Source organism: Petromyzon marinus, unplaced genomic scaffold (genome assembly GCF_048934315.1).
Source record: "Petromyzon marinus isolate PM22_M1 ecotype Great Lakes invasive population unplaced genomic scaffold, UKy_Petmar_22M1.pri1.0 PM_G_Scaffold_4, whole genome shotgun sequence".
NCBI lineage: Eukaryota > Metazoa > Chordata > Hyperoartia > Petromyzontiformes > Petromyzontidae > Petromyzon > Petromyzon marinus.
In genome coordinates, this window is record NW_027422983.1 from 50,568 (window position 1) to 194,746 (window position 144,179).

The following is a 144,179-nucleotide window of genomic DNA, read 5'->3' on the forward strand; positions in this document are numbered from 1 at the left end:
GTCCAACACCAATGGAGACTAGGCTCTAAGAAAAGCTGTCTCGGGTGTGGACCAATCAAATTCAAGGACAGTGCATATTATTATCAGAGTTGTCTTTTTTGTTTGCATTTTGACTGCTTGTGTTGTCGTTATTGCAAACATGATGCCTTGAATAAAGGTGTCAGTTTTTGTGCCAGTTAAAAGGGTAAAACCTATTCTTATATCTTGTTTCTGGCAAAGGAGGTCTCATAATGTTAATGCTCACCCCGAGCCCTCAATGCTCTGAGAGTGCGCTGTTTTTGAGTTGTACGCCTTTTGGCGTCTTCTGGTCCAACACCAATGGAGACTAGGCTCTAAGAAAAGCTGTCTCGGGTGTGGACCAATCAAATTCAAGGACAGTGCATATTATTATCAGAGTTGTCTTTTTTGTTTGCATTTTGACTGCTTGTGTTGTGGTTATTGCAAACATGCCTTGAATAAAGGTGTCAGTTTTTGTGCCAGTTAAAAGGGTAAAACCTATTCTTATATCTTGTTTCTGGCAAAGGAGGTCTCATAATGTTAATGCTCACCCCGAGCCCTCAATGCTCTGAGAGTGCGCTGTTTTTGAGTTGTACGCCTTTTGGCGTCTTCTGGTCCAACACCAATGGAGACTAGGCTCTAAGAAAAGCTGTCTCGGGTGTGGACCAATCAAATTCAAGGACAGTGCATATTATTATCAGAGTTGTCTTTTTTGTTTGCATTTTGACTGCTTGTGTTGTGGTTATTGCAAACATGATGCCTTGAATAAAGGTGTCAGTTTTTGTGCCAGTTAAAAGGGTAAAACCTATTCTTATATCTTGTTTCTGGCAAAGGAGGTCTCATAATGTTAATGCTCACCCCGAGCCCTCAATGCTCTGAGAGTGCGCTGTTTTTGAGTTGTACGCCTTTTGGCGTCTTCTGGTCCAACACCAATGGAGACTAGGCTCTAAGAAAAGCTGTCTCGGGTGTGGACCAATCAAATTCAAGGACAGTGCATATTATTATCAGAGTTGTCTTTTTTGTTTGCATTTTGACTGCTTGTGTTGTGGTTATTGAAAACATGATGCCTTGAATAAAGGTGTCAGTTTTTGTGCCAGTTAAAAGGGTAAAACCTATTCTTATATCTTGTTTCTGGCAAAGGAGGTCTCATAATGTTAATGCTCACCCCGAGCCCTCAATGGTCTGAGAGTGCGCTGTTTTTGAGTTGTACGCCTTTTGGCGTCTTCTGGTCCAACACCAATGGAAACTAGGCTCTAAGAAAAGCTGTCTCGGGTGTGGACCAATCAAATTCAAGGACAGTGCATATTATTATCAGAGTTGTCTTTTTTGTTTGCATTTTGACTGCTTGTGTTGTGGTTATTGCAAACATGATGCCTTGAATAAAGGTGTCAGTTTTTGTGCCAGTTAAAAGGGTAAAACCTATTCTTATATCTTGTTTCTGGCAAAGGAGGTCTCATAATGTTAATGCTCACCCCGAGCCCTCAATGCTCTGAGAGCGCGCTGTTTTTGAGTTGTACGCCTTTTGTCGTCTTCTGGTCCAACACCAATGGAGACTAGGCTCTAAGAAAAGCTGTCTCGGGTGTGGACCAATCAAATTCAAGGACAGTGCATATTATTATCAGAGTTGTCTTTTTTGTTTGCATTTTGACTGCTTGTGTTGTGGTTATTGCAAACATGCCTTGAATAAAGGTGTCAGTTTTTGTGCCAGTTAAAAGGGTAAAACCTATTCTTATATCTTGTTTCTGGCAAAGGAGGTCTCATAATGTTAATGCTCACCCCGAGCCCTCAATGCTCTGAGAGTGCGCTGTTTTTGAGTTGTACGCCTTTTGGCGTCTTCTGGTCCAACACCAATGGAGACTAGGCTCTAAGAAAAGCTGTTTCGGGTGTGGACCAATCAAATTCAAGGACAGTGCATATTATTATCAGAGTTGTCTTTTTTGTTTGCATTTTGACTGCTTGTGTTGTGGTTATTGAAAACATGATGCCTTGAATAAAGGTGTCAGTTTTTGTGCCAGTTAAAAGGGTAAAACCTATTCTTATATCTTGTTTCTGGCAAAGGAGGTCTCATAATGTTAATGCTCACCCCGAGCCCTCAATGCTCTGAGAGCGCGCTGTTTTTGAGTTGTACGCCTTTTGTCGTCTTCTGGTCCAACACCAATGGAGACTAGGCTCTAAGAAAAGCTGTCTCGGGTGTGGACCAATCAAATTCAAGGACAGTGCATATTATTATCAGAGTTGTCTTTTTTGTTTGCATTTTGACTGCTTGTGTTGTGGTTATTGCAAACATGATGCCTTGAATAAAGGTGTCAGTTTTTGTGCCAGTTAAAAGGGTAAAACCTATTCTTATATCTTGTTTCTGGCAAAGGAGGTCTCATAATGTTAATGCTCACCCCGAGCCCTCAATGCTCTGAGAGCGCGCTGTTTTTGAGTTGTACGCCTTTTGTCGTCTTCTGGTCCAACACCAATGGAGACTAGGCTCTAAGAAAAGCTGTCTCGGGTGTGGACCAATCAAATTCAAGGACAGTGCATATTATTATCAGAGTTGTCTTTTTTGTTTGCATTTTGACTGCTTGTGTTGTGGTTATTGCAAACATGCCTTGAATAAAGGTGTCAGTTTTTGTGCCAGTTAAAAGGGTAAAACCTATTCTTATATCTTGTTTCTGGCAAAGGAGGTCTCATAATGTTAATGCTCACCCCGAGCCCTCAATGCTCTGAGAGTGCGCTGTTTTTGAGTTGTACGCCTTTTGGCGTCTTCTGGTCCAACACCAATGGAGACTAGGCTCTAAGAAAAGCTGTTTCGGGTGTGGACCAATCAAATTCAAGGACAGTGCATATTATTATCAGAGTTGTCTTTTTTGTTTGCATTTTGACTGCTTGTGTTGTGGTTATTGCAAACATGCCTTGAATAAAGGTGTCAGTTTTTGTGCCAGTTAAAAGGGTAAAACCTATTCTTATATCTTGTTTCTGGCAAAGGAGGTCTCATAATGTTAATGCTCACCCCGAGCCCTCAATGCTCTGAGAGCGCGCTGTTTTTGAGTTGTACGCCTTTTGTCGTCTTCTGGTCCAACACCAATGGAGACTAGGCTCTAAGAAAAGCTGTCTCGGGTGTGGACCAATCAAATTCAAGGACAGTGCATATTATTATCAGAGTTGTCTTTTTTGTTTGCATTTTGACTGCTTGTGTTGTCGTTATTGCAAACATGATGCCTTGAATAAAGGTGTCAGTTTTTGTGCCAGTTAAAAGGGTAAAACCTATTCTTATATCTTGTTTCTGGCAAAGGAGGTCTCATAATGTTAATGCTCACCCCGAGCCCTCAATGCTCTGAGAGTGCGCTGTTTTTGAGTTGTACGCCTTTTGGCGTCTTCTGGTCCAACACCAATGGAGACTAGGCTCTAAGAAAAGCTGTCTCGGGTGTGGACCAATCAAATTCAAGGACAGTGCATATTATTATCAGAGTTGTCTTTTTTGTTTGCATTTTGACTGCTTGTGTTGTGGTTATTGCAAACATGCCTTGAATAAAGGTGTCAGTTTTTGTGCCAGTTAAAAGGGTAAAACCTATTCTTATATCTTGTTTCTGGCAAAGGAGGTCTCATAATGTTAATGCTCACCCCGAGCCCTCAATGCTCTGAGAGTGCGCTGTTTTTGAGTTGTACGCCTTTTGGCGTCTTCTGGTCCAACACCAATGGAGACTAGGCTCTAAGAAAAGCTGTCTCGGGTGTGGACCAATCAAATTCAAGGACAGTGCATATTATTATCAGAGTTGTCTTTTTTGTTTGCATTTTGACTGCTTGTGTTGTGGTTATTGCAAACATGCCTTGAATAAAGGTGTCAGTTTTTGTGCCAGTTAAAATGGTAAAACCTATTCTTATATCTTGTTTCTGGCAAAGGAGGTCTCATAATATATATTTTTAATGAATCAAACCCGTAAGCCAGAAACACGAAAAACCAGATGTCGGTCATAAACAGGCCATATATATAAAGAAATAATAAAACTCTCAAGGCGAGGATGTAACAGCTATCGGCGAAAATCCCCAGATGAACAAGAGTTTGATGGGCCCCTTAGGAAAGGTCCCTCCGAGGTCAGAACACCAAGAGAGCAGACACGGAGACGCCAACAGGGTAAATCGTATACATATTTTCCTTATTTGCCAGTAAAACAAAAAAAATTAAAAGGCAACAACAAGAATAAGATAAAATTAGCGATCCTAACGCTCACTCCAGTTAACAACAGGCCACCAGACACATCAGTGAATTATTATCTAATGATTAATTCGCTATCAAATGATTTTCACCTTTAATACTTTTACTGTTAAAACAAAGCTTGGAGCAGGAATACCGAGTCACATCAAAGGTTTTTGAGAAGGAATGAGGCGAACGGGCAAACTTGCGAAAGAGTTTAAACAATATCCCAAGCGCGGAGAAGCAAGAATTACACCTTATCACAATGGGCCATCTGGAAAAGCCAGCCGGGTTTGATGAGGAGACACACCCCACCCCACACACGGCAACCAGGCAAACAAAGTTTTAAAGAAAATTGCAATATAATATTAATAATAAATACGTGTTAACCTTACACGATATTCCATTATAGAACCTTACAGAACCAAGGGATATGGATTCCAACAATCAAGAAACGGACCTCTTAAACTCAGGATGATAATTATTTTTCTTTTTAATAATTCCATCATAACAATTCGAACCTCGGTAAAACCGAGAGGTGTCGGGAGGACGTAGTTACAAAAACGAGTCTTGGCGAACATGGGACCAAATGGTATTTGAGAAATATAAGTCGAAAGTATAAAGAGGTGCTCCCGACCACCTTTGTCTCTCCCGAAGAGCGCGAGAGAGGAATTTCACGCCAGGGCAAACAGATCGTTATCGCGGGCACCATCTGCCACACACGGGACTTAGTAGTGGCCCCCACCCCACCCTGCACACGGGCAGCAAAAGAGCGAGCGAGCTTTAAGTTAAACTGTCACACATTTATAAACACACAAAGTGACGAAAATTAATAAACTAAGTAAGAGCCAAGGTAACGGGGTGGATTAGGCTGGTAGAATGTGGAGTCGAAATGATATTTGCAAAGTATAGAGAGATGGGAAGATCCCGGCCACCTTTGTCTTTCCCTGCAGCACGTGATAAAATGCATACGCTCGGAAGAGCATCTTCACTTGGAAATAAATCAAATACTATGAATCACAAGCAGGATCATAACTGTGTATGATAAGATACCAACTGTGATGTGAAATGTTAAACTTAAAACAAAATCTTAACCATTTCTTTGTGCGTCGAAAACGTGTACGAAAAGGGGGGGGAACCCGCCCCTCTCTCTGTGTGGATGGAGTAGACAACCAGACGCCTTCAAGATGAATCGAAGTGTCTGTTGTCTTGATGTTTATGGCTTGAGGAAAGACCCGAACAGAACCGTGTCATAAATGACACACACACAAACATACACACTGACACACGAACCCCCCCCACCACCGACACACGAACTCCCCCACCGACATACGATCAGGTCAAAGATAGCTCCGCCTCGTGAGGGGGAGCCGAGAAGGAGAGAGATTTTTGGCATAAAAAGGAGCCGTTTCAGCATTGAAATCAGCTCATCAGCCCTCGGGGCCAGCTCAACAGAAGAAGACTCATCTCAACTCAGCTCAACAGAAGAAGACTCATCTCAACTCATCTCAGCAGAAGACCCGTTCAACTCATCTCAGCAGAAGACCAGCCATCACCGACGCCGGAGACGCCTCTACAACTCGCCGAATTGGCGAGTGTCGCCGATTGGCGTCCCGCTGCCGCTGTTAGCGGCCAGCGCAACCACGAGCGAATCGTGAGCCTGCAATCTACAACCGCCGACGACGGAGCACCAGCGTGCCAGCTGCTCGCAGACGCACTGCGCGCATTACCTACCGTCCGCGTACAACCGCGCCGCTGCGGGCGTGCTTCTAACGCCGTCTACCAGACGGTCATCGCAGCTACAACAGCGTATCTACTCATTCACCAACGTCCGTCGAGTCCGAACCAACTACTGAAAGAAGAATCAACTGATACGTATGATACACTGCCCCCCACTACACGACAAACCAGACGTCTGCTTGACGCAAAGAATCGATTCCGAACATTGGCCTACTCTTTCACCACTCATACCATTCAACACACACACACACACGGGTCATTAACAAAGCTAAAATCTCAAGCCATTGAACCATCCGTGATTGTGGAAACATCGCAACGACCGAGTGAATAATCCATCGTTTTTAAGAGTGTTCATAATTTTCCTCTGTAATATTGTGCTGGGGCTGTACTTATAACCGCATAAATTACCAACTGACCCATTAACAAGGATTAATTCTTGGCACCTCACCACGGAGCGCCGCTCGCGGGGGTGAAGAGCGTGCTCAACCGGTTCCCTGTCAGGGATCTGGCCACAATTAATTAAAAGATTGGCCCGAGATAAGGATCTAAAAAGGAAACATCGCCACCCATTGAGTCGCGTTGAGAAGTCGATTAGAAATACTTGAGTCGTTCGTTAATATTTTTCTTTCTACATAATCTTGCTGGTATCCACGAATGAAATAACGAATTCAAAAGCATATTTGTGCCTCCAAGAATAATACTGGTTGGAGTGCCCTTTCAACGAGTAGCGTTGCATAATAATCAGTCATCCTATTGTTAACAGCATGACAATAATTGCATTAAGGGCCGCGCATGATCAATGACCGAATGCTGTGTTGTGTGACAATTCAAGTAACGAAGCATTGCGGCCATCGAGTGGTGTTGATAAGGTAATTAGAAGTATTTCAGTCGAACGCTTTAAATTCATAATCGTTATGAATCAATGAACGAACATCAACGTGGTACTGTGCTGACGATTTAAAGCATAATAACTTCGCATATCAGAATGTATTAAGGATTGGATACGAATCAAAGACCAAGTGCCGTGTTGTGTAACAATTCAAGTATACGAGTTTGCATATTATAAAGTTAAGGTTTGATAGAATAGTTCGCATGTTTTTAATCTCTCTCTCAACAACCGATCGATTGCGTTACGCGTCGGGAATTAACCACAGGTGCCGCTATCGAGGTGAAACAACGCAATCGTGATGTTATCATGTTAACGCTGTGTTGAAATTCCAAATCCCGAGATTGAGTTTTCATATTATCCAAAAATTAAAGTTAGCTAGAAATAAAATGCATTAAAGCAGAAGGTTTGTGTGTGATTCTTCCTGAAATCCTGCATAATATTGTTCTGCGTATGAGATCTGAATCCTGGGGACCTATCATAAGCACACTATCACCACACATAATCCATAACACACATAATTCATAATGTTCAATCGAGAGTAATCGTATCCTTATGCGTCACTGCATACGATTAATTGCGTTATTCCAATTCATAACACAATCCTTGTCACCGAGGCTCGACCTTATAATCCATAACGACCTGCATTATCATAACCACGCCCACTCGCATAAATTAAAACGATTATCTCTCGAATCAGTAGAATTTATTCGCATAATTACACCAATTAACATAATTTCGGATAAATTATGCAAATTTCAAATTTCATTTAATTTTCATTATTTTCATCAATTTTCATAACACCTATATATACAACAATGCCCGGCCAGAAAAATTGCAACCGCAACAACCCAATGGTCTTATGAACACCCAGGTGCAATAAACGCTCATGCGCCGCCCATACGGCCTTGCATCGCAAGGCGGATGGCACGACGATTTTATGTTGACACGAGTCAGCATCCCAATGCATCAACAAGCCGTGCTTCATGACAAATGAATTAAATTTGCCCTGTCTTGGAGTTGCATTATTCGCGTGGCGACGCAACCTCAATAACGACATGTCCTTGCTCTGGTGCCGACCCCATTCGGCCAAAGTTAGCCCCAGCAAATCGTCACTGGCCATTGGATCTGCATGATCCAACATCGGCGCTGAGGCGGCGGGAAGTGCGGCTGACACCGTTGTGAGAGGCGCGACCTGCGCAGGCAGTGGCGGCTTACAACGGCCCGAGCCCAAAAAACACGCACATTTTTGAGCCAGCGGGAGGCAAGACAACGCATCGGCATTCGTGTGTTGTGCACCCCTACGGTAAGTGATATTGAAATAGTAGTCCTGAAGGACTTTCGAGCCACCGAGAAAGCTGCCCGGACGGTTGTTCAACTCGCAGAGCGTACTGTAAAGCCGAATGATCAGATCGCACGGTAAAATGCTGACCATACAGGTACGGCCTGTATTGCTGAATAAAAAAAACAATGGCCAGCAGCTCACGTCTGGTCACACAGTATCTTTGTTCAGCAAGAGACAAGACTCTGCTACCATAGGCAACAACCCTTTCAATGCCATCAACTTTTTGGGACAGAACACCCCACTTCTGACACCAGTTGTAGTGTTGTAAGGACGAGCAGACTTCTTTAGGAGGCACACTCTGTTTATTGTATTATTTCCTTATACAACGCTTAACACACACAGAGGGATATTCGGTCCCCTCACCCGATACCCTAGGGAGGTACAGCCTCCGGACCTGGCGGGACTCACACATCTACCGCTAACCTCCTTGATACCTAAGGAGGTACAACCTCCTGACTTGGCGGGACTCACACGTCTACCGCTATCCTAGTCCTCCGGCTAGGACCTAGGGGAGGCTATCTGACCCACCGCTGGCCCGGTTGGTCCTGACCACTGGGTATGCCGAGCCTTAGCCCTTAGAAGGGCTGAAAGGCTGGTCCAGGGTCCTAGCTAGGCTTCAGCCCGGTCTTCTATCTTCGTGCAGGGAGAGAACTCCCCGAGGTCCGTTGGGTCACCTGTCTTATACTCCTTCGTGGCCAGGTAGAACCAATCATACATTCACACGTGGAACCGTCTGATTGGCTCGTACCAAACCCTGGCCACGATCCGTTTCACCTTGACTGACCCCAACCGTTGTACCCAGGGGTAATGCTGCACTGCCCTGGTGGCAATGCAGGTTACGCAACAGAGCGTAGTTAACACCTCTAAACATACATGGAAGCCATCTAGCACTGCTAAAGTGAGAACAATTAAATGTAATCTTTGGGGCCATCCCTTGACATGATGAGGCTGTCTCTTACAACTGCTGTTAACTTGTGTCCTAACAGACGAGGATGATGATGACAATGATGACGATGATTTTGATGAGTACGAGTGGGAAGATTGAGCTGGCGAGGCTGCTACCTACCCATGTCTCTCCGGACCCCTCCGCCTCTCCACGTTCCAGGATAACGTTAAATGTTATCCGTGCCCCTCTCACCTTCAAACCAAGATTCATCTCTCACCGGCTTAGCCTGTCTTTACCCTCATGCCTCCACCTGAGTGACACCAGCATGGGCATCGTGTGTCCACCATTGATGTGAGCACCACCAGGGCCTCTAGACCTGCATCAGAAACTTGCCCACGACAGGCCCCCTTAATCCTAGAGAAAGAAAAATAGAGATCAACGTTTTTCAAAAGTTAAGCGTTTTAGCGCAACGTGTGGTTGAGCCTTTCAGCTGCACACACTACTTGAGCATTTAACACTTTTTTTCGTTGGGGGTTCTTATCAGTATCGATTTCTCATGTAATTAAACATTCATTGAATCTAATATAAAATAATATATTTATTTGAATGTGTATGAAATGGGCTCAAGACCACTGCAACATTCACTGCAATGTTATAATTGTTTTAAATTGCGGCAATTCATCTAATCACGAGGTGTAACTAGTGGCACCATTGTTACACCTATATCAGAGAGCCACCTTGCATTTTTCGTTTCACTTAATTTTGATTCGACCAACTCTGAGAGTGAAATATAAGTAGCACATGTTAGATGACTGACACGCATTGAACTGCTCTAATGGAGCACAGGAATGTGCTGGTTAAGTGTGACCTCTTGAAGAGATGCCAGAAGATATTCTCGTGGTGTTTCTTGTGGCATCTTTCCTAATTAAGACATCGATCTGTTGCCAGTAGGAATTTCCCTGCCTTGTGTATTGGCTTCGATATTCCAATTCGGAGCATTAGTTATGCATGCAGAAAAATAGTAAAATAAAAAATACAACTGCACATTAAACATGTGCTCAGACACATTTGGCTAATCAGGGTGGAGTCTAAGGTGAAACTGGCTGTTTCCAACTGGAAAATTAATTAAGCAACTGCACTCTTTGTTTGACTGTAACCATTTCTGCGTAAAAAAAACAAATTGCATTGTCTAAGCGTATCAGCTTTCCCTGTTCCTTGGCTGTTTGCTCTGAGTCTGGCTTTTTTGTGCCTTTGCCCAAGGCCTTGCCATCTGCATGTCTCCATCACACCCGCGTTTTGAATGAGAGCTACACTTTTCCTTGCTATTGAAAAGGTCACCTGCATTATAACTTAATTTTGGTCTTGCTCTGGATCTAAATAATATAATTCCTAAGTTCTGTAACCAAGTAGGTTTGGTAAACAGGACTTATTGGCTACACAACTTCTGATGTGTTCTCTTTACATTTTGTATCTTGCTGATTGAGTATTCTGAGCCAAATTTGACGGGTCACCAAATGCTCAAATGTGGGTTTGGTGGTCCTTATCTCTGTTAGCACCTCCGAGCTAGTTGTGGAAACTCCATATTCCATTGGTGGGGCCATTCCTGTCTATAGCACCATCACAATTGAGCTTCTAGTAAGTGGAACTTGGTCAACTATGTATTTGGAGTCAAGCACTCTTATCCCCTGGCCAGTTAATGTTAAACATGATGGCATTCTGTGACACAAGATGTGTTCTTTTGATGATCAAAGCAGCCCCTTAATGCTTAGAGTTATTTGGTTTTAAAACTTTTGACTGTGACATTTTAAGCAAAGGTGTCCGACAAATAGCTAAAGTATGCCACACGATGAGTGTGGAAATTAACTGAAACATTCACAAATAAGATTGTTGTTTTGATTTAAAGCTGTCGTGACTGCAGGGATTCATATTCTTGTTTCCCTTCTGCGAGACTTTACCGGAAGAACCAAGAATATGAATCCCTGCGTTCACGAAAGCTTTAAATCAAAATGTATAAATAGTGTTATTCTTCTTGATTTGAAGCGTTCGTGACTGCAGGAATCCATACTCTTTGGTTCTTTTGGTAAAGTCATCAAGTAGTAGTTACAAAATAAAATAAATCACGACGTTTCGGGTGCAACACAACAAGCGACCGTCATTTTATTTGATACCTACGTGACTTTACCGAAATAACCAAAGAGTACGGTGTTATGTTGATTGCGTGCACAGTATAATAATAATAATACGCGAGTCTAGTGTCCTGTTTGTCAGTTAAGTTTATTTACATTTGAGCCGTGACATTGCCCCAACCATACAATCTACTGTCTTGTTTAAACAGAGTTGGCGTCGTTCCTAGTTCCGATTGCATCACGTGGCTGTTATGGTTAAATTAAGGACATTTGTTTGATCCCATGTATACGGAATTTAAGTTGTTGCATCTTCACTGGTGAGATGGAGTTGTCTTCTAATCGGAAAGTTAAAGATGTATGCTGGACTTGTTATTCTTGAAATGTTGGTATTTTTTTTCATTTGAACGAAGCTCAATTTTTATGAGAGGTTTATTTTTTTCTCAATTAAGCCAACTTGCAGATATCCAGAATGTGAAAACTGCATGGCAATAAATTACACTTCTAATGCTGCTGTGTGTAAATAGTTATTTGTGAAGCTAGTTCATTTTAACCACAGCTTGCAATATTCACAAGCAATAAGTCATTGTGCACCACTGCCAATGCAGTATCACCAAATATTTGCTTTAGGATTTTTTATCGACCACTTCAGCCCAATTTTAAAAGTGTAGTGACGCAGTTCGGAGACAGTAGTAATTGGAGGCACCTTGATTCCACACACAATGGGGACCACACGCACCCTACGTGGGTGTACACTGTGTATATATCTCAAACAGAACCGTCCATCGTCAGCGGCACTATCTAGCTAGAACAGTTGGCAGGCTGTCTTAGCTAGCGGCATCTGGCGATGGTGAAGACGGCTGCGACGATGGTGGCGAGACGACAGCACGGCGAGGGAAGCCGCTTCCGGCGACAGCCCCGAGCTCTCGCCCGGGGCTCCCTCTTATCCCCCCGCCGTGGCCTTGCTCCGTCCTGGCCACGCCCCCCCTTCTGGAAGCTAAGAGCAGTTCAGAATCAGAATCAGAAAGGGTTTTATTCGCCATGTAAGTTCACACCGACACGGAATTTACTTTGGCAGGATGGTGCATACATTCAACATATAGGAATCTAAAATCTTAAATAAGTTTTAAACAAGTCTTACTATAATAAGGGTTAAAAGTCTAACACCAAGGGGCTGAAGTATATAAAATTGAATAAATATCGAATATAAAATAGCTTTAAGATATAATTTAAAAATAAAAAATACAAATAGGTTAACATAGTTAATATCGGCAAGGTGTCATTATGTAGATAAAATGTTAAAAACAGTGTAAGCCCTTGGCCTTGTTTAACAGGCCAGCAGCAGATGGGAAGAAACTGTTTTTATGGCGTGAGGTTTTGGTCCTGATGGACCGAAGCCTTCTGCCGGAGGGGAGTAGCTGAAACAGAGAGTGTCCAGGGTGGGAGAAATCGGCCATAATCTTCCTCGCTCGCCTCATGGACCTTGTCGTGTGCAGGTCCTCGAGGGTTGGTAGATTGCAGGCAATTACCTTCTCAGCAGTGTGGATGATACGCTGCAGTCTGCTCTTGTCCTTGGCAGTGGCAGCAGCGTACCAGACGGTTATGGAGGAGGTGAGGATGGATTCAATGATCGCTGTATAGAATTGCACCATCATTGTCTTTGGCAGGTTGAATTTCTTCAGCTGCCGTAGAAAGTACATCCTCTGTTGAGCTTTCTTGGTGAGGGAGCTGATGTTCAGTTCCCACTTGAGGTCCCGGGAGAGAATAGTGCCCAGGAAGCGGAAGGACTCTACAATTTTGACTGGGGAGTCTAACAGGGTGATGGGGGTGAGTGGGGCTGTATTCTTCCTGAAGTCCACAACCATCTCAACTGTCTTTAGAGCATTTAGCTCTAAGTTGTTCTGGCTACACCAGGTCACCAGATTGTCAGCTTCCCACCTATAGTCAGACTCATCCCCACCAGAGATCAGCCCAATGAGGGTGGTGTCATCCGCAAACTTCAATAGTTTGACGGACAGATGATTGGAGGTGCAGCTGTTGGTATACAGGGAGAAGAGCAGAGGGGAAAGGACGCAGCCCTGAGGAGTTCCGGTGCTGATGGACCTGGAGTCAGAGACTTGTGTTCCCAGCTTAACGCACTGCTTCCTGTCAGACAGGAAGTCTGTGATCCATTTACAGGTGGTGTAGGGCACGTTCAGCTGGAAGAGCTTGTCCTGAAGCAGGGCAGGGATGATGGTGTTGAAGGCAGAGCTGAAGTCCACAAACAGGATCCTGGCGTAGGATGCTGGGGCATCCAGATGCTGTAGGGTGAAGTGGAGGGCCATGTTAACTGCGTCGTCCACAGACCTGTTGGCTCTGTAGGCAAACTGAAGGGGGTCCAGGAGAGGGTCTGTGATGGCTTTGAGGTGTGCCAGGACCAGGCGCTCAAAAGACTTCATTACCACAGATGTAAGGGCGACCGGTCTGTAATCATTTAGTCCTGTTGGCCTTAGCTTTTTGGGCACAGGGATGATGGTGGAGGACTTGAGACAGGCTGGTACATGGCATGTCTCCAGGGAGGTGTTAAAGATGTTGGTGAACACCGGAGACAGCTGGTCAGCGCAGTGCCTGAGGGTGGCTGGAGAGACAGAGTCTGGCCCGGCTGCTTTGCGTGGATTCTGCCTCTTGAAAAGTCTATTAACTTCTCCCTCCTGAAAGGAGATAGTCGTCTCTGTAGTATTGGTGGGGGATGGGGCCTCTTGGGTTGGAAGGGGTGGTTCAGGACAGTCCAATTGTCTTTCAAATCACAGTAAAACTCGTTCAGGTCGTTGGCTAGGCGGGAGTCGTTAGTGGTGTGGGGGGCTCTGGGTTTGTAGTTGGTGATCTGCCTGAGCCCTCTCCAGACAGAAGCAGCGTCGTTTGTAGAGAACTGGTGTTTTAGTCTCTCTGAGTACAGTCGTTTAGCCTCTCTCACCGCTTTGCTAAACCTGTTCTTCGACTCCTTGAATCTGTCTCTATCTCCACTCCTAAACGCTTCCTCCTTCTCCAACCTCAACCTTCTGAGCTTTGCTGAGAACCAGGGCTTATTGTTGTTAAAGTTCACCCTGGTACGTGTTGGGATACAGCAGTCCTCACAGAAGCTGATGTAGGACGTCACAGCCTCTGTGAGTTCATCCAGACTATTGGTAGCAGTCGTGAACATATCCCAGTCAGTACAGTCTAAGCACGCCCGCAAATCTTCCACAGCCTCACTGGTCCACTGTTTAGATGTCCTCACAGCAGGTTTACAGAGTTTTAGTTTCTGCCTGTATGCAGGAATCAGGTGGACCATGGCATGGTCAGAGTGTCCTAGTGCTGCTCGGGGGACGGCGTGGTAGGCTCTACTGACTGTAGTGTAGCAGTGATCCAGAGTGTTCCCTTCTCTGGTTGGGCATTTAATGAATTGTATGTATTTGGGGAGTTCGTGGCTGAGATTACCTTTGTTAAAGTCGCCAAGTACGATAACCAACGAATCTGGATTTGCTCGCTCCACACTCAGAATCTGATCGGCGAGCATGCGTTGGGCCTCTTTAACCTGAGGACAAGGCGGCAAATAAACTCCGACCAAAATGAGCGACGCGAACTCGCGAGGCGAGTAAAACGGTTTACAGGTTATAAAAATGGATTCAAGGAGTGGAGAACAATGTTGCAGAATCACTGTGACATCTACACACCAGCCACTATTAATGTAAAAACAAATACCACCGCCTTTCGTCTTGCCGGAGAGTGCTATGTCACGATCCGATCTTACAAGATGGAATCCTGCTAGTTGTAGCGAAGTGTCCGGAATCAAATCACACAGCCATGTTTCCGTGAAGCACAAAGAAGCTGAAAGAAAGTCTTTGTTTTTTACCATCAGTAGCTGAAGTTCATCCATTTTGTTGTACAGTGAACGTACGTTGGAGAGGAAAAAGCTCGGAAGCACTGTTCGGATCCCGCGTCTGCGTAGCCGTACTAGAGCCCCCGACCGTTTACCCCTTGGGCGGCGTTTCTCTGCTTGAGCAAAGCCTAGCGCGGCATTGACTAGAATGCCTACTAATTCTGCCGCTGGAAGCAGAAAAGTAGGAATTAAATCCACAGGAGTTGTTTCCCTGATATTTAAAAGTTCGTCTCTTGTTAGAGAACTCCGAAAATCTTGGCAAAACACTGAATTGACAGACAAAACAAGACAAAACAGGGCGCACCGACCGGCTGAGGCTACTATCATCGGCGCCATCTTCGCACCAGCACGGGTGTGCTGAACAGCAGGACTCTCTCACCAGCACTGGTGTGTTGAACAGTAGGCCCCTCTCACCAGCATGGGAGTGGTGAACAGCAGGCCCCTCTCACCAACACGGGTGTGATGAACAGTAGGCCTCTCTCACTAGCATGGGAGTGAACAGCAGGCCTCTCTTACCAGCACGGGTGTGTTGAACAGCAGGCCCCTCTCACCAGCACGGGTGTGCTGAACAGTAGGCCCCTCTCACCAGCACGGGTGTGCTGAACAGCAGGCCCCTCTCACCAGCACGGGTGTGTTGAACAGCAGGCCCCTCTCACCAGCACAGGTGTGTTGCACAGCAGGCCCCTCTCACCAGCACGGGTGTGTTGAACAGCAGGCCCCTCTCACCAGCACGGGTGTGCTGAACAGTAGGCCCCTCAACACGGGTGTGCTGAACAGCAGGCCTCTCTCACCAGCACGGGTGTGCTGAACAGCAGGCCCCTCAACAGCAGGCCCCTCTCACCAGCACGGGTGTGCTGAACAGCAGGCCCCTCAACACGGGTGTGCTGAACAGCAGGCCTCTCTCACCAGCACGGGTGTGCTGAACAGCAGGCCCCTCTCACCAACACGGATGTGATGAACAGCAGGCCCCTCTCACCAGCACGGGTGTGCTGAACAGCAGGCCCCTCAACAGCAGGCCTCTCTCACCAGCGCAGGTGTGCTGAACAGCAGGCCTCTCAACAGCAGGCCTCTCTCACCAGCAAGGGTGTGCTGAACAGCAGGCCCCTCAACACGGGTGTACTGAACAGCAGGCCTCTCTCACCAGCACGGGTGTGATGAACAGCAGGCCTCTCAACAGCAGGCCTCTCTCACCAGCACGGGTGTGATGAACAGCAGGCCTCTCTCACCAGCACGAGTGTGTTGAACAGCAAGCCCCTCTCAAGACAAAACTGGACAAAACAGGGCGCACCAACCGGCCGAGGCTGCCATCATCGGCGCCATGAACTCTGTCCTAGTGGTCTTCCCCCCATGTGTACTGTCGCCTGCTGACGTATGTACTGCCGTACACTGTATTTATCACTTTCAGTCAGCAGACGGCGCTATTACGCTACATTTGGAATGTGCTAACCCAGCGGCCCCCAACCGTATTTGTGGCGTCCATTACATTAAGACGGGCAAAGTGCGTGTAATTTGGAGACGGACAAAGGCATCTCGGGGATCACAGATAGCTTGGTGGTGATGGCTATGCTGTACGTAGCCTCTAATCCAGCACCGCAGAGGCAGTGAGGGTGGCTGGACCGCACACGTTTTGCGAAAATCCCTTCCCATGGACGTCGAGGAGGTGCCACTCCCCGGCACGCCGGAAGAAGGCAGTACAGCAAAGTGCAGACTAAATATTGTAGGTCCCTTCTGTATGCATGTATGTTGAACTTCTTTTGCATGGTACGGAGCCAATTGTGCTAATTGGAGGTATCAACACTCATTAACTTAATTTGCAGAGGACTGCAGAGCTTGGCTAATTGTTGGTGTTGGCTCACAGCCTGTATGCCTGAGGTTCCTCAGCGATGGTGAGATGCAATTTGCAATGAATGATGACGCGATATGAAACTAAACATGAGTATTATCAATAGGTGATGTTTTAGTGCGTTAAACGGTGGCTGGATCACACGCACTCAGAGGTTCTGATTTGTAATCATGTTGAAAAGCGTAGATGAAGGCGCTATTTTAGTCAGTATTGGCGATGTAATGCGGGTTAAAGCTTGCGCACCAATTGGAGGCTTTGGAAGATAAGCCTATAGAGGTGTTTCACGATAACATGCCATGTCACTTTCATGCAGTAGAGAAGCAGCAGCTCGCCTGCGTTTAAGTGACTCTGTACAATGGTGAGCACAATGCTTGATAAGTAGGGACGTGCTCACCCAGCCATGGATAGAACTAAATAATGAAGCAATTCTGCTGGAGCTTTTCTTTTGTTGGCGGCAGGTTACCTATCTGTAATACCCAATTCTGACGTGGCATTGTGCTTGCCACTCACCCCTTCATGTGCCATGCCGGCCTGTTAAGGCTATATGGGGGATCTTTGTATTTGTGGAGAGAGTGAAGAGTTTTCCATACCTGGGCAGTGTGCTCATGACCAGCTCCGGTTTGACAACAGAGGTCTCATTCCGAGTCAGTCAAGCGGCATTAACTGTCCATCAGTTGCGTAAAGCTACCTGGTCTGTCACTCCCTATGAAGCTTCGGATCTTCTCGGCCAGTCATGCCCTCCCTTCTCTACTCTTGCAAAATGTAAACCCCCCTAAAGGAAAATCTTCCCTGGTTAGAAACATTTAGGCTGGCCTGCCTACGATCCATCCTAGGTTTAACCAGGCTGGATTGTGTGAGGAGCTCACAGATCTTTGAAAGATCTGGACAAAATCCCATCGGTGAGCTCCTCTGGCAGGCAAGGTTGCATTAGTTGGGTCATGTAGCCCACATGCCTAAACAGCTTTTGTTCGGCCAGATAGAGGGGGCTAAATGAGCATGGCACGAGCTAGAGAAGAGATGGAGTGATGTGGTACAAGAGGATGTGGAGCTGAGTGGACTGGTACCAGTGGTGTCTAGATCGGCCTAATTGGAGGAGGCTCGTGAATGCTGCTGCTGGGCAGTTGGAGGCAGCTGCCCTCCAGCAACAACGTGCAGAGCGCCGGGTGGCTGAAGCACAGCAAGTTGGCACAGTACAGGGCACAGGTGGTGCATCGGCCATTCATTTCAGTCAGTGGACCCCTGGCACCTGGGTCTGCCCCATAACCTCCTACCAGCGGGCCTTCGACACTTCACGTGGTCTCAACATGCACATAGCCTGGCACAAGCGACGTGGTGAGGTCACCGCCACTTAGTGGCGAATGGCGGTTGTTGTGTCGACCTGCATGGGTGGTCTGTGTAATGTAAAGGAAGGGTTGTTGGCGGCCGCAAAGTCCTAAACTTTTTAATGAAAAACAAATGGAACAGGTTCCCTCCTGTGAACAGCACTTACTCCAACACAGCATCGAGAAACAACGCGCACCACGGTAACTCCCGGGTCGGCCGCAGCGAGATTCTAAACGGCACCACCCCTCTGTGCCGTCACGAGCGCCGCCACCACCGGCCTGTCCCCCATCCCCCGAACGCCAACGACGACACCCGGCAACCTACCCGCCAGAAAAAAATTCACGGTGCTCAAGCGGTAAATGTCGTGGGTTTACTCTCCAGCACGCAAAGCGGCGGGATCGAAAGCGGTCGCTCATCGGCCACGGTTTATAGCAGCAGCTGTCAGAGTCGGGATCGAACCCACGACCTCCTGTAGACCGGGCGAGGTAGTTAACATCTCATAGCCACTGTGGTGATAATGATGATGAGAGAGTGAGAGAGACGCAAGCTCCAAATATACGGCAGCAGCTGTCAGAATTGGGATCGCACCTACAACCTCCTGTAGGGCTGCACGGATTCCTCCAGTACAGACAAAAGTTTCTGATGGATGTGAAAGTGACGTAACCCTGTGAGCCCCACCCGGCACGGCCAATGGGAGACGTTTGTCACTTGAACGGAGTGCGGTCGTTTAGTTACTGCCGCTGGTGGTGATCACCAAGCGGGACGTCAAACTCCACTGTCAACGTTGTGGGTTTGCTCTCCCAGAACACAATTGGTGTGCGCTAAAGTAGTAATGAATTGAAACTATTAAACTCAATTTTTTTTTCATTTTACCAGGCGAGGACCCACCGGCCCACGCAGCTATTTTCATAAGCGACCTGGCCATCACAAACGATAGCTCAATGACGCGGCGTTATCGTCGTCGTCGTGCGTGAGAATCTCCAGCGAGCGGCTCTCCGAACACAACTGACGGGGGCGACGAGGCGCGCGCTCGCACGCGTGGACCCCGTGACGCTTGTGCACGACGTGGTTTTTTTTGTATGTTTGTCGCTGTAACGTTTTTACCCCGGGGCCCCCGACCAGAAGTCTGTGGGAAAAGAGCTTTACAGCTTGTCGGATTCCTACCTCCAGCGTAAATAAATATTTCCGATTCGGATTCCGTTTGCGCTCAGGAGGCAATCGACTGGCGGTAACGACGAGAGGCTCCTGCCAAGCGCCACAGGGAGTAAGCAGATGACCTGCGGGCAGCGTTAAGACCACAGGAATCTGATGCGCGGTGAGGCCAGTGGGTGAGGTCCTTTCTGCGTCGTTTTTTTTCCCCACGAGTTTTTTTTTTGGGGAACCATGCGACCGCATTGGAGGGCGGGAGGCGGGCGCGAAGGGAAGGAAGGACTCTCGCGTTGTTACCGGGGGGGAGGTCACTTCCTGGCTCCGGTCACCGCGGCTTTGGCGGGGAAGGGGAAGCGGAGGAAGCCATCGGAGTGCGGCGACCTGCCCGGGGGGCTGCCGTTGAAAAACAACGGCCTTGGCGCAAACTCCGTCTCCCCGGGGCGGCAGCGCGGAGGCGTTGTCATCATCCAGCTCCACGCGTTTCGCTCCGCGCCTTGCGACGTTCGCGGGGTTGACGTCTCTGCTACAGGGGGGGGGGGGGGGGGGTGGGGGAAAAAAATGACATTACGTACAAAACGTCACCGTATGAACCTATCCCCATTTTCCCTGCTTGGTCGGTTCCTAACAAAGTTCAAATATATCATTATCAGAGTTGTTTCTTTTTGTTTGCATTTTTGACTGCTTGTGTTGTGGTTATTGCAAACATGATCCCTTGTATAAAGGTGTCAGTTTTTGTGCCAGCCAAAAGGGTAAAAACCTATTCCTATATCTTGTTACTGGCAAAGGAGGTCTCATAATGTAAAGGCTTACCCCGAGCCCTCAATACTCCCTGATGGTGCGCTGTTTTTGAGTTGTACGCCTTTTGGCGTCTTCTGGTCCAACACCAGTGGAGACTAGGCTCTAAGAAAAGCCGTCTCGGGTGTGGACCAATCAAATTCAAGGACAGTGCATATTATTATCAGAGTTGTCTCTTTTGTTTGCATTTTGACTGCTTGTGTTGTGGTTATTGCAAACATGATGCCTTGAATAAAGGTGTCAGTTTTTGTGCCAGCTAAAAGGGTAAAAACCTATTACTAAAGTTCAAACGGCCCTACCGAATCTCACTATGAATGGCGAGGACGCCGCGCCGTTCGGAGCCTCCTCCTCCTCAGCGCGTCTCCCCTCGTCGATAGTGGAGGATCGCAGGCGGAGGCGATCGTACGAGACCTGCAGTTTCTTCTGCTCCCGGTCCCTCTCCAGCAGTTTCTCGGCAGCCTCGTTGTACCTCTTCTTGAACTTGGCCAGCTCGCTCTTGGCAAGCGAGAACTGCCGCTTCAGAGTGGCGACCTCCGTGACCTTGTTCTGGATTTCCTGCTTGAAGCGGTCCTCAGACTGCACCCCGAGCCTCTTTGATTTCGCGGCCAAGTGTTCCTGATACAGTCTCTCCCGGTGCATCTGCGAGATGGAAAATTTGATGAAATGTATTTTTAATCGGTTAAAGAGCCGTACGCGCAAGGGGACTTACGTGTAGAAGAATAACTCGGTTAATGATGCCTCTGGGAACGACGAAGCTCCAAAAAAATATCGAAAGAATGAAAACAAATATTCATAATTTTCTATTTAAAGCTTTCGTGACTGCAGGGATTCATCTTCTGGGTTCTTTCGGTAAGGTCACGTAGAATGGAGATAAAATAATAATAACAGAATTTGTTCTGTAATAACAAAAAAATAACAGAATAAATTCTGTTATTTTTATTATGTTATCTCCATTCTACGTGACTTTGCTGAAAGAACCCAGAAGAAAAATATTCATAAATCACGCAAATTAATTCAAGAGTGACATCTTAAACGCTGTACATGTTCTAAGTAGTGCCGCCGATAATAGACGGACTAAATATTAACTGCGTCATTCCAATGGTGCTCACTAAATAAAGAAGTGCCTCCAAGTCTTTTTGTCTCCGAGTTAGTCACTACTTATGTTTGGAGTTTGCACGTTCTCCCAGTGGCCGTGTGGATTTTCTCCAGGTCCTCTGGTTTTTCCCTCCCAATGTTTAGAAACGACATCTAATGCGTTTTAGAGTATTTGACTGCTGTAAATTTACACGTGATGATAACAGCCGCTTGGGTTGGGCTATCATTCGTGATGGCCAGGTCGCTTCTGCAAAAAAAAGAGGTTACGTAGCTCAGTGGGACTTTATCCGCTAAAATATAAAACATTTCAGTTTGTTACTTTTTAAAAATATTTTTTATTTTTAAAAAGTCACCGATCCGTCGCCGATACCTGAAAGATCCAGAATGAAAGCGCCCGCGAACATATCTCCTGGATGACGTCCGGCCCTAGGCCCGCCAGCACCATGGACTTGTGCTCCTCGGGGGGGTTCAAGCAGACCCGCACCACGTCCAGGATGCCGCGCGGCAAGGCGCCGCACGCCGGGCAGGCGGCCGCCCCCATCTTGAACTCGCGTTCGCCGTCCTCGTCGCAAAAGAGGTGCGAGCAGGAGGTGACCCAGGCGAAGTCGCCAACAATGCGCCGGCACTTCCTCAAGTTGCACAGCAGAATTTCTTCGTGCGCCGACATTTCCTCCCCGCCTGACCACTGGCCCCGGGGGGGCCGCCAGTTCTTCTGTTCCCAGTCGCCGCCGTTCTGGTTGAGGGAAACGAATCGCGGGTGAAACACGTTTTCGCATGGAGCGCGCGAAATGCGTTCGCGTTTTTTTTTGCGAGCTCCTGCCGTTTACTGACCGGCTGAGAGCTCCAGAGAGAGCGCCGGGGTGCGTGCTCGTTCGTTAAGGGCGGCGAGAGATCTTGGTCAGCGTAATGACGGAAGCAAGTGAGGTAAAGTACGATGGCGAAGCAAACAGAAATCAGTTGGGAGAGCGACGGTTTTAGAGGCTAAATTGCTGAGCAGGGGGAGTGTTCTGACCTGCGGTTTGGTGAGTGGGTGGATGAGTTTGTGGGTGAGTGAGCGAACTTGTAAGTGGCTGATGGGCTGGGTGTATGCACGTTGAACTTATTTCACACCGTACAGAGCGAACCGTGCTAATCGGAGGTACGGGTAGAGGACAAGAAACTAAACACAAAGACCAGTGCAAAAGAAATTAGTTTTCAATCTAGATGATTTTAAAATGCACAGTTTCAGTGGATTCCTAATAGCGGAAGGAAAATGGTTCCAGACGGACGCAGAAGCGCATCTGAAAGTGCGCAACGCTTGCCCAAAAACCTCTGCGAGGGTGAGTGTGTTGTGACCTGCAGGGTGGTGGGGTGAGTGGATGGGTTTCTGGGTGAGTGAACTTGTCAGTGGCTGACTGGTTCAGTGAGTGTCTTGTTGTGCCTGCAGTTTGGTGAGTGGGTGGGTGAGTTAGTGGGTGAGTGAGCCTGTGAGTGGCCGACTGGCTTTAGTGTGCTGTCGTGACCTGCAATGTGGTGAGTGGGTAAGTGGATGCGTGCGTGGGTGAGTGAGTGAACTTGTCAGTGGCTGGTTGGCTCAGTGAGTGTCTTGTTGTGCTTGCAGTTTGGTGAGTGGGTGCAAGTGAATTAGTGGGTGAGTGAGCCTGTCAGTGGCTGGCTGACTTAGCGTGCTGTCGTAACCTTCAATGTGATGAGTGGGTGGTTGGATGAGTGAGTTAGTGGGTGAGGGAGCTTGCCAGTGGCTGACTAGCTGCGCGAATGTGCTGCTGTGACCTGCAGTGTGGTGGGTGAGTGAGTTAATGGGTGAGTGAGCTTGTCAGTGGCTGACTGGCTGTGTTGAGTCCTCACCACTTGAGATTGGGACGAATTGGGGAGGCTTTCGTTCCAGAAGTCGATTGACAATGGCAGAGGATAATGACTGCATGCCACACTCAATGTGCCGTCTGTATTCATCCGTATTGTTAATGTATGAATACGCCTGTTGCTCAGGAAAGCCCCACTGAGTCTCAACTCTTCTTCAGGAGGGGTCCTGCCAAGTTTGCACAAGAGGGGGCGATGTTGCTGTGATCCCCCCACTGAGTCATTTCCAGGTAATCTGTTAGCTTTGGGATGTGGTTCTGGCAAGTACCAGTTCCACTGTGTTTGTGGGTTTAGCTATGGGAGGGAAACTCGGAGGAAACCAATGGAGATCACACACATGCCACTCTGTAGTACAGAGAGTGATCACACAAACCATTGCCGGACAGCTGGGATCACTCCGTGTACAGTGCTGTACAGTATCTAAATGTGTAGGGGCCATCCCTTTTGTGCGTACGCAAAAATCTGTCAAAACCTGACCCCGTACGCACGCGGACTTTTTAAACACCCCCCCCACCTGCCTACGTACATTCGCCTGACGCATCACCCCCCCACCCCCTAGAATCCTGTAGAACGGCCGATATGTAATCCATGCAGAAACGATCAATTATTAATATTAACGTGTTTAAGCAAACAGATAGTCCACCGCCGGCTGCATTATTATCGAGGCTTCAACCCCCCCCCCCCCCCATTTCCTATGCGTACATTGTGAGTAGACCCCCCCATATGCAAGCGTACGCATTTTGGGTATCCCCCTCCATGACAACGAACTAAATGGATGGCCCCGTATCGGGAAAAATCGGAGGACCCTGAGACAAATCCACGCAATCAACATGGGGAGAGAGACGCAGACTCCAAATATACAGCAGCAGGAGCAAGCGTGGTCAGGGCCTGGGCGCGAACCGACGATCTCCTGTAGGCCAGGCGAGGATGTTAACATCTAGTCACCGTGATGATAACAGGCGAGGTAGGTAACATCTCCTAGTCACCGTGATGATAACAGGCGAGGTAGTTAACATCTCCTAGTCACCTTGATGACAACAGGCGAGGTAGTTAACATCTCCTAGTCACCGTGATGATAACAGGCGAGGTAGTTAACATCTCCTAGTCACCGTGATGACAACAGGCGAGGTAGATAACATCTCCTAGTCACCATGATGATAACAGGCGAGGTAGTTAACATCTCCTAGTCACCGTGATGACAACAGGCGAGGTAGTTAACATCTCCTAGTCACCTTGATGACAACAGGCGAGGTAGTTAACATCTCCTAGTCACCGTGATGATAACAGGCGAGGTAGTTAACATCTCCTAGTCACCGTGATTATGACAGGTGAGGTAGTTAACATCTCCTAGTCACCGTGATGATGACAGGCGAGGTAGTTAACATCTCCTAGTCACCGTGATGATAACAGGCGAGGTAGTTAACATCTCTTAGTCACCGTGATTATGACAGGCGAGGTAGTTAACATCTCCTAGTCACCGTGATGATAACAGGCGTGGTAGTTAACATATCTTAGTCACCGTGATGATAACGGGCGAGGTAGTTAACATCTCCTAGTCACCGTGATGACAACAGGCGAGGTAGTTAACATCTCCTAGTCACCGTGATGATGACAGGCGAGGTAGTTAACATCTCCTAGTCACCGTGATGATGACAGGCGAGGTAGTTAACATCTCCTAGTCACCGTGATGATGACAGGCGAGGTAGTTAACATCTCCTAGTCACCGTGATGATAACAGGCGAGGTAGTTAACATCTCCTAGCACATTCCAAACCCTGCACAGCAATCGAATCGCTGGGGATGGGAGGGGGGGTGTAAAACGTCGTATTTCCAAGCAAAGTAAAATGTTGTGGACCCCATGAGGCTGATGAAAGTTTCGCCCTCACGAAAGCGATGCTGGGTCGTGGCTCACAGGGCGATACCAAATAAAAAATAAAATAAATGAATTAAATCCATCGCCTCACAACTTTTTGAGGGTTTCCCGCGCTTTTTTTATTGTTTGTGTTTAGTGAGACACCACGTCTGAGGGTAACCCTCAGACGTGGTGTCTCATCACTACTATGAGGCGACTTTTACTGGTAGGAAGGAAGATTGTAAACTGAGTGTACCAGCCTGCAATAGATTAATGTGTCCGTCCGTCCGTCCCCTTTCAATACTCTAACGAAGTGAAATCTCGTGTGACTGTCATCCTTTATTTAACCACGTGAGTGACGTCATTGAGAGTCACTCTCTTGTCACTGTCATCCTTTGTTTAACCACGTGAGTGACGTCATTGAGAGTCACTCTCTTGTCACTGACATCCTTTATACTGGTAGTAGCGAAGATTGTAAACTGAGTGTACCAGCCTGCAATAGATTAATGTGTCCGTCCATCCGTCCCCTTTCAATACTTTAACGAAGTGAAATCTCGTGCTGTTGGGGTGTAAAATCAGCAATAGACAGCGCAGAGACTTGACAAAATTCCAATGTTCCTACCAGCCCACCATGCAGGGACCTGTTAACCCCTCCCCCCCAGCGTGTAATATTGTTTTTGTAGTTTATAAACACTCGTATTCCCGCACTTTTTATCGCTTGTTTCGTGACCTTCAAGGGGTGAGAAAAAATTAAGAACAAAAAACCCCCCTCAGACGTAGCAACTCCGAAGTCTTAAAAAAAAAGACGTGTAAAATTGTATTTATAATCAAACTACTCGGCAACGTAAAATAACAGCCCTCTGCTTGATATGAACCCCGAAGTGTTTAATGTGAGATATAGAAAAAAATATATAGTTTTGTGTTGTTTTTACCTCACAGCAATCCACACGCTCGGTGACGTCACCCTGCAGCTGCGCTCGAGAGTGGTTGCGGGCGACCGTGTGACGTCACGGACCCCCCCCGCACCCCTCCCCTTCCGCGTGACGTCACCCCTCGCGCTCGTGACCTGAACAAGGCAGTTGTTTCGATTTAAAGCTTTCGTGACTGCAAGGATTGATCTTCTTTGGTTCTTTCGGTAAAGTCACCACCACGTAGAATGAGAATAAAATAATAAATTGATAAAATAACACAATAAAATACTCACGACGTTTCGGCCACAACACAAGCGGCCTTCATCAGGTGAAGGGACAAGACTGTCTGGAGGACAGCGCTGGAGCGAACACAGCCAAGCTCAGACCGCGACCTTTAAGCTGTGTGAGAAGAAACAGAGCGCCTTGACAAAGGAATTAGCATAGAATTGAGCATTGAAATAGCTGAGTGATTAGCTAAATTCAATGCTAATTCCTTTGTCAAGGGGTGCCTCTGCAGATGTGTATGCTTTAACTTTAACATAGCCATTTCTGTGACCAGTCACAAGCTAATCACTCAGCTATTTAAATGCTAAATTATATGCTAATTTCTTTGTCAAGGCGCTTTGTTTCTTCTCACACAGCTTAAAGGTCGTGATCTGAGCGTGGCTGTGTTTGCTCCAGCGCTGTCCTCCAGACAGTCTCGTCCCTTCACCTGATGAAGGCCGCTTGTGTTGTGGCCAAAACGTCGTGAGAATTTTATTGTGTTATTTTATTTTATCAAGCCTGTGTGTGTGAGAGATTGTCAGTCTGTGTGAGTGTGAGATTGTCAGACTGTGTGTGTGTGAGATTGTCTGCCTGTGTGTGTGAGATTGTCAGTCTGTGTGAGTGTGAGATTGTCAGCCTGTGTGTGTGAGAGATTGTCAGTCTGTGTGTGTGAGAGATTGTCAGTCTGTGTGTGTGAGAGATTGTCAGTCTGTGTGAGTGTGAGATTGTCAGTCTGTGTGTGTGTGAGATTGTCTGCCTGTGTGTGTGGGTGAGATTGTCTGCCTGTGTGTGTGTTTGAGATTGTCAGTGTGTGTGTGTGTGAGATTATCTGTCTGTGTGTGTGTGTGAGATTGTCAGTCTGTGTGTGTGTGTTAGATTGTCAGCCTGTGTGTGGGTGAGATTGTCTGCCTGTGTGTGTGTGTGTGAGATTGTCAGTCTGTGTGTGTGTGTGTGAGATTGTCAGCATGTGTGTGTGTGAGATTGTCAGTGTGTGTGTGAGATTGTCAGTCTGTGTGTGTGAGATTGTCTGCCTGTGTGTGTGTGAAATTGTCTGCCTGTGTGTGTGAGATTGTCTGCCTGTGTGTGTGGGTGAGATTGTCTGCCTGTGTGTGTGTGAAATTGTCTGCCTGTGTGTGTGAGATTGTCTGCCTGTGTGTGTGGGTGAGATTGTCTGCCTGTGTGTGTGTTTGAGATTGTCAGTGTGTGTGTGTGAGATTGTCAGTCTGTGTGAGTGTGAGATTGTCAGTCTGTGTGTGTGTGTGAGATTGTCAGCCTGTGTGTGTGGGTGAGATTGTCTGCCTGTGTGTGTGTTTGAGATTGTCAGTGTGTGTGTGTGAGATTATCTGTCTGTGTGTGTGTGAGAGATTGTCAGTCTGTGTGTGTGTGTGTTAGATTGTCAGCCTGTGTGTGGGTGAGATTGTCTGCCTGTGTGTGTGTGAGATTGTCAGTGTGTGTGTGTGAGATTGTCTGCCTGTGTGTGTGTGTGAGATTGTCAGTCTGTGTGTGTGTGAGATTGTCAGCATGTGTGTGTGTGTGAGATTGTCAGTGTGTGTGTGAGATTGTCAGTCTGTGTGTGTGAGATTGTCTGCCTGTGTGTGTGAGATTATCAGTCTGTGTGTGTGAGATTGTCTGCCTGTGTGTGTGAGATTGTCAGTCTGTGTGTGTGAGATTATCAGTCTGTGTGTGTGTGAGATTGTCTGCCTGTGTGTGTGTGTGAGATTGTCTGCCTGTGTGTGTGAGATTGTCTGCCTGTGTGTGTGGGTGAGATTGTCTGCCTGTGTGTGTGTTAGATTGTCAGTCTGTGTGTTTGTGTGAGATTGTCTGCCTGTGTGTGTGTGAGGTTGTCAGTGTGTGTGTGTGAGATTGTCTGCCTGTGTGTGTGTGAGATTGTCAGTGTGTGTGAGTGTGAGGTTGTCAGTTTGTGAGTGTGAGGTTGTCAGTGTGTGAGTGTGAGGTTGTCAGTATGTGAGTGTGAGGTTGTCAGTGTGTGAGTGTGAGGTTGTCAGTGTGTGAGTGTGAGATTGTCAGTGTGTGTGAGTGTGAGGTTGTCAGTGTGTGAGTGTGAGGTTGTCAGTGTGTGAGTGTGAGGTCAGTGTGTGAGTGTGAGATTGTCAGTGTGTGTGAGTGTGAGGTTGTCAGTGTGTGAGTGTGAGGTTGTCAGTGTGTGAGTGTGAGGTTGTCAGTGTGTGTGAGTGTGAGGTTGTCAGTGTGTGAGTGTGAGGTTGTCACAGTGTGTGTGAGGTTGTCACAGTGTGAGGTTGTCAGTGTGTGTGAGTGTGAGGTTGTCACAGTGTGTGTGTGTGAGGTTGTCACAGTGTGTGCGAGTGTGAGGTTGTCACAGTGTGTGTGAGTGTGAGGTTGTCAGTATGAGTGTGTGAGGTTGTCAGTGTGTGTGAGTGTGAGGTTGTCACTGTGTGTGTGTGAGTGTAAGGTTGTCAGTGTGAGTGTGAGGTTGTCCCAGTGTGTGTATGAGTGTGAGGTTGTCACTGACCCTGGTGAATCTTCGTCGTTGTCAAGGCCGCAGGCTTCACCTCCCTCACGACTCTCAAAATGGCGGCGAGCGAGGAGGGGGAGGAGCCAGAAAACTTCGCGTCACGTGGGAGGGGAGAAACTGAAACCTGATTGGCTCCAAGGCGGAGAGATTTTTATTTTTTTTACGGGAAAACTTTATTGTTTTTAACCGTACGATGAATTTACAAAACTCACCATCAACAATAAACACTCGCGTTGGCATTGGCGCGGTCTGAATAAATAAACACAAATTTTTATTGGTTATGTAAATATTTACAAAACGCGGTAATATCACCCAAATGATATTCTGTAGTTAAGATTCTTTCCCGACTCGATCCATCAGAATCGATCTGCGGCTTAATCCTCAAATCGATTCTCTCCATTCTTTCAATGCATTAACAAACGATTCTTAGATTCTATCGTCGATTCCAGCACACCTTTAGCTAAACAGTGTCTGAATCTGATCTCCTGTTGATGCCCCCACACCTGAAGATGACTGCTTTGTGTTGAGACTGGCACGTCGAGGTTTTTTATTCATTATTTTTAATTTATTAATTTTGAAACCCCCCGTTGACTTTACCGAAAGACTCAAAGAAAATGAATTCCTGCAGTCACGACAGCTTTTAAGTCAAGATTCAAACAAACCTCTATCATGGTTATATTTGGTTGTCAGATGGCTTCTCACATTTAGTTGGCACGCGTCAAACGAGAAATTGACAAGAATGCAGCAGGGACGTGGCCAGACTCCACCGAGAGACTTGCAAGACATCCATTCTGGTCAGCACCCACGGTGGCTAGGAGATGTTGACGACCTCGCCCGGTCTACAAGGAGGTCGTGGGTTCGATCCACGACCCTGACACTGCCTGCTGTTGCTACTGCTACTGCTGCTGTATATTTGGAGTTTGCGTGTTCCTCTCTCTGAGCGATATCACGGTACGCGAGCACTGGCCACCACCGAAAATCGCCACGTATGCCCGTACACGCCGCACAGTACTGTACACAGTTGCACGGGTGCGCGATCGCAACGCAGTCACACTGGTATGCGAGCGCTACGCGCTATTGTAAACAATCGTGCGGGTACGTAAACACCACACACTTCGTCCCGAGGTGAACAGCCGCGCATACACGTAGACACCCAGCACACTCTGCCCTCCACTTCACGCTCCCAAAAGACCACACAACACAGTTTAATCCCCCCACTAGCGAATTTGATTTACCTGAGCAACTCGTTTAACTACGCGTGTGTGTGTACGTCAGTGGCTGCCAGCCTACCCTCCCGGGGATTCTAGGCTGAACCTACTGTCTATCGCTCCGCTCTCTACTCCCGATTAACTGACTCCGGACTCACTTCTCTTACACACGCTTACTTCCCTTAAGCTGCGCTGAACGTTGTAGAAGGAGGAGATGGTAGGTCGGCCTCGTCGAGAGTGGAGCCTGGCTGCGTTGGAGTTCGTCACACGGACGTCCCGAACGGCTGACTCTGTTGCTCCGTAGACCGCTAAGATTTTGAAGAACTCACCTTGCTACCTGAATCCCCCTTCCTTTATCCCACCTACAACAAAGGAATTCCGCCGTTTCGCTCCCTTGGCCTCCCGTCCAATCAGGGGCTCGGATTTTCCCGCCCTTTCGATACCCGGATCCCAGCTCGGGTGACGTCGCCGCAGTGATCTCTCCGACGTCCGCTCTCTGTTCTCCCGCTACCAGTCCACTGACCCGTGCTTGTGCGTGTGTGGCTCCACTCGTGGTGGCTCGATGGCCCTTGCCGTGACCATGCAACTTTAATATTAGGTCGCGGCGCCGCAGTGCATGTCAGCTACAGGGGGAAGATCGCCCAATTTCCCGGCCGCAGGAAACCATGAAGTTCGATCCCATTAGGGACTTCTGGAAAAAAACCTATCGGCCGGGTGACCTCTCCTCTCGGCTCTACGTGGGGCGTGTGTGCGTTCATGTGGGGGGGGGGGGGAAAGGGGGGGGTTGCGAGGGTGCGCCGCGTCGGCATCCCCCGGTGGCGGCTTCACGGCGGCGGGCATGGCCTCGGCAGAGCGGCTCTGCTGCGGCGGCCTCGCGACTGTGCAGTGGGCAAAACGCGGACGTCTGAGAAGGCACCGGCCCCGGGAGAGTGGCGGGAAATCCAAGGCATCGGTGACAGTGTCGCGCCGGTGGGTACGGCTCCGCTGTGGCGGCACCACAGCTATACCAAATAAATGAAACTATGAAATGAAAACTATGCACTATAGACTCAGCACCAGATCTTATTTATTCACGATGTACTTACAAAAAAAATCCGCAGACTACCTACTGGATCTCCTCTCTTGTTTCAAAGAACAAATTTGACCTCAGGTCTTCGCTCAGCTACCAGCTTCACATTCCCTATTGCCGTACAAAAACCGGAGGAAGGGCCTTTGCTATTGATGCCCCCAGGGTCTGGAATGCTATTGCCAATAAACTGCAACTTGAATCACTACCTATGAGATCTTCACTCAAAACTGCTCTAGAGGAGTTGTACAACCCTAGCTGCCACTGCTATTCAGTGGCCTAAAATATGGCTCTAGATTTTGGTGTTATAATTTATTTACGTAGTTTATTGTAAAAAATGTGGTCACAGTCCCTATGATCACTGTTACATTGCATTTATGGCTTTTATTTTGGTGATTTCGAAAACGTTTTTTTGTTTTGGCCATTTTTTTGTTTATTGTAGTACGGAGTTAGACTGATGACCTTAATCTTAGTTGTCTTGTGGTTGTTGTTATTGTTTGACTTGCATCCCACTGGGATTTTTGCACACAGCGTTGGTGTATGGTGCTATTTCAGGAATATTTTGATTGTTTTTTCCTGGATTTTCTGTTTGCACAGTCACATAATCACTTTAAGATGTTTTCTTGTTCATGTTTTTGTTTGTTGAGGTTGCACCCGATTCAAGAGCCGAATGGCTCACAGGGCTATACCAAATAAATAAACTATGAACTACACCATAGACTCAACACTGCACCATAGACTCAGCACTGCACCATAGACTCAGCACTGCACCATAGACTCAACACTGCATCATAGACTCAACACTGCACCATAGACTCAGCACTGCCCCATAGACTCAGCACTGCACCATAGACTCAACACTGCATCATAGACTCAACACTGCACCATAGACTCAACACTGCCACCCATAGACTCAACACTGCACCATAGACTCAACACTGCACCATAGACTCAACACTGCCACCCATAGACTCAACACTGCACCATAGACTCAACACTGCCACCCATAGACTCAACACTGCACCATAGACTCAACACTGCACCATAGACTCAACACTGCCACCCATAGACTCAACACTGCACCTGCAAATCATCTGAAAATCACGGACTGGACGTTGGAGGGCATTATTTACCTCACAAGTGGAGAGACCTCGCACTCCGGGCCGATCGTCGTCAACTTATCAACTTATCAACACAACTCCATGGCCACTGCCTTCACCCCCGGCCCCCCTAAAATGGCGGCGGGCGAGGGGGAGGAGCCGAAAAGTTTTGGCGGGAAAAAAAACTTCGCGTCACGTGGGAGGGGAGACACCCAACCAGTGTGAGTCCAAGGCAGAGGCGACTTTGAGGAAATATTTTAAAGTACCGAATTGCAGAAAAAAACTCAACAATAAAACTCCCGTTGGCATTCGCGGAGATGTAAATTTAAAAAAAAATGCTTTATTGTTGAAGTACATTAAATAAACGCGGAAATATCAGAAGTAAATTTCAATACAAAATTTACTCAAACGTGATTCCGTAGTTTCGAATCCTTCCCGACTCCAGAATCGATCAAACGGCTTGATCACCAAATCGATTCTCTCCAGTCTGGGTATCCAATAACAAACGATGTATCGATTCGAGCATCGATTTTCAACGCCCCCTTTGATTTACAGTGGTTGAATCGTGTTGAGCTATGATTAAGAATCGAATCGGCTACAACGTGGTCTGCGTGGCTGAGCCAATAGAAGCGCACGCTGCTGGAAGGCGCCGTCCAATCGGAGGAGGCGATGGTGGCTCCAGGTGCACCTAGCATGGCACCAGCTCTGCTGCTTGGACCAATTGGTGAGCTTCAAGATGCTCCCCCTTACTCGGTCTCGTCGCGACTGCGGCTCTAGGTGCACTGAGCCTGGCACCAGCTCCACTGCTACATCACTACAGTAGCTGCACTGCGCCTGGCACCAGCTCCACTGCTACATCACTACAGTAGCTGCACTGCGCCTGGTACCAGCTCCACTGATTCTTCACTACAGTAGCTGCACTGCGCCTGGCACCAGCTCCTCTGATACATCACTACAGCCAATCAGTGAGGGTTGTCACGTCAACAGAACGTGCCAATTCGTGACTAGTACAGCACACCGATGATGGTGTGGCTTTGATCTCCAACACACCGGTGTGCTGTACTAGTACACTACACTATACACTACACCAAGGCCGTAATCTTCCTCTATATACAGTATATAAAAGGGAAATTTTTGATTGTGCCTGTTCAAAATGTTTAGCGTACTTCCCGACATGCACCAAACTTTATATTTGCCATGTGGGTACTTTCCAGACTGTACACCATGCAATAATTATAAAAATACACTTTTTTGGGGGGGGGGGGGGGGGTGGGCGCAATAATGCATTTATTTTGCACGGTAAGTGAGCTGTCATGTGACAGATGTGACCCTATGCGGAAGCGTAACAGAGTATGCCTGCTGATGTCCCCCCACACCCTCCGCGGGTAAAGTGAAATACAAATGTGTTGCAGGTCTAAGTAGTAGTGTAGCGGTAAGCGCTACGAACCCGGCGACCCGAGTTCGATTCCCGCTCACGGCCAACCCCGTTGACGATTATTTGAACCGGTCCTGGGCCTCTTCTAGGTCGACTCAGCCCCAAACGAGTAACTGTTGTGGTGTGAACATCGCCACTGGGGAGACAAAGACGGCCGGGCGTGCTGAATCCAAGTCCCAGGCGAAGCTGGGTAGTACAGCTAGTTATAATATATTGGGGGGCACACATCCCCCCCCGATATTCAAATGTGCTCAAAATGTCCCCCCCAATATATTGCTATAAAAAATGTTTTAAAAGTAATAATTGCTATGCAATTTGCTAAATCTTGGCCACAACATCTGGACTTGTCTTCATATAAATCAATGCATAGATTTCTGTTTATATGATTGTGGTTATGGTTGTACTTTATTAATCCCTAATCTCAAACATTACATACAATGAAGCAAGAAATGGTAAAAAAGTAAAAACAGAGCAATGGAATACACTATTAGACATTATTGTAAATAAAAAGTCTATCCCATGTGTTGGTGAATTTTTAATATTTTAGGCAGGAAATGGCAGGAAATAATTTTTCAAATTGAGATATTTTTCTGGGGGGCGGGGGGGAGGGACCCCCAGACCCCTTGGAAGATCTGGTCCCCCCCAATGTTGACTCCATGGCTACGGCCTTGCACTACACTATACACTACACGATACCTTACCTCTAAAAGTCATTTTTTGTCTGTGTGTCTGCGTGTCTGTCTGCGTGTCTGTCTGCGTGGGTACCTTGTGACGTTTTTCACTTACAAACTGTGGGGTTTACGCATCGAAAAAGTACACAGATACCACGCCGTATGCCCTGGGACGAAAAATTGCTCTTCGTATTTCACGTCTGTCAAGTTTAAAGTAGTTAAGTGAACAATTTATTCCGTTTTATAAGCACGGAGTGGTGCCAGAGCACGCATCTGCGCATGTGCGAGAAAGTCGGCTCCGCGGTGGTGATTGCCCCTAGCAACGCACACACGCCATCGGGTTGGCGGAATTCTCGTTCGTGTTAAAAATGCAACAAAAATACCCAACGCTGAGGTCAATTCTTCAGTGTGATGTCTTCTCCCCAATTGTGCACTTACTACTATAGGGTCGGTAGATGCTACGATTATAGTGCTTGGATAATATTATTGTTGAGCGGGCGGGGGGATGGTGGGGGAGGGGGGTAGCAGCCCACCCCCAGCCTGCAAAGGTGCCACATCAGCCGGCTGGGCAATCTAGGAGAAACCGGGGACACTGCACCAGGACTGGGCCTCACCACTACACTCTGTGAAATTAGTACTATTATAGAGTCGATATATACTATTGTAGTGGGTATAAAACATGCGGAGACTTCTCTCTTCTGGAGGCAGCACGTAACAATAACACAAAGGGGTACGGCCCCTTCCGATAATTATGGAGAGATTCCTCCGGCTAGCCTACCTAACATTGGCTATGCTCTAGCACTGCCTCACCTACAAACAAAATGAGGGTACCCCCATGGGTTCTCCCTTATCACCAGTGATAGGCAATGTTTTCATGGAGAAATTTGAATCAGATGCCATCCAGACTTCCACTCTCAGACCTTCCCTGTGGAAGAGATATGTGGATGACACTTTCGTCATTTGGCCACATGGCCTCCCAGCTTTGAACCTTTTCCTACACCACATCAATTCCAGACATCCCGCCATCAAATTCACCATGGAAGTGGAGAAAGATGGCAAGCTACCATTCTTGGATGTTCTGTTTGAGAGGAGACCTGATGGCTCACTAGGGCATTCTGTCTACAGGAAACCCACCCACACAGATTCCTACTTGAAACCTGAATCCCACCACCACCCAGCTCAAAATAATTATCTCATCAAAACGTTATACCACAGGGCACATTGCATTTTGGACCAACACCACCTGACCAGTGAATTAAAACATATACACCTGGCCCTCAAGAGAAACGGATACTCTGACTGTACCATCCGCCAAGCTCTTTCTCCCTCCATACAGAAACATCCACTTGATACTCTGGTCAAAACCATCACACTACCATATATAGCAGGCATTACTAAAAAGATCTCCTAAATTCTAAACAAACACAAGATCCTGGTCCGGTTCAATACAGTACACAAAATCCGTGACCTGATCCCATCCGTGAAGGATGTCGTTCCTGACTTACAGTACCCCGGGGTTTACAAACTGAGCTGCACCTGTGGTGACTACTATATCGGGGAGACGAAACGACATGTCTCTGACCGAATTCGCGAGCACAAATCAGATTCGAAACACGGCAGAACGAATTCTTCTGCCGTAGCTGATCACTGTTACAACGCTGTGGATGATCACGATATAGTTTTCTCCGATACCAAGGTTCTCTGCAAACTCACGGGTTTTTATCAGATTTGTCCACGAGGCAATTCAGATTTACAAACACAGACACAATTTCAACCGAGAGAATGGTTTCAAATTAAGCAATCATTGGAAAGATGTTCTAAATCAAACCAAACATTAAACTAATTTTCAATGGTACAGTATATTTATTCAAGTAGTGGTATTCCAAACTTTCACAGCAGCTTATTTCCCTTCACACCAACATTATGTAAACTCCCCTCCACCGTGCCGGTCCAGTACATCATTGTATGCTAATTCCTTTGTCAAGGCGTTTTTTGTTTCCTCCCACACAGCTTAAAAGACGCGACCTGGGCTTGCTGTCTTCACTCCAACGCTGTCCTCTGGACAGTCCAATCCCTTCACCTGATGAAGGCCACTTGTGTTGTGGCCGAAACGTCGTGATTTTTTGTTATTTTATTTTTTACCTACGTGACTTTACCGAATAGAGCCAAAGAGTATGCTCTAGCCTCTTCACTGGTTAAGCTTTTGGTTCAGCCCTTTGGGCTCTTCGCTTCGGGTCTTCAAGGTTACAGCTCCAGGGTGGCTCTTGAGTTATTAAGATGTTATTAACCAAGTAAAATTTACCTGTTCAAAGTTGCTCCATCTTATTTGCCGGGTATTAGTCTATTTTACCTAGCAGTGTGGCTATTTTGCTTTGGATGTCATCATCTATCTTGGCAGAAATTATGTTGCCCTCATTACTCTCAGCGTCTCTGCTGTACTTGCAGCGTTCGCACTCCTCGCACCATTCACCCCCCCTAGCCTCCCCCTCTCTGACTTATTTAACTGCCCTAACCCTGGTCTCTCTCACACTTCAGTGAAAAATTCCTTGCTGTGGTTGTCACACCTGATGATGATTGCTTGTGTTGCAATCGTAACGTCGTGATTTATTTATTTCATTAATTTTTTTTCACCTACGTGACTTTACAGAAAGAACCAAAGAGTATGGCTCTTGAGTCTTCAGGTGAACGACGACTGCCGTACCCGTTCAGCGGACTGTCTTTTATACCGGATTCTGCCTCACCCGCCCCTGGCCACTCCTCCCTTCTGGAACCGTCTTCCTGGGGGTCTGGGGGTTTGTACTTGTGGTCCCGAGCTGCCTTAGGATTACCTTAGCTCAACGGCCAGACTCATCACCCTTAGACTCCCTTCTGCTCCCTGTTGACTCGAGGCCGTTATTACACGCTACAAGTAGTGGCAATCACGTACAGCGCTCAACGATGCCGCTACATTATAGCAGCCCAGCCCCAGCCTGCCAAGGCGCCAACTACACTATTATAGAGTCGGTATATACGACTATAGAGAGATACTACTGTAGAGTAGGTAGATACTACTGCAGAATATTTAGTTACTTCTACTGTAGAGTGGGCAGTGGGGGGGGGGGGGGGTATAGCAGCCCAGCCGCAGCCTGCTAAGGCACCACCTCGGCCAGCTGGGCAATCTAGGCAAGGCCGGGGGCTCTCCACGGGACTAGGCCTCACAACGACACTTTGTATACTTACTAGATACTATTATAGAGTCGGTAGATACGATTATAGAGTCAGTAGATACTACTGTAGAGTCGGTAGATACTACTGTAAAGTCGGGAGATACTACTGCAGAGTCGGTAGATGCTACTGTAGAGTCAGTAGATACTGCTATCGAGTGTGCAGATACTATACTCTTTGGGTCTTTTGGTAAAGTCACGTAGATAGAAAATAATAAAAACCATGACGTTTCGATCGCAAACGTCTTCAGGTGAAAAAAATACAGCAGGAGAAATATAGCGAGAGAGCTGCTGCATCAAGAGGTTATATAGGTTTGAGATGGGTGCAACCCAAGGGTAAGTGGGCAGGGCTAGAGATGGAATTTGCATGTAAATGTAAGATCGGAGAGCCTGATATACCTCACGACTACGGTGCTAAAGAGGCGCACGATTGTATTGCAGAAGATTAGCATGTCAATCTGTTAATGTAACCCCACGAATAGGGTGCTGAAGAGGCGGCTATTGTATTGCTAGAAATTATAGATTAGCATGTCAATGTGAGATGGCTCCCGCAGTAGCGGCTGTGTTAATGAGAAGATTGGCAAGTCAGTGTCAGAGAACCGGGCACAAAAGCCACCTCGTGCCCTGTTCTCTAACATGCCAATCTTCTCATTAGATATTGCTATAGAGTCAGCAGTTACTGCTATAGTTAGTTGATACTACTTTAGAGTCAATAGATATGACTATAGATTCAGTAGATACTACTATAGTCATTAGAAACTACTGTAGAGTTAGTATATACTATAGAGTTGGTTGATACTACTATAGTCAGCAGATACTATTGAGTCAGTAGAAACTACTGTCCTCAGTAGGTACCACTACGGTCAGTAAAGACTGCTATAGTCAGTAGATACTACTATACAGTCAGTAGATACTACTATGGTCAGTGGATACTACTATAGAGTCAGTAGATACTCATTGTTTTTTTCGGTAAAGTCACGTATGTAGAAATACAATAAAATTATATTAAAACAAAAAAATCACGACGTTTCAATCACAATGCAAGCGATCTTCATCAGGTGTCAAGAACAAATCACGGAGGTAAATACAACAAAAAGATGAGAGATGAGAATTCAACAAACCTGAAAAAACATTATGTGAAGCACATCCAGTCAGGCCAACAACACAGACACTTCCTGGCAGACCACGAATTTCAGAAGAGTGTTAAATTTCATGTTCAACCTTTGGATTGCACATACCAGCATAGATAGAATGAAAAATACGAGGTACACGGTCAGTAGAAATACATATACAAGTCCAGCAAGAGGTAAGGAGGGAGGAAAGACGGACAGGGAGGCAGAGAGAGAGGGGGGGCCGGAGGGATGAACAGAAGCTTAAATAGGAAATACGGTTGGAGGGGGGGAGGGGCCAGAGTGAGAGCGGCAGCTCAAACACGCACATCTTACACATACAAAACGGCAGCTCAAAAAAGGACCACCTCTTGTAAATACAAAATGGCAGCTCAAAAAATGACCACCTCTTGTAAATACAAAACGGCAGTTCAAAAAAGGGCACATCTTACACGTAATTACAACGGTAACTTCCCCGTAGAAGTGTGATAATAAAGTATTAAAGCTTTCGTGACTGCATAAAATTACTCATTGGTTTTTTCGGTAAAGTCACGTATGTAGAAACACAATAAAATTATATTAAAACAAACAATCATGACGTGTCGATCACAATACTAGCGATCTTCATCAGGTGTCAAGAACAAATCATGGAGGTAAATACAACAAAAAGATGAGAGACGAGAATTCAACAAACCTGAAAAAAACATTATGTGATGCACATCCAGTCAGGCCAACAACACAGTTAAACACTTCCTGGCGGACCACGAATTTCAGAAGAGTGTTAAATTTCGTGTTCAACCTTTGGATTGCACATACCAGCATAGATAGAATGAAAAATACGAGGTACACAGTAGAAATACATATACAAGTCCAGCAAGAGGTAAGGAGAGAGGAAAGACGGACAGGGAGGAAGAGAGAGGGGGGGGGGCCCGGAGGGATGAACAGAAGCTTAAATAGGAAATACGGTTGGAGGGGGGGAGGGGCCAGAGTGAGAGCGGCAGCTCAAACATGCACATCTTACACATACAAAACGGCAGCTCAAAAAAGGACCACCTCTTGTAAATACAAAACGGCAGCTCAAAAAATGACCACTTCTTGTGAATACAAAACGGCAGCTCAAAAAAGGGCACATCTTACACATAATTACAACGGTAACTTCCCCGTAGAAGTGTGATAATAAAGTATGAAAGCTTTTGTGACTGCATAAAATTACTCATTGGTTTTTTCGGTAAAGTCACGTATGAGTAATTTTATGCAGTTACGAAAGCTTTAATACTTCAGTAGATACTACTATAGAGGAGATACTACTGTAGCATTAGTAGTTACTACTATAGTCAGTGGATACTCCTACCATCAGTAGTTACTACTATTGAGTCAGTAGATATCACTGTTGAATTAGTAGATCCTCCTACAGTCAGTAAATACCTCTACAATCAATATATACTATAGATTCAGTAGATACTACTATAATCATTAGATACTACTTACAGTCACTATTTACTACCATAGAGTTGGTTGATACTACTATTGAGACAGTAGATACTACTGTAGAGGTAGTAGATACTACTACTATGGTCAGTAAATACTTCTACAGTCAGTAGATACTATTATACGGTCAGTTGATACTACTGCAGTCAATAGATACTACTATAGTCTGGATACTACTATAGAGTCATTTGATACTCCTGCAGAGTCAGTAGATACTACTATAATCGGTAGATACTTCCGTAGATTCGGTAGATACTACTATAGAGTCAGTAGATAATACTACAGTCAGATGCCACTACAGTCAGTATATACTGCTGCAGAGTCAGTAGATACTGCTTTAGAGTCAGTAGATACTGCTATAGAGTTAGTAGTTACTACTATAGCGTCAGTTACTACTGGAGAGTCAGATACTGCTGTAATGGTTCGACAGAGGCGTGCACACTCTTGTGGAGGCAACACTTATTTATTTAACACAACTGCAACACAACTGCAACACACCCTACACATGAGGTGGTGACCACCGCCTACTCTCGCTAACACTCGGGTTCTACTTGGCGTGGCCAAGCCAGGAGGGCTTCTGCTTGGCCACGATGACTGGAGGCTTCTTCCTTCAGATTCTTCATGAGACGTCTTCATCCCAGGCATGAACAGCTCAGCTCTCTGTGCTGAGCCGGCTTATAAGCCCCCCTGGCGTGGCTGGCCACACCCTAGCCACGCCCTCCTCGAACCCACAAGAAGGCTCCACTCCCTGACCACGTAACCCCCAGGGTCCCCCAGGGCCCCTGGCCCCCACCTGGATCTGGTCACGTGTCCAGCCGGGGTCACTCAGAGTGCCACTACTACACACCGCACCAGGTACTCATTTGAGGCCGAATCGACCTAGGGGAGGCCCAGGACTGGTTCAGATCATCGTCACTGGTGTTGGCTATGAGCGGGAATCGTACCGGGGTCGCCGGGTGCATAGCGCAGCGTGCTAACCGCAACACTACCACTCCCCCATGCACGACACTATACACTACACTATATGCCACACTATACACTGCTATGCACTACACTATACACTACACTATAAACTATACACTACACCATACACTCCACACTAGTGCTGTACTTCGTAATGAATTAGCACGTTCTGTTCACGTGGCACTAAACCTTAGTAAATGGCTGTGTCGGGTGGTGGCGGGTTTATCGACAGCGCAACATTTATATATTTACGCCATCTAACCCAAACAAACAAACCTCTATTATGGATCTGTTTGGTTGTCTACGTTCATTGTCGTTGTTTTTCTTTGCTTTCCCCCTGCCAGATGGCTTCTGACATTCAATTGGCGTTCGTCAAGCAAGAAATAGATGAGAATGCAGGGCTTGGGACGTGGCTAGATTTCATGGAGAGACTGCAAGACATTGATGCTGGTGAGCACGGTGGCACCACGGTGGATAGCAGACGTTGACTACCTCGCCTGGTATACAGGAGGTCGTGGGTTCGATCCCGACCCTGACACTGCCTGCTGTATATTTGGAGTTTGCTTGTATCTCTCTCATCAGCATCACGGTGGCTAGGAGATGTTGACTACATCGCCTGGTATACAGGAGGTCGTGGGTTCGATCCCAACACACACACCTCTCTGTGCCTGTGTGTCTCTCTCTCTGTCTCTGTGTCATCTCTCTCTGCTTATGTGTCTGTCTATGTGTCTCTGGTTCTGTGTTTTATCTTTCTCTTAAATTTGGCAATCTTTGGAAGAACGTGATCAACCAGGTAGGGTGTTGACTGTTATGTTGGCCGACTGTGTGTGTTGTATTGCATTATATTTCTAAGTTTACTAGGTTTGTTTTCTCTTTCATTTGTACCTGATGATTATTGCTTGTGTTGCAATCGAAACGTCGCATGCTATTATTTAATTAATTATTTCCTCTTTATACGTGACTTTACCGAAAGAACCAAAGAGTACATTTTGATTTAAAGCTTTCGTGACTGCAGGGATTCATCTTCTTGGTTCTTTTGGTGACTTTACCGAAAGAACCAAAGAGTAATTCCTGCAGTCACAAAAGCGCCAAATCAAGTTTGTTCAATAACAATTACTGCGATAAATAAATAATCCATTAAAAATAACTGTGTTCTTTAATTACCTTTGATGATGATGATGATGACGATTTGAAGACGATGGAGGTGGTGGTGGTGATGGCTGGGCCATGTAGGCCACCTGTCCAGCCACCACAGCTTGTTCGGGGGCTAAATGGGCACGGCATAAGCTAGAGAAGAGATGGAGTGATGTGGTACAGGAGGACGTGGAGCTGAGTGGACTTGCCGTTGGGGGAATTGGCACGCATCTAGTAACTTGCAAATTTGCGAAACTCAACGAATCCAGCGTTGGTGCGTAGCGTAGGTTTACTGTAATCAAACCTTTAGTTTAACACCTAGCCGGCTTTCGCAACCGACATCATCCATAATTTATATATTTTTGTTAATTGGATTGCGTAAATATAAATGTGTCGTTAAACCTGCCACCACCCGACATAGCAAATCAGGAAGCACCAGTGTATAGTGTACTAATGGGAAGTACCCGGCATTGCCTGGGGGGAAAATATATTTCGAAACTTGTCTTCTCTTAAAAACATAACATACACAAATACTAAGCTGTTGTGGAAGCCCGGTGTTCCATTTGTCTGTCCATTTGTCCGTCAACAAAATTATTAGAGGCTTGCAGAAGTCCTGAATCAAAAAGTAACAAAGTGGGGGGTAAATAGTTGATCTAAAAGGTTTCCGAAAATTGTCGACCCCCCCTAAAATAATGTTTTTACCCACCATAGGCAAATATACCTACACACCCTATATACAATAAAGTGAGTAGTATCTATTGATTCTATAGTAGCATCTATTGACTCTATAGTTGTATCTCGAAACTCTTTAGTAGTATCTATTGACTGTACAGTAGTATCTACTGAGTATAGTAGCATCTACTGACTGTATTGTAGTATCTATTGACTGTAGTAGTATCTACTGACTGTAGTAGTATCAACTGCCCGTAATAGTATTTACTGACTCTAGAGTCGTATATAGCAACTCTATAGGAGTAGAAACTTGATTTGGAGCTTTCATGACTGCAGGAATTACTCTTTGGTTCTTTCGGTAAATTCACATAGAAAGAAAAATAAATTAAATAATAGCATAGTATCTACTGATTATGGTAACTACTAACTATAGTATTATCTGCTGACTCTACAGTAGTATCTGCTGACTCTATAGCAGTATATGCAAACTCTATAGACGTATCTACTGACTCTGCAGCAGTATATTTTGACTGTAGTGGTATCTACTGGCTGTAGTATGTCTACTGACTCTATAGTAGTATCTAATAACTGTACAGTAGTATATACTGACTATAGTAGTATCTACTAACTCTATAGGAGTATCTACCGACTTGATAGCAGTAGAAACTGACTATAGTAGTATCTACTGACTGTAGTAGTATCTTCTGACTCTGTAATATAATCCATCGACTCTATAGCAGTATCTGCTATCACTACAGTAGTATATACTGACCATAGTAGTATCTAACTCTATAGTAGTATCTACCGACTCTATAGCAGTATATACCAACTCTATATTAGTATCTACCGACTCTATAGTAGTATCTACCGACTCAATAATCGTATATACCGACTCTATAAAAGTATATATCGACTCTAGCAGTATCTACTAACTATACAAAGTGCCGTGGTGAGGCCTAGTCCCGTGGAGAGCCGCCGGCCTCGCCTAGATTGCCCAGCCGGCCAAGGTGGCACCTTTGCAGGCTGGGGCTGGGCTGCTACCCCTCCCCCACCATCCCCCCACCCGCTCTACAGTAGTTGTATCTAAGGACTATAGTAGTAAGTGCACACATTGGGGTGCACTTACTACTGTGTTGGGTGGTGGCGGGTTTAACAACGTGATCTAACCCGAACCTTAAGCCCAAACCTTAAGCCCAACGCTGACGGGAAGCCACGTACGGGCACAATGCGCCCAGACAACGCTCCCACCACACCGCTCACCCCGCCCGTCCATACCTTTGCAGGAGACAAGAAGACTGCGAGCGCCCCTGGCGACAAGCGGCACGCGTGCGGGCAGTGCGGCAAGTGCTTCATGGGTGAGACGTCGTACGTGTGCCTTGAGTGCGGCAAGGGCTTCGCGCAGGCCTGCAACTTGAACTTGCAAGTGAGGACGCACACGGGCGAGAGGCCGTACGTGTGCATGGAGTGCGGGAAGAGTTTTCCCAGGTGCTCCAACATGAAGAAGCATGCCAGGACGCACACGGGCGAGAAGCCGTACGTGTGTGATGAGTGCGGGCAGGGGTTCACGCAGGCGCACAGCTTGCACCCGCACGCAAGGGCGCACATGAGCGAGAGGCCGTACGTGTGCGCCATGTGCGGCAAGAGTTTTGCTTTTCGTCGCCACCTTCTGCGGCATTCGGTGACTCACAGGGAGGGGCCAGCCGTATGAGGAGTCCAGGGAGGGGGTCTTTTTTCCGAACACCGTTTTGTGGCGCACGCTGGGACGCACTCACGCGGCCGTGAGCGGCCGTGGGCTCGGGGGGCGTCGGGAATTATATCAAGAAAAAACTCTCCGTGTGCACGGAGACTACGATGGGAAGTACCTCGAGGAGTCTTAAGGAAATGAGACGTTTCGAAATACACCGCGAAAGTGCAGTGTATTCTACACTATACACTACACTACTATACACTACACTACTATACACTACACTATACGCTACACTCCTATACACTACACTACTATACACTACACTATACACGACACTATAGACTACACTATACACTACACCACACACTGCTATACACTATTAGTATATGAAATATACTAGTAACTAATTGGCGCGTTGTTTACGTGACAAACCTTACTGGCTGTGTCGGGTGGTGGAGGGTTACAACACATTTATACTTAATGCGATCTAACCCAAAATACTTTATGATTAATAAACACGCTGTCCCGACATTCACTGCAATCAATCTAATTTTAAGGAAACGTTTCCCAACACAGCTGTAGGTGTGGGTGATGATGACACTGCATCGACACTGCTCTTCAAGGTCCCCGTAGTTTGTTCGCGTAAGACTTTACCTTTAACACCGCCGGAGCTAAAACATCGAATGGCATTAAGTCGGGCGAACGGGCGGACTTTCCGCTATATCAGAAACTGGGGATTTTAACCTGAAACAAGTGCCAATTGATATATTCACAAACTAAAACTCGTAAGTCTAATGTATTTATAGAGATAAAATGTATGTCAGCATCACGAATAACAATTAAACTATTCAACTATAATAAGGGTTTTTTGGGTTAGATTTATACGTGATCTAACCCTTAAAAAACCTGTATTGTGGATGATATTGGTCACGAAAGCCTACGTGTTAAACTAAACTATTCAACTTCTTTGTATATTCATGTCGGACACCCTGTATATCTTATACCCCCACACACACACACACACATGTTCCTATTGAGTTGTTTTGTTCACATTAACATTGAGTCAGGATAATAATTTCTTACTGGTCAAGCTCGTAAGTGAGCAAGCTTTGGTTTCCCGCGCTTTAAAAACGACGCCTGTTATGAATAAAAAGCCTTTATTACCCTCTCCGGCAGTAATACTGGAGGTGTTGAGATATTCACACACCCAACAGACACACACCTCGTGCAGGGCATCATGGAGCGTCCACGTTATAACCACGCGCGTCACGCTTGTGGCAAAAAACGTGGAAACAAAGATGCTTTGAAAACAATGTGCGGCGTTGTCCTTAGACAGCCGATTATCCGACACCCAGACACGGCAATCCTTCATTGCCCTGTCTCTGCACCGGTGTTAGGAGACCAGAAACAACACCGGTGTTAGGAGACCAGAAAACAACACCTTTACAAGGGCGAGCAGTCCAAGGGCAATGCAAATATCAGATCGTTAACATGGCTCAGGCTGAGCAGTCATATAATGTAATAATAGGGTTTTTCCCCTTTTTTTCTGGCAACAAAACTGAAACCTTTTTGCAAGGATTCATGTCTGCATTAACCACAATACCTGCAGTCAAAATGCAAACAAAAAACATACTATGATAATATATGCATTGTCCTTGAAACTGATTGGTCCACACCAAGGGACGGCTATCTTTTGAGCCTCGACCCAACTGGTGCTCGACCACATGACGCCAGAAGGCGTACAGCTCAAAGACAATGCACTATCAAAGTAATGAGGGCTTGGGGTGAGCATCTACATCATTAGACCTCTTTGCCAGTACCAAAATGTAATAGTGTTTTTCCCCTTTTTTTCTGGCAACAAAACTGAAACCTTTTTGCAAGGATCATGTCTGCATTAACCACAATACCTGCAGTCAAAATGCAAACAAAAAACATACTATGATAATATATGCATTGTCCTTGAAACTGATTGGTCCACACCAAGGGACGGCTTTCTTTTGAGCCTCGACCCAATTGGTGCTCGACCACATAACACCAGAAGGCGTACAGCTCAAAGACAATGCACTATCAAAATAATGAGTGCATTGTCTTTGAGCTGTATGCCTTCTTGCGTCATATGGTCGAGCACCAATTGGGTCGAGGCTCGAAAGAAAGCCGTCCCTTGGTGTGGACCAATCAGTTTCAAGGACAATGCATATATTATCATAGTATGTTTTTTGTTTGCATTTTGACTGCAGGTATTGTGGTTAATGCAGACATGAATCCTTGCAAAAAGGTTTCAGTTTTGTTGCCAGAAAAAAAAGGGAAAAACCCTATTACATTTTGGTACTGGCAAAGAGGTCTAATGATGTAGATGCTCACCCAAGCCCTCATTACTTTGATAGTGCATTGTCTTTGAGCTGTACGCCTTCTGGCGTCATGTGGTCGAGCACCAGTTGGGTCGAGGCTCAAAAGATAGCCGTCCCTTGGTGTGGACCAATCAGTTTCAAGGACAATGCATATATTATCATAGTATGTTTTTTGTTTGCATTTTGACTGCAGGTATTGTGGTTAATGCAGACATGAATCCTTGCAAAAAGGTTTCAGTTTTGTTGCCAGAAAAAAAGGGGAAAACCCTATTATTACATTTTGGTACTGGCAAAGGAGGTCTAATTATAGTCATATAATGTTGAACACGTAGGCTTTCGCGACCGATACCCATCAGGCTTTTTTGGGTTCGATCGCGTAAATATAAATGGGTCGTTAAACCCACCAATAATAGGTGGTGCATTTTCTGAGATTAACCAAAATTCATTGAAGCGTTAATGCCTACATCAACCCCCCTCTGGTCTTCGCATCGGATAGGCCCACAATGATAACACCATCACTCACCCAGGTTTAAAACCTCCTCAGTGTGCCGGGAAAGGTCCTGGCAAGGATTATTCAACATCGCCTTGCCAGGCACGCTGAGGAGAGGTTTGCGGAGCCCCAATGCAGTTTCAGGAAAGGGCGGTCCTGCACAGATGCCATATTTTCTATCCGTCTGCTACAGCAGAGGTATAGGGAATTCCAAGAAGACCTACATCTCTGCTTTATTGACCTGGTCAAGGCCTATGATACCATCAGTAGGCCTGGGGTCTTGGTTGTTCTTTGTGCTTTCGAAGTCCCTGGCCCTCTGCTCACGATCATTAAGGACCTTCATGATGGTGAGCGGGCCTGTTCAGTGTTGTATATGTGGGTGTTATGAAAATTGATGAAAATAATGAAAATTAAATTAAATTTGAATTTGCATAATTTACCCGAAGTTATGTTAATTCGTGTAATTATGCGCATAAATTATGCTGATTGGAGAGATAATCATATTACTTTATGCGAGTGGGTGTGGTTATGATAATGCAGGTCGTTATGATAATTAGGTCCAGCCTCTGTGACGAGGATTGTGTTATGAATTGGAATAACGCAATTAATCGTATGCAGTTTCGTAGGTGTTATGAGCATGAATGAGAGAGAGTCGGTTCGACTCTGCTATTTAATTCCGTATTATCGATAAGGATACGATTACTCTCGATTGAACATTATGAATTATGTGTTATGGATTATGTGTGGTGATAGGTCCCCTCAAGGTTCATAATCTCATTCGCAGAACAATTTTACGCAGAATTTCAGGAAGAATCACACACAACCTTTATGCTTTAATCAATTATATTTTCTAGCTAAACTTTAATTTTTGAATAAGATGAGAACTCTCAAATATCGGGATTTCAACACAGCATTAACATGGTACACATCACGATTGCGTTGTTTCACTTCGATAACGGCACCTGTGGTTAATTCCCGACGCGTAACGCAATCAATCGGTTGTTGAGAGATTAAAACATGCAACTATTCTATCAAAACCTTAACCTTATAATATGTAAATTCGTGTTTAAACATTGCCCACACAGTACCACATCCATTAATTGACCTTCAAGTCAATTCTTATCACATTGTTAACAGTAGGACGATTAGTTATTATGCAACTCAATGACAGCAGTATTTTTCGTTATGAATTGATTTTTAATGCACCACCTTGGAGTGGCAATCCTTCTTGATTATCCCGATATGCGTATCATGTGTCTTCTTTATGACTGGTTCAAATCTTTGCGTAAAGTAGACGCCGAGGTTAGCATCTCTTGTGTCCAAAATGTGTTTCCTGTGTGTTGCGGCGTGGTGGGGGAGTGAGGGGGAGAGTGTGGGGGAGGGGGGGGCATACGAACGGCTTTGTCACAGTTTCTGTCCACCGCTGGCTGGATTAGTCAGCACGACGCTTGCCGTCGTCGCACGATGATGGGTGTCGAGTGCGGGCCCGCTGCCCTCTCAGCGCTGGTGCTGATGGCGTGCGCTCTCTCTCCTTGAAGATGCGCGAACGCGCCCATGCTGGTTCGCTGACAGCCGTTCTCTCCACTGCTGGATGAGCTGCACCGGCGCGCGCTCTTTCTGTGGAGCTGCTGACACTTTGTTGGCGGCTGGCCAAGCTTTTTCTTCTGTTGAGTGAGTTGAGTCGCACTGCGTGTTTTTCAGCAACGCGCGCGACGTTTCGCCCCCAGGTGCTGAGGTCTTCTTCAGGAAATGAACGTGAAACATTTTCAGCACAAACTCAACGATACAGCGAAAACCTACACAGCGGTGTCAACTCCGAGGTCTTTTAAACAGCCTCCTGCCCTTTGGGAAATATGATCTATCTACTTTGCTGGCTACATCCGACGATTTGACAAATGAAGGGACAACCTTAATTGTCGCTTTTTTTGCCTATTTTACAAGCAAAACATCGAATTCGGCAAATGACACTGGCGTGCACAATGGCCCGCCCTTGTAAATTTATGTTACAAAGACTTTAATGCCAGTTGCAAATTTCCTAAAGAAATTACTGGGTGGTTTGTGAAATTGATCGGTCAACTCCACGCAAAACTGTTCCGGTGGTGAGCAAACTGACTGTTCAACCTGACCACAGAGCTATGTTAACCTGAGGAGGCTGCCCTTACTCGGTGCTTAATTTAGGCCTGGTTTTACCGAGTTTTTTTTTTTCCAGTGGGTGCAGAACATTGATGCGGCTGGCTCCTACTCCGTGGATCCCGCCATACAACTCCTCCATTGCTTGAATGTTTTGGGTTTAGCAGAAATGCCTTTTGCCCAGCCATGCAAAGGCACGGTAATGAGAATTAATGAGGATTGAGACAGGGCCTGCGTTCATGTGTGCTGGGACTGCTAACCTGTGCTATATCCTGGGGGAATCCCAGTGTTATGACAGCCCGTGAATTATGGCGTGTCCTATAATGCGACCTGATGTTTGTATGGCCAGGACATATTAAATGCCTTGAAAACAGCTGATTCACAGATGCATTCTGCAGCGGTGTGCCAGTGATCGTGATTCTTATCTAAAAGTAAAAAAAAAACGTAATCAAGCCTCAACATATTTGTCATTAACATTGCTTTTGAAAGAAAAAGTATATAATTGGTGATGTTTTTGGGCAATGTCCATTCTTTATAATACGTAAACAGAGAGGCCACACAGAGAGAGAGTGAATCAGGGATGGAGACTACACTTGACACCATCGGGCCGAATGAGAATCAAATTTTAAAAAATCGTAAAACAATGTGGGAAGACTGTCATCCAACAGTCGAGTGACAAAGGGGTGTACATTATTTTTTCGTTAATAATGTATCGGCTTCACCGTGTCTCTTAATGATGACTGGTTTATTGTTTGTGGCCTCTGTTTTATATGACACAGTCCATACAAACCATTACGCTTAATTGTAAATCGTGTTTGCGTAGAAAGGAGGTTGCCTTTAGCAGAAAATCAGTCTCTTTCTCGAAGTAGATGTGGCATTTTCTTGTTATAACACTTAGATAAAAACTAAAATCTCCATCTCAATAAGATGAAAATTAAGATTATAGTCATTTACATTCAAAATGTGAACAAGGTGTCCACTATTGATATATAACGATGGAGAACCATTAATGATGTGAAATGCGAAAAAAATGCTTGAATATTTTTTACAACACTGACCTTTCACCGTGCGATGATAAAGTCAGTCGGTGATTAACAGAAAAAGTGGTGGTGGTGGCGGCAGGTTGTCTCATTGGGACATTGCTTTGCCTTTGCCCAAGCACCGGATCGGCTACTACTTGACATCTTGGGTTTGACTCTGACTGGCCAGATGAGATTAAAGTAAGTTGCCAAGGCTCGCAAGTTTGTTATTTCAGTTCTGTTACCAATGACTACAAAATCTAATTATGAAAAAAATATCTTACCCATTTTAGTCTAAATGCAACCCATCGAGCTGCCCATTTCTGCCCATGAATAGAAGATCAAGGACTTAACAAACTGTGAATGTAGTGAGGTGCAAACAATATCACTGATGACTGCCCCAATACAACAATTGTATTCTGGTGGAACAAGCAGACTCCACACAGCTACCACCTCGGATGGAATGTCATGGCTTACAATGCTAAACATACATTTGTAGTCCTGTTGCTTTATTCTAACGCGATATGAAAGAAGAATCCTGTGTATATGAACAGAGTCCATGTGAACCACTTGCTCATCTGCAAAGTGTCAAATTGCTCTCAGACAGATCCCTCAAATGTGTCAAAGGATGTTTGTGTCACTTATGGACAATATTATGACATGAAATTTGATTTTAATGATGCAAGGCTGCAATAAACAAATAATGATTTGATACTTTTATGAAAATTAGGAAATTAATATTTTTTTACAAATGGCAAAAATTTAAAGGACAATGTACCAATTTACATTAAAAAAACTACAATTAATAAAAAGTCTGCCAGGGTAGCATTGACCCCCCGTCCCTCTCGTCATCGCACCTGATTGGCTCACAAGTGATGACATCACATCTATCCCCACCTCTATTTAAGACCGAAACAGGAGGAGGATTCCACCAACAACTCTCTGTTGTCACGTAAACAAAACGTGCCAATTAGTTACTGGTTCAGCACACCCGGTGTGTTGGAGAGTAAATCCGCAACGACGTTTACAAATTTGAGTACCGTGACGTATCATCGGTAATTATATCAGCATCATAAGGCAACGGCCAGAGTTGTGGAGAAATCCTCCCGCCTCGGTCTTAAATAGAGGGGATAAATGTGATGGAGTCACTTGCGAGCCAATCACGTGCGAAGGTCATAAGGGGGGCATGGTGGAGGGTTAATGCGTGCATATAAATTACAATGGGTATCCATTACCGATTGAGTTATTCATAGGGTAATCAACACACATTATCTACAATACAGGTTTTTTAACTTAGATAAAATTAGCACGTTCTGTTAACGTGACAAACCTTATAATTGGCCGTATCGGGTGGCGGCGGGTTTAACGACACCACATTTATATTTACGCGAACTAACCCAAACAACAAAAACACCTGTGCTATCGATGATATTGGTCATGAAAGCCTCCCAACGCGTTAAACTAACGCACATCATGCCACGCACACCACGCCTGTATGACCAAACGAGCCCCTTCGTGCCGGGAGACGGCAGATGACCACCGCACCCGGTACGGACCGTGTGCGCGCAAGACGATGTGTATGTGCGTGGGTCGATGTATGTAAATCGATGTGTGCGTGTGTGCGTCCATGTGTATAAGTCGATGTGTTTGTGCGCACCGGGCGAACGACCCCTGCCCGCTATAGGGCTTTGCCTGGTAGGGTGGGGGATGGTTTAGTTTGTTGTATTTGTCTGAGTTTAGGCGATTCGTTTGCCTTTCTTTGGACTTTGCACTCCTATCGTGTTAGTTGTAAACTGTTCGTTGCCGTTACGTTCTTACCCCCCGTGCCCCGACTGGGCATCATGCGAAAAAGAGCTTTGCAGCTCAATATATTCCTCCAGTATAGATAAATATTCTGATTCTGACCTCCCTCAGGTGTTTGACCAAAACTATTAACCAACATTTAAACGATTTTATGATGCCAGGTGTTAGGACCATTGAGTTGCTTTTTAGCTCTTCTTCAGAAGTGACCACCTGGCTATCACAAACGATAGCTCAACGAAGTGGCTTATCGCGTGGTAATTTAAATTCAGCCAAATACTCTAAACGCGTGTTTCTAAATGTGTAAGGAAAAAACCGGAGGACCGGCAGACAAAATCCACGTGACCATGGGGACAGAGGCACGGAAATTCCAAATATACATCAGGTGTCAGGGTCAGAATGGAACCCACTACCTCCTGTCTTCCAGGCGAGGTAGTCAACATCTCCTAGCCACCATGGCGCTTGCCCCCCAAGTGCCACCCCTCTCCCCACTACACGAGGGCAGACTACAGCGCCGGGGAAGGCCTCCACCCACTTCTACGTAACAGCAGCAGCACAAACCGTACCGGAATAGTAGAAGCCTGCGTACGCCAGCTCATGCGGGGACACATTGGCGGTATGCGGCCATCTAGCGAAGGATCTGAGTCGCGCCCCGAACGAACGCATCTCTGGACTCAGCGCGGAGCTGGCGGCAACGGGGCCTGCGGGAAAAAAGGCACCACCCAGGGACAAACGCAACGACGACAATGGTGACGATGACGACTACAACGACAGCATCAATGGCGACGACGAAGCAATGAGCTCATCGAATTTCCCCGCCCTTTGGAACGGCTCCCCAGGAAGCCGTGAGGGCATTATAATCATTTTTTTTAAACGACATCTTCAAAACAAAACCTTTTTAGACTGGCCTTTTGATTAGGGCTTTTAGTTCGTCACGTAACTTTTGTTTACGTATTAACAAGGAATCATGTCTGCATTAACCACAATACTCAGAATGAAAAAAATACACTGATAATATATGCATTGTCCTTGAAACTGATTGGCCCACGCCAGAGGGGAAAAAACCTATTCTTATATTTTGTTTCTGGCAAAGCAGGTCTCATGATGTAGATAACCTTACTCTTGTTTGAATTATGTCGGTCGCTGTTCATTTGTCTTGTAAAGCACTTTCACACACGAATCGCGGTGTGTAAGTAAAGTTTGATTTGTTTCATCGATTGTTAACATTAATTCTAGATTTGAAGCTTTTGTGACTGCAAGGATTTATACTCTTTGGTTTTTTCGGTAAAGTCACGTAGATAAAATAAAATAAATGAAAACCACTAAATTAAATCACGACGTTCGGAGGCAACACAAGCTTCCGTCTTCAGGTGGAACAGACACAGCAAAATTAGCTGTATCAAGTGAACAGCTCTGGGACACACGAGATTATATATTCCAAGTCAAACTTTAGCTGGCTTATAATTATTCAGCCATTTCCGTTTCTACCAGAATTGTACTCGCTCTCGTGCAGCACGCCATCACCCTCCCCCTGAACCCCCTGCAGCATAACAAAAGGCGGCTTAACTTAGCCCCCTTCCTGGCTCCTCCCCCTCGTTAACCTCTAAATAATCTCGTGTGTCCTAGAGCTGTTCACTTGATACAGCTAATTTTGCTGTCTGTTCCACCTCAAGACGAAAGCTTGTGTTGTCTCCGAAACGTCGTGATTTAATTTAGTTTTCATTTATTTTATTTTACCTACGTGATTTTTCCGAAAAAACCAAAGAAGTGTGTTAACATCAAGTCATATTTTTTTTAACACGTAGGCTTTCGCGTCCAATATCATCCATAAGAGGCTTTTATTTTTGAACGAGGTCATCTGGAATCAACGGTATAAGCACAGGGTGATCCAGTTATGAATACCCCACCAAATAGTATGGGGGTGGGGGAAATTATAGAGAAAATAACATCACAGTAGAATCTTGATTTGAATTACAGTAGACTCTGGATTATTGGTTTGTTCAATTTGCAGATGAACCGCACACCTGAAATTTTGACGGAGATTAAAAACTTGTGGATATTCAAATAATCTAAAAACAGTTTATACAACATTGGTAATTCTTGGAAATTTTTATTACAAGTCACGCGGTGCTTAAACCGAACAAATATGTTGCCCCGGTTAATCCGAAATCCACGTGATCGCCTTTACAGCACAGCAGTTGCAATGTCTTTACAACAGTGGGCAGAGTTTAATTGATTTTGTTGTCGTGGCTCTGCTGTCAAATGAGCCGACTCTTCTGCGCGGAAGCAGGAAAGTCTTATCACAGGAACATGGTTATAGGCACAAAGCATTGAAGAATTGAGACTCATCCACAAGGGCGCAGTGGTAGCTAGGAGATGTTAACGACCTCACCTGGTATGCAGGAGGTCATGGGCTCGATCCCAACCCTGACACCTGCTGCTGCCTATTTGGAGTTTGCGTGTCTCTCTCTCTCTCTCTCCCCCCATGGTCGCGTGGATTTTTCTCCGGGACCTCCGGTTTCTCCCCTACACATTTAGAATACAGGTCACGTGTAAAGGTATTCGGCAAATATAAATGTCCACGCGACGATGGTGAGCCCACTTCGTTGAGCTATGTCGCTGCTTTGTGTGATGGAGAGGGTCGGCATCTGAAACAAATAGCTATGTCATCGCAGCTCAGTTGGGCCCTCACCAGGTTAAGAATAATTGTTTAGCACAGGGTGCTTAAAAAAAATGTTCACACTTATTTGGGACAATTGTTTTTAATTGAACAAAAATATGACCACAAATGTATGCCAATAGAGTCACAAAGTCAGAGAGTCTCCACTTGTTCGCCATCGTTTTCGAAACATGCCTGGAATCCTCTCCAGATGGTACCCAGAGCCCGGAGGCACATTCCTTTGTGGCATTGTTGCAAATTTTCAGAAGCACCCTGCATTAGTTTTAGGAAGGACCCAGCCTTGCCCCAAACGAGCGTCAGGACGTTACCGGCGCCCTCGCTGGCGTCACCCACCGTGAAAGCGCAGGCAGGGAAGTGCCTGGCGTGCTCCCGAGCGGGGTCGTCTCCCGCCTCCCAGTGATGCATCGTCCCGCCGCAGTGGAAACAGGCCACCAGGTCGCTGGGTCCCATGCGGTAGAGTCCGGCCCGCGCCAAGCCCGCGGGCCATACGGGGGACGACTCAGGCCACCCCTCGGAGAACAACAGCAGCCTGGCCGCTTCGGCGTGCATCTCCGAGGCCAACGGTCGCGGGATCCAGTCGAAGTGGGACGTCGGAGGAGCGGAGCGTCTCCCCGCCAACGCTCTGCGAAAGGCCCGATTGTCTACGATGTGCGACATCGACCGGGCGAGAAAATACGGGGCAATTTGGGGGAAAAGAAGTCGTCGTGCGAATGCTTTTGCAATGGACAAGTCCGCCCGGGCTCTCTTGTTAAAGATCACTCGAGAAACGTCGTGCCTTCTCCTTTCCGACGTAAAAGAGATCCCGGGGCTCGCAGCTCGTAGCTCGATGGGTAGTTTAAAAACCGGCGATGGGAAATGGCACGACTCCTGTTGTCACCCTTGACAGCTCCTGAATACGGGAAAAAAATGTTGGGCGGCAAGCATCATTAAAAGCGGACACCTTTTAGTGACTTGAAATGTTTGGTTAAAACAATTAATCCATAACAGAGGTTTTTTGGGGGTTAGATCGCGTAAATATATTAATGTTAAACCCGCCACCAACCTCTATTATGGATGATATTTATCGCCAAAGCCTACGTGTTAAAAATTAAACAGTTCAGTCTGTCACTTCTGACAAACGTCTGCACAGCAATAAACGGGGGCACGCACAGTCTGGAAGGTCCTGTACCAAACGGAGTTTCGAGGGTTATCTGGTGTGAGAAAAACCAACACTACCCATAGACTCAACACTGCACCATAGACTCAGCACTGCCCATAGACTGAACACTGCCCATAGACTCAACACTGCACCAGACTCAACACTGCACCATAGACTCAGCACTGCACCATAGATTCAACACTGCACCATAGATTCAACACTGCACCATAGATTCAACACTGCCCCATAGATTCAACACTGCACCATAGACTCAACACTGCCCATAGACTCAGCACTGCACCATAGACTCAACACTACACATAGACTCAGCACTGCACCATAGACTCAACACTACACCATAGACTCAACACTGCACAATAGACTCAACACTGCACCTGCAAATCATCTGCAAATCACGGACTGGATGTTAGAGGACATTCTTTACCTCACGTTTTCTCTCAAAAGTGGTGACCTCACACTCCTAGCGGGTCGTCGTCCTCGTTAATTGATCAACAAAAATCAATTTTCCGGCGTCTGCACCCCCCTCTCGAATTAAAAAATGGCGGTGGGTGAAGGGGAGGAGCCAAAACTAATTGGCGGGAAAAAAACTTCGCGTCACGTGGGAAGGGAGACGCCAAATCTGATTGGCTCTGAGGCGGAGCGACTTTGAGGAAAACTTTTTTTTAAAGTACGAAATTACAAAACTCAACATCAACAATAAAACTCGCGTTGGCATTCGCGCGTTGTAAATAAATGTAAAAAAATAAAAGTTTTATTGTTGACGTACCATATTTAAATAAAATGTTTTTTTACTCAAACGCGATTCCGTTGTTTCGTTTCCTTCTCGTCCTGAATCGTGTCGAGCTATGATTACGAAACGCGAATCGTGGTCCGCGTTTGCTGAGCCAATAGGAGCGCAACGCTGCTGAAGGCAGGGTCCAATAGGAGAAGGCGATGGTGGGAGGTGGCCGGGTGCCGCTTGGACCAATCAGTGAGTAGGACGTTCAATGTTTCCCGCTCTTTCGGGTTTTTTTTTAAATCACAAAACAATATTTAAACCCCGGGGTAAAAGTTATGGAGAGCATTGTTTCGATAAGTGTGTAGTCGGCAAAGTTTGCACGTAAATTATATTTAAACAGAGGAGCAATAACAATAATATAACTCCACCAATATTATCCCAATGGTAATCGATTCCATCAGCTATAATCACTACCACCATCTCGATTCCCGCTTTATCCCCCCCCCATTGAAAATCGATTCCACGAGCTTCATTCACCAACAATCGATTCCCATGTTATCAACAACGGGAATCGACTCCATCTAAAACGTCGGAAGCCGCAACGGGAATCGACTCCATTTAAAACTTCGGAAGCCGCAACGGGAATCGACTCCATCTGAACGTCGGAAGCCGCAACGGGAATCGACTCCATCTGATCTTCGGAAGCCGCAACGGGAATCGACTCCATGTTATTTTTTAACAATAATGTCTAAGAGTGTTATTCTATTACAACGTTGCTTTTCTTCATAACCACAATCATATAAACAGAAATCTATGCATTGTTACATGAAGACAAGTCCACATATTGTGGCCAAGGTTTATAAAATTGTTATTTTTATTTACATAGCACAGCAATTATTATTGTTTAAATATTTTGAATAGCAATATATTGGAGGGGCATTTTGAGCAATATTTTTTTTTGGGGGAAATCTATTTTTATTCTTCTACAAGCCGCCACAACATGTACACTTAGCCAGCTCTTACAATGAACAATACTTCAATGGTACACGTTGAAACTTAAGCCTAAGGTGTTTCTCCCCTCTGAGAAACACTTTCAAGGTCCCTCTTGTCATTTCAATATATCGTTGATACTCCGCCCATCTCATTCCACCAATGGATGAAGGCTTCCCCAACTCCATGGCGGTAATGGGGAGGAGGTTGTTTGACCATACTTCACCACTGCGGGTCATGTACAAAGCTTCATTTCAGCCAGATCTGTCCCCAAGTCGGCTGGGCACGCCGCATCCGCCACTCTTGTCACCCACAGCTGTGACCACGAGCCACGAGCCTACTCCAGTCCACCAGAGACACAGAGAATATTCTTCAGCGAGATGCTCTTTGGTCCTTTCAGGTTAAAGTCATCGCGTGGTAGGTACAAAATAAAATAAATCACGACGTTTCGGGCGCAACACAAGCTAAATTTTTATTTAAAGCTTTCGTGAGTGCAGTAATTTATATTCAATATATAAAAAATATATAAAACGTCGTGAGAATTTTTATTGTTTTATATATTTATTATTGTATTGTTTCCCTTCAACTTGACTTTACCGAAAGAGCTAAGAATATAAGGGACAAGTCCTTAGTAACAACTCCTTACGAACAACTCCCTACTTACTAACAACTCCCTACTAACAACTCCTTACATACTAACAACTCCCTACTTACTAACAACTCCCTACTAACAACTCTTATCATTTTTCATTGCTGAAGGGGTTGCCCCTCCTACCTGAAAATCCTGGCTCCACCTCTGAGTGTGTGACAGGGTCAAGTTTGTATTTGCAGTAAAGTCTAACTCTATTGAGCACGGAGGTTATATAAAAACAGTAGTTTATTTTTGTTTTCCTCTGCTACTCTTTCTAAGAATGTAGTCGGGAAGTTATCACAGCACACGTGCAGCTGAAGTCGGAACTGTTCATCCCAGCATTCAAGGACATCTGTGCCTGGCTTCACACCTCTAAGTTGTGATTGAACATTAATTTAGGCATTTCTGCATAACAAAAATAGTATTATTTTCCAAACCCCTTTGCTATGTCACCTGAATTTAGCTTTCATAAATATTCATTTTGAAGCCAGACAGCCGAAATTGTGTGCTCGGAGTTTTGGGTTAACATTCATTTTGAAGATACGAGCGCTTCCAGGCACGTTTATGACATTTGCCCTCATTGCGTGCCATAACAGCTCGTGTGATGAATTTGGGACACTTTTTCACTATAACATGAATATATGAATAAGTATAGACGTGTTCGTCACGTGTGACTGTATATATGCATTCCTCTGTGCATCGATACTGACATGTAGATGGTGTGGATATTATTTTTTTCTCTCTGCAGCTGTCGCTTCCTCTGCAGAATTTTACTGATGGAGCAAAGGCACTCGGTGCAGCTCGGTGCAAAAAGGCATCAATGCGACCGGTGTCCATACAGCACAAATCGTACTGAACATTTGACATTGCACCAGAGAACTCACACAGGGGAGAAACCCTTCAAGTGCAGTGTGTGTGGGAAGGCGTTTTCACGTTCATCTACTCTTGTAACACACCAGAGAACACACACGGGAGAGAAAACCTTCAAGTGCAGTGTGTGTGGGAAGGCGTTTTCACAGTCACCAAATCTTCAAAGACACCAGAGAAGACACACGGGAGAGAAACCCTTCAAGTGCGGGGTGTGTGGAAAGGCGTTTGCACAGTCACCACATCTTCATGTACACCAGAGAACTCACACAGGAGATAAACCCTTCAAGTGCAGTGTGTGTGGGAAGGCCTTTTCAGTTTCATCTGCTCTTGTAACACACCAGAGAACACACACGGGAGAGAAACCCTTCAAGTGCAGTGTATGTGGGAAGGCGTTTGCACATTCATCTACTCTTGTAAAACACCAGAGAACACACACGGGAGAGAAAACCTTCAAGTGCAGTGTGTGTGGGAAGGCGTTTTCACAGTCACCAAATCTTCAAAGACACCAGAGAACACACACGGGAGAAAAACCCTTCAAGTGCGGGGTGTGTGGGAAGGCGTTTGCACAGTCACCACATCTTCATGTACACCAGAGAACTCACACAGGAGATAAACCCTTCAAGTGCAGTGTGTGTGGGAAGGCGTTTTCAGTTTCATCTGCTCTTGTAACACACCAGAGAACACACACGGGAGAGAAACCCTTCAAGTGCAGTGTATGTGGGAAGGCGTTTGCACATTCATCTACTCTTGTAAAACACCAGAGAACACACACGGGAGAAAAACCCTTCAAGTGCGGGGTGTGTGGGAAGGCATTTGCACAGTCACCACATCTTCATGTACACCAGAGAACTCATACAGGAGATAAACCCTTCAAGTGCAGTGTGTGTGGGAAGGCGTTTTCAGTTTCATCTGCTCTTGTAACACACCAGAGAACACACACGGGAGAGAAACCCTTCAAGTGCAGCGTGTGTGGGAAGGTGTTTGCACATTCATCTTCTCTTGTAACACCCCAGAGAACACACACAGGAGAGAAACCCTTCAAGTGCAGTGTGTGTGGGAAGGCGTTTTCACAGTCATCAACTCTTCATGGACACCAGACAACACATAAGCATCAGAAGATCAACAAGGAGTGGAGTCTGAAATCAGCTTGTGAAAGTCAAAGTGCCGCAATGAGCCCATCCCTCATGAAACAAGAACCGGAAGAAAATCCCAGCTTGGACACTTTTAAAGATATCGAGGTGAAATATGAAGAGGTGAAGGTGAAATGTGAAGAAGTGATGGTGAAGAGTGAAGAAGTGATGGTGAAGAGCGAAGAAGTGAAGGTGAAATGTGAAGATGAAGATTCAACTCCACAATGGGACCTTCACATCGATGGAGGCTCATGCCCGAACCGCTCCTGGGCCTCCCTTTCGCCAACCCGTGTGCTCAAACATGCGCCCCCCCGTCTCGACAGAAGGGGCTGGCAATTTCAAATGAACATTGTCCAGACAAATCGCAGCGGCGTACGCAGCCGCTGCAAGAAAACCTGACAGTTTTTTCAGCTCTCCTTTAACGAACACGTGGAAGTTATCGAACAGTGACATTTTATCTTTCCAAACATCGCCAGGCCCCTCGGTGGACATCGACGGCGAATCGCCCCGCCAGCCGTCCCGAGTTCTCGCCGCCGTCCGTCGTCGGCCTCGGCCTGGCGGAGAATCTCGGCGCCGCGGGCGCCCTCCTCGACTCCGGCTCTCCCTGCCGCGGCGCCGAGTCGCCCTCTGGCCTCCGCTCGAGCCGGCGCCCCGAGCGCGAGCCGGGGCCGCCCCTCCCAGCCGGCGCTCGCATCGGACGGCGGCGCTCGCACGCGCGAGAGACGAGAGATGCCCCGTTTACCGTGCGAGCGGTGAATGGGGCACACTTAGCTTGGCGCGAGCGCCGGAGGCCACTGCGCTAGTAGTCCGGCTTCGGCCGTGCCCTCCCCGCGGTCGAGCACGCGGCCCGAGGTCCGGCCGCCGGCCTCGCGTTTCTGTTTGTCGTCGTTCAATTTCCGCTCGGCACGTGCGCCGGTCCGGTTCCCGTTCACTTTAAGATATTTTCATGTTTTTTTTTTATGTTCGTTGCGGTTGTACCCGATTAACAAAAATAAATGAAACTAAAACAAAATCAATCGTGCGCTGCGCATGGTGCTGGTTAGAGCCCTGCGAGTCTCGATATGAGGGGGCGGCGGTGGTGGTGGTTCTGTAACCGCGAGCGTGGTTCGCTCACCGAGCGTGGTTCCATTACGACGCGAGGGCCTCTAGCACCACGGTCCAATCGGTGTCGGCGCGCGGCTCACGTCGACGTGGTGACGTCGCCACGGGCAGCTCCATCGCCGTGGTTTTACGTTGCCGCGGTTACGTCGCACCGCCGTGGCGGCTACGTCACCGCGAGCGGTTCCGCCTGGCTCTGTGACGGCAAGCGGTTCTGCCTGGCTCTGTGACGGCAAGCAGTTCCGCCCGGCTCTGTGACGGCAAGCGGTTCTGCCTGGCTCTGTGACGGCAAGCAGTTCCGCCCGGCTCTGTGACGGCAAGCGGCTCCGTCTCCGCGGGGCGCGGTTGCTGCCACGGCCGGCTCACCGCCCCACCCACCGCTCCGCCCCCACCCCCCCCCCCCGCCATGCCCCCTGGCACGGCAGCTCTGCTGAGCCGGCGCCCAGTGCTGAACCCAAATAGGCACTTAAATAAATGTTGTACTCGGCAAGTTAACAGCTACAGAGGCCAAGCTCAAATCAACATGGTTATTATTATTTTAATATATATAAAGCTTATATTTCCACAGCGCTGAAAACGGGGCAGGAGGCCTCATTGCTTGCTGCCCCAACTCCACCGCCTAAAAGTGATTAGTCGTGATTAGAGTCGTGATTAGAGTCGTGATTAGTCGTGATTAGTCGTGATTATAGTCGTGATTAGTCGTGATTAGTTGAACCATTCAAAACGCAGGCGGTGGCACACCGCAAGGTTGCACATCACCGCCTGCTGGCAACCACGTCTGTCGGTAGAGCCCCGACACCCCCCCCTCCCACCCCCCGGCTGACGTGATTGGTTGGTACAGTCCCATAAACTCATTATCCATGCGACTATACTGGCAGGGGCGGGGGTGGGGTAAGAGGAGAGACGTCATTGTCTCGGCCAACGATGGTTCATGAGGCTGGAGTTGTGGAGTACGTGTGTGTGTGTTTGGAAGTAACCTGTACAGAGAACTCAGGTGAGACCCGTTGTTCTTGTGATACAGGTCAAAGGGTACTTTTGTGTTTCACGAAGCGTCTGCCTCTGGAGCAACTCATCGTCTTTGAAATAGGAAGCACGCTCGGATCATTCATCAGTTACAAGGCATACCACTTACAAGCTACACGTATAGGAGGAGGTACATTCTCTACAACACAAATTGTAGTTTTGTCTTGCGTGTTGACGTAGATTTTGTCTAACTAGGGCTAGAAATAGTCCTTGCTGATTCACGTCTGGATGTTCGTTACCTATCGATTGAAGCAAACCCCACTGCTGTTGTTGAGACGCTGTGCACCATTTAAGCCACCCGGCGCTCCGCTCGTTGTTGTGAGCATCGCTCCTCCGCCCTCCGTTGGAGGGCGACCGCCTCCAACTGCCCAATAGCGTCCTTCACGAGCCTCCTCCACAGAGGCCGATCTTGACACCGCTGGTACCAGTCATCGGCAAGTCCACTCAGCTCCACGTCCTCCTGTACCACATCACTCCATCTCTTCTGTAGCCCGTGCCGCGCCCGCTTTGCCCCCTCAATCCGGCCGAACAAAAGCTGTTTCGGCATGCGGTGGCTGGGCATGCGGGCTACATGACCCAGCCATCGCAGCCTTGCCCGCCGGAGCTCACCGATGGGATCTTGCCCAGATCTTTCAAGGATTTGTGAGCTCCTCACACAATCCAGTCTGGTTAAACCCAGGATGGATCGTAGGCAGGCCAGCCTAAATGTTTCTAACCGGCGAAGATGTTCCATTAGGGGGGTCCACGTTTCGCAAGCGTAGAGAAGGGAGGGAATGACCGTGGCCGAGAAGAGGAGAGACGTCATTGTCTCGGCCAACGATGGTTCATGAGGCTGGAGTTGTGGAGTACGTGTGTGTGTGTTTGGAAGTAACCTGTACAGAGAACTCAGGTGAGACCCGTTGTTCTTGTGATACAGGTCAAAGGGTACTTTTGTGTTTCACGAAGCGTCTGCCTCTGGAGCAACTCATCGTCTTTGAAATAGGAAGCACGCTCGGATCATTCATCAGTTACAAGGCATACCACTTACAAGCTACACGTATAGGAGGAGGTACATTCTCTACAACACAAATTGTAGTTTTGTCTTGCGTGTTGACGTAGATTTTGTCTAACTAGGGCTAGAAATAGTCCTTGCTGATTCACGTCTGGATGTTCGTTACCTATCGATTGAAGCAAACCCCACTGCTGTTGTTGAGACGCTGTGCACCATTTAAGCCACCCGGCGCTCCGCTCGTTGTTGTGAGCATCGCTCCTCCGCCCTCCGTTGGAGGGCGACCGCCTCCAACTGCCCAATAGCGTCCTTCACGAGCCTCCTCCACAGAGGCCGATCTTGACACCGCTGGTACCAGTCATCGGCAAGTCCACTCAGCTCCACGTCCTCCTGTACCACATCACTCCATCTCTTCTCTAGCCCGTGCCGCGCCCGCTTTGCCCCCTCAATCCGGCCGAACAAAAGCTGTTTCGGCATGCGGTGGCTGGGCATGCGGGCTACATGACCCAGCCATCGCAGCCTTGCCCGCCGGAGCTCACCGATGGGATCTTGCCCAGATCTTTCAAGGATTTGTGAGCTCCTCACACAATCCAGTCTGGTTAAACCCAGGATGGATCGTAGGCAGGCCAGCCTAAATGTTTCTAACCGGCGAAGATGTTCCATTAGGGGGGTCCACGTTTCGCAAGCGTAGAGAAGGGAGGGAATGACCGTGGCCGAGAAGATCTGAAGCTTAGTGCGGAGCGACAGACCAGGTAGCTACCACACAGCGTTACGCAACTGATGAAATATATTGCCGCTCGACTGATTCGGAGTGAGACCTCTGCTGTAAAACTGGAGCCAGTCATAAGCACACTGCCCAGGTGTGGGAAACTCTCCACTCTCTCCACAACTGCCCCATCACCGATCGGGAGTTGTGGGGGTGGAGTGTCCGATGGTACAAAATACCCAGGCAGGTGCTTAGTTTTGGTGGGGCTGATGGTAAGGCCCCACCTCTTAGTGGCACGCTCCAGTCTCAGCAGCAGCGTCTCCAACTGCTCCTCTGAATGAGCAGCTATTACCATATCATCAGCATACATAACGTGGTTGAGCAATAAGGAGCCATCCCTTGACCGCACCCGGGCGTCGATCAGCCTCCCATTATATCTGTACCATACGGAGATTCCCCCGGTACAGCTATTGAAGGCTTCACGAACTACGTGGTCAAAATAGATGTTAAATAATGTGGGAGGCAGAGGACATCCCTGTCGCACCCCAAGGTGTACAGGGAATGGCTCTGACTCCCGGCCACGTAGTTTTACCCGGGCCCGCTCACCATCATGAAGGTCCTTAATGATCGTGAGCAGAGGGTCAGGTACTCCAAAAACACGAAGAACGACCCAAAGCCCAGGCTTACTGATGGTATCACAGGCCTTGACAAGGTCAATAAGGCAAAGATTTAGGTCTTGTTGGAATTCCCTACACCTCTGCTGTAGCAGACGGACAGAAAATATGGCATCTGTGCAGGACCGCCCTATCCTGAAACCGCATTGGGGCTCTGCAAGCCTCTCCTCAGCGTGCCTGGCAAGGCGATGCTGAATAATCCTTGCCAGGACCTTTCCCGGCACACTGAGGAGTGAGATGCCCCTGTAGTTGTTACAGTCTGTGCGGTCCCCCTTCTTATAAAGTGGGACCACCAGGGCATCCTCCCAATCCTGCGGAACCCGTCCAGTGGTCCAGACTGTTGTTATGATGTCATATAGGGCAGTCTGTGCACAAACGCCACCCTCCCTCAGCATTTCACTTGGGAGATCATCTCTGCCCGCTGCCTTTCCTGGTCTCAGACTCCGGATCGCCTTCAGTACTTCCTCAACAGATGGCACCTCAGCCAGCCACTCACAGGGGGTGACTTCTTCCAATATTTGAGGCACCGCAGCCTCAGCAGGGTCATCCTCACTTTGTGCCACGATGTTTTCCTGGCTGAGGGATTTTCCCTCCCCCAGGACCTCACAGAAATGCTCAGCAAATCTGCAAACCAGTTCCTGGGGGTCGGAGATTGGATCACCGTTTTTTCCCCTAATGATGGTAATAGGTGTGGCGCTGCAGGTTACTTTTTTGATGGAGTTAAATAGAGATTTGTGATCACGGGCCACTGAGGCAGACTCCATCTCCTCAGCAACCCGCGACCACCACCCATCCTTGCAGCGCCTCACGGCTCTCCGAACCTCCGAGTGAAGGCTGCGGTAAGCCTCCTCATTCTCTGACGTGGGATTCTGTAGCCGATGGCAGTGGGCCTGTCGCTTTTTCTCAACCATCCTGAACACCTCCTCTGTCAGCCAGGGTCTCTGGGGAGGTCTGGACTTGTGTACCCAAAGAAGCCATTGCAGCTGCATGAGTCACAGTCCTAAACATCGCCCATTTACCCTCGACATCAGGAGGAGTCGGGGACGATGCCAATCCCAGCCGCAAGCGATGATGAAATTCTCGCTTGCAACTTTCATCAGATAACTGAGATCAGGCCACTTTAGGTCGGAATGGGGCCCTGGGTGTACACCCACCACCGGAGTGGAAGAATGGCAGGCACATCTTACAGATGACTAGTCGATGGTCAGAGGGCAGATCAGCTCCACGGTAGGTCCTGGTGTCAAGGACATGGGCTCGCATCCGCTGGTCCGTCACTATGTAGTCCAGCAGATGTTCTTGCTTGGACCCGGCATGCATCCATGATGTTGTGTCGATGCGCCGATGCCGGAACAGCGTGTTGGTAATTACAAGCCCATGGGCTGCACAAAAATCTAGCAGCCTCCTACCGTTGTTATTGAGCTGATCTGGCCCATGCCCTCCAATCACTCCAGACCAGGTGCCAGTATCATGACCAACTCGGGCATTGAAGTCACCCAACATGATGACTCTATCCCAAGGGGCCACTTTAGCCAGCACCTGTGACAGGAGGTCATAGAAGGAATCTGACTCATCGGCTTTGCCTGCATCCCTCCACGGATGTTCATCTTCGGTGGGGGCATAAGTAACCACGACCACCATTCCTCGCCTCCGGTTGATGGGAAGGCGAGCCCAAAGTAGCCTGGGGCTTACAGCTTCCCACACCTCACCGCCACGCTCCCACACCCCCTTCATTCTTTTGTTCAAAAGAAGAGCCACACCCTGTTGTTTGGCAGTCTGCTGCCCCGAGTAGAGGACTGTCCACCCCTCATGGTGGCAGGATCCAGAGCCGGTCCACCGGACCTCCTGAATGCCGCATAGATCCAGGCGGTACCGGTCCAGCTCCCGACAGAGGAGTGGCAGCCTCTCCTCCGCAGTGAGCGTTCGAACATTCCACGTGGCCACCCGTAGTGGCTTTTTGTTGTTTCTGGAGTAGCCCCGAGGGTAGGTATTCAATCTCCTGGCTCCGCCAATTGGGGTTTGGCCAGGAGACGTCATAGACGCCTGGCCCCCCGGGGCCTCCGGCACAAGCTTATTAGTTACATATTTCAGTTTAACTCGTGGTTTCGTGGTAATTAATTGAAGGTGCAGGGGTTACCAGCCCCTCGCACCCGTCCAGAGCCCTCGTTTAGCCCCTGTGGTGGTGACAGACGCCATGAGGAGAGGAGCCAATCAAAATTGGATCTCCCCCCACAGCACTGTCCACGATAGAGTTGCCCGTCCGGCACCGCGAGGAGGTAGGGGGTTGTTTTGCCGGACTACAGACACACAGACACACACACAGACACACACACACAGACACACACACAGACACACACACAGACACACACATACACACACAGACACACACACAGACACACACACAGACACACACAGACACACACACACAGACACACACACAGACAACGCTAACCGCTACACTACAATGCGTGACGCTTCCACGTGCGCGGGTCACGTGACAGATTTGACGTCACAGCTCACTTGCCGTGCAAAAAATCTATACATTATTGAGCTCCCCCCCCCCCCCCCCAACAAAAACACAAAAGTGTATTTGTATAATGTTTGTACGGTATACAGTCTGGAAAGTACCCACATGGCAAATTTCCAGTTTGTTGCATGTCAGGAAGTACGCTAAACATTTTGAACAGACAACACACACAATCACAACTTTGCCTTTCATATATATTTGGAGATGCAGTGAAAAACGTTCCCAAAATTCATCGCGCGGTTTCAGTTTTTTTTATTTTCAGTTTGATTTATTTTGGTTATAGTCCCGTGAGCCATTCGGCTCTTGAATCGGGTGCAACCACAACAAGCAACAAAACAAAAACACGACCAAGAAAAACATCTTACAGTGACTATGTGTGACTGTGCAAACAGCACTGTCATGGCACGCAATGAGAGGGCAAATGTCATAAATATTCCTGTAAGCCCTCGCATCTTCAACATTAATCTTGCCACGGAAACGTTGTGGGGTTTTTTGCTTCATTGTAAAAAAAGAAAAATTATGTTATTTTTATTTAATTTTCTATCTACGTGACTTTACCGAAAGAACCAAGAATATTAATTCCTGCAGTCACCACAAGCCTCACCTTGTGTTGTTGTGGGCAGGTCGCTTCTGATAACAAGAGCGGTATAGCAGCTCAAGCGGGCTTGGCCTGCTAACAAAAGAACGAAAATAAAAACTGCGTGAATATTTACAATAAAACAAAGTTACAAAGTGGCGAGCCGGGTGAAGACAAATTAAACTTAAGCGAGATAATTAAAGTAAACGCAATCAGGCGAGGGCAGGAGGCAAGGCCCCGCGTGGCTAGGCCCCGCGTTGTAAAGTTCCAACCTGGACATCGATTTCCATGCTCGCTGCTACTCAACTGACATCCCTACGTGAGAGAGCGAGGCTCTACCTTGGTAAACAACAACAACAACCACCACCACAACCACCACCACCACAACGATGAGAATTTCTCACCTCGGATTTCAGTGCAAGCGCGCACACGGCAGCTTCCTGTTGCCTCGCGACAGTAGGAAGTAGTATGACGTCACTTCCCTCCCACGAGCGGCTGTGACTGATTCAATTATGTTAATGAGGCCGGCCCATATGTCGAGGGATGGGGGCGTGGGCGCTGAACCCGTCGCAATAAACTCGCGACAGCTTTAACGGACACATTATGTTAATGAGCCACCAGTCACTGGGCGTAGCTTTGCCCAAATAAAGATTGCCACTGGAACGATATCGGAAGTGACCCAAGCGGAGGTGACGTCACGCTCAAGAGCGCGGTGGACGGGGGTCGGGGTGAATACCTTGGTGACATAACGTCACTAGCGAGGTACACCTCCCCCTGGCGTTTCACGCCGATGAAGTAATGCAGAGTGGTGACGTCACAGAGTTGGAGTTGATTTAGATTCATTTTTCATTGCTCCCTCCCTTGGGTGTGTGAGCTCAGCAACAACGTGAACATTATTGTGTATACACTGTGTGTGTGTACACTGTGTGTGTACACTGTGTGTGTATACACTGTGTGTGTACACTGTGTATACACCGTGTGTCGCTGTGTGTCGCTGTGTCACTGTGTGTGTAACTGTGTGTGTGTACACTGTGTGTATATATACAGTGTGTGTACCCTGTGTACACTTTGTGTATATACAGTGTACCCTGTGTGTACACTGTGTATATACTGTATGTACACTGTGTGTACAGTGTGTGTGTACACTGTGTGTGTACAGTGTGTACACTGCGTGTGTACACTGTGTATACTGTGTGTACACTGTGTGTGTGTACACTGTGTGTGTACACTGTGTATACTGTGTGTATACACTGTGTGTGTATACTCTGTGTGTGTACACTGTTTGTGTCCGCATTGAACCAAACCCCCGGCAAGGCCATCTACTTAGTGACGAGAGAAAATTCACATGAAATGTCCTTTTCAATGAAGTCTTCCAGATGTAAATTGATACAAGCTTTTAATGAAGAAATAAAATCATCTAATTCAAAACACAACACAATTCAAAGATGTTTCATTTTAAAACTTCAAAACGGAGCATGGGGTACTTGCGTGAATGCGTCCTTCGTGTGCAAATGTTGTGACTTTCCTGGCCTGAAGGCCGTCAATGTGATGGACTATTATTGGTGCACAGCGTCTCAACAACAGCAGTGGGGTTTGCTTCAACCGATAGGTACGAACATCCAGACGTGAATGAGCAAGGTGAATTTCTAGTCCCAGTTAGACAAAATCTACGTCAACACGTAAGACAAAACTACAATTCGTGTTGTAGAGAATGTACCTCCTCATATACGTGTAACTTTTAAGTGGTATGCCTTGTAACTGATGAATGATCCGAGCGTGCTCCCTATTTCAAAGACAATGAGTTTCTCCAGAGGCCGACGCTTCGTGAAACACAAAAGTACCCTTTGACCTGCATCACAAGAACAACGGGTCTCACCTGAGTTCTCTGTACAGGTTACTTCCAAACACACACACACACTTTGTCCTAACATCACTTAATCTAGATTTGACCCTCAGACAAAATGTTACATGCACACGCACAATCAGACAAGTATTCATTCTAAATTATTGACAGGCATTTTAACAAAATTGAATTACTGCAGTGAAATAGACTGCATCAGGTTACATCGTATTAACAAAAAGCTATTTTTAAAAAGATATGCGCCGTCTGCTTAACAGTGTATGTACAACGTACTATTGCCATTTGCATGCTGGCATCTCGGTCAAAATTGATAACATTCTAAACATTACCTACAAAGTCACGTAGAAGGGATATAATAAGATAATAAAATAATCAAATAAAAATTCTCACGACGTTTCGGCTTCTTGCGAACGTCGTGAGAATTTTATTTATGTTTAATTTTTATTATCTTATTATTTCCCTTCTACGTGACTTTACCGAAAGAACCAAGACGAAGAATCCCTGCATTCACGAAAGCTTTAAATAGAAAAATTACCTACAAACTCCACAACCAAGATGCCAAATCAACCAACACCCGCTACTGACAGGATCTTGTTCACATGCAGGCCGGTGCAGGGCCACCACCTTGTACCACACAGGGGCAGCTGCTACTTGGGGATGCTCTTCGAGTGTCTGAAACGGGATACAAAACTCCGAGTTGCTGAGGTAATCTTGATTTGAAGTTTGTGACTGCAGGGATCCATACTCCTTGGTTCTTTCGGTAAAGTCACGTAGGGGCGATTAAGCAGGCACCATATAAATGCAATTGATAAAATAGTGAATGCTGGGGAGCTTATTGGCTCTCGCTCCTGGTTAGAGATCAACCCAACCCACAGGTCCACAAAGACTGGCCGCTCTTACTCTGCAGGTTGAACCTAGGACCTGAGTGTTCAACTTCGCATTCTTTTCATTAAAGGCCTGTGACAAAGGTGCATCTATTGTAGCGACATCGTCTCTGGCTTACACATCTACCAGGTCTCCACTTGACTTTGTATTGTCTCGGAGAGTCCACCCGCACCTCCACTTCCACAAACTGCTGGGAGTTGCCTCACTCTGCCTCAGTCAGAATTCTCCTCCTGCTTCACGATGTAAAGGTCCCATTTTGCAGTTGAATCTTCATCTTCACATTTTACCTTCACTTCTTCGCTCATCACTTCTTCCCTCTTCATCATCACCTCTTCATATTTCACCTTGATAACTTTAAAAGTGTCCAAGCTGGGATTTTCTTCCGGTTCTTGTTTCATGAGGGATGGGCTCATTGCGGCACTTTGACTTTCACAAGCTGATTTCAGACGCCACTCCTTGTGGATCTTCTGATGCTTGTGTGTTCTCTGGTGTACTTGAAGATTTGATGAATTTGCAAATGCCTTCCCAGACACACTACACTTGAAGGGTTTCTCTCCCGTGTGTGTTCTCTGGTGTGTTTTAAGAGCAGATGAAACTGAAAAAGTCTTCCCACACACACTGCACTTGAAGGGTTTCTCGCCCGTGTGTGTTCTCTGGTGTCTTTGAAGATGAGATGAATCTGAAAATGCCTTCCCACACACACTGCACTTGAAGGGTTTCTCTCCCGTGTGTGTTCTCTGGTGTCTGTGAAGAGTAGATGAATCTGAAAATGCCTTCCCACACACACTACACTTGAAGGGTTTTTCTCCCGTGTGTGTTCTCTGGTGTGTTTTAAGAGCAGATGACTGTGAAAATGCCTTCCCACACACAGTGCACCTGAAGGGTTTCTCTCCCGTGTGTGTTCTCTGGTGGGTCTCAAGAACTAATGGCCATGCAAATGCTTTGTCACACACAGTGCACTTGAAGGGTTTCTCTCCTGTGTGAGTTCTCTGGTGCTGTGTCAAATTTCCAGTCCGATCCGTGCTGTATGCACGCCGGTCGCATTGTTGACTTGTCGTACCGAGCTGCTGAGCTGAGGGCCTTTGCTCCATCAGACCAGCCTCAGCTGCAGACAGAAAATAAGAATATCCACACCATCTACACGTCAGTATCGAGCCATGAAGGAATTAATATATACAGTCACACGTGACTTACACGTCTATATTCATTCATATATTCATGACTAGCTGTACTACCCGGCTTCGCCTGGGACTTGGATCCCACGTCCGGTCGCATTTGTCTCCCCAGTGGCGATGTTCACACCACAACAGTTACTCGTTTAAGGCTGAGTCGACCTAGGGGAGGCCCAGAAGCGGTTCAAATAATCATCACCGGTGGTGGCCGTGAACGGGAATCAAACTCGGGTCGCCGGGTTCGTAGCGTAGTGTAGCGCTAACCGCTACACTACAATGAGTTACGCTTCCACACACAGACACACACAGACACACACAGATACACACACACAGACACACACAGACACACACACACACACAGACACACACACACTGACACACACACACACAGACACAAACAGACACACACACACAGACACACACACACAGACACACACAGACAACGCTAACCACTGCACTACAATGCGTGACGCTTCCACATGCGAGGGTCACGTGACAGATTTGACGTCATAGCTCACTTGCCGTCCAAAAAATCTATACATTATTGAGCTCCCCCCCCCAAAAACAACACAAAAGTGTATTTGTATAATGTTTACACGGTGTCCAGTCTGGAAAGTACCCACATGGCAAATTTCCAGTTTGTTGCATGTCGGGAAGTACACTAAACATTTTGAACAGACAACACACACAATCACAACCTTGCATAATTTTATATATATGGAGGTATGCAGTAAGAGCCAATTTGTTAATCCATTGCCGGACGAGGGTCTCCCCACGCCGCCCCGGGTCGTGATTTGACCATACTTCACCACGCTCGTCCGTGTGGCGGCTTGGTGGAGGAGGGTAGCGCAGACGTGGGAGCGTAGTGACATTGTACTCTACAATGGATGTTGCCCCCACCGCTCCTATGCCGCTCACCAACGTTGCACAGTCCCGCAGCCGCCTAAAACAACAACAACAACAAAGTCCCATCACAAGGGAGAAACACACAAATAGAGATTCACTTCGAGTACACTCACCACCACGTAGCTGTCAACCCACTATCAATCAGTGCCCCTACCTTATTACAGATCAATTCAGACCGTATCTGCCACCACGTGTCTTTATAAATATCAACGTTCGTCCTACGGAGTCCCATCACAATGTAGAAACACAAACAAACAGACAATATTGTTACTAAAGAATGTTTTTTTTTGCCCGTATTGAAACGGCTGTACCCCGTATGGTCGTGAAAACTCAATGTCTCTGTAGAAGAATACGGGGTAAACCGTACGGGTTATGACAGCTGTGATGCATCAAAAGATAACTTGACCCGTGGTTGTGTTACCTCGTTTAACCAAAGGCTTCAAACTCGCGTGGAACAGCCCAAAACCCAAAGACGGGTATATCACGAGAGAAAAAACCCCTACATATTTACCAATAACACTGCCCTTAAAAGTAAATACGGTAGTAAATAATCGGGCAATGGCCCTTTTTTCATAACGCCTGTGACTGACGATTGTATTTCAGCCTTTCTTCTTACGACTGCTGCCTGTGTATTTTACTGTGAAAACAGTTCCACAAGGCATGTATAAATGTTTATTTTCTTTGTGACAGACTAGGCCCGAGACGCCAGGGAGGGCCTGAATGGCCTGGATTGCCTACCGAGAAGGAGACGCCTTCCCCGGCGGGGAGCAACCACAGCCTGCGGTGTCACCGCCGCAACGGGGGTCACACAACACCGGATTTTTTGTGGTCAAAATTTTTAAACCAAAACACCCACTTACCGGTTCGCGTGAGTTCAATCCTGCTCAGAGTTTTAAGGGGCGAGAGGAATTGTTCGTGCAAGTTTAGAGTTTAGGGTCGGGGGTGGGGAGTCGTTATGTTCCGAACAGTTTAGAAGCGTCCTGGGAGCCGGGCTTGAGGCGTCAGCCATTGGCACTTGGGAGCTACCACTCCCAGCCAAGGGTTGACGCTCAAACTATCAATCTTATACTTTCACTTCCATCGTTCAAACAATATATGCTGAATGATCTACTGTGATGTCACGGTCGCTCAGTCATTGTATTGCTGTTGGAGATGTATATATATTTTAAAAAAATATTACTGCGTCTGCCACCCCCCCCTATTTAAAGCGGTAAGTTGGTTCGTTCCAAATTATGACGTTCACACAACGCGATCAAAGTTCGGAACGCTCTTGCAGAATTGTACAAACATTTAACTCCGAAAGTTATCGCGATATGGCGATACTACGATATTACATAATCATATCCAACATAAGCGTATTGTACAATTTGTTTCCACACGGCACGTGCACACACTCAAAGCATTTGCAATTCAAATTTCGATTTAAAGCTTTCGTGACTGCAGGGATTCATCTTCTTGGTTATTTCGGTAAAGTCACCACGTAGAATGGAAACAATAAAATAATAATAAAAATATTTTGATCCCCTGCTGATTTTGTACGTTTGCCCACTGACAAAGAAATGATCAGTCTATAATTTTAATGGTAGATTTATTTGAACAGTGAGAGACAGAATAACAACAAAAATCCAGAGAAACGCATGTCAAAAATGTTATAAATTGATTTGCATTGTAATGAGTGAAATGAGTATTTGACCCATCAGAAAGATTTCTGGCTCCCAGGTGTCTATGTGTACACTGTGTGTGTGTACACTGTTTGTATACACTGTGTGTGTACACTGTATACAGTGTGTGTGTACACTGTGTGTATACACTGTGTGTGTCACTGTGTGTGTACCACTGTGTGTACACTGTGTGTACACTGTGTGTGTGTACATTGTGTATACACAGTGTGTGTACACTGTGTGTGTGTGTACACTCTGTGTGTGTACACTGTGTGTACACTGTGTGTGTGTGTACACAATGTGTGTGTGTACACTGTTTACGTATATACACCATGTATGTACATACACACTGTATATACTGTGTGTGTACACTGTGTGTGTTTACACTGTGTGTGTACACTGTGTGTATGTACACTGTGTGTGTGTGTACACTGTGTGTTTACACTGTGTGTGTTTACACTGTGTATATACACTGTGTGTACACTGTGTGTTTGTACACTATGTGTGTGTGTACACTGTGTGTGTACACTGTGTGTGTGTACACTGTGTGTATACACAATATGTGTGTGTGTACACTGAGTGTTTGTGTACACTGTGTGTGTGCACTGTGTGTACACTGTGTGTGTGTGTACACTGTGTGTATACACTGTGTGTACACTGTGTGTGTACACTGTGTGTGTGTACACTGTGTGTATACACTGTGTGTGTGTACACTGTGTGTGTGTACACTGTGTGTATGTGTGTACACTGTGTGTGTACACTGTGTGTGTGTACACTGTGTGTGTGTGTACAATGTGTGTGTACACTGTGTGTGTACACTGTGTGTGTGTACACAATGTGTGTGTACACAATGTGTGTGTACACTGTGTGTACGTATATACACTATGTATGTACATACACACTATGTGTATATACTGTGTGTGTACACAATGTGTGTGTGTACACTGTGTGTGTGTACACTGTGTGTGTTTACACTGTGTGTACACTGTGTGTGTGTGTGCACTGTGTGTGTGTGTACACTGTGTGTGTACACTGTGTGTATACTGTGTGTGTATACACTGTGTGTGTACACTGTGTGTGTGTGTGTGTACACTGTGTGTGGGTGGTGAGTGTGTGAGCGACTGGGTGAGTGAGTGTGTGGGTGGGTGAGTGAGTGGGCGACTGGGTGAGTGGGTGGGTGAGTGGGTGGTGAGTGTGTGAGCGACTGGGTGAGTGAGTGTGTAGGTGAGTGGGTGAGTGAGTGTGTGAGGTGAGTGTGTGAGCGACTGGGTGAGCGACTGGGTGAGTATGTGGGTGGATGAGTGGGTGGATGACTGTGTGAGTGAGTGAGCAACTGGGTGAGTGAGTGGGTGTGTGAGTGTGTATGTGTGAATGGGAGAGTGAGTGGGTGGGTGACTGTGTGAGTGAGTGAGCGGATGAGCAACTGGGTGAGTGAGTGATTGTGTGTGCGACTGGGTGAGTGAGTGGGTGTGTGAATGTGTGAGCGAATAGGTGAGTGTGTGAGTGAGTGAGCGACTGGGTGAGTGTGTGGGTGGGTGAGTGTGTAGATGAGTATGTGAGCGACTGGACGAGTGAGTGTATGAGTGTCTGGGCGAGTGTGTGGGTGAGTGTGTCGGTGAGTGAGTGAGCGATTGGGTGAGTGGGTGAGTTTGGTGCAGTAGGAGGCACAGGTGGTGCATCAGCCAGTCATCTCAGCCGTCTCAGTCGACCCGTGGCACCTGCTGGGCCTGCCCCGTGACTTCCTGCCAGCGGGCGTTCGACACTTCACGTGGCCTCAAGGTGCACCTAGCCTGGCACAAGCGTCGTGGTGGCGTCACCGCCACTTAGTGGCGAATGGCGGTTGTTGTTGTTGTTGGCAAAAACAACTCCCTACCTCCACGTGGTGCCGGACGGGCAACGTTGTCGTGGACAGTGCTGTGGGGTGGAGGGCCAATTCCAATCGGCCTCTACTCTCAGGGCATTTGCGACCACCATAGCGGCTAATTAATTGAAGGTGGAGGGGCTGGTAACCCCTCCACCTTCATTTACTTAATTGAAGGTGGAGGGGTTACCCACTCACCCACCCACTCACCCAGACACTCACACATCCACCCACTCACCCAGTCGCCAACCCACTCACCCAGACACTCACCCAGACACTCACACATCCACCCACTCACCCAGTTGCCCACTCACTCACCCACCCACTCACCCAGACACTCACCACCCACTCACTCACCCACCCACCCACTCACCCAGTCGTCCACTCACCCACCCAACCACCCGCCCACACACACACCCACTCACCCAGTCGCCCACCCACTCACCCACCTACTCACCCAGACACACATCCACCCACTCATCCAGTCGCCCACCCACGCACCCACCCACTCACCCAGTCGCCCACTCACACACCCACCCAACCACATGCCCACACGCTCGCTCACCCACTCGCTCGCCCATCCACTCACCCACCCACTCGCCCACCCACTCAGCCACCTGCCCACTCACCCAGCCACTCACAACCGCCACTAATTGGCGGTGACGTCACCACGACGCTTGTGCCAGGCTCACGTGGTTAGCATTAATTAATTAAACCATCTCCACCTTCAATTAATTACCGCTTACCACGTGACCCTGGCACAAGCGTCGTGGTGACGTCACCGCCAATTAGTGGCGGTTGTTGTGAGTGGCTGGATGAGCGGCTGGGTGAGCGAGCAGGTGAGTGAGTGGGTGAGTGGCTGAGAGAGTGGGTGAGTGGGTGGGTGAGCGTGTGGGCGACTGGGTGAGTGGGTGGGTGAGTGGGTGGTGAGTGTGTGAGCTACTGGGTGAGCGACTAGGTGAGTGTGTGGGTGGATGAGTGGGTGGGTGACTTTGTGAGTGAGCAACTGGGTGAGCAACTGGGTAAGTGAGTGGGTGTGTGAGTGTGCGTGCGACTGGGTGAGTGAGTGGGTGTGTGAGTGTGTGAGCGAATAGGTGAGTGTGTGAGTGAGTGAGCGACTGGGTGAGTGTGTGGGTGGGTGAGTGTGTAGATGAGTATGTGAGCGACTAGACGAGTGAGTGTATGAGTGTCTGGGTGAGTGGGTGAGTTTGGCGGAGTAGGAGGCACAGGTGGTGCATCAGCCAGTCATCTCAGTCAGTCGACCCGTGGCACCTGGGTCTGCCCCGTGACCTGCCAGCGGGACGTTTGACACTTCACGTGGCCTCAGGGTGCACATAGCCTGGCACAAGCGTCGTTGTTGTTGTTGACAAAAACAACTCCCTACCTCCCCGTGGTGCCGGACAGTGCTGTGGGGTGGAGGGCCAATTCCAATCGTCCTCTTCTCTCAGGGCATTTGCGACCACCATAGCGGCTAATTAATTGAAGGTGGAGGGGCTGGTAACCCCTCCACCTTAATTCACTTAATTGAAGGTGGAGGGGTTACCCACTCACCCACCCACTCACACATCCACCCACTCACCCAGACACTCACCCAGACACTCACCATCCACTCACCCGCCCACACACATCCACCCACTCACAACAATCGCCACTAATTGGCAGTGACGTCACCACGACGCATGTGCCAGGCTCACGTGGTTAGCAGTAATTAATTAATTAAGCCCCTCTCCACCTTCAATTAATTAACCCCTCCATCTTCAATTGATTACCGCTAACCACGTGACCCTGGCACAAGCGTTGTGGTGACGTCACCGCCAATTAGTGGCGATTGTTGTGAGTGAGTGGCTGGGTGAGTGGCTGGGTGAGCGAGCAGGTGAGTGAGTGGGTGAGCGTGTGGGCAACTGGGTGAGTGGGTGGGTGAGTGGGTGGTGAGTGTGTGAGCGACTGGGTGAGTGAGTGTGTGGGTGGGTGAGTGAGTGAGTGGGTGAGTGAGTGAGTGTGTGAGGTGAGTGTGTGGGCGACTGGGTGAGTGGGTGGGTGGTGGGTGGTGAGTGTGTGAGCGACTGGGTGAGTGAGTGTGTAGGTGAGTGGGTGAGTGAGTGAGTGTGTGAGGTGAGTGTGTGAGCGACTGGGTGAGCGACTAGGTGAGTGTGTAGGTGGATGAGTAGCTGGGTGACTGTGTGAGTGAGTGAGCAACTGGGTGAGCAACTGGGTGAGTGAGTGAGTGTGTGAGGTGAGTGTGTGGGCGACTGGGTGAGTGGGTGGGTGAGTGGGTGGTGAGTGTGTGAGCGACTGGGTGAGTGAGTGTGTGGGTGAGTGGGTGGGTGAGTGGGTGGTGAGTGTGTGAGCGACTGGGTGAGTGAGTGTGTGGGTGAGTGGGTGAGTGAGTGAGTGTGTGAGGTGAGTGTGTGAGCGACTAGGTGAGCGACTAGGTGAGTGTGTGGGTGGATGAGTGGGTGGGTGACTGTGTGAGTGAGTGAGCAACTGGGTGAGCAACTGGGTGAGTGAGTGGGTGGATGTGTGAGTGTGTGAGCGAATGGGTGAGTGTGTGAGTGAGGGAGCGACTGGGTGAGTGTGTGGGTGGGTGAGTGTGTAGATGAGTATGTGAGCGACTGGACGAGTGAGTGTATGAGTGGTTGGGTGAGTGTGTGGGTGGGTGAGTGGCTGAGTGAGTGGGCGAGTAAATGGGTGGGTGAATGTGTGAGCGACTCGGTGAGTGAGTGGATGAGTGAGGAGGGGTACTGCGGAGGGTGGGGGGGGTGTACAGGGGGTGAGGGGTAATGATTATTATACAGGGCGGTACAAAAGTCAGGTCACAGTTTCTTGGGTTTCTTTTTAAGTTCATTGTGATTTTTCGAGTTTATATAGTTTAACACGTAGGCTTTCGCGACCAATATTATTCATAATAAAAGTTTTTGGGTTAGATCGCGTTATTTATAAATGTGTCGTAACCCTCTACCACCCGACACGGCCAATCAGCAAAAAAAGTGTCACGTTGACAAAAGACAAATAGTTCACTACTTTAGCCCACCGGTGTGTTGAAGAGTGAATCCACAACATTTACAGTTTGAGTAGTACTGTGACGTTTCGCTGGTAAATACATCCGACATCATCGGGCAATTCGCCAGAATGGTAAAGCCCTCTCCACTTGCTCCCGGTCTTAAATAGAGCAGCAGCAGGGTGATGTCATCATTTAACTCATATCAGGTGCAGTGATTAGAGGCGGATGGGGGGGGGGTATTGTAATTATGTAATCGATTAGTAATCAGTCAATGGTTATGATTAGTAATGAGTTGTAGATTAGTAATTAGTTGTAATGCGTGTTAGTGATTACATGCTATGTTAGTAATCCGTTTATTAGTATGTGTTTCCCCTATAAGGAATTGTAATGTGTATTATTTAATAATACGCTTCCAGGACGCACTAAGCCTGTAGCTGTCAGAGCGATTAAAGTTATTTTTATTCCTCTCAATTTCAATGGATTCTCTAATTAGTCTTTGCCAGTAATAATTAGTTTTACACAACACTTCAACGTTATCAAAATCAATTGAGTGTCCTTGTTGACAAGCATGTTCTGCCACTGCTGACAGTTGTGTTTGAGATAATTTAATATTTCTCTGATGTTATTTTAGTCTTACGCTGATGTTACGTCCCATCTGTCCAATATAGCATCTGCCACATAAACAATTAATCCGATATACACTTTCTGTTGATAATTTAGGTAATGCGTCTTTAGTGCAAGATACTAGTTTTTGAATTTTGTGTACTGTACCAAATCTTACTGTAATGTTTTGCTTTTGCAAAACATGGGTTAATTTGTCAGTTACTCCTGAGATATATGGAATTTTTATTGTTTTAACAATCTGATCGCTTTCAGCAGTATTGCTTTGCGATCGTGATTTGGCATTCAGTGCTCTGTTGATTTGAGCATTATTGTAGCCATTCTGTCTTAGTGCGTCTTTAACGTGTTTGATCTCTCTCACTAGACTTTCACCATCTGACACTGTTTTAGCCCGATGTATGAGCGTCTTGATAAGAGAGGATTTCTGAGCTGGATGATGATGCGAATCTGCATTCAGATAGGCATCAGTGTGCGTTTGCTTTCTGTAAACGCTGTGTGTTATTTTACCGTTTAGGCCTTTTCCAAGCAAAATATCTAGGAATGGGAGTGTGTTATTCACCTCCATTGCCATGGTGAACTGGATGGCCGGGTTTTGTGCATTGAGATGATTTAGAAAATCATTAAGTGTATCTTTACCATGTGGCCAGACAACCAAAGTGTCATCCACATATCTAAACCAAAAATATGGTTTTAATGTGAATTATTTGTCTTTTGTCAACGTGACACTTTTTTGCTGATTGGCCGTGTCGGGTGGTGGAGGGGTTACGACACATTTATAAATAACGCGATCTAACCCAAAAACCTTTATTATGAGTTTATATAGGTAGCTCTGCTTAAACGCGTCTCTCTCTCCATCCATCTCTCTCTCCACTCTCTCCCTCTCTCCCTCTCTCTTCCTATCCCCTGTAGGTTTGGGCCGAGCGAGTTCCTGCCAGGGATTTGGCTCTTCAGGAGTTGATTCCCCCTGTGGCTTTGCCGGCACGAGGCGACCGCGCGGAGCGTCAAGGGCTCCACCGGGCCCCAAGCCGCCGCCCCAGCATCACCATAGCAGCCAAACCACCGGTGCTCGGCATGGCCTATATGAAGGTCTTGCTGGACCGCATGTTGCGCACGGGGTACAACATCGTCCAGGAGAGCAGACAGAGGAAGTTCGGACCGCCGCCTGACTGGCAGGGGCCCCCTCCCGCCCGTGGCTGCGAGGTGTTTCTAGGGAGGATCCCGCGCGACCTCTACGAGGATGAGCTGGTGCCCGTGCTGGAGACGGTGGGGAAGCTCTACCAGCTCCGCCTCATGATGGAGCACGGCGGAGAGACCCGCGGCTATGCGTTCGCTACCTACGCGACGCTCGCCCAAGCCACGGATGCCGTCAAGAAACTCAACAAATTAGAGATCCGTCCCGGACGCCGCATTGGAGTCTGCATCAGCGTGGACAATCGCCGCCTCTTCATTGGGGGGCTGCCAAAAGACAAGAAACGAGCGGAGGTGATGATGGCGATGAGCGGTGCCACCGAGGGCGTGGTGGACGTCAAGATGAGCGTCTGTCGCTGGGACAAAACCCTCAACCGAGGCTACGCGTTCATCGAGTACGGGAGCCATCACGCGGCCGCCATGGCCCGGAAGAAGCTCCTTCGAATCAACTTCCAGCTATGGGGCCGGACCATCAAGGTGGACTGGGCCATCCCGGAGTGGCACACGGTGGCTGCGGCTGCGGCCGCGGCAACGGAAGACGAGGAGGAGATGGAGGCAGCGGTGCCAGACCTGCCGGAGCCGGAGTGCACGGCCACCGGCAAAGCCGCACACAGCCTGTTTGAGGGCTGGGGGGCACACACGTGCCTGTGGTGGGTACCTCGCCACCTGCGGCCCATGCCCGTGGCTCTCGAGGCGCTGCCGGAGGTGGCCATGCTGTCGTGGGCGGGGCGGCTGCGGATGCTGTGCCGGACCTCCGGCATCAGCTACCCGATCTTCGAGCTGCACGCTCACTCGGGGCCCGGGATGCACGCGGGCCTCCTCTATAAGGTGTCGATTCCCGGGATGGGAGAAGGCGCCAGCATCTTCCCCGCATTTCTGAGCTCCAGCGAGGAGGGAGCACGGGAGGTGGCGTGTCAGCACGCCTACAACATCCTCACCAAGGCGAATCCTCTGAGAATGTGCCCAGCCCCTGCCGCGACACCGCCTCCCAGCTGCCTCTTCCAGGGCCTCTCGACGTAACCCGGCTCCTTCTCCGTGAGCCGGCAGGTGGTCGCCACGTGCTGTACCTGCAACAAAAGCGACATGTACCCGTAGCGCATGTGTCTATTGCAGCGGCGTTCGTCACACCACTGACGATGTTCTACCCACGAGCCCTCACTTAGCGTTCACTCTGAACCTCACGTCCATTGCGGCGTTTGCCGTCAAACTGCAAATTGCCCGGCCACTCGCTCTCCACGTTCACGTTCCCGCACGCTCTCCACTCAGCCATCCGCCTCCTTTCCTTTTTCCCTCGGTGGGGGGGGGGGGACCACCCCTGACTTCACGTTGCGCCTCTCTCATTTGACTCGTCGCTCCTTCTCACCGGACCACGCGCCGCTACCTCGCTCGCTACGCACGTCTCACCAAATGACTTTCCACGTTAACGTCTCGTGACTATGCCGGCCCTTCTTGGCCACGATTCCGGCTGGCGGCGTGACGACGACGGAGAGAGATGCCGGCGAACGGCGACACGCCAGGACCCGAGACCCCACGCACGAGCCCCGAGCTCCGGGTCCGCTCCCCCTTATATCCCCCCAGGCGTGGCTAGGCCCCGCCTCTGGCCACGCCCTCTCGTGGAACCTTGGAGCAGGTTACACGAGAGGGCGTGGACGGAGGCGTGGCTAGGCCCTGCCTCTGGCCACGCCCTCTCGTGGAACCTTGGAGCAGGTTCCACGAGAGGGCGTGGCCAGAGGCGTGGCTAGGCCCTGCCCCCGGCCACGCCCTCTCGTGGAACCTTTCGAGCAGGTGACCGGAGTAACTCGGCTAGCCCCACCTGTTGCCTTTGCCCCAGATGCGCCTCCTTCCCTGATTGGTTGTTACCTCTGTGGCCATACCCATGGAGCCCTTCCCAGGCCAGCAGGTGTCACCCTGTCATGTCAGCAGGTGTCACCCTGTCATGTCAGCAGGTGTCACCCTGTGATGTCAGCAGGTGTCACCCTGTCATGTCAGCAGGTGTCACCCTGTGATGTCAGCAGGTGTCACCCTGTGATGTCAGCAGGTGTCACCCTGTCATGTCAGCAGGTGTCACCCTGTGATGTCAGCAGGTGTCACCCTGTGATGTCAGCAGGTGTCACCCTGTGATGTCAGCAGGTGTCACCCTGTGATGTCAGCAGGTGTTACCCTGTCATTACACTTTAATGAAAACCGACAACAGAATCCTTGAAGAAAAAACTAATTCAGGTGTTTGACATGTCGACGCCATTTCGTTTTGAAAATGTAGCGGAGAAAAATATATATTGTTCACATCGCATTCTGTTTTGTCAATAATCTCTGTAACGTGTGCCTGCTCTGCAAGCCATACATTAACCCCTTTCTTTCTCAATTTAATTCCCAGCATGCAATTCTCCAAGCCTCAGATTTTATAACATATTTCGCACAACTTTAATCCTGGTAAATATATTATTTTCTTTTAAAACACAAGCATTATATTTAGTCTTTTGCATGGCTAAAGTATTCTAAGTAAAAATATAAATTGTATTAAACCAATATTAGATCATCGCTATGATAAATATATTTCTACCCTACAATATACAAATCTACATTGTGCTAATGTTTCAATTCTACTTTTATTAACTTACAAATATAGTGTCTAGGACACATTTTCAAATAAATATTTTCATGTACCCAGACAATATTTGCACGTGCCCACATTAAAAAAACTTGCAGACTGCATACGTAACTACGACAACAGAATCCTTGAAGAAAAAACGAATTCAGGTGTTTGACATTTCGTTTTGTACGGGAGAAAAATATATATTGTTCACATCGCATTCTGATGTCAAAACTTTTGATTCTTTATAAAATTGAAAAACCCTTGAACAACTTTGCTGCACACGGAGATGTCCGTGCACCGCCTCGTTTCCACAGCTTCTATCCCGGTGCCATTTGTATGTCATGCACATACCGCTGTTAAGAGTTTGATGTTTTATTGATTTTCAATTTAGGTGTTTTTTTCCTGTAATGTTTTTTTGTAAATTTTTTAGTGGAAATAAAGTCCTGAAAAGTCTCTTCCTCTCTCTCCACTCCCTCGGCCGAGTCTCTGCCACTTTTGGTTCTGAGTGTCGCATATTTGGGATCCTTCTTTCCCTCCTCTGTGGATTTAATTTGATTTGCTGATTTACACGTCAACATATTTAAGACGTTTTCCTAATCATTACCAATGTTTCCATGGCCAGGCACTTTAGAGTAACTTATTACCTTTTCCCACAGCATCATAATATAATTTTCCTGCATCATCACCTTCAAAGCTTTGATCAATTACCAATTTTTTTTCAAATTTTCTTGCTGTGGTTTTCACACCTGATGATGATTGCTTGTGTTGCAGTCGAAACGTCGTGAGAATTTTATTGTTTTATATTTTTATTATTTTATTGTTTTCCTTATACGTGACTTTACCGAAAGAACCAAGAATATGAATCCCTGCAGTCACGAAAGCTTTAAATCTAAATTCAATCACCAATGGTTTACTGGTTCGTTTTTGTATTTACTTACGCCACCGTCTTTCCCCGTGGGACCATGTGGCGTGAAGTTGTGTCGCACATAAACAGAATCTGTTCACATCACGATTTTCCGTACTCGACTGTCAGTTGCCATCCCCGGGGCGATGTGCACATTTGTCGACTCGGCGAATCGATTTGATTTCGGGTCCCGTTGGGTCGCCCCTTTTGTGCTTTTGCGTGAGCCGGATTTCAACACAATTCCCGATCCGTTGTGGTGCCACGGTCTCGGAGCAACTCTGCCGGCGCCTCGACTCCCCCGTGGCCCCCCACACCGAGCACGCACCTGCAGCGCGCACATGTAGCGTCCTGGCGGGGGATTGCCCGTCACGACGGGTTTTCATCCGAAGGGTCTCTGGGATGAAAGTCCCGCGGTTTCCCGGTGCCAGGAGAATGGCCGACCCTCGCAGAGCAAGTCACATTGCGGCGCCCCTGAGTTGGCTTCAAATTGTTTGGGTGCGCGAAGGTTCGCCGGGTCGGCGGCGACGAGTCGCACGCAACGCTCCCCGCCTTCTCGAGCCGCCCGCGGCATCCATGCGACGCCGGCGAGCGCCGCTACGAGGCGGCGATAGGCAAAGTTCCCTTTCGTCTTCGTCCCTACCGACTCTCACGGCGTCCGCGCGACGCCGTGAGCATGGCCGCGAGGTACGTGATGGGGCGTGCGAGCATTTGTGGACTTGGGTAGCGGTAGGCCTAGGCTCCGCTCGTAGAATATTCCCTCCGGGCGGTGCGGGGTTTGCGCCACGAATAAAATTTAGCAGAGAGCATCGGTGTGGTGCGCGTGTGATCCCCGTGCGGAGCGGCTCCGTGGGCGGATGCGCGGCGAGAGCGAGGGCGGAGCCGCGGCCGGAGCTCGCGCGTTGAGATCATCGCCCGTCGGCGTGGACGCGAGTGGGCCGCCGCGTGCTGCGTCAGCGTCAGCCGTAGTGGGCGCGCGGCGTGCACGGACGCGCGTTGAGATAATCGCCCGCAGGTGCGAGACCGTTCGGGCCCCGTGTTAACGGCGGCTGCGGTGCGCGCGGATGCTCGTGGAGGTAATCGCTCGCCGGTGCAGGCGCTAGCGTGCCGCTGTCCGCTGCGCTAGCGATAGCCGCGGTGCGCGCGGGGGTGCGTGGGTTTACTCCGTGCGGCCGTGAGCCAGCAGCACGAGTCTGTCCCTCGGAGAGGGCGCTAGCGCGGGGGACCCGATCGCTCGGTCGGCGGGGGCCCGGCGGGAGCCGACCGACGCGGTGGAGGAGGCGGCGGAAGGGGCGGACGTCGCGCCCCACCTGCCTAGCGAGGGCGGTGGGGTGGACGTCGGCCCCCACACCGCCATGGCCCTGTACACGGTAAAGTATTGAGCACAAACTCAAGAAGCAGGGAAAATGGTAATGTTCGTGCACCCTTCAGGTGCACGATGTGCGGGATGGCGTTTACACAGTCATATCATCTCGTAATACACCAGAGAACACACACGGGAGAGAAATCCTTCAAGTGCAGTGTGTGTGGGAAGGCATTTTCAGATTTATCTACTCTTAAAAAACACCAGAGAACACACACAGGAGAGAAACCCTTCAAGTGCAGTGTGTGTGGGAAGGCATTTTCACAGTCATCTGTTGTTAAAAAGCACCAGAGAACACACACGGGAGAGAAACCCTTCAAGTGCAGTGTGTGTGGGATGGCGTTTGCACAGTCCCCACATCTTAAAGAGCACCAGAGAACACACACGGGAGAGAAACCCTTCAAGTGCAGTGTGTGTGGGAAGGCGTTTGCACATTCATTAAGTCTGCAAAGACACCAGAGAACACACGGGAGAGAAACCCTTCAGGTGCACTGTGTGTGGGAAGGCGTTTGCACATTCATTAAGTCTGCAAAGACACCAGAGTACACACACGGGAGAGAAACCCTTCAGGTGCACTGTGTGTGGGAAGGCATTTTCACAGTCAACTGTTCTTTAAAAACATCAGAGAACACACACAGGAGAGAAACCATTCAAGTGCACTGTGTGTGGGAAGGCATTTTCACTGTCATCTGTTCTTAAAAAACACAAGAGAACACACGGGAGAGAAACCCTTCAGGTGCTTTTTGTGCGGGATGATGTTTGCACAGTCATCACATCTTCAAGCACACGAGAGAACACACACGGGAGAGAAACCCTTCAAGTGCACTCTGTGCGGGAAGGCGTTTTCACAGTCACCACATGTTAAAGTCCACCAGAGAACACACACGGGAGAGAAACCCTTCAAGTGCAGTGTGTGTGGGAAGGCGTTTGCACAGTCATCTCTTGTAACACACCAGAGAATACACACAGGAGAGAAACCCTTGAGGTCCACTCTGCAGGAAGGCGTTTGCACATTCATAAAATCTTCAAGTACACCAGAGAACACAGAAGCATCAGAAGATCTGCAAGGAGTGGAGTCTGAAATCAGCTTGTGAAAGTCAAAGTGCCACAATAAGCCCATCCCTCATGAAACACGAACCGGAAGAAAATCCCAGCTTGGACACTTTTAAAGGTATCAAGGTGAAATATGAAGAGGTGATGGTGAAGAGGGAAGAGGTGATGGTGAAATGTGAAGATGATTCAACTCCAAAGTCGGACCTTCACATTGATGGAGGCAACGTGAAGCCAGAGGTGAATTCTGACTGAGGCAGAGCGAGGCAACTCCCAGCAATTCATGGAAGTGGAGGTGTGGGTGGACTTGCTCCTAGACAATACAAAGTCAAATGGAGACCCGGTAGATGTGTAAGCTTGAGACGGTCGCTACAATAGATGCACCTTTGTCACAGGCCTTTAATGAAAAGAATGTGAAGTTGAACACTCAATTCCTAGGTTCAACCTGCAGAGTAAGAGCGAGCGGCCAGTCTTTGTGGGCCCGTGGGTTGGGGAGATCTCTGACCAGGAGCGAGAGCCAAGAATCCCCCAAGCATTCACTATGTTGTCATAATAATTGCATTCATTCGGTGCTTGCTTAATTGCCTCGGCAACTCGGAGTTTCGGATCTCGTCTGAAACACTCGAAGAGCATCCCCAAGTAGCAGCTGCCCCTGTGTGGCACAGGGTAGTGGCCCTGCACCGGCCTGCATTTATTATTTTTTCCGCCTGAGGACGACCGCTTGTGTTACGATCGAAACGTCGTGATCTATTATTTTTTCTACCTATGTGACTTTACTGAAAGAACCAAAGATTATGTGAACAAGAGGCTGTCAGTAGGGGGCGATGATTGATGTTTCATCTCAGTCTTGTAATTTGTCGCTAATGTTTAGAATTCGCCAGCATGCAATGGCCTACTCGTTTTGAATGACACTACAATAGTATGTTTTACATCCACTGTTAAGCAGACGCTGCATATTTTTTTAAAAATAGTTTCTTAATCAGATGTTATCTGATGCAGTATATTTCACTGCAGTAATTAAATTTTGTTAAAATTCCTGTCAATAATTTAGAATGAACACTTGTCTGATATTGTGTGTACATGCATCACTTTATTTTTTATAAGGGTCAAACATTGAATAAGTGATGTTAGGACAAAGTGTGTGTGTGTTTGGAAGTAACCTGTATAGATAACTCAGGTGAGACCCGTTGTTCTTGTGATACAGGTCAAAGGCTATTTTTGTGTTTCAGGAAGCATCTGGAGCAACTCATTGTCTTTGACATAGGAAGCACACTCGGATCATTCATCAGTTACAAGGCATACCACCTTAAAGTTACACGTAGAGGAGATACATTCTCTACAACACGAATTATAATTTTGTCTTACGTGTTGCCGTACATTTTGTCGAGCTCGGACTAGAAGTGCTCCTTGCTGATTAACGTCTGGATGTTCACAACCATGGCTTGAAGCAAGCCCCACTGCTGTTGAGACATTGCCCACCAAAACCGGTCCACAGTTGGCTTGCACTGAAGCAATGCTGCAGTAATTATGGACTCGCACGAAGGCCGTGGGATTTATATTTCGTGTTCAACATTCCTTTGTTTTGCGGAGAGACCGATTAAATTAAAGACGTCTTGTCTGCTGATCTTGTTCATATCTGTGTACATCGATATCCCACATTGCCTGCACGTACACACCACACGCAATTAAATCAATAAAAATAAGAATGACTTCCGGGCATTGCGAAGATCGAGGAATCTCTTTCAATGGAGCAAGTTCAGTGTGTTCGATTCAACATCTCTCTGTCTCTGTCCGTCTGTGTCATCTGTTTGCCTCTGTGTTTCTTTCTGCCTGTGTCTCTCTGTCGTCTCTGTGTTCTTGTCTGTGTCTGTCCGCCTGTCTTGTCTGTGTGTGTCTCTCTATCAGCGTCTATCCAACCGTATTCAACGACAGTAGCAACACGCGCCCGGTCAACTTCCACGGCCCACGACTCAAACTTGTTTATCTGTAACTTTCGCACCGTACGTAGCCAACCGTGTTAATCCATGGGTCTCTGTGTGTGTGTACATAACTTTTTTCGCACCATACCTAGCCAACCGTGATAATCTATTGGTCTCTGTGTGAGTCTCTGTGTGTATCTGGAACTTATTTCGCACCGTACGTAACCTCACCTGCCCAGGAGGAGCGGCTGGTATCTGTGGAGCTGTGGGCTGGGTAAATCTGTGAGCAGGAGCGAGAGACAATTAAGCTCCCAAGCATTCACTACGTTATAAACAACATATTTGCACTCATAAGTCGCTTGCCTAATTGCCTCAGCAACTCGGTGTTTCGTATCGAATCTCATCTCAAACAATCGAAGGGCGCCCCCTAGTGGCAGCTGCCCCTGTGTGGCACAAGGTGGCCCTGCACCGGCCTGCACGTGGCATGAGTCTGTCGGTAGGGGGCGATCATTGACGTGTCATCTCCCTTGTGGAGTTTCTGGATAGTGTTACTGGAATTGCCACAATTTTGACCGTGACACCAACATGCAATGTGCGTTGTGAGTGACACAGTGGCTTGTTTGACATCCGCTGTTAAGCAGACTGCACAGAAATTCAACCTGCCAAAGACAATGATGGTGCAATTCTATACAGCGATCATTGAATCCATCCTCACCTCCTCCATAACCGTCTGGTACGCTGCTGCCACTGCCAAGGACAAGAGCAGACTGCTGAGAAGGTGATTGCCTGCAATCTACCAACCCTCGAGGACCTGCACACGACAAGGACCATGAGGCGAGCGAGGAAGATTATGGCCGATTCCTCCCACCCTGGACACTCTCTGTTTCAGCTACTCCCCTCCGGCAGAAGGCTTCGGTCCATCAGGACCAAAACCTCACGCCATAAAAACAGTTTCTTCCCATCTGCTGCTGGCCTGTTAAACAAGGCCAAGGGCTTACACTGATTTTAACATTTTATCTACATAATGACACCTTGCCGATATTAACTATGTTAACCTATTTGTATTTTTTATTTTTAAATTATATCTTAAAGCTATTTTATATTCGATATTTATTCAATTTTATATACTTCAGCCCCTTGGTGTTAGTTAGACTTTTAACCCTTATTATAGTAAGACTTGTTTAAAACTTATTTAAGATTTTAGATTCCTATATGTTGAATGTATGCACCATCCTGCCAAAGTAAATTCCGTATTGGTGTGAACTTTCATGGCGAATAAAACCCTTTCTGATTCTGATTCATAGACTACAATGCTATCTCAATAGGAATCGATTCTAAACGCTCTCCTTTTCTAACACAATCGATTCTCATGGTAGGTATCCCAATGGGATTCGATTCTATGCGCTTTAAATCACTAGCTAGATCGATTCCTATGTTATTAGAACAAATCGCCATAATCAATTCCCATGTTATCGAAAATGTATTCGATTCCATTTTACACTCACGACCAACGTCAATTCCAATGCAGTCCCAATAGGGATCGATGCCATCGGCTACATTTTTGACCACTATCGATTCGCATTTGTTATCCCCATAGGAATCGATCCGATTTTTTAATTTAACCTTGAATCGATTTCCTCAGCACGTGACTTGGGTGAGGCGGGCGCGTGGCTGCGTGTGGGGTTAATGGCGATGTCGAAACTCTACAAACTTGGCCTACTCTTCCCCTTCATCCTGCCTCTCCTCCTCCTCCACCACCTCGTCACGTGCAGCAGCCACGGTGAGCAGAGCCCGAGATGGTCGATAAATCGGGTGCCAGGTTGTGATTGTGGGGGGAGTGGTGGTGCAGTGGTTAGCGCACTGTGTGAGTGTGAGTGGGGAGTGGTGGTGCAGTGGTTAGCGCACTGTGTGAGTGTGGAGTGGTGGTGCAGTGGTTAGCGCACTGTGTGTGTGTGGGGAGTGGTGGTGCAGTGGATAGCGCACTGTGTGTGTGTGTGAGGAGTGGTGGTGCAGTGGTTAGCGCACTCTTGAGTGTTTTTTCCCCATCTGCCCAGCTCCGCTGTTCCCACTGAATGTTCGTTTGGAGTCTCGAGACCTCCTGGCGACCCTTTGCTGGGACCCCGTTGAAGCGGCTCCCAGTGGGGATGGAGGGGATAGACCCCCACTTGTTGATCCTTTAACTATCAACTCGACCACCACGACCACGACCAACTCAACGTACCTGAATGTTACATACAGAGTTCAGAGCAAACTGTGAGATGCTCACTCACTCAGCCACTCACTCACCAACCCACTCACTCACCCACTCACTAACCCACTCACTTACCCACTCACCCACTCACTCACCAACCCACTCACCAACCCACTCACTCACTCACCAACTCACTCACTCAGCCACTCACTCACCAACCCACTCACTCACCCACTCACTCACCAACCCACTCACCCACTCACTCACCAACCAACTTACCCACTCACCCACTCACTCACCAACCCACTCACCCACCCACTCACTCACCAACCCACTCACCAACCCACTCACTCACCAACCCACTCACTCACCCACTCAATCACCCACTCACCCATTCACCCACTCACTCACCAACCCATTCACCCACTCACCAACCCACTCACCCACTCACTCACCAACCCACTCATCCACCAACCCACTCACTCACACACACACACGTCTCTCTCACCCACTGGCTCCTCACCACCCTCACCACTCCTCCCTGTGTCTCTGTCTGCGCAGCTTCAGACGAGCCCGCTGGCAGACCGTCTGCGCTGCAACAACGGAGACACGGTGCGACGTCTCCTCGGCGCTGGACGATCCCGGTGACCGCTACCTCCTCCGTGTGAGATTCTCCTTCTCATCCTCGCCGTCACGATCCTCACCCTGGGTCGCGGTTGTGGTCCTGCCCTTGATGGAAAGTGAGTGGCACGAGATTGTACATATGCCTGTGTCTCTGTGTGTGTGTGTCTCTCTCTGTGTCTCTGTGTGTGTGTCTCTCTCTGTGTCTCTGTGTGTGTGTCTCTCTGTGTCTCTCTCTCTGTGTCTCTGTGTGTGTGTGTCTCTCTGTGTCTCTCTCTCTGTGTCTCCCTTTGTCCGTGTCTGTCTGGTGCTCACTAACAGCACTTGCCCCAACGGTCTTTTTCAGGCTACACGGAGGATCTTTGTCATCTTTGTCTGTGTGTGTCGCTGTGTATGTCTGTGACTCTTTCTGCCTGTGTGTGTGTCTTCGGCTCACAAGGGGAGATCACACAAACTCCACTCACTCACTCTGTAGGACAGGGGGGGATCACACAAACTCCACTCACTCACTCTGTAGCACAGGGGGAGATCACACAAACTCCACTCACTCACTCTGTAGGACAGGGGGAGATCACACAAACTCCACTCACTCACTCTGTAGCACAGGGGGAGATCACACAAACTCCACTCACTCACTCTGTAGGACAGGGGGAGATCACACAAACTCCACTCACTCTGTAGGACAGGGGGAGATCACACAAACTCCACTCACTCACTCTGTAGCACAGGGGGAGATCACACAAACTCCACTCACTCACTCTGTAGGACAGGGGGAGATCATACAAACTCCACTCACTCATTCACTCACTGTAGGACAGGGAGAGATCACACAAACTCCACTCACTCTGTAGGAGAGGGGGAGATCACACAAACTCCACTCACTCTGTAGGACAGGGGGAGATCACACAAACTCCACTCACTCTGTAGGACAGGGGAGATCACACAAACTCCACTCACTCACTCTGTAGGACAGGGAGAGATCACACAAACTCCACTCACTCACTCTGTAGGACAGGGGGAGATCACACAAACTCCACTCACTCTGTAGGACAGGGGGAGATCACACAAACTCCACTCACTCTGTAGGACAGGGGGAGATCACACAAACTCCACTCACTCACTCTGTAGGACAGGGGGAGATCACACGAACTCCACTAACTCACTCTATAGAACAGGGGGAGATCACACAAACTCCACTCACTCTGTAGGACAGGGGGAGATCACACAAACTCCACTCACTCTGTAGAACAGGGGGAGATCATACAAACTCCACTCACTCTGTAGGACAGGGGAAGATCACACAAACTCCACTCACTCACTCTGTTGGACAGGGGGAGATCACACAAACTCCACTCACACACTCTGTAGGACAGGGGGAGATCACACAAACTCCACACACTCACTCTGTAGGACAGGGGGAGATCACACAAACTCCACTCACTCACTCTGTAGGACAGGGGGAGATCACACAAACTCCACTCACTCTGTAGGACAGGGGGAGATCACACAAACTCCACTCACTCTGTAGAACAGGGGGAGATCACACAAACTCCACACACTCACTCTGTAGGACAGGGGGAGATCACACAAACTCCACTCACTCACTCTGTAGGACAGGGGGAGATCACACAAACTCCACTCACTCTGTAGGACAGGGGGAGATCACACAAACTCCACTCGCTCTGTAGGACAGGGGGAGATCACACAAACTCCACTCACACACTCTGTAGGACAGGGGGAGATCACACAAACTCCACTCACACACTCTGTAGAACAGGGGGAGATCGCACAAACTCCACTCACTCTGTAGGACAGAGGGAGATCACACAAACTCCACACACTCTGTAGGACAGGGGGAGATCACACAAACTCCACTCACACTGTAGAACAGGGGGAGATCACACAAACTCCACACACTCTGTAGGACAGGGGGAGATCACACAAACTCCACTCACACACTGTAGAACAGGGAGAGATCACACAAACTCCACTCACTCACTCTGTAGGACAGGGGGAGATCACATAAACTCCACTCACTCTGTAGGACAGGGGGAGATCACACAAACTCCACTCACTCTATAAAACAGGGGGAGATCACACGAAGTCTATTCACTCACTCTGTAGGACAGGGGGTGATCATACAAACTCCACTCACTCACTCTGTAGGACAGGGGAAGATCACACAAACTCCACTCACACACTCTGTAGAACAGGGGGAGATCACACAAACTCCACTTACTCTGTAGAACAGGGGGTGATCATACAAACTCCACTCACTCTGTAGTACAAGGGGAGATCACACAAACTCCACTCACTCTGTAGGACAGGGGGAGATCATACAAAGTCCACTCACTCACTCTGTAAGAAAGGGAGAGATCACACAAACTCCACTCACACACTCTGTAGAACAGGGGGAGATCACACAAACTCCACTCACTCACTCTGTAGGACAGGGGGAGATCACACAAACTCCACTCACTCACTCTGTAGAACAGGGGGAGATCATACAAACTCCACTCACTCTGTAGAACAGGGGGAGATCATACAAACTCCACTCACTCTGTAGGACAGGGGAGATCACACAAACTCCGCTCACTCTGTAGGACAGGAGGAGATCACACAAACTCCACTCGCTCTGTAGGACAGGGGGAGATCACACAAACTCCACACACTCTGTAGGGCAGGGAGAGATCACACAAACTCCATTCGCTCACTCTGTAGAACAGGGGGAGATCACACAAACTCCACTCACACTGTAGAACAGGGGGAGATCACACAAACTCCACTCACTCTGTAGGACAGGGGGAGATCACACAAACTCCACTCACTCTGTAGGACAGGGGGAGATCACAAAAACTCCACTCGCTCTGTAGGACAGGGGGAGATCACACAAACTCCACACACTCTGTAGGACAGGGGGAGATCACACAAACTCCACTCACACACTCTGTAGAACAGGGGGAGATCACACAAACTCCACACACTCTGTAGGACAGGGGGAGATCACACAAACTCCACTCACACACTCTGTAGGACAGGGGGAGATCACACAAACTCCACTCACTCTGTAGAACAGGGGGAGATCACACAAACTCCACTCACACACTCTGTAGGACAGGGGGAGATCACACAAACTCCACTCACACACTCTGTAGGACAGGGGGAGATCACACAAACTCCACTCACTCACTCTGTAGGACAGGGAGAGATCACACAAACATCCCTCGCCATGACCCCCCCTCTCCCGTGTCTCAGCTGTGCTCAGCGCTCCGTCGTTCACCCTGAGGCTCGACAAACTGACGCGGGGGGAGGAGGAGGAGGAGGGCGATGGTGGTGAGGATGAGGATGAGGAGTGCGGTGTTGTGGGTGACGATGAAGACAACGACGATGATGGCTACAGCGACAACGACGACGGCGATGACGATGACCGTGACGGCGGTGACGATGACCGCCGTGATGACGGTGGTCCTGGGGTGGCTGGGGAGTTGGAGGCGGTGGTCGACGGAGAGCCGGAGGTGCGGAAGCTGTCGTTGTTGGTCTCCATCGGGCGGGGGTGGAGGGCGCTGGTGTCGCACGACGTGAAGTTCCACCATCAGGTTGACATTTCGACAAGAGGCGGCGTTCAACTCACGGTGAGAGATTGCGGGAGTTGTGACGGGGGTCGGGAGGTTGTGGCGGGAGATGTGCGTGGTTGAGTGGGTGGGTGGCGATGCTGCTACTGATGATGATGATACTACCAATGACACTACTACTGATGATGCTACTACTACTGATGATGATGCTGTTGCTGCTACTACTACTGCTGCTACTACTGATGATGATGATGCTTACTGCCAGGAGCGCTTCATCGGATGCCGGTACCAACACCGAATGATGCTTCTGCCGGGACGCGAGGATGAGTACTGCGTCCGCGTGAGAATGGTAGCCGACTTGCCACGGTGGAAGGCAGGGGAGTGGTCTCCACTGTCGTGTGTCTCCGTCCCTCCACCACACAGCACCGTGGGTGAGTGGGTGGCTGGGTGAATGAGTGAGAGGTATTTTTGTGCGTGTGAAGTGGGTCTCTGTGTGAGTAGTCTTGTGGATCTCTATGAGTGTTCTATGGGTCTCTGTGTGAGTAGTCTTGTGGGTCTCTGAGTGGTCTATGGAACTCTGCGTGAGTAGTCTATGAGTTTCTATGAGTAGTCTACGGATTTCGATTTAAAGCTTTCGTGACTGCAAGGATTCATCTTTGGTTCTTTCGGTAAAGTCACCACGTAGAATGAGAATAAAATAAATTGATAAAATAAAATAACACAATAATATTCTCACGACGTTTCGGCCACAACACAAGCGGCCTTCATCAGGTGAAGGGACGAGACTGTCTGGAGGACAGCGCTGGAGCGAACACGAGGACAGCGCTGGAGCGAACACAGCCACGCTCAGACCAGCGCTGTCCTCCAGACAGTCTCGTCCCTTCACCTGATGATGGCCGCTTGTGTTGTGGCCGATACGTCGTAAGAATATTATTGTGTTATTTTATCAATTTATTATTTTATTCTCATTCTACGTGACTATATCGAAATTACCAAAGAAGATAGTCTATGGGTCTCTATGAGTACTCTATGGATCTCTGCGTGAGTAGTCTTGTGGGTCTCTGAGTCGTCTATGGGACTCTGCGTGAGTAGTCTATGGGTCTCTATGAGTAGTCTATGGGTCTCTGTGAGTAGTCTATGGGTGTCTGTGTGAGTAGTTTATGGGTCTCTATGAGTAGTCTATGGGTCTCTATGAGTAGTCTATGGGTCTCTATGAGTAGTCTATGGGTCTCTGTGTTGTCTTCCCACCCAGCCCCTCGTGTGGGTGTCGACACGGACGGCCAGGTCACGGCGGTGGTCGGCCAGAAGGTGGCGCTGCTGCGCTGCGTCCTGTGGGGTGCGGCCGTGGTGGTGGTGCAGGCCAACTGGCTGAAGGCCTCCAGTGGCAACGTCTGGGCGGGGGCCAATTTGGCCGCACTCAGCCCGCTGCACGGCACGGCGTACTCCAACTCGTCCCTCGCGGGCCGACTGCGGTTCCGCGTTGGGGGGCCTCCCGGCGACGTCTCGCTGGAGCTGCTGGACGTGCGGGCTGGCGACGGGGGCCTCTTCCTCTGCCACGTGGCCACCTTCCCCCACGACAACTTCGAGGGGAGGGTCAACCTCTCTGTCATCGGTGAGGATTGACACTGCCCCACGCAGAGACCCATAGACTCATCATGCAGAGACCCATAGACTACTCACGCAGAGACCCATAGACTACTCACACAGAGACCCATAGACTACTCACACAGAGACCCATAGACTCACACAGAGACTCATAGACTACTCATACAGAGACCCATAGACTACTCACACAGAGACCCATAGACTACTCACACAGAGACCCATAGACTCATCACACAGAGACCCATAGACTACTCACACAGACACCCATAGACTACTCACACAGAGACCCATAGACTACTCACACAGAAACCCATAGACTACTCACACAGACACCCATAGACTACTCACACAGACACCCATAGACTACTCACACAGACACCCATAGACTACTCACACAGAGATCCATAGACTACTCACACAGACACCCATAGACTACTCACACAGAGACCCATAGACTACTCACACAGACACCCATAGACTACTCACACAGACACCCATAGACTACTCACACAGAGACCCATAGACTCACACAGACACCCATAGACTACTCACACAGACACCCATAGACTACTCACACAGAGACCCATAGACTACTCACACAGACACCCATAGACTACTCACACAGAGACCCATAGACTACTCACACAGAGACCCATAGACTCACACAGAGACCCATAGACTACTCACACAGAGACCCATAGAATACTCACACAGAGACCCATAGACTCATCACACAGAGACCCATAGACTACTCACACAGAGACCCATGGACTACTCACACAGACACCCATAGAATATTTACACAGAGACCCATAGACTACTCACACAGACACCCATAGACTACTCACACAGACACCCATAGACTACTCACAAAGAGACCCATAGACTACTTACACAGAGACCCATAGACTACTCACACAGACACTCATAGACTACTCACACAGAGACCCATAGATTACTCACACAGAGACACATAGACTCATCACACAGACACCCATAGACTACTCACACAGAGACCCATAGACTCATCACACAGAGACCCATAGACTCACACTGAGACCCATAGACTACTCACACAGACACCCATAGACTACTCACACAGTCACCCATAGACTACTCACACAGAGACCCATAGACTCATCACACAGACACCCATAGACTACTCACACAGAGACCCATAGACTCACACTGAGACCCATAGACTACTCACACAGACACCCATAGACTACTCACACAGACACCCATAGACTACTCACACAGAGACCCATAGACTCATCACACAGACACCCATAGACTACTCACACAGAGACCCATAGACTCATCACACAGAGACCCATAGACTCACACAGAGACCCATAGACTCACACAGAGACCCATAGTCTACTCACACAGAGACCCATAGACTCACACAGACACCCATAGACTACTCACACAGAGACCCATGGACTCATCACACAGACACCATAGACTACTCACTCAGAGACCCATAGACTACTCACACAGAGACCCATAGACTCATCACACAGACACCCATAGACTACTCACACAGAGACCCATAGACTCATCACACAGACACCCATAGACTACTCACACAGAGACCCATAGACTCATCACACAGAGACCCATAGACTACTCACACAGAGACCCATAGACTCATCACACAGAGACCCATAGACTACTTACACAGAGACCCATAGACTACTCACACAGACACCCATAGACTACTCACACAGACACCCATAGACTACTCACACAGAGACCCATAGACTACTTACACAGAGACCCATAGACTACTCACACAGACACCCATAGACTACTCACACAGACACCCATAGACTACTCACACAGAGACCCATAGACTACTCACACAGAGACCCATAGACTACTCACACAGAGACCCATAGACTCATCACACAGAGACCCATAGCCTACTCACACAGACACCCATAGACTACTCACACAGAGACCCATAGACTACTCACACAGACACCCATAGACTACTCACACAGACACCCATAGACTACTCACACAGAGACCCATAGACTACTTACACAGAGACCCATAGACTACTCACACAGACACCCATAGACTACTCACACAGACACCCATAGACTACTCACACAGAGACCCATAGACTACTCACACAGAGACCCATAGACTACTCACACAGAGACCCATAGACTCATCACACAGAGACCCATAGACTACTCACACAGACACCCATAGACTACTCACACAGAGACCCATAGACTACTCACAAAGAGACCCATAGACTACTCACACAGAGACCCATAGACTCACACAGAGACCCATAGACTACTCACACAGACACCCATAGACTACTCACTCAGAGACCCATAGACTCACACAGAGACCCATAGACTACTCACACAGAGACCCATAGAATACTCACACAGAGACCCATAGACTCATCACACAGAGACCCATAGACTACTCACACAGAGACCCATGGACTACTCACACAGACACCCATAGAATATTTACACAGAGACCCATAGACTACTCACACAGACACCCATAGACTACTCACACAGACACCCATAGACTACTCACAAAGAGACCCATAGACTACTTACACAGAGACCCATAGACTACTCACACAGACACTCATAGACTACTCACACAGAGACCCATAGATTACTCACACAGAGACGCATAGACTCATCACACAGACACCCATAGACTACTCACACAGAGACCCATAGACTCATCACACAGAGACCCATAGACTCACACTGAGACCCATAGACTACTCACACAGACACCCATAGACTACGCAAACAGTCACCCATAGACTACTCACACAGAGACCCATAGACTCATCACACAGACACCCATAGACTACTCACACAGAGACCCATAGACTCACACTGAGACCCATAGACTACTCACACAGACACCCATAGACTACTCACACAGACACCCATAGACTACTCACACAGAGACCCATAGACTCATCACACAGACACCCATAGACTACTCACACAGAGACCCATAGACTCATCACACAGAGACCCATAGACTCACACAGAGACCCATAGACTCACACAGAGACCCATAGTCTACTCACACAGAGACCCATAGACTCACACAGACACCCATAGACTACTCACACAGAGACCCATGGACTCATCACACAGACACCATAGACTACTCACTCAGAGACCCATAGACTACTCACACAGAGACCCATAGACTCATCACACAGACATCCATAGACTACTCACACAGAGACCCATAGACTCATCACACAGACACCCATAGACTACTCACACAGAGACCCATAGACTCATCACACAGAGACCCATAGACTACTCACACAGAGACCCATAGACTCATCACACAGAGACCCATAGACTACTTACACAGAGACCCATAGACTACTCACACAGACACCCATAGACTACTCACACAGACACCCATAGACTACTCACACAGAGACCCATAGACTACTTACACAGAGACCCATAGACTACTCACACAGACACCCATAGACTACTCACACAGAGACCCATAGACTACTCACACAGACACCCATAGACTACTCACACAGAGACCCATAGACTACTCACACAGACACCCATAGACTACTCACACAGACACCCATAGACTACTCACACAGAGACCCATATACTACTTACACAGAGACCCATAGACTACTCACACAGACACCCATAGACTACTCACACAGACACCCATAGACTACTCACACAGAGACCCATAGACTACTCACACAGAGACCCATAGACTACTCACACAGAGACCCATAGACTCATCACACAGAGACCCATAGACTACTCACATAGACACCCATAGACTACTCACACAGAGACCCATAGACTACTCACACAGAGACCCATAGACTACTCACACAGAGACCCATAGACTCACACAGAGACCCATAGACTACTCACACAGACACCCATAGACTACTCACTCAGAGACCCATAGACTCACACAGAGACCCATAGACTACTCACACAGAGACCCATAGAATACTCACACAGAGACCCATAGACTCATCACACAGAGACCCATAGACTACTCACACAGAGACCCATAGACTACTCACACAGACACCCATAGACTACTCACACAGACACCCATAGACTACTCACACAGAGACCCATAGACTACTTACACAGAGACCCATAGACTACTCACACAGACACCCATAGACTACTCACACAGAGACCCATAGACTACTCACACAGAAACCCATAGACTACTCACAGAGACACCCATAGACTACTCACACAGAGACCCATAGACTACTCACACAGAGACCCATAGACTCACACAGAGACCCATAGACTACTCACACAGACACCCATAGACTACTCACACAGACACCCATAGACTACTCACTCACAGACCCATAGACTCACACAGAGACCCATAGACTACTCACACAGAGACCCATAGAATACTCACACAGAGACCCATAGACTCATCACACAGAGACCCATAGACTACTCACACAGAGACCCATGGACTACTCACACAGACACCCATAGAATATTTACACAGAGACCCATAGACTACTCACACACACACCCATAGACTACTCACACAGACACCCATAGACTGCTCACACAGACACCCATAGTCTACTCACACAGACACCCATAGACTACTCACACAGAGACCCATAGACTCATCACACAGACACCCATAGACTACTCACACAGAGACCCATAGACTCATCACACAGAGACCCATAGACTCACACAGAGACCCATAGACTCACACAGAGACCCATAGTCTACTCACACAGAGACCCATAGACTCACACAGACACCCATATACTACTCACACAGAGACCCATGGACTCATCACACAGACACCATAGACTACTCACTCAGAGACCCATAGACTACTCACACAGAGACCCATAGACTCATCACACAGACACCCATAGACTACTCACACAGAGACCCATAGACTCATCACACAGACACCCATAGACTACTCACACAGAGACCCATAGACTCATCACACAGAGACCCATATACTACTTACACAGAGACCCATAGACTACTCACACAGACACCCATAGACTACTCACACAGACACCCATAGACTACTCACACAGAGACCCATAGACTACTCACACAGACACCCATAGACTACTCACACAGACACCCATAGACTACTCACACAGAGACCCATAGACTACTCACACAGAGACCCATAGACTACTCACACAGAGACCCATAGACTCATCACACAGAGACCCATAGACTACTCACACAGACACCCATAGACTACTCACACAGAGACCCATAGACTACTCACACAGACACCCATAGACTACTCACACAGACACCCATAGACTACTCACACAGAGACCCATAGACTACTTACACAGAGACCCATAGACTACTCACACAGACACCCATAGACTACTCACACAGACACCCATAGACTACTCACACAGAGACCCATAGACTACTCGCACAGAGACCCATAGACTACTCACACAGAGACCCATAGACTCATCACACAGAGACCCATAGACTACTCACACAGACACCCATAGACTACTCACACAGAGACCCATAGACTACTCACACAGAGACCCATAGACTACTCACACAGAGACCCATAGACTCACACAGAGACCCATAGACTACTCACACAGACACCCATAGACTACTCACTCAGAGACCCATAGACTCACACAGAGACCCATAGACTACTCACACAGAGACCCATAGAATACTCACACAGAGACCCATAGACTCATCACACAGAGACCCATAGACTACTCACACAGAGACCCATGGACTACTCACACAGACACCCATAAAATATTTACACAGAGACCCATAGACTACTCACACAGACACCCATAGACTACTCACAAAGAGACCCATAGACTACTTACACAGAGACCCATAGACTACTCACACAGACACTCATAGACTACTCACACAGAGACCCATAGATTACTCACACAGAGACGCATAGACTCATCTCACAGACACCCATAGAGTACTCACACAGAGACCCATAGACTCATCACACAGAGACCCATAGACTCACACTGAGACCCATAGACTACTCACACAGACACCCATAGACTACTCACACAGTCACCCATAGACTACTCACACAGAGACCCATAGACTCATCACACAGACACCCATAGACTACTCACACAGAGACCCATAGACTCACACTGAGACCCATAGACTACTCACACAGACACCCATAGACTACTCACACAGACACCCATAGACTACTCACACAGAGACCCATAGACTCATCACACAGACACCCATAGACTACTCACACAGAGACCCATAGACTCATCACACAGAGACCCATAGACTCACACAGAGACCCATAGACTCACACAGAGACCCATAGTCTACTCACACAGAGACCCATAGACTCACACAGACACCCATAGACTCATCACACAGAGACCCATAGACTCACACTGAGACCCATAGACTACTCACACAGACACCCATAGACTACTCACACAGAGACCCATGGACTCATCACACAGACACCATAGACTACTCACTCAGAGACCCATAGACTACTCACACAGAGACCCATAGACTCATCACACAGACACCCATAGACTACTCACACAGAGACCCATAGACTCATCACACAGACACCCATAGACTACTCACACAGAGACCCATAGACTCATCACACAGAGACCCATAGACTACTCACACAGAGACCCATAGACTCATCACACAGAGACCCATAGACTACTTACACAGAGACCCATAGACTACTCACACAGACACCCATAGACTACTCACACAGACACCCATAGACTACTCACACAGAGACCCATAGACTACTTACACAGAGACCCATAGACTACTCACACAGACACCCATAGACTACTCACACAGACACCCATAGACTACTCACACAGAGACCCATAGACTACTCACACAGAGACCCATAGACTCATCACACAGAGACCCATAGACTACTCACACAGAGACCCATAGACTCATCACACAGACACCCATAGACTACTCACACAGAGAGCCATAGACTCACACAGAGACCCATAGACTCATCACACCGAGACCCATAGACTACTCACATAGAGACCCATAGACTACTCACACAGAGACCCATAGACTCACCACACAGACACCCATAGACTACTCACACAGAGACCCATAGACTACTCACACAGACACCCATAGACTCATCACACAGACACCCATAGACTGACACAGAGACCCATAGACTACTCACACAGAGACCCATAGACTCACACAGACACCCATAGACTCACACAGAGACCCATAGACTACTCACACAGAGACCCATAGACTCACACAGAGACCCATAGACTCATCACACAGACACCCATAGACTACTCACACAGACACCCATAGACTACTCACACAGAGACCCATAGACTACTCACAGAGAGACCCATAGACTCACACAGAGACCCATAGACTCATCACACAGCCACCCATAGACTACTCACACAGAGACCCATAGACTCACACAGAGACCTATAGACTCATCACACCGAGACCCATAGACTACTCACACAGAGACCCATAGACTCACATGGAGACCCAAAGCTCATTATCTTCTGCAGATGTAGATGCCACTGGTTCTTCACGCTCTGCAGATGTAGATGCCACTGGTTCTTCACGTTCTGCAGATGTAGATGCCACTGGTTCTTCACGCTCTGCAGATGTAGATGCCACTGGTTCTTCACGTTCTACAGATGTAGATGCCGCTGGTTCTTCACGCTCTGCAGATGTAGATGCCGCTGATTCTTCACGTTCTGCAGATGTAGATGACACTGGTTCTTCACGCTCTGCAGATGTAGATGCCAATGGTTCTTCACGTTCTGCAGATGTAGATGCCACTGGTTCTTCACGTTCTGCAGATGTAGATCCCACTGGTTCTTCACGCTCTGCAGATGTAGATGCCACTGGTTCTTCACGTTCTGCAGATGTAGATGCCACTGGTTCTTCACGTTCTGCAGATGGAGATGCCACTGGTTATTGACGTTCTCTTCACGTTCTGCAGATGTAGATGCCACTGGTTCTTCACGCTCTGCAGATGTAGATGCCACTGGTTCTTCACGCTCTGCAGATGTAGATGCCACTGGTTCTTCACGTTCAGCAGATGTAGATGCCACTGGTTCTTTACGTGATACAGATGTACATGTCACTGTTTTTTCGTATTCTGTTGATATTAATGTCACTGGTTCTTCTCGTTTTGCAGATGTAGATGCCACTGGTTCTTCACCTTTTGGAGATGTAGATGCCACTGGTTCTTCACCTTCTGGAGATGTAGATGCCACTGGTTCTTCACGTTCTACAGATGTAGATGCCACTGGTTCTTCACGCTCTGCAGATGTAGATGCCACTGGTTCTTCACGTTCTACAGATGTAAATGCCACTGGTTCTTCACGTTCTACAGATGTAGTTGCCACCACCGCCGTCTGTTGCACGCCGGTTGAACTGGGTGGTGAGTGAGCGGTGAGCGAGCGAGCGGTGAGCGGTGAGCGAGCGAGCGGTGAGCGAGTGTCCGCCCACATCACCGATGCTCCTGCTTAGGCTGAGTGAGTGATCCGCTTCTGGCCACCCCAGGGGGGGGGGGGGTGGGTGGGGTCGGTCACCGTCTCTCTAATTTATTCCGACCCCCGCAGGTTTTCACAGACGAAGATGACGACGAGGCGAGGGAGGAAGATTTTTGAGAAGCGGCTCGGGGTGGGGGGGGGGGAGGAGCGAGAGTGCGCCACCTTGCCGTGCTCCACCTTGGAGTGCTCCACCTTGCCGTGCTCCACCTTGCCGTGCTCCGCCTTGCCGTGCTCCACCTTGGAGTGCTCCACCTTGCCGCGCTCCGCCTTGCCGCGCTCCACCTTGACGTGGTTGCCGGCGGAAACGCCCGGGCTTGTCGCTTCGCGAGCGGGTGAACCCCCCCCCCCCCCCCGAAAGAACCAAGACGATTTGTTGTTGTTGTTTGATCCCAACTGAGCGATGTTTTTCAGCATTGGGGGATATTTGCCTCGTGCCGGTTACAATCGGTGCCCCGAGTTTGGCTTTTCACTTTTTTTTTTGGGTGGGGTGGGGGTGGGAATTTTGTTTTACGAAACAGCTCTCCGTTAACCGGACGCAGTGTTTTTGTTATTTTATTTTAGTCTTCGCGACGGTCTCTCACCTCCCAGCGCTTTCCCCCGGCGTTGTGCTGCTGGACGGGAGGCGACTGGGCGTCGTGCCAGGGAGCCAGGGATAGGGGGGTGCGGTGGGGTGGGGGGAGAATTTAAATTCGCCCTCGCGTGGCCGGGGGTCAACGAGCGGCGACATCGGCACGGTCCGTCACGACGTCCGGCACCGTGAGGGAGTTCCGCGTGTTTATATTATTGTTTTACCGGGGCGACAGGCGGCGTCACGATGGCGCGTACAACGCCGTGAGCCTTCCTGCGCCACGTCAGCGTCCCGGTTTTTTTATTTCTCCCCGAGCCCGGCCAGTTTCATCGGCCGCTCCCGCGATGCCGCGGTACTTTCGTAGTTTGACGCTGTTGGTTTTCGGCGAGCCGATATCGTCCGGGTTAGATTGTGTGAATGAATAAATGCACAAATGTGGCTGTTGCCCGATGAAGCTGGTTGTTGTGATTGCTGGCGAAATGTCACGGTATCCAGAGTGCAAATGTTGTTGCTTGGCTCGCTAACCCACCAGTGTGATGTGCTAGTGTACTACACTACACACTACACTATGCATTACACTATACACTACACTATATATACTACACTATACTATACACTACACTATACACTACACTATACATTACACTATACACTACACTATACTCTACACTATACAATACACTGTACACTACACACTACACTATACACTACTATACACTACACTATACACTACACTATACACTACACTATACACTACACCATACTCTACACTATACACAGGTTGAAATTGTGTCTGCTGTGTATATGGATGGCTTCATGAACGAATCTTTGTTGATGGCCATCGTCTTAGAGAAATCAACTTAGTGTGAGCCAGCCGTAGTATTAAAATAATCATCAGCCACGGTAGAAGCGTTGGTCCTACCGTGTTACCAAATCTGCCTTCTGCTCACGAACACGGTCCGAGACACGTCGCTTAGTTTCCCCAATGTAACTGCAGACACAGCTTAGTTTGTAGACGCCGGGATATTGCATGTCAGGAATCTTGTCTTTCACAGATGGGATCAGATCGCGAATTTTATGTACTGTGTTAAATCGTACCTGGATCTTGTGTTTGTTCATGATTTTGGAAATACTTTTGGTTACCCCTGCTATGTATGGCAGGGTGATGGTTTTTATTGGATCCTCAGATGGCTCCTTCCTCACGTACTCTTTGGTTCTATTCGGTAAAGTCACGTAGGTTAAAAAAATAAAACAACAAAAATCACGACGTTTCGGCCACAACACAAGCGGCCTTCATCAGTTGAAGGGACCGGGCTGTCTCGAGGACAGAGCTGGAGTGAAACACAGCCACGCTCAGACCGCGACCTTTAAGCTGTGTGCGAGGAAACAAGGTGCCTTGACAAAGGAATTAGCGTAAAAAAATAGCATTTGATTGGCCGACTTAGCATGATGAATGGTGTACATGCGGGTGCACATGCCGGTTGGCGCGGGGGGGGGGGGGGAGTTTACATATTGATGGTGTGAAAATAATTTTTAAGAACTGCGAAAGTTTGGGGTACCACTACTTTGCGGATTGTGTAGTCAGACAATCCATTCGCCTTGAGGGCTTGGTGTATGTGTTTTGAGTTCACTGGTCAGGCGTTCGTGGCCGGAGATGCACTGAGCTCTGTGGTGTAGCGTTTTGACGAGGAAATTCTTCCGGGATGGATGGTGCTGGGATTCGGGTTTTAGGTAGCCGTCAGTCTGGGTTACTCTCCTGTAGACAGAATGGCTCATTGAGCCATCTGGTCTCTCTTTGATTGAGACATACAAGAAAGGTAGCATGCCATCCGTTTCTACCTCCGTGGTGAATTTGATGGCTGGGTTTATGGAATTGATGTGGTTGAGGAATTTTATTTTGAGCCGGTCGGCCATGTGGCCAGATGACAAACGTGTCATCCACATAGCTCTTCCACAAGGACGGACGTAGAGTGGATGCCTGGATGGCGTCCGTCTCAAAAATTTTCCATGAAAACATTGGCCACAACCGGTAATAAGGGAGAACCCATAGGGGTGCCTTCAACTTGTTTGTCGAATGTTCCATTCCGGGTGAGTATTGGTGAGGCAGTGTCTCGCCAGGGCCGGTACATCGGCATTCAATCCTCGTTGGACCAAATCCTCAATGATTGCAATGGGCATCGGGCACAGGAACTTTGGTGAACAAAGAAACTACATCGAAACTGACGAGTAAGTCACCTGGGAACAGTGAGATGTCTTTCATTGACGATACCAGGTGAGCTGAGTTAAGTACAGAAGAGGTGGTCTTACCAGTGAATGGCTGAAGGTCTCAGATATCGGGCCAGTTCGTAGGTGGGTGAGCCAATGGTGGAGACGATGGGACGGAGTGGTGTACCTTCTTTATGGATTTTTGGTAAGCCATATAATCTGGGTGGTCTAGCAGCAGAAGGTTTTAAGGAAAACCGTTTTGGTCTGTTCAATTAATGAAGCTGAATCAGTGATGATGCTGTTCGTTTTTGTAACGAGGCTGTTGGTGGGATCTCTTTAAATTTTTTGTGTAGCTACCATCATTAAGTAGCTCCTGAATTGTTATTGTTCTATGTGATTTTGTCCATGATGACCGTGGCATTGCCCTTATCGGCTGAGAGGATCACGATATCATCTCTCTTTTTCAATTGAGATTATACATGTATTTATTTACTGCCAAGATGGCGCCGATGATGGCAGCCTCGGCCGGTTGGTGCGCCCTGTTTTGTCCAGTTTTGTCTTGAGAGGGGCTTGCTGTTCAACACACTCGTGCTGGTGAGAGAGGCCTGCTGTTCATCACACCCGTGCTGGTGAGAGAGGCCTGCTGTTCAGTACACCCATGTTGAGGGGCCTGCTGTTCAGCACACCCTTGCTGGTGAGAGAGGCTTGCTGTTGAGAGGCCTGCTGTTCAGCACACCTGCGCTGGTGAGAGAGGCCTGCTGTTGAGGGGCCTGCTTTTCAGCACACCCGTGCTGGTGAGAGGGGCCTGCTGTTCAACACACCCGTGTTGAGGGGCCTGCTGTTCAGCACACCCGTGCTGGTGAGAGGGGCCTGCTGTTCATCACATCCGTGTTGGTGAGAGGGGCCTGCTGTTCAGCACAACCGTGCTGGTGAGAGAGGCCTGCTGTTCAGCACACCCGTGTTGAGGGGCCTGCTTTTCAGCACACCCGTGTTGGTGAGAGAGGCCTGCTGTTCAGCACACCCGTGCTGGTGAGAGAGGCCTACTGTTGAGGGGCCTACTGTTCAGCACACCCGTGTTGGTGAGAGAGGCCTGCTGTTCAGCACACCCGTGCTGGTGAGAGAGGCCTGCTGTTCAGCACACCCGTGTTGAGGGGCCTGCTGTTCAGCACACCCGTGCTGGTGAGAGGGGCCTGCTGTTGAGGGGCCTACTGTTCAGCACACCCGTGTTGGTGAGAGAGGCCTGCTGTTCAGCACACCCGTGCTGGTGAGAGTGGCCTGCTGTTCAGCACACCCGTGTTGAGGGGCCTACTGTTCAGCACACCCGTGCTGGTGAGAGGGGCCTGCTGTTCAACACACCCGTGCTGGTGAGAGGGGCCTACTGTTCAGCACACCCGTGCTGGTGAGAGGGGCCTGCTGGTCAACACACCCGTGCTGGTGAGAGGGGCCTGCTGTTCAACACACCCGTGCTGGTGAGAGGGGCCTGCTGTTCAACACACCCGTGCTGGTGAGAGGGGCCTGCTGTTCAACACACCCGTGCTGGTGAGAGGGGCCTGCTGTTCAACACACCCGTGCTGGTGAGAGAGGCCTACTATTCATCACACCCGTGCTGGTGAGAGGGGCGTGCTGTTCATCACACCCGTGTTGGTGAGAGGGGTCTGCTGTTCACTCCCATGCTGGTGAGAGAGGCCTACTGTTCATCACACCCGTGTTGGTGAGAGGGGCCTGCTGTTCACCACTCCCATGCTGGTGAGAGGGGCCTACTGTTCAACGCACCAGTGCTGGTGAGAGAGTCTTGCTGTTCAGTACACCCGTCCTGGTGCGAAGATGGCGCTGATGATGGTAGCCTCAGCCGGTCGGTGCGCCCTGTTTTGTCTTGTTTTGTCTGTCAATTCAGTGTTTTGCCAAGATTTTCGGAGTTCTCTAACAAGAGACGAACTTTTAAATATCAGGGAAACAACTCCTGTGGATTTAATTCCTACTTTTCTGCTTCCAGCGGCAGAATTAGTAGGCATTCTAGTCAATGCCGCGCTAGGCTTTGCTCAAGCAACGAAACGCCGCCCAAGGGGTAAACGGTCGGGGGCTCTAGTACGGCTACGCAGACGCGGAATCCGAACAGTGCTGCCGAGCTTTTTCCTCTCCAATGTACGTTCACTGTACAACAAAATGGATGAACTTCAGCTACTGATGGTAAAAAACAAAGACTTTCTTTCAGCTTCTGCATTGTGCTTCACGGAAACATGGCTGTGTGATTTGATTCCGGACACTTCGCTACAACTAGCAGGATTCCATCTTGTAAGATCGGATCGTGACATAGCACTCTCCGGCAAGACGAAAGGCGGTGGTATTTGTTTTTACATTAACAGTGGCTGGTGTGTAGATGTCACAGTGATTCTGCAACATTGTTCTCCACTCCTTGAATCAATTTTTATAACCTGTAAACCGTTTTACTCGCCTCGCGAGTTCGCGTCGCTCATTTTGGTCGGAGTTTATTTGCCGCCTTGTCCTCAGGTTAAAGAGGCCCAACGCATGCTCGCCGATCAGATTCTGAGTGTGGAGCGAGCAAATCCAGATTCGTTGGTTATCGTACTTGGCGACTTTAACAAAGGTAATCTCAGCCACGAACTCCCCAAATACATACAATTCATTAAATGCCCAACCAGAGAAGGGAACACTCTGGATCACTGCTACACTACAGTCAGTAGAGCCTACCACGCCGTCCCCCGAGCAGCACTAGGACACTGACCATGCCATGGTCCACCTGATTCCTGCATACAGGCAGAAACTAAAACTCTGTAAACCTGCTGTGAGGACATCTAAACAGTGGACCAGTGAGGCTGTGGAAGATTTGCGGGCGTGCTTAGATTGTACTGACTGGGATATGTTCACGACTGCTACCAATAGTCTGGATGAACTCACAGAGGCTGTGACGTCCTACATCAGCTTCTGTGAGGACTGCTGTATCCCAACACGTACCAGGGTGAACTTTAACAACAATAAGCCCTGGTTCTCAGCAAAGCTCAGAAGGTTGAGGTTGGAGAAGGAGGAAGCATTTAGGAGTGGAGATAGAGACAGATTCAAGGAGTCGAACAACAGGTTTAGCAAAGCGGTGAGAGAGGCTAAACGACTGTACTCAGAGAGACTAAAACACCAGTTCTCTACAAAAGACGCTGCTTCTGTCTGGAGAGGGCTCAGGCAGATCACCAACTACAAACCCAGAGCCCCCCACACCACTAACGACTCCCGCCTAGCCAACGACCTGAACGAGTTCTACTGTAGATTTGAAAGACAATTGGACTGTCCTGAACCACCCCTTCCGACCCAAGAGGCCCCATCCCCCACCAATACTACAGAGACGACTATCTCCCTTCAGGAGGGAGAAGTTAATAGACTTTTCAAGAGGCAGAATCCACGCAAAGCAGCCGGGCCAGACTCTGTCTCTCCAGCCACCCTCAGGCACTGCGCTGACCAGCTGTCTCCGGTGTTCACCAACATCTTTAACACCTCCCTGGAGACATGCCATGTACCAGCCTGTCTCAAGTCCTCCACCATCATCCCTGTGCCCAAAAAGCTAAGGCCAACAGGACTAAATGATTACAGACCGGTCGCCCTTACATCTGTGGTAATGAAGTCTTTTGAGCGCCTGGTCCTGGCACACCTCAAAGCCATCACAGACCCTCTCCTGGACCCCCTTCAGTTTGCCTACAGAGCCAACAGGTCTGTGGACGATACAGTTAACATGGCCCTCCACTTCACCCTACAGCATCTGGACGCCCCAGCATCCTACGCCAGGATCCTGTTTGTGGACTTCAGCTCTGCCTTCAACACCATCATCCCTGCCCTGCTTCAGGACAAGCTCTTCCAGCTGAACGTGCCATACACCACCTGTAAATGGATCACAGACTTCCTGTCTGACAGGAAGCAGTGCGTTAAGCTGGGAACACAAGTCTCTGACTCCAGGTCCATCAGCACCGGAACTCCTCAGGGCTGCGTCCTTTCCCCTCTGCTCTTCTCCCTGTATACCAACAGCTGCACCTCCAATCATTTGTCCGTCAAACTATTGAAGTTTGCGGATGACACCAGCCTCATTGGGCTGATCTCTGGTGGGGATGAGTCTGACTATAGGTGGGAAGCTGACAATCTGGTGACCTGGTGTAGCCAGAACAACTTAGAGCTAAATGCTCTAAAGACAGTTGAGATGGTTTTGGACTTCAGGAAGAATACAGCACCACTCACCCCCATCACCCTGTTAAACTCCCCAGTCAAAATTGTAGAGTCCTTCCGCTTCCTGGGCACTATTCTCTCCCGGGACCTTAAGTGGGAATTGAACATCAGCTCCCTCACCAAGAAAGCTCAACAGAGGATGTACTTTCTACGGCAGCTGAAGAAATTCAACCTGCCAAAGACAATGATGGTGCAATTCTATACAGCGATCATTGAATCCATCCTCACCTCCTCCATAACCGTCTGGTATGCTGCTGCCACTGCCAAGGACAAGAGCAGACTGCAGCGTATCATCCACACTGCTGAGAAGGTAATTGCCTGCAATCTACCAACCCTCGAGGACCTGCACACGACAAGGTCCATGAGGCGAGTGAGGAAGATTGTGGCCGATTTCTCCCACCCTGGACACTCTCTGTTTCAGCTACTCCCCTCCGGCAGAAGGCTTCGGTCCATCAGGACCAAAACCTCACGCCATAAAAACAGTTTCTTCCCATCTGCTGCTGGCCTGTTAAACGAGGCCAAGGGCTAACACTGATTTTAACATTTTATCTACATAATGACACCTTGCCGATATTAACTATGTTAACCTATTTGTATTTTTTATTTTTAAATTATATCTTAAAGCTATTTTATATTCGATATTTATTCAATTTTATATAATTCAGCCCCTTGGCGTTAGTTAGACTTTTAACCCTTATTATTATAGTAAGACTTGTTTAAAACTTATTTAAGATTTTAGATTCCTATATGTTGAATGTATGCACCATCCTGCCAAAGTAAATTCCGTGTCGGTGTGAACTTTCATGGCGAATAAAACCCTTTCTGATTCTGATTCATTCTCAATAGGAATCGATTCTAAACGCTCTCCTTTTCTAACACAATCGATTCTCATGGTAGGTATCCCAATGGGATTCGATTTTATGCGCTTTAAATCCCTAGCTAGATCGATTCCTATGTTATTAGAACAAATCGCCATAATCAATTCCCATGTTATCGAAAATGTATTCGATTCCATTTTACACTCACGACCAACGTCAATTCCAATGCAGTCCCAATGTGGATCGATGCCATCGGCTACATTTTTGACCACTATCGATTCGCATTTGTTATCCCCACAGGAATCGATCCGAGTTTTTAATTTAACCTTGAATCGATTTCCTCAGCACGTGACTTGGGTGAGGCGGGTGCGTGGCTGCGTGTGGGGTTAATGGCGATGTCGAAACTCTACAAACTTGGCCTACTCTTCCCCTTCATCCTGCCTCTCCTCCTCCTCCACCACCACCCCGTCACGTGCAGCAGCCACGGTGAGCAGAGCCCGAGGTGGTCGATAAATCGGGTGCCAGGTTGTGTGATTGTGTGGGGAGTGGTGGTGCAGTGGTTAGCACACTGTGTGTGTGAGTGGGGAGTGGTGGTGCAGTGGTTAGCGCACTGTGTGTGTGTGTGAGGAGTGGTGGTGCAGTGGTTAGCGCACCGTGTGTGTGAGTGAGGAGTGGTGGTGCAGTGGTTAGCGCACTGTGTGTGAGTGTGTGGGGAGTGGTGGTGCAGTGGTTAGCGCACTGTGTGTGTGTGAGGAGTGGTGGTGCAGTGGTTAGCGCACTGTGTGTGAGTGTGTGGGGAGTGGTGGTGCAGTGGTTAGCGCACTGTGTGTGTGTGAGGAGTGGTGGTGCAGTGGTTAGCGCACTCTTGAGTGTTTTTTCCCCATCTGCCCAGCTCCGCTGTTCCCACTGAATGTTCGTTTGGAGTCTCGAGACCTCCTGGCGACGCTTTGCTGGGACCCCGTTGAAGTGGCTCCCAGTGGGGATGGAGGGGATAGACCCCCACTTGTTGATCCTTTAACCATCAACTCGACCACCACGACCACGACCAACTCAACGTTCCTGAATGTTACATACAGAGTTCAGAGCAAACTGTGAGATGCTCACTCACTCAGCCACTCACTCACCAACCCACTCATTCACCCACTCACTCACCAACCCACTCACCCACTCACTCACCAACCAACTTACCCACTCACTCACCAACCCACTCACCCACCCACTCACTCACCAACCCACTCACCAACCCACTCACTCACCAACCCACTCACTCACCCACTCAATCATCCACTCACCCATTCACCCACTCACTCACCAACCCATTCACCCACTCACCAACCCACTCACCCACTCACTCACCAACCCACTCATCCACCAACCCACTCACTCACACACACACACGTCTCTCTCACCCACTGGCTCCTCACCACCCTCACCACTCCTCCCTGTGTCTCTGTCTGCGCAGCTTCAGACGAGCCCGCTGGCAGACCGTCTGCGCTGCCACAACGGAGACACGGTGCGACGTCTCCTCGGCGCTGGACGATCCCGGTGACCGCTTCCTCCTCCGTGTGAGATTCTCCTTCTCATCCTCGCCGTCGCGATCCTCACGCTGGGTCGCCGTTGTGGTCCTGCCCTTGATGGAAAGTGAGTGGCACGAGATTGTACATGCCTGTGTCTCTCTCTCTGTGTCTCTGTGTGTGTCTCTCTCTGTGTCTCTGTGTGTGTGTCTCTCTGTGTCTCTCTCTCTGTGTCTCTGTGTGTGTGTGTCTCTCTGTGTCTCTCTCTCTGTGTCTCTCTTTGTCCGTGTCTGTCTGGTGCTCACTAACAGCACTTGCCCCAACGGTCTTTTTCAGGCTACACGGAGGATCTTTGTCATCTTTGTCTGTGTGTGTCGCTGTGTATGTCTGTGACTCTTTCTGCCTGTGTGTGTGTCTTTGGCTCACAAGGGGAGATCAAACAAACTCTACTCACTCACTCTGTAGGACAGGGGGAGATCACACAAACTCCACTCACTCACTCTGTAGCACAGGGGGAGATCACACAAACTCCACTCACTCACTCTGTAGGACAGGGGGAGATCACACAAACTCCACTCACTCTGTAGGACAGGGGGAGATCACACAAACTCCACTCACTCACTCTGTAGCACAGGGGGAGATCACACAAACTCCACTCACTCACTCTGTAGGACAGGGGGAGATCATACAAACTCCACTCACTCATTCACTCACTGTAGGACAGGGGGAGATCACACAAACTCCACTCACTCTGTAGTACAGGGGGAGATCACACAAACTCCACTCACTCTGTAGGACAGGGGGAGATCATACAAACTCCACTCACTCTGTAGGACAGGGGGAGATCACACAAACTCCACTCACTCTGTAGGACAGGAGGAGATCACACAAACTCACTCGCTCTGTAGGACAGGGGGAGATCACACAAACTCCACACACTCTGTAGGGCAGGGAGAGATCACACAAACTCCATTCGCTCACTCTGTAGAACAGGGGGAGATCACACAAACTCCACTCACACTGTAGAACAGGGGGAGATCACACAAACTCCACTCACTCTGTAGGACAGGGGGAGATCACACAAACTCCACTCACTCTGTAGGACAGGGGGAGATCACACAAACTCCACGCACTCTGTAGAACAGGGAGATCATACAAACTCCACTCACACTCACTCTGTAGAACAGGGGGAGATCACACAAACTCCACTCACTCACTCTGTAGGACAGGGGGAGATCACACAAACTCCACTCACTCACTCTGTAGGACAGGGGGAGTTCACACAAACTCCACTCACTCATTCACTCACTGTAGGACAGGGGGAGATCACACAAACTCCACTCACTCTGTAGTACAGGGGGAGATCACACAAACTCCACTCACTCTGTAGGACAGGGGGAGATCATACAAACTCCACTCACTCTGTAGGACAGGGGGAGATCACACAAACTCCACTCACTCTATAGGACAGGAGGAGATCACACAAACTCACTCGCTCTGTAGGACAGGGGGAGATCACACAAACTCCACACACTCTGTAGGGCAGGGAGAGATCACACAAACTCCATTCGCTCACTCTGTAGAACAGGGGGAGATCACACAAACTCCACTCACACTGTAGAACAGGGGGAGATCACACACACTCCACTCACTCTGTAGGACAGGGGGAGATCACACAAACTCCACTCACTCTGTAGGACAGGGGGAGATCACACAAACTCCACGCACTCTGTAGAACAGGGAGATCATACAAACTCCACTCACACTCACTCTGTAGAACAGGGGGAGATCACACAAACTCCACTCACTCACTCTGTAGGACAGGGGGAGATCACACAAACTCCACTCACTCACTCTGTAGGACAGGGGGAGTTCACACAAACTCCACTCACTCACTCTGTAGGACAGGGGGAGATCACACAAACTCCACTCACTCTGTAGGACAGGGGGAGATCACACAAACTCCACTCACTCTGTAGAACAGGGGGAGATCACACAAACTCCACACACTCACTCTGTAGGACAGGGGGAGATCACACAAACTCCACTCACACTGTAGAACAGGGGGAGATCACACAAACTCCACTCACTCTGTAGGACAGGGGGAGATCACACAAACTCCACTCACACTGTAGAACAGGGGGAGATCACACAAACTCCACTCACTCTGTAGGACAGGGGGAGATCACACAAACTCCACTCACTCTGTAGGACAGGGGGAGATCACACAAACTCCACGCACTCTGTAGAACAGGGAGATCATACAAACTCCACTCACACTCACTCTGTAGAACAGGGGGAGATCACACAAACTCCACTCACTCACTCTGTAGGACAGGGGGAGATCACACAAACTCCACTCACTCACTCTGTAGGACAGGGGGAGTTCACACAAACTCCACTCACTCATTCACTCACTGTAGGACAGGGGGAGATCACACAAACTCCACTCACTCTGTAGTACAGGGGGAGATCACACAAACTCCACTCACTCTGTAGGACAGGGGGAGATCATACAAACTCCACTCACTCTGTAGGACAGGGGGAGATCACACAAACTCCACTCACTCTATAGGACAGGAGGAGATCACACAAACTCACTCGCTCTGTAGGACAGGGGGAGATCACACAAACTCCACACACTCTGTAGGGCAGGGAGAGATCACACAAACTCCATTCGCTCACTCTGTAGAACAGGGGGAGATCACACAAACTCCACTCACACTGTAGAACAGGGGGAGATCACACACACTCCACTCACTCTGTAGGACAGGGGGAGATCACACAAACTCCACTCACTCTGTAGGACAGGGGGAGATCACACAAACTCCACGCACTCTGTAGAACAGGGAGATCATACAAACTCCACTCACACTCACTCTGTAGAACAGGGGGAGATCACACAAACTCCACTCACTCACTCTGTAGGACAGGGGGAGATCACACAAACTCCACTCACTCACTCTGTAGGACAGGGGGAGTTCACACAAACTCCACTCACTCACTCTGTAGGACAGGGGGAGATCACACAAACTCCACTCACTCTGTAGGACAGGGGGAGATCACACAAACTCCACTCACTCACTCTGTAGAACAGGGGGAGATCACACAAACTCCACACACTCACTCTGTAGGACAGGGGGAGATCACACAAACTCCACTCGCTCTGTAGGACAGGGGGAGATCACACAAACTCCACTCACTCACTCTGTAGCACAGGGGGAGATCACACAAACTCCACTCACTCACTCTGTAGGACAGGGGGAGATCATACAAACTCCACTCACTCATTCACTCACTGTAGGACATGGGGAGATCACACAAACTCCACTCACTCTGTAGGACAGGGGGAGATCACACAAACTCCACTCACTCTGTAGGACAGGGGGAGATCATACAAACTCCACTCACTCTGTAGGACAGGGGGAGATCACACAAACTCCACTCACTCTGTAGGACAGGAGGAGATCACACAAACTCACTCGCTCTGTAGGACAGGGGGAGATCACACAAACTCCACACACTCTGTAGGGCAAGGAGAGATCACACAAACTCCATTCGCTCACTCTGTAGAACAGGGGGAGATCACACAAACTCCACTCACACTGTAGAACAGGGGGAGATCACACAAACTCCACTCACTCTGTAGGACAGGGGGAGATCACACAAACTCCACTCACTCTGTAGGACAGGGGGAGATCACACAAACTCCACGCACTCTGTAGAACAGGGAGATCATACAAACTCCACTCACACTCACTCTGTAGAACAGGGGGAGATCACACAAACTCCACTCACTCACTCTGTAGGACAGGGGGAGATCACACAAACTCCACTCACTCACTCTGTAGGACAGGGGGAGTTCACACAAACTCCACTCACTCACTCTGTAGGACAGGGGGAGATCACACAAACTCCACTCACTCTGTAGGACAGGGGGAGATCACACAAACTCCACTCACTCTGTAGAACAGGGGGAGATCACACAAACTCCACACACTCACTCTGTAGGACAGGGGGAGATCACACAAACTCCACTCGCTCTGTAGGACAGGGGGAGATCACACAAACTCCACTCACACACTCTGTAGGACAGGGGGAGATCACACAAACTCCACTCACACACTCTGTAGAACAGGGGGAGATCGCACAAACTCCACTCACTCTGTAGGACAGGGGGAGATCACACAAACTCCACACACTCTGTAGGACAGGGGGAGATCACAAACTCCACTCACACTGTAGAACAGGGGGAGATCACACAAACTCCACACACTCTGTAGGACAGGGGGAGATCACACAAACTCCACTCACACACTGTAGAACAGGGAGAGATCGCACAAACTCCACTCACTCACTCTGTAGGACAGGGGGAGATCACATAAACTCCACTCACTCTGTAGGACAGGGGGAGATCACACAAACTCCACTCACTCTATAAAACAGGGGCAGATCACACAAAGTCCATTCACTCACTCTGTAGGACAGGGGGTGATCATACAAACTCCACTCACTCACTCTGTAGGACAGGGGGAGATCACACAAACTCCACTCACACACTCTGTAGAACAGGGGGAGATCACACAAACTCCACTTACTCTGTAGAACAGGGGGTGATCATACAAACTCCACTCACTCTGTAGAACAAGGGGAGATCACACAAACTCCACTCACTCTGTAGGACAGGGGGAGATCACACAAACTCCACTCACTCACTTTGTAGGACAGGGGGAGATCATACAAACTCCACTCACTCATTCACTCACTGTAGGACAGGGGGAGATCACACAAACTCCACTCACTCTGTAGGACAGGGGGAGATCACACAAACTCCACTCACTCTGTAGGACAGGGGGAGATCACACAAACTCCAGTCACTCTGTAGGACAGGGGGAGATCACACAAACTCCACTCACTCACTCTGTAGGACAGGGAGAGATCACACAAACTCCACTCACTCACTCTGTAGGACAGGGGGAGATCACACAAACTCCACTCACTCTGTAGGACAGGGGGAGATCACACAAACTCCACTCACTCTGTAGGACAGGGGGAGATCACACAAACTCCACTCACTCTGTAGGACAGGGGGAGATCACACAAACTCCACTCACTCTGTAGGACAGGGGGAGATCACACAAACTCCACTCACTCTGTAGGACAGGGGGAGATCACACAAACTCCACTCACTCTGTAGGACAGGGGGAGATCACACAAACTCCACTCACTCACTCTGTAGGACAGGGGGAGATCACACAAACTCCACTCACTCTGTAGGACAGGGGGAGATCACACAAACTCCACTCACTCTGTAGAACAGGGGGAGATCACATAAACTCCACTCGCTCTGTAGGACAGGGGGAGATCACACAAACTCCACTCACTCTGTAGGACAGGGGGAGATCACACAAACTCCACTCACTCACTCTGTAGGACAGGGGGAGATCACACAAACTCCACTCACTCTGTAGGACAGGGGGAGATCACACAAACTCCACACACTCACTCTGTAGGACAGGGGGAGATCACATAAACTCCACTCGCTCTGTAGGACAGGGGGAGATCACACAAACTCCACTCACACACTCTGTAGGACAGGGGGAGATCACACAAACTCCACTCACACACTCTGTAGAACAGGGGGAGATCACACAAACTCCACTCACTCTGTAGGACAGGGGGAGATCACACAAACTCCACACACTCTGTAGGACAGGGGGAGATCACAAACTCCACTCACACTGTAGAACAGGGGGAGATCACACAAACTCCACACACTCTGTAGGACAGGGGGAGATCACACAAACTCCACTCACACACTGTAGAACAGGGAGAGATCACACAAACTCCACTCACTCACTCTGTAGGACAGGGGGAAATCACATAAACTCCACTCACTCTGTAGGACAGGGGGAGATCACACAAACTCCACTCACTCTATAAAACAGGGGGAGATCACACAAAGTCCATTCACTCACTCTGTAGGACAGGGGGTGATCATACAAACTCCACTCACTCACTCTGTAGGACAGGGGGAGATCACACAAACTCCACTCACACACTCTGTAGAACATGGGGAGATCACACAAACTCCACTTACTCTGTAGAACAGGGGGTGATCATACAAACTCCACTCACTCTGTAGAACAAGGGGAGATCACACAAACTCCACTCACTCTGTAGGACAGGGGGAGATCACACAAAGTCCACTCACTCACTCTGTAAGAAAGGGAGAGATCACACAAACTCCACTCACACACTCTGCAGAATAGGGGGAGATCACACAAACTCCACTCACTCACTCTGTAGGACAGGGGGAGATCACACAAACTCCACTCACTCACTCTGTAGAACAGGGGGAGATCACACAAACTCCACTCACTCTGTAGGACAGGGGGAGATCACACAAAGTCCACTCACTCACTCTGTAAGAAAGGGAGAGATCACACAAACTCCACTCACACACTCTGTAGAACAGGGGGAGATCATACAAACTCCACTCACTCTGTAGGACAGGGGGAGATCACACAAACTCCACTCACTCTGTAGGACAGGAGGAGATCACACAAACTCACTCGCTCTGTAGGACAGGGGGAGATCACACAAACTCCACACACTCTGTAGGGCAGGGAGAGATCACACAAACTCCATTCGCTCACTCTGTAGAACAGGGGGAGATCACACAAACTCCGCTCACACTGTAGAACAGGGGGAGATCACACAAACTCCACTCACTCTGTAGGACAGGGGGAGATCACACAAACTCCACTCACTCTGTAGGACAGGGGGAGATCACACAAACTCCACTCACTCTGTAGAACAGGGAGATCATACAAACTCCACTCACACTCACTCTGTAGAACAGGGGGAGATCACACAAACTCCACTCACTCACTCTGTAGGACAGGGGGAGATCACACAAACTCCACTCGCTCTGTAGGACAGGGGGAGATCACACAAAGTCCACTCACTCACTCTGTAAGAAAGGGAGAGATCACACAAACTCCACTCACACACTCTGTAGAACAGGGGGAGATCATACAAACTCCACTCACTCTGTAGGACAGGAGGAGATCACACAAACTCACTCGCTCTGTAGGACAGGGGGAGATCACACAAACTCCACACACTCTGTAGGGCAGGGAGAGATCACACAAACTCCATTCGCTCACTCTGTAGAACAGGGGGAGATCACACAAACTCCGCTCACACTGTAGAACTGGGGGAGATCACACAAACTCCACTCACTCTGTAGGACAGGGGGAGATCACACAAACTCCACTCACTCTGTAGGACAGGGGGAGATCACACAAACTCCACTCACTCTGTAGAACAGGGAGATCATACAAACTCCACTCACACTCACTCTGTAGAACAGGGGGAGATCACACAAACTCCACTCACTCACTCTGTAGGACAGGGGGAGATCACACAAACTCCACTCGCTCTGTAGGACAGGGGGAGATCACACAAACTCCACACACTCTGTAGGACAGGGGGAGATCACACAAACTCCACTCACACACTCTGTAGAACAGGGGGAGATCACACAAACTCCACTCACACTGTAGAACAGGGGGAGATCACACAAAGTCCACTCACTCTGTAGGACAGGGGGAGATCACACAAACTCCACTCACAGACTCTGTAGGACAGGGAGAGATCACACAAACATCCCTCGCCATGACCCCCCCTCTCCCGTGTCTCAGCTGTGCTCAGCGCTCCGTCGTTCACCCTGAGGCTCGACAAACTGACGCGGGGGGAGGAGGAGGAGGAGGGCGATGGTGGTGAGGATGAGGAGTGCGGTGTTGTGGGTGACGATGAAGACAACGACGATGATGGCTACAGCGACAACGACGACGGCGATGACGATGACCGTGACGGCGGTGACGATGACCGCCGTGATGACGGTGGTCCTGGGGTGGCTGGGGAGTTGGAGGCGGTGGTCGACGGAGAGCCAGAGGTGCGGAAGCTGTCGTTGTTGGTCTCCGTCGGGCGGGGGTGGAGGGCGCTGGTGTCGCACGACGTGAAGTTCCACCATCAGGTTGACATTTCGACAAGAGGCGGCGTTCAACTCACGGTGAGAGATTGCGGGAGTTGTGACGGGGGTCGGGAGGTTGTGGCGGGAGATGTGCGTGGTTGAGTGGGTGGGTGGCGATGCTGCTACTGATGATGATGATACTACCAATGACACTACTACTGATGATGCTACTACTACTGATGATGATGCTGTTTCTGCTACTACTACTGCTGCTACTACTGATGATGATGATGATGCTTACTGCCAGGAGCGCTTCATCGGATGCCGGTACCAACACCGAATGATGCTTCTGCCGGGACGCGAGGATGAGTACTGCGTCCGCATGAGAATGGTAGCCGACTTGCCACGGTGGAAGGCAGGGGAGTGGTCTCCACTGTCGTGTGTCTCCGTCCCTCCACCACACAGCACCGTGGGTGAGTGGGTGGCTGGGTGAATGAGTGAGAGGTATTTTTGTGCGTGTGAAGTGGGTCTCTGTGTGAGTAGTCTTGTGGATCTCTATGAGTGGTCTATGGGTCTCTGTGTGAGTAGTCTTGTGGGTCTCTGAGTGGTCTATGGGACTCTGCGTGAGTAGTCTATGAGTTTCTATGAGTAGTCTATGGATTTCGATTTAAAGCTTTCGTGACTGCAAGGATTCATCTTTGGTTCTTTCGGTAAAGTCACCACGTAGAATGAGAATAAAATAAATTGATAAAATAAAATAACACAATCATATTCTCACGACGTTTCGGCCACAACACAAGCGGTCTTCATCAGGTGAAGGGACGAGACTGTCTGGAGGACAGCGCTTCAGCGAACACGAGGACAGCGCTGGAGCGAACACAGCCACGCTCAGACCAGCGCTGTCCTCCAGACAGTCTCGTCCCTTCACCTGATGATGGCCGCTTGTGTTGTGGCCGATACGTCGTAAGAATATTATTGTGTTATTTTATCAATTTATTATTTTATTCTCATTCTACGTGACTTTATCGAAATTACCAAAGAAGATAGTCTATGGGTCTCTATGAGTACTCTATGGATCTCTGCGTGGGTAGTCTTGTGGGTCTCTGAGTCGTCTATGGGACTCTGCGTGAGTAGTCTATGGGTCTCTATGAGTAGTCTATGGGTCTCTGTGTTGTCTTCCCACCCAGCCCCTCGTGTGGGTGTCGACACGGACGGCCAGGTCACGGCGGTGGTCGGCCAGAAGGTGGCGGTGCTGCGCTGCGTCCTGTGGGGTGCGGCCGTGGTGGTGGTGCAGGCCAACTGGCTGAAGGCCTCCCGTGGCAACGTCTGGGCGGGGGCCAATTTGGCCGCACTCAGCCCGCTGCACGGCACGGCGTACTCCAACTCGTCCCTCGCGGGCCGACTGCGGTTCCGCGTTGGGGGGCCTCCCGGCGACGTTTCGCTGGAGCTGCTGGACGTGCGGGCTGGCGACGGGGGCCTCTTCCTCTGCCACGTGGCCACCTTCCCCCACGGCAACTACGAGGGGAGGGTCAGCCTCTCTGTCATCGGTGAGGATTGGCACTGCCCCACGCAGAGACCCATAGACTACTCACGCAGAGACCCATAGACTACTCACACAGAGACCCATAGACTACTCACGCAGAGACCCATAGACTCACCACACAGACACCCATAGACTCATCACGCAGAGAGCCATAGACTACTCACGCAGAGACCCATAGACTACTCACGCAGAGACCCATAGACTACTCACACAGACACCCATAGACTACTCACGCAGAGACCCGTAGACTCATCACACAGAGACCCATAGACTCATCACACATAGACCCATAGACTACTCACACAGAGACCCATAGACTACTCACACAGAGACCCATAGACTACTCACACAGAGACCCATAGACTACTCACACAGAGACCTATAGACTACTCACACAGAGACCCATAGACTACTCACACAGAGACCCATAGACTACTCACACAGAGACCCATAGACTACTCACACAGACACCCATAGACTCATCACACAGACACCCATAGACTACTCATGCAGACACCCATAGACTACTCACACAGAGACCCATAGACTACTCACACAGAGACCCATAGACTCACACAGACACCCATAGACTACTCACACAGAGGCCCATAGAATACTCACGCAGAGACCCATAGACTACTCACGCAGAGACCCATAGACTACTCACACAGACACCCATAGACTACTCACACAGAGACCCATAGATTACTCACACAGACACCCATAGACTACTTACACAGAGACCCATAGACTCATCACACAGAGACCCATAGACTCACACAGACACCCATAGACTACTCACACAGAGGCCCATAGACTATTCACGTAGAGACCCATAGACTACTCACACAGACACCCATAGACTCATCACGCAGACACCCATAGACTACTCACACAGAGACCCATAGACTCATCACACAGAGACCTATAGACTCACCACACAGACACCCATAGACTAAACACACATACACCCATATACTACTCACACAGAGATCCATAGACTCATCACACAGACACCCATAGACTACTCACACAAAGACCCATAGACTACTCACACGGACACCCATAGACTACTCACACAGAGGCCCATAGACTACTCACACAGACACCCATAGACTACTCACACAGAGACCCATAGACTACTCACACAGACACCCATAGACTACTCACAAAGACACCCATAGACTACTCACACAGACACCCATAGACTACTCACAAAGACACCCATAGACTGCTCACACAGAGACCCATAGACTATATTCTTAGTTTTTTCGGTAAAGTCACGTTGAAGGGAAACAACAAAATAATAAAATATATATAAAGCAATATAAAATTCTCACGACGTTTCGACCATAACTCAAACGGTCGTCTTCAGGTGTGTTGGTTTGCATATATTTATTTTTAAACGGCGCATTTATTTATTTAAAAAAACGTTAGCGCCACGCGCAACGATTTGGCAGTTTATTTAGGACTAGTCCATCTATATTCTAAAAAGAGGAGGGGGGAGACGAAATTTTTTATAATGTATGCTGTCTGAAAGCCACTGTAAGCGTGAACAATCAATTAAGACCTGACATGGTTTATCAAATCTTTCCAATGATTGCTAAGATAGAATCCATCTTCTCTGTTGAAATTGTCTCTGTGCTTGTATATGTGGATAGCCTCATGAACGAATCTCTCATGGAAGCCAGATGGCTTACAAAGAACCTCTGTCTTGGAAAAGTCAATGGCATGTGAGCCTACTGAATTAGAACAATGATCTGCCACGGCCGAGGTGTTGGTCCTACCGTGTTTAAGGTCTGCTTTGTGTTCACGAATGCGGTCCGAGACATGGCGTTTGGTTTCTCCAATGTGACTACTACCATAGAGGCAACTTAGTTTGTAGACACCAGGGTATTGTATGTCCGGAATCACATCTTTTACAGACGGAACCAGATCACGGATTTTTTGTAATGTGTTGAAACGGACCTGGATCTTGTGTTTATTCAAGATTTTGGAGATCTTTTTTGTGATCCCCGCAATGTAGGGTAAAGTGATGGTTTTGAAAGGCTCCTCAAGAGGGTTCTTCTTCATGGTTTGAGTGATAGCTTTGCGGATTGTATAGTCGGAGTAACCATTAGCCCTAAGAGCTTGGTGTACGTGCTTGAGTTCACTGCTTATGTGTTCCTGGTCGGATATGCATTGGGCTCTATGATACAGAGTCTTTATGAGAGAATTCTTCTGTGATGGATGGTGGTGGGAATCCGGTTTCAGATAAGCATCCGTATGGGTAGCTTTCCTGTAGACAGAGTGGCTCATTGAACCATCAGGTCTCTTTTCAATTAGGACATCCAAAAAAGGTATCTTGCCATCTATTTCGACTTCCATGGTAAATCTGATGGCTGGGTGTATGGAATTGATGTGGTCGAAGAATTGGTCTAGAGCAGGCCGGCCATGTGGCCAGATGACAAAAGTGTCATCCACGTACCTCTTCCATAAGGTTGGGCGCAGAGTGACAGTCTGGATGGCGTCAGTCTCAAATTTCTCCATGAAAATGTTAGCTATAACTGGAGAAAGGGGGGAGCCCATTGGGTTGCCCTCAGTTTGTTTGTAGAAAGTTCCATTCCAAGTGAAGTATGTATTGGTTAAACAGTGTCTCACCAGGGGGGGTACCTCAGTGTTTAGTCCTTGATGAACCAAGTCTTCAATGATTGCAATGGTGTCAGGTACAGGAACCTTGGTGAATAAGGAAACTACATCAAAATTGACAAGCAGGTCATCTGGGGAAAGGGAAATACCCTTGATTGTCGATACCAGGTGAGTAGAATTTTGTACCGCAGAGGTGGTCTTTCCAGTGAAAGGACGCAGGATTTCAGACAAAAAACGAGCTAGTTTGTGGGTGGGGGAGCCGATAGTAGAGACTATGGGACGAAGGGGTGTATCTACTTTATGTATTTTTGGTAAGCCGTATAATCTTGGTGGCCTGGCAGCAGAAGGTTTCAACGAAAACTGTTTAGATTGATCAATTAATGCGGTTGAATCAGAAATTATTTTGTTGGTTTGTGTGACGAGGCTGTTGGTGGGATCTCTTTTTATTTTTGTATAACTACCATCGTCGAGTAATTCTTTAATTTTGTTGTTGTATTCTATTTTATCCATGATGACAGTAGCATTGCCTTTGTCAGCTGAGAGGACTACAATATCATTCCTCTTTTTAAATTTATATAATTCAAAACGCTCATCTTTGCTGAGGTTGCTAGCTGGCATCTTAGCGTTTTTGAGGGTTGCAGCGATTTCAGATCTTGCTACGTCTGCAGCGATGTGACCCAGGCCCCTGAGAGCAACGTCTACTTGGGCAATTATATCATTAACTGGTATGTATTTAGGTGTGACTGCAAAGTTTAGACCTTTAGCTAAAACGGATTTCAGACCATCGGAAATAGAACTGTTACTGCGATTAATTACGACTTTGTTAACGTCTAACTTTTTGGTGTGTGGGTCCGGTCTTTTGTTGAAGAGGAGGTTAAATTTGGAAATCAGGTTTTCCTTACATTTGGTCGACAGTAGCAGCTGAAGAGGCAGTCATATTGTCTACATGTTCCCAATCCGATGTGGACATTGTTGCCGTCAATGATAAGTGTGATTTGTAGAGTGTCTTGTCTAACTGATCTAGTTCGGTGCGTATAAGTCTGATTTTTTCTGAGATAAGAGCTAAGCTAGTTTTGAAAAGAATTCGTTTCGCATTAGAAGAAGTTACAGCAGCAGAGGTCAGTGTAAATGCGATTGGTATTACCCCAGAGTCGCGGCATCTCTTCAGGAAGGTGTGAGACTCGATCAGCTGAGCTTTCTTATCCCGGAGTTTGTTGAAGGATCTTAAAGTTATGTGAAAACCCTCCCCGTAGAGGCGATTAAATTTTGATTTAAAGCTTTCGTGACTGCAGTAATTCATATTCTTAGTTTTTTCGGTAAAGTCACGTTGAAGGGAAACAACAAAATAATAAAATATGTATAAAACAATAAAAAAATTCTCACGACGTTTCGACCATAACTCAAACGGTCGTCTTCAGGTGTGTTGGTTTGCATAAATGTATTTTTAAATGGCGCATTTATTTATTTATAAAAAACCGATAGCGCCACGCGCAACGATTTGGCAGTTTATTTAGGACTAGTCCATCTATATTCTGAAAAGAGGAGGGGGGAGACGAAATTTTTTATAATGTATGCTGTCTGAAAGCCACTGTAAGCGTGAACAATCAATTAAGACCTGAAATGGTTTATCAAATCTTTCCAATGATTGCTAAGATAGAATCCATCTTCTCGGTTGAAATTGTCTCTGTACTTGTATATGTGGATAGCCTCATGAACGAATCTCTCATGGAAGCCAGATGACTTACAAAGAACCTCTGTCTTGGAAAAGTCAATGGCATGTGAGCCTACTGAATTAGAACAATGATCTGCCACGGCCGAGGTGTTGGTCCTACCGTGTTTAAGGTCTGCTTTGTGTTCACGAATGCGGTCCGAGACATGGCGTTTGGTTTCTCCAATGTAACTACTACCACAGAGGCAACTTAGTTTGTAGACACCAGGGTATTGTATATCCGGAATCACATCTTTTACAGACGGAACCAGATCAATGATTTTATGTAATGTGTTGAAACGGACCTGGATCTTGTGTTTATTCAAGATTTTGGAGATCTTTTTTGTGATCCCCGCAATGTAGAGTAAAGTGATGGTTTTGAAAGGCTCCTCAAGAGGGTTCTTCTTCATGGTTTGAGTGATAGCTTTGCGGATTGTATAGTCGGAGTAACCATTAGCCCTAAGAGCTTGGTGTACGTGCTTGAGTTCACTGCTTATGTGTTCCTGGTCGGATATGCATTGGGCTCTATGATACAGAGTCTTTATGAGAGAATTCTTCTGTGATGGATGGTGGTGGGAATCCGGTTTCAGATAAGCATCCGTATGGGTAGCTTTCCTGTAGACAGAGTGGCTCATTGAACCATCAGGTCTCTTTTTAATTAGGACATCCAAAAAAGGTATCTTGCCGTCTATTTCGACTTCCATGGTAAATCTGATGGCTGGGTGTATGGAATTGATGTGGTCGAAGAATTGATCTAGAGCAGGCCGGCCATGTGGCCAGATGACAAAAGTGTCATCCACGTACCTCTTCCATAAGGTTGGGCGCAGAGTGGCAGTCTGGATGGCGTCAGTCTCAAATTTCTCCATGAAAATGTTAGCTATAACTGGAGAAAGGGGGGAGCCCATTGGGGTGCCCTCAGTTTGGTTGTAGAAAGTTCCATTCCAAGTGAAGTATGGAAGAGGTACGTGGATGACACTTTTGTCATCTGGCCACATGGCCGGCCTGCTCTAGACCAATTCTTCGACCACATCAATTCCATATACCCAGCCATCAGATTTACCATGGAAGTCGAAATAGATGGCAAGATACCTTTTTTGGATGTCCTAATTGAAAAGAGACCTGATGGTTCAATGAGCCACTCTGTCTACAGGAAAGCTACCCATACGGATGCTTATCTGAAACCGGATTCCCACCACCATCCATCACAGAAGAATTCTCTCATAAAGACTCTGTATCATAGAGCCCAATGCATATCCGACCAGGAACACATAAGCAGTGAACTCAAGCACGTACACCAAGCTCTTAGGGCTAATGGTTACTCCGACTATACAATCCGCAAAGCTATCACTCAAACCATGAAGAAGAACCCTCTTGAGGAGCCTTTCAAAACCATCACTTTACCATACATTGCGGGGATCACAAAAAAGATCTCCAAAATCTTGAATAAACACAAGATCCAGGTCCGTTTCAACACATTACATACAATCCGTGATCTGGTTCCGTCTGTAAAAGATGTGATTCCGGACATACAATACCCTGGTGTCTACAAACTAAGTTGCCTCTGTGGTAGTAGTTATATTGGAGAAACCAAACGCCATGTCTCGGATCGCATTCGTGAACACAAAGCAGACCTTAAACACGGTAGGACCAACACCTCGGCCGTGGCAGATCATTGTTCTAATTCAGTAGGCTCACATGCCATTGACTTTTCCAAGACAGAGGTTCTTTGTAAGCCATCTGGCTTCCATGAGAGATTCGTTCATGAGGCTATCCACATATACAAGCACAGAGACAATTTCAACCGAGAAGATGTATTCTAACTTAGCAATCATTGGAAAGATTTGATAAACCATTTCAGGTCTTAATTGATTGTTCACGCTTACAGTGGCTTTCAGACAGCATACATTATAACAAATTTCGTCTCCCCCCTCCTCTTTTCAGAATATAGATGGACTAGTCTTAAATAAACTGCCAAATCGTTGCGCGTGGCCCTAACGTTTTTTTATAAATAAATAAATGCGCCATTTAAAAATACATTTATGCAAACCAACACACCTGAAGACGACCGTTTGAGTTGTGGTCGAAACGTCGTGAGAATTTTTTATTGTTTTATATATTTTTTATTATTTTGTTGTTTCCCTTCAACGTGACTTTACCGAAAAAACTAAGAATATGAATTACTGCAGTCACGAAAGCTTTAAATCAAAACCCATAGACTACTTACACAGAGACTCATAGACTACTCACACAGACACTCATAGACTACTCACACAGACACCCATAGACTACTCAGACAGAGACCCATAGACTCATCACACAGACACCCATAGACTACTCACACAGACACCCATAGACTACTCACACAGAGACCCATAGACTCATCACACAGCCACCCATAGACTACTCACACAGACACCCATAGACTACTCAGACAGAGACCCATAGAATCATCACACAGACACCCATAGACTACTCACACAGAGACCCATAGACTACTCATACAGACACCCATAGACTACTCACATAGAGACCCATAGACTCATCACACAGACACCCATAGACTACTCACACAGAGACCCATAGACTACACACACAGACACCCATAGACTACTCACACAGAGGCCCATAGACTACTCACACAGACACCCATAGACTACTCACACAGAGACCCATAGACTACTCACACAGACACCCATAGACTACTCACACAGACACCCATAGACTACTCACACAGATACCCATAGACTACTCACACAGACACCCATAGACTACTCACACAGAGACCCATAGAATACTCACACAGAGACTCACAGACTACTCACACAGACACCCATAGACTACTAACACAGAGACCCATAGACTACTCACACAGAGACTCATAGACTACTCACACAGACACCCATAGACTACTCACACAGACACCCATAGACTACTCACACAGACACCCATAGACTACTCACACAGACACCCATAGACTACTCACACAGACACCCATAGACTACTCACACAGAGATCCAATGACTACTCACACAGAGAATCATAGACTACTCACACAGACACCCATAGACTACTCACACAGACACCCATAGACTACTCAGACAGAGACCCATAGACTCATCACACAGACACCCATAGACTACTCACACAGAGACCCATAGACTCATCATACAGACACCCATAGACTACTTACACAGACACCCATAGACTACTCAGACAGAGACCCATAGACTCATCACACAGACACCCATAGACTACTCACACAGAGACCCATAGACTACTCACACAGACACCCATAGACTACTCACACAGAGACCCATAGACTCATCACACAGACACCCATAGACTGCTCACACAGAGACCCATAGACTACTCACACAGACACCCATAGACTACTCACACAGTTGCCCATAGACTACTCACACAGACACCCATAGACTACTCACACAGAGACCCATAGACTACTCACACAGAGACCCATAGACTACTCACACAGAGACTCATAGACTACTCACACAGACACCCATAGACTACTCACACAGACACCCATAGACTCCTCACACAGAGACCCATAGACTCATCACACAGACATCCATAGACTACTCACACAGACACCCATAGACTACTCAGACAGAGACCCATAGACTCACACAGAGACCCAAAGCTCATTCTCTTCTGCAGATGTAGATGCCACTGGTTCTTCACCTTCTACAGATGTAGATTACACTGATTCTTCACGTTCTGCAGATGTAGATGCCACTGGTTCTTCACGTTCTGCAGATGTAGATGCCACTGGTTCTTCACGCTCTGCAGATGTAGATGCCACTGGTTCTTCACGTTCCGCAGATGTTAATGACACTGGATCTTCACGTTCAGCAGATGTAGATGCCACTGGTTCTTCACCTTCTGCAGATGTAGATGCCACTGGTTCCTCACGTTCTACAGATGTAGATGCCACTGGTTTTTCACGTTCTACAGATGTAGATGCCACTGGTTCCTCACGTTCTACAGATGTAGATGCCACTGGTTTTTCATGTTCTACAGATGTAGATGCCACTGGTTCTTCACCTTCTGGAGATGTAGATGCCACTGATTCTTTACGTTCTGCAGATGTACATGTCACTGGTTTTTCGTATTCTGTTGATGTTAATGTCACTGGTTCTTCTCGTTTTGTAGATGTAGATGCCACTGGTTCTTCACGCTCTGCAGATGTAGATGCCACTGGTTCTTCACGTTCTACCGATGTAGACGCCACTGGTTCTTCACGTTCTACCGATGTAGACGCCACTGGTTCTTCACGTTCTACAGATGTAGATGCCACTGGTTCTTCACGTTCTACAAATGTAGATGCCACTGGTTCTTCACGTTCTACCTATGTAGACGCCACTGGTTCTTCACGTTTTACAGATGTAGATGCCACTGGTTCTTCGCGTTCAGCAGATGTAGATGCCACTAGTTCTTCACCTTCTGCAGATGTAGATGCCACTGGTTCTTCACGTTCTACCGATGTAGACGCCACTGGTTCTTCACGTTCTACAGATGTAGATGCCACTGGTTCTTCACGTTCAGCAGATGTAGATGCCACTGGTTCTTCAACTTCTGGAGATGTAGATCCCACTGGTTCTTCACGTTCTACCGATGTAGATGCCACTGGTTCTTCACGTTCTACAGATGTAGATGCCACTGGTTCTTCACGTTTTACAGATGTAGATGCCACTGGCTCTTCACGCTCTACAGATGTAGATGCCACTGGTTCTTCACGCTCTACCGATGTAGACGCCACCACCGCCGTCTGTTGCACGCCGGTTGAACTCACGACTTTCGGTCCGAACAGGCAACTGGACACACGAACAGGTTTGTTCGCATCTCTGAATGTTGCATGTGTGTGTGTCCGTGTGCGTGTGTGTGTGTGTGTACGTGTGTGTGTCCGTGTGTGTGTGTGTGTGTCCGTGTGTGTGTGTCCGTGTACGTGTGTGGATGTGTGTCCATGTGTGTGTGTGTGTCCGTGTGTGTGTGTGTGTGTCCGTGTCCGTGTACATGTGTGTGTGTGTCCGTGTGTGTGTGTGTGTGCGTGTACGTGTCTGTGTGTGTACGTGTGTGTGGGTGTGTGTGTGTGTCCGTGTACGTGTGTGCGTGTGTGTGCGTGTCCGTGTACGTGTGTGTGTGTGTGTGTGTTGGTGCGTGTCTGTCCGTGTGCGTGTGCATGTCTGTCCGTGTGCGTGTGGATGTGTGTGTGTGCGTGCGTGTCTGTATGTGTGTGCATGCACGTGTGTTGGTGCGTGTCTGTCTGTGTGCGTGTGCATGCATGTCTGTGCGTGTGTGTCCGTGTGCGTGTGTGCGTGCATGCACGTGTGTGTGTGCGTGTGTGTGTGCGTGTGTGTGCGTGTCCGTGTGTGCGTGTGTGTGTGTACGTGTGTGTACGTGTGTGTGTGCGTGTGTGTGTGCGTGTGTGTGTGTGTCCGTGTGCGTGTCCGTGTGTGCGTGTTTGTACGTGTGTGTACGTGTGTGTGTGCGTGTGTGTGTGTGTGCGTGTATGTGTGTGTGTGCGTGTGTGTGTGCGTGTGTGTCCGTGTGTGTGTGTACGTGTGTGTGTGTGCGTGTGTGTGTGTGTCCGTGTGTGTGTCCCTGTTCTGGCCACCCATCCCCCCGTTTGTCACAATCACGGCCTTCACAGCTGCTGATACTCGCTAACAGCACCCGCCCCGACAGTCCCCTGGGGCCTTCACGGGGGAGACTTTGTCTCCGTCCGTCCCTTCGTCTCGCTCCCTCGACCCGCAACGCCCGGGTGTGAGCGCCGCGAGCCTCAAAGCGCACCTAGCCTGGCGCGTGTGGTCATCGCGACGGTTGTCGTCGTCGTGTTACGGCGGCACGCTGACGCCACGCGGGGGATCGTTGTTGTGCCACGCAGAGAAGGCGGCGGCGGCGGGCCGGGCCGGCTGGGCCGCTCCGGCCACAATCCTCGGCGTGAGCCTCGCCCTGGTGGCCACGCTGCTGCTGCTGCTGCCGCCGCTCTACCGCCGCCGCCGCCGGCAGCGTCAGCGTCGTCACGAGCCCTGGGGCCCCACGGAGGGTCCCCCCACGCTCCTCAAGGAACCGCGGAGAAACGCGGAGGGCCACCGTGGCTGCTTGCTAACGCTGGAGAGTGGCAACGAGGCGGATGAGGGGCTGCACGGGTTGCCACCGCAGCCTCAGCACCAAGACGGCGGAGCTGGAAGCTACGACTACGCGGTGAGGAGGGGTGGGTGGCGAGCGAGTGGTGAGCGAGCGGCGAGCGAGCGGCGAGCGAGCGAGTGTCCGCCCACATCACCGATGCTCCTGCTTAGGCTGAGTGAGCGATCCGCTTCTGGCCACCCCAGTGGGTGGGGGGGGGGGGGTGGGGTCGGTCACTGTCTCTCTAATTTATTCCGACCCCCGCAGGTTTTCACAGACGAAGATGACGACGAGGCGAGGGAGGAAGATTTTTGAGAAGCGGCTCGGGGTGGGGGGGGGGGGGAGGAGCGAGAGTGCTCCACCTTGGAGTGCTCCACCTTGGAGTGCTCCACCTTGCCGCGCTCCGCCTTGCCGCGCCCCACCTTGCCGTGGTTGCCGGCGGCAACGCCGGGGCTTTTCGCTTCGCGAGCGGGTGAACCCCCCCCCTCGAAAGAAGCAAGAATATTTGTTGTTGTTGTTGTTTGATCCCAACTGAGCGATGTTTTTCAGCATTGGGGGATATTTGCCTCGTGCCGGTTACAATCGGTGCCCCGAGTTTGGCTTTTCACTTTTTTTTTTGGGTGGGGTGGGGGTGGGGGTGGGAATTTTGTTTTACGAAAGAGCTCTCCGTTACCGGAAGCAGTGTTTTTGTTATTTTATTTTGGTCTTCGCGAAGGTCTCTCACCTCCCAGTGCTTTCCCCCGGCGTTGTGCCGCTGGACGGGAGACGACTGGGAGCCAGGGGGAGGGGGGTGGGGTGGGGTGGTGGGGGGAGAATTTAAATTCGCCCTCGCGTGGCCGGGGGTCGACGAGCGGCGACATCGGCACGGTCCGTCACGACGTCCGGCACCGAGAGGGAGTTCCGCGTGTTTATATTATTGTTTTACCGGGGCGACGAGCGGCGTCACGATGGCGCGTACAACGCCGTGGGCCTTCGTGCGCCCCGTCAGCGTCCCGGTTTTTTTTATTTCTCCCCGAACCCGGCCGGTTTCATCGGCCGCTCCCGTGATGCTGCGGCACTTTCGTAGTTTGACGCTGTTGGTTTTCGGCGACCCGATATCGTCCGGGTTAGATTGTGTAAATAAATAAATGCACAATTGTCGCTGTCGCCCGATGAAGCTGGTTGTTGTGATTACTGGCGAAATGTCACGGTATCCAGAGTGCAAATGTTGTTGCTTGGTTCGCTAACCCACCAGTCTTCTTTGGTTCTTTCGGTAAAGTCACGTAGAATGAGAATAAAATAATAAATTGATAAAATAACACAATAATATTCTCACGACGTTTCGGCCACAACACAAGCGGTCTCGTCCTTTCACCTGATGAAGGCCGCTTGTGTTGTGGCCGAAACGTCGTGAGAATATTATTGTGTTATTTTATTTTATCAATTTATTATTTTATTCTCATTCTACGTGACTTTACCGAAAGAACCAAAGAAGATGAATCCTTGCAGTCTCGAAAGCTTTAAATCGAAATTTAACCCACCAGTGTTCTGTATTAGTCTACTACACTACACTATACACTGCACTATACACTACACTATATACTACACTATACACTATACTATACACTACACTATACACTACACTATACACTACACTATACACTACACTACTATACACTACTATACACTACACTATACACTATACTATACACTACACTATACACTACACTATACACTCCACTACACACTATATATACTACACTATATACTACACTACACACTATACTATACACTATACACTACACACTATACATATTACACTATTTTGTTGCTTGGCTCGCTAACCCACCAGTGTGCTGTACTAGTGTACTACACTACACTATACATTACACTATACACTACACTATACACTACACTATATACTACACTATACATTACACTATACACTACACTATACACTACTATACACTACACTATACACTACACTATACACTACACTACATACTATATATACTACGCTCTGTTGTTGCTTGGCTCGCTAACCCACCAGTGTGCTGTACTAGTGTACTACACTACACTATACACTACACTATACACTACACCATACACTACACTATACACTACCCTATATATATACTACACTACACTATACACTACACTATACACTACACACTATATATACTACACTACACACTATACACTACACACTATATATACTACACTATATACTACACTATACACTATATACACTTGTTGTATATAGGTGTTATGAAAATTGATTAAAATAATGAAAATTAAATGCAATTTAAAATTTGCATAATTTATCCGAAATTATGTTAATTAGTGTAATTATGCGCATAAATTATGCTGATTCGAGAGATAACCGTATTAACTTATGCGAGTGGGCGTGGTTAGGATAATGGAGGTCGTTATGGATTATCAGGTCGAGCCTCGGTGACTAGGATTGTGTTATGAATTGGAATGACGCAATTAATCGTATGCAGTGACGCAGGCGTTGTGAGCGTGAATGAGAGAGAGTCGATTCGACTCTGCTCTTTAATTCCGTATTATCAATAAGGATACGATTACTCTCGATTGAACATTACGAATTATGTGTGTTATGGATTATGTGTGGTGATAGTGTGCTTATGATAGGTCCCCAGGATTCAGATCTCATACGCAGAACAATATTATGCAGAATTTCAGGAAGAATCACACACAAACCTTCTGCTTTAATCAATTTTATTTCTAGCTAACTTTAATTTTTGGATAATATGAAAACTCAATCTCGGGATTTTGGAATTTCAACACAGCGTTGACATGATACCATCACGATTGCGTTGTTTCACCTGGATAGCGGCACCTGTGGTTAATTCCCGACGCGTAATGCAATCGATCTGTTGTTGAGAGAGAGATTAAAAACATGCGAACTATTCTATCAAACCTTAACTTTATAATATGCAAACTCGTATACTTGAATTGTTACACAACACGGCACTTGGTCTTTGATTCGTATCCAATCCTTAATACATTCTGATATGCGAAGTTATTATGCTTGAAATCTTCAGCACAGTACCACGGCGATGTTCGTTCATTGATTCATCAACGATTATGCAATTAAAGCGTTCGACTGAAATAATTCTGATTGCCTCATCAACGTAACTCAATGGGTGGCGATGTTTTTCGTTATCAGCTAATAGTTGACGCAGTTATCATGAGTCTTGTATGTTTAATGGGAGGGTTGTTGATTTCTTGCGTTGAGCAAACGCCTAGGTTGATTTCCTTGTCAAAAAAATGTTTGTTCATTGTGTAGCGGTGGGGGAGTGAGGAGGGAGTGTGGGGGAGAGGCATACGAACGACTGCCAGTTTCTGTCCACCGCTGGCTGGATGAGTCAGCACGACGCTCGCCGTCCTCGCGCCGATGGGTGTTGAGTGCGGGGCCGCTTCCCTCTCAGCCCTGGTGACGCGAAGTTGCGCGCTGTTGCACGCTGGTGGCACGCTGTTGGCACGCGCTGGTGCTGGTGGCACGCTGGTGGCGCGCTGTTGGCACGCGCTGGTGCTGATGCTGGTGCTGATGGCACGCTGGTGGCGCGCGCTCCCTCTCCTTGAAGATGCGCGAACGCGCCCGTGCTGGTTCGCTGATAGCAGTTTCTCTCCACTGCTGGCTGAGCTGCTGCACGCTCTTGCTTGGCGTTGCTGGCCGCGCTCTTTCCCCTTGAAGATGCGCGAACGCGCCCGTGCTGATTCGCTGACAGCAGTTTCCTCCACTGCTGGATGAGCTGCGCCGGTGCGCACTCTTTCCGCTGCTGTAGTATCTGACGCTGCGCTCGCGGGCGACAGGTCAAGTTTTTCTTCTGCTGAGTGAGCCGAGTCGCACGCGCTCTCTTTGTTGAGGTTGTTGGCGGCTCTCTGACAGCAGGTTTCCTCCACTGCTGTATGACTCAAGTCGCACGCGCTTGGTCACTGGTTTGCTGAAGTTGTTGGCGGCTGCTCGTGCTTTTCCGCTGCTGGTTGAGCCACGTTGCACGTGCTTTCTTTGTGGAGATGCTCGAGCGCTCTCAGCGCTGATTCGCTGATACTTTGTTGGCGGGTGGCCAAGCTTTTTCTTCAGTTGAGTGAGTTGAGTCGCACGTGCTCTCTCTGTTGAAGTGCGCGAACGCGCCCGTGCTGGTTCGCTGACAGCAGGTTTCCTCCCTGCTGTATGACTCACTTTTGTTGATACATCGCGACTCAGCGATCCTCGCTACTCAGCGAGGCTTGGAGCCAGCCGCTCCATGCGACTGCTCGTCCTGTGGACGTCTTGACTCGCTGATCTGTCTTGACTCTTGACTTAACTTCACTGACTTTTGAAAATGCAGCTGACCGTTATATTCAAAGACAATTCTCTCTGCGCAGTGGAAAAGGGGGGGGGGGGCGGGGTCTGTGTGTGTGAGTTCGTGTGTGTGTGTGTACAGATGGCTCCTGCGATAACGATCTGTTTGCCCTGGCGTGAAATTCCTCTCTCGCGCTCTTCGGGAGAGACAAAGGTGGTCGGGAGTACCTATCTCTTTATACTTTCGACTTTATATTTCTCAAATACAATTTGGTCCCATGTTCGCCAAGACTCGTGTTTGTAACTACGTCCTCCCGACACCCCTCTCGGGTTACCGAGGTTCGCATTGATATGATGGAGTTATTAGAAAGAAAAATAATTTTCATCCTGAGTTTAAGAGGTCCGTTTCCAGATTGTTGGAATCCATATCCCTTGGTTCTGTAAGGTTCTATAATGGAATATCGTTTAAGGTTAACACGTTATTATTAATGTTATATTGCAATTTTCTTTAAAACTTGTTTGCCTGGTTGCCGTGTGTGGGGTGAGGTGTGTCTCCTCATCAAACCCGGCTGGCTTTTCCAGATGGCCCCTTGTGATAAGGTGCAATTCCTGCTTCTCCGCGCGGTGAGAGAGACAAAGGTGGTCGGGGTTGCTTGGGATATTGTTTAAACTCTTTCGTAAGTTTGCCCGTTCGCCTCATTCCTTCTCCATAACCTTTGATGTGACTCGTTATTTTGTCTCCAAGCTTTGTTTTAACAGTAAAAGTATTAAAGGTGAAAATCATTTGATAGCGAATTAATTATTGGATAATAATTCACTGATGTATCTGGTGGCCTGGTCTTGATTGCAGTGAGCGCGAAGACCGCTAACTTTAGCTTATTCTTGTTATTGCATTTTAAATTTGAACCGTTGTTTTAATGACAAAGGAAAAAAATAAATGGTTTAACCCGTGGGCGTCCTCGTTTCTGGCTTGCGGAGGGCTTCCCTCTGCGTGACCTCCTTTAGGGCACATCAAACTCTTGTTCATCTGGAGATCTTCGCAGATAGCTGCTAACATCCTCGCCTCGAGAGTTTTATTATTTCTTTATTTTTTAATGGTCTGTTTATGATCGACATCTGGTTTTTCGTGTGCCTGGCTTACGGGTTTTATTGATTATTTTTTTTGTTTGTTAAAAAAAATATTAATAACGCAAATATTGTTAATATCAATTTTGGAAAAGGCTCATATACAACACACTTCACTATACTACTATACACTGCACTATACACTACACTATGTACTACATTATACACTACGACACACTACATTAGTAGGATCCGTCGGTTGTTTTGTGATGTTCTGCCCGTTCACCCAGAGCCTTACTGCTTATTCATATTCTCTGGTTCTTTCAGTAAAGTCACGTAGATAGAACAAATAAAGTGAATAAAAATACCACCACGTTTAGATCGCAACACGGAGAGCCATTGACTCACACGGAGAGCCACAGAATCACAGAGACATAGACTCACACAGAGAGCCACAGACTCACACAGAGAGCCACAGAATCACAGAGCCATAGACTCACACAGAGAGACACAGAATCACAGAGCCATAGACTCACACAGAGAGCTACAGACTCACCCAGAGCCACAGAATCACAGAGCCATAGACTCACACGGAGAGCCACAATCACAGAGACAGACTCACACGGTGAGCCACAGAATGACAGAGCCACACAATGACAGAGCCATAGACTCACACGGAGAGCCATCGACTCACACAGAGAGCCACACAATGACAGAGCCATAGACTCACGGAGAGCCACAGAATGACAGAGCCACACAACGACAGAGCCATAGACTCACACGGAGAGCCATTGACTCACACAGCCACAGAATCACAGAGCCATAGACTCACACAGAGAGCTACAGACTCACCCAGAGCCACAGAATCACAGAGCCATAGACTCACACGGAGAGCCACAATCACAGAGACAGACTCACACGGTGAGCCACAGAATGACAGAGCCACACAATGACAGAGCCATAGACTCACACGGAGAGCCATCGACTCACACAGAGAGCCACACAATGACAGAGCCATAGACTCACGGAGAGCCACAGAATGACAGAGCCACACAACGACAGAGCCATAGACTCACACGGAGAGCCATTGACTCACACAGCCACAGAATCACAGAGCCATAGACTCACACATGGAGAGCTACAGACTCACACAGAGCCACAGAATCACAGAGACATAGACTCACACAGACTCACACAGAGAGCCACAGAATCACAGAGCCATAGACTCACACAGAGAGCCACAGACTCACACAGAGAGCCACAGAATCACAGAGCCATAGACTCACACAGAGAGCTACAGACTCACCCAGAGCCACAGAATCACAGAGCCATAGACTCAGACGTAGAGCCACAATCACAGAGACAGACTCACACGGTGAGCCACAGAATGACAGAGCCACACAATGACAGAGCCATAGACTCACACGGAGAGCCATCGACTCACAGACAGCCACAGAATCACAGAGCGATAGACTCACACAGAGACCCATAGAGACCCATAGACTCACACAGAGACCCATAGACTCGCACGCAGCCAAAACAAACTACAAAACAATTCACGGCCAAACACATCCGAAGAGAGGCGCCCGACAGACACCCGAGTTCGATTCCCGCTCACGGATGCGCCCTACCCAACACCATCAAAGACGTAACCGGTCAAACTGGGGGGTGAGGGGGGGGAGACAAAGGCGGCCGGGCGTGGTTGCTGGCCCACACCCCTGTCTCGTGTGACGTCTTTAAATGCAAAAGCGCTGAAGCTGGCGCGTGTCTTGACAATGGCGTCCTCTAGTGGCTGCTCACGCGTGGCGATGGCGCTTTGTTGATAAATTAGAGACAACGATCCCCCGCGCCCCCCCCACCACCGGAGGGGAGGCGGTGGGCGGGTCTCGTGATGGGGGGAGGGGCAGTCACGTGCCTCTACGGGTGGGCGGGTCTCGTGATGGGGGGAGGGGCAGTCACGTGCCTCTACGGGTGGGGGTGGGCGGGTCTCGTGATGGGGGGAGGGGCAGTCACGTGCCTACGGGTGGGGGTGGGCGGGTCTCGTGATGGGGGGAGGGGCAGTCACGTGCCTCTACGGGTGGGGGTGGGCGGGTCTCGTGATGGGGGGAGGGGCAGTCACGTGCCTCTACGGGTGGGGGTGGGCGGGTCTCGTGATGGGGGGAGGGGCAGTCACGTGCCTCTACGGGTGGGGGTGGGCGGGTCTCGTGATGGGGGGAGGGGCAGTCACGTGCCTACTTGTGTGGGGGTGGGGAGTTTGGTGATGTGAGGTGACGAGAAGAAAGTGATTTGAGGTGCGGAGTTGAGGCGATAGAGAGAGGAGGTGAGGCAAGGAGCGAGAGGAGGTGAGGCGAGCGAGAGGAGGTGAGGCGAGAGAGAGGAGGTGAGGTGAGCGAGAGGAGGTGAGGCGATAGAGAGAGGTGAGGCAAGGAGCGAGGTGGCTGAAATCCGGCAAGTGGAGGGAGCCACATTGCATTCATGGCTTTTATTTTGGTGATTTCGAAAAGTTTTTTTGGTTTTGGCCATGTTTTTATTTATTGTAGTATGGAGTTAGACTGATGGCCTTAATCTAAGTTGTCTTGTTGTTGTTTGACTTGCATCCCACTGGGATTTTTGCACACAGCGTTGGTGTACGGTGCTATTTCAGGAATATTTTGATGTTTTTTTTCCTGGATTTTTCTGTTTGCACAGTCACACAAAGTCACTTCAAGATGTTTTCTTGTTCATGTTTGTTTTGTTTGTTGCGGTTGCACCCGATTCAAGAGCCGAATGGCTCACAGGGCTATACCAACATAAATACAACTATGAACTATGCTTCGCCGTTCTTACCCTCACCGCGATCACGGCGGCAGCAAGCAGCAGCAGCAAGCAGGGGCGGCACCGCTCCCCTATCGCCATGAGCCTCCTCCACTCAAGCCGGGTGGGCGGGTCTCGTGATGGGGGGAGGGGCAGTCACGTACCTCTGCTCGTCCAGGCCCTGGCGTGGCTGGCGCCGCGCGCCACGCTGCGGTGCGATCCCCGCTCGGCCAGGACGCTCCGCGGCTCCGAGCTGATGGAGGCGCCGCGGTTCACGTGCGGCACCGACGGCTTCTACGCGGCGCGGCGGGGCGAGGGCCGGGGCGGCCGGGGCGCCGGGGCGGGCGGCGTCGTGGACGAGTGCCGCTTCCGTTCCCGCTCGCCGACGCGACCGGAGCGGTACTGCGCTCCGCCTCGCGGCACGGGGGGGGGCCTCGAGGCACGGGGGGGGGGGGCCTCGAGGCACGGGGGGGGGGCCTCGAGGCACGGGGGGGCCTCGAGGCACGGGAGGGGCCTCGAGGCACAGGGGGGCCTCAAGGCACGGGGGGGCCTCAAGGCACGGGGGGGGCCTCGAGGCACGGGGGGGCCTCAAGGCACGGGGGGGGCCTTACTGGCGAGCGCGCCGTGAAGAAAAAACAAAAATTTAAAAAAAAAATCCTTCTAGAAAAGTAGAGAAGGGGGGGTGGGGGGTTACGTAAAACAAAGCATTAAAAAATCCGCCAAAAAATCGAGTGCAACTGGGTTAAATGTTAATTAACCAAGTCACCAGGAATGTGTCCGATCTCACGCGATCTCGGAAGCTCAGCACGGTTGAGTCTGGATCGTGCGTCGATCGGTGACCACCATACAAACCGGCTTAGTGCAGGCTGCTGTTATGCTTCATGGTGGGCAGCTCTATCATCTTAATGCTCCTGCTCTGACCATAATCCTCACAACTCACATGGTGGAAAGCCCTCATCCAGTGGTGAATTAATAAAGTGATGTACAAATATAAGACAACGGTCTGATTTGCTCCCCAAAAAGGTAAGATTAAATCCCCATTAGCCTAATAAACTTAAAAAGCAATGTTTAAACAACCAAACTCGTAATTTGTTTTATTGATGGGGAATATTGCTGGGGAGATGCTTTATCGCTAGCCATGCTATCTTAATGTTTACAGCTGTAATCCTCTTGTTACG

At 48.4% G+C, this 144,179-nt stretch overlaps 5 protein-coding genes and 1 long non-coding RNA gene across 12 annotated transcripts; 3 read left to right on the forward strand and 3 right to left on the reverse strand.

Annotated features, from left to right (window-relative positions):
- Nucleotides 1-18,323: 18,323 nt before the first annotated feature.
- Nucleotides 18,324-28,714, reverse strand: LOC142916572 (E3 ubiquitin-protein ligase CCNB1IP1-like). Of its 2 annotated transcripts, none has more exons than XM_076061692.1 (5): nt 28,635-28,713; nt 25,901-26,034; nt 21,631-21,993; nt 20,465-20,804; nt 18,324-19,893 (listed from the first exon to the last, which is right to left on the reverse strand). In XM_076061692.1, exons 3-5 carry the CDS (start codon nt 21,925-21,927, stop codon nt 19,679-19,681), a joined length of 852 nt encoding a protein of 283 aa, XP_075917807.1. In that variant the 5' UTR covers nt 21,928-21,993; nt 25,901-26,034; nt 28,635-28,713; the 3' UTR covers nt 18,324-19,678. The 2 variants fall into 2 exon arrangements, with proteins under 2 accessions (XP_075917807.1, XP_075917808.1); XM_076061693.1 differs by having other exon boundaries at nt 19,814-19,893; nt 20,475-20,804; nt 28,635-28,714.
- A 3,927-nt stretch (nt 28,715-32,641) lies between these two features.
- LOC116937406 (uncharacterized) lies at nt 32,642-61,141 on the forward strand. Its single transcript, XM_076061652.1, has 5 exons — nt 32,642-32,735; nt 41,225-41,330; nt 43,970-44,246; nt 59,180-60,337; nt 60,853-61,141. Exons 2-5 carry the CDS (start codon nt 41,225-41,227, stop codon nt 61,139-61,141), a joined length of 1,830 nt encoding a protein of 609 aa, XP_075917767.1. The 5' UTR covers nt 32,642-32,735.
- Nucleotides 50,853-56,531, reverse strand: LOC142916573 (uncharacterized). The gene is made up of 4 exons (XR_012936540.1): nt 56,424-56,531; nt 55,174-55,729; nt 54,553-54,686; nt 50,853-52,861 (listed from the first exon to the last, which is right to left on the reverse strand). It is a non-coding gene; the product is annotated as an uncharacterized LOC142916573 (long non-coding RNA).
- An 8,170-nt stretch (nt 61,142-69,311) lies between the features above and the next one.
- LOC142916574 (uncharacterized) lies at nt 69,312-73,984 on the reverse strand. Of its 2 annotated transcripts, none has more exons than XM_076061694.1 (3): nt 73,613-73,984; nt 72,656-72,789; nt 69,312-71,779 (listed from the first exon to the last, which is right to left on the reverse strand). In XM_076061694.1, the coding sequence occupies exon 3, from the start codon at nt 71,763-71,765 to the stop codon at nt 70,887-70,889; it is 879 nt and encodes a 292-aa protein (XP_075917809.1). In that variant the 5' UTR covers nt 71,766-71,779; nt 72,656-72,789; nt 73,613-73,984; the 3' UTR covers nt 69,312-70,886. The 2 variants fall into 2 exon arrangements, with proteins under 2 accessions (XP_075917809.1, XP_075917810.1); XM_076061695.1 differs by having other exon boundaries at nt 72,651-72,789.
- Nucleotides 73,985-90,543: 16,559 nt separating this feature from the next.
- LOC142916575 (uncharacterized) lies at nt 90,544-106,537 on the forward strand. 3 transcript variants are annotated; one of them, XM_076061697.1, is made up of 8 exons: nt 90,544-90,690; nt 90,965-91,163; nt 91,663-91,841; nt 94,978-95,354; nt 95,560-95,725; nt 96,547-96,906; nt 105,162-105,418; nt 105,589-106,537. In XM_076061697.1, exons 1-7 carry the CDS (start codon nt 90,597-90,599, stop codon nt 105,413-105,415), a joined length of 1,629 nt encoding a protein of 542 aa, XP_075917812.1. In that variant the 5' UTR covers nt 90,544-90,596; the 3' UTR covers nt 105,416-105,418; nt 105,589-106,537. The 3 variants fall into 3 exon arrangements, with proteins under 3 accessions (XP_075917812.1, XP_075917811.1, XP_075917813.1); XM_076061696.1 differs by having other exon boundaries at nt 105,162-105,407; XM_076061698.1 differs by lacking the exon at nt 105,162-105,418.
- Nucleotides 106,538-113,643: 7,106 nt separating this feature from the next.
- LOC142916576 (uncharacterized) lies at nt 113,644-136,004 on the forward strand. 3 transcript variants are annotated; one of them, XM_076061699.1, is made up of 9 exons: nt 113,644-113,817; nt 114,224-114,422; nt 114,794-114,972; nt 122,555-122,925; nt 123,134-123,299; nt 124,014-124,373; nt 132,879-133,556; nt 134,611-134,930; nt 135,120-136,004. In XM_076061699.1, exons 1-9 carry the CDS (start codon nt 113,721-113,723, stop codon nt 135,165-135,167), a joined length of 2,418 nt encoding a protein of 805 aa, XP_075917814.1. In that variant the 5' UTR covers nt 113,644-113,720; the 3' UTR covers nt 135,168-136,004. The 3 variants fall into 3 exon arrangements, with proteins under 3 accessions (XP_075917814.1, XP_075917815.1, XP_075917816.1); XM_076061700.1 differs by having other exon boundaries at nt 113,646-113,817; nt 133,407-133,556; XM_076061701.1 differs by lacking the exon at nt 132,879-133,556 and having other exon boundaries at nt 113,647-113,817.
- Nucleotides 136,005-144,179: the final 8,175 nt, after the last annotated feature.

Excerpts from the sequence above, each read along its gene's own strand:
- LOC142916572 (XM_076061692.1), bottom strand. The coding sequence starts at position 21,927 with ATGTCGGCGCACGAAGAAATTCTGCTGTGCAACTTGAGGAAGTGCCGG. Across the intron at positions 20,805-21,630 it reads TTTCATTCTGGATCTTTCAG|ATGCACCGGGAGAGACTGTA; the intron begins GTATCGGCGACG and ends TCCATCTCGCAG. Across the intron at positions 19,894-20,464 it reads GCCATTCATAGTGAGATTCG|CAGAGACGTCAACCCCGCGA; the intron begins GTAGGGCCGTTT and ends CCCCCCCTGTAG.
- LOC116937406 (XM_076061652.1), top strand. The coding sequence starts at position 41,225 with ATGGCTTCTGACATTCAATTGGCGTTCGTCAAGCAAGAAATAGATGAG. Across the intron at positions 41,331-43,969 it reads ACTGCAAGACATTGATGCTG|GAGACAAGAAGACTGCGAGC; the intron begins GTGAGCACGGTG and ends ATACCTTTGCAG. Across the intron at positions 44,247-59,179 it reads TGTGATGAGTGCGGGCAGGG|CACAAATCGTACTGAACATT; the intron begins GTTCACGCAGGC and ends GTGTCCATACAG.
- LOC142916574 (XM_076061694.1), bottom strand. The coding sequence starts at position 71,765 with ATGGAGCAAAGGCCCTCAGCTCAGCAGCTCGGTACGACAAGTCAACAA.
- LOC142916575 (XM_076061696.1), top strand. The coding sequence starts at position 90,597 with ATGGCGATGTCGAAACTCTACAAACTTGGCCTACTCTTCCCCTTCATC. Across the intron at positions 91,164-91,662 it reads TACAGAGTTCAGAGCAAACT|CTTCAGACGAGCCCGCTGGC; the intron begins GTGAGATGCTCA and ends CTGTCTGCGCAG. Across the intron at positions 105,408-105,588 it reads CACGCCGGTTGAACTGGGTG|GTTTTCACAGACGAAGATGA; the intron begins GTGAGTGAGCGG and ends CGACCCCCGCAG.
- LOC142916576 (XM_076061699.1), top strand. The coding sequence starts at position 113,721 with ATGGCGATGTCGAAACTCTACAAACTTGGCCTACTCTTCCCCTTCATC. Across the intron at positions 114,973-122,554 it reads GGTCCTGCCCTTGATGGAAA|CTGTGCTCAGCGCTCCGTCG; the intron begins GTGAGTGGCACG and ends CCCGTGTCTCAG. Across the intron at positions 123,300-124,013 it reads TCCACCACACAGCACCGTGG|CCCCTCGTGTGGGTGTCGAC; the intron begins GTGAGTGGGTGG and ends CTTCCCACCCAG.